Source organism: Ochotona curzoniae, unplaced genomic scaffold (genome assembly GCF_017591425.1).
Source record: "Ochotona curzoniae isolate NIBS_2020 unplaced genomic scaffold, NIBS_Ocur_1.0 contig_3255, whole genome shotgun sequence".
In the NCBI taxonomy this organism is placed as follows: domain Eukaryota; kingdom Metazoa; phylum Chordata; class Mammalia; order Lagomorpha; family Ochotonidae; genus Ochotona; species Ochotona curzoniae.
In genome coordinates this window covers 4,665,528-4,802,457 of record NW_024465777.1, presented here as the reverse complement: position 1 = coordinate 4,802,457, position 136,930 = coordinate 4,665,528, and the positions used below count along the sequence as shown (strand labels likewise).

General features: G+C 53.0%; 8 protein-coding genes across 22 annotated transcripts; 4 read left to right on the top strand and 4 right to left on the bottom strand.

Annotated features, from left to right (window-relative positions):
* The first annotated feature begins 127 nt into the window (after positions 1–127).
* On the top strand, positions 128–6,507 carry KDF1 (keratinocyte differentiation factor 1). The gene is made up of 4 exons (XM_040979764.1): positions 128–185; positions 4,287–5,357; positions 5,788–5,862; positions 6,316–6,507. Exons 2-4 carry the CDS (start codon positions 4,319–4,321, stop codon positions 6,396–6,398), a joined length of 1,197 nt encoding a protein of 398 aa, XP_040835698.1. The 5' UTR covers positions 128–185; positions 4,287–4,318; the 3' UTR covers positions 6,399–6,507.
* Positions 6,508–8,445: 1,938 nt separating this feature from the next.
* Positions 8,446–23,141, bottom strand: NUDC (nuclear distribution C, dynein complex regulator). Of its 2 annotated transcripts, none has more exons than XM_040979656.1 (9): positions 22,934–23,141; positions 20,165–20,242; positions 10,994–11,197; positions 10,851–10,916; positions 10,346–10,462; positions 10,058–10,252; positions 9,341–9,424; positions 9,132–9,250; positions 8,446–8,712 (listed from the first exon to the last, which is right to left on the bottom strand). In XM_040979656.1, the coding sequence occupies exons 1-9, from the start codon at positions 23,012–23,014 to the stop codon at positions 8,661–8,663; spliced, it is 996 nt and encodes a 331-aa protein (XP_040835590.1). In that variant the 5' UTR covers positions 23,015–23,141; the 3' UTR covers positions 8,446–8,660. The 2 variants fall into 2 exon arrangements, with proteins under 2 accessions (XP_040835590.1, XP_040835591.1); XM_040979657.1 differs by having other exon boundaries at positions 10,346–10,465; positions 22,934–23,135.
* A 10,475-nt stretch (positions 23,142–33,616) lies between these two features.
* NR0B2 (nuclear receptor subfamily 0 group B member 2) lies at positions 33,617–35,541 on the top strand. The gene is made up of 2 exons (XM_040979763.1): positions 33,617–34,157; positions 35,300–35,541. The coding sequence occupies exons 1-2, from the start codon at positions 33,617–33,619 to the stop codon at positions 35,539–35,541; spliced, it is 783 nt and encodes a 260-aa protein (XP_040835697.1).
* Positions 35,542–45,193: 9,652 nt separating this feature from the next.
* Positions 45,194–53,473, top strand: GPATCH3 (G-patch domain containing 3). Of its 2 annotated transcripts, XM_040979652.1 has the most exons (8): positions 45,194–45,621; positions 48,220–48,641; positions 49,761–49,935; positions 51,203–51,262; positions 51,796–51,917; positions 52,050–52,177; positions 52,930–53,146; positions 53,203–53,473. In XM_040979652.1, the coding sequence occupies exons 1-7, from the start codon at positions 45,195–45,197 to the stop codon at positions 53,144–53,146; spliced, it is 1,551 nt and encodes a 516-aa protein (XP_040835586.1). In that variant the 5' UTR covers position 45,194; the 3' UTR covers positions 53,203–53,473. The 2 variants fall into 2 exon arrangements, with proteins under 2 accessions (XP_040835586.1, XP_040835585.1); XM_040979651.1 differs by having other exon boundaries at positions 52,930–53,473.
* Positions 53,474–53,656: 183 nt separating this feature from the next.
* GPN2 (GPN-loop GTPase 2) lies at positions 53,657–61,415 on the top strand. Of its 2 annotated transcripts, none has more exons than XM_040979655.1 (5): positions 53,657–54,150; positions 55,035–55,191; positions 55,749–55,909; positions 58,058–58,188; positions 60,484–61,415. In XM_040979655.1, the coding sequence occupies exons 1-5, from the start codon at positions 53,809–53,811 to the stop codon at positions 60,554–60,556; spliced, it is 864 nt and encodes a 287-aa protein (XP_040835589.1). In that variant the 5' UTR covers positions 53,657–53,808; the 3' UTR covers positions 60,557–61,415. The 2 variants fall into 2 exon arrangements, with proteins under 2 accessions (XP_040835589.1, XP_040835588.1); XM_040979654.1 differs by having other exon boundaries at positions 53,657–54,219.
* Positions 61,416–72,702: 11,287 nt separating this feature from the next.
* Positions 72,703–74,981, bottom strand: SFN (stratifin). The gene is made up of 2 exons (XM_040979650.1): positions 74,891–74,981; positions 72,703–73,894 (listed from the first exon to the last, which is right to left on the bottom strand). Exons 1-2 carry the CDS (start codon positions 74,893–74,895, stop codon positions 73,144–73,146), a joined length of 756 nt encoding a protein of 251 aa, XP_040835584.1. The 5' UTR covers positions 74,896–74,981; the 3' UTR covers positions 72,703–73,143.
* Positions 74,982–74,994: 13 nt separating this feature from the next.
* ZDHHC18 (zinc finger DHHC-type palmitoyltransferase 18) lies at positions 74,995–101,177 on the bottom strand. 7 transcript variants are annotated; one of them, XM_040979647.1, is made up of 10 exons: positions 100,855–101,177; positions 97,254–97,414; positions 86,925–87,074; positions 85,670–85,807; positions 85,536–85,584; positions 84,420–84,522; positions 83,161–83,273; positions 82,470–82,569; positions 80,444–80,521; positions 75,001–75,089 (listed from the first exon to the last, which is right to left on the bottom strand). In XM_040979647.1, the coding sequence occupies exons 1-9, from the start codon at positions 101,160–101,162 to the stop codon at positions 80,480–80,482; spliced, it is 1,164 nt and encodes a 387-aa protein (XP_040835581.1). In that variant the 5' UTR covers positions 101,163–101,177; the 3' UTR covers positions 75,001–75,089; positions 80,444–80,479. The 7 variants fall into 7 exon arrangements, with proteins under 7 accessions (XP_040835577.1, XP_040835581.1, XP_040835582.1 ...); XM_040979648.1 differs by lacking the exon at positions 75,001–75,089 and adding an exon at positions 77,947–77,965; XM_040979645.1 differs by lacking the exon at positions 75,001–75,089 and adding an exon at positions 79,196–79,742.
* On the bottom strand, positions 99,524–133,895 carry PIGV (phosphatidylinositol glycan anchor biosynthesis class V). 6 transcript variants are annotated; one of them, XM_040979638.1, is made up of 8 exons: positions 132,905–133,895; positions 130,685–130,830; positions 125,709–126,827; positions 123,654–124,474; positions 119,230–119,342; positions 108,357–108,614; positions 105,548–105,552; positions 99,524–99,535 (listed from the first exon to the last, which is right to left on the bottom strand). In XM_040979638.1, exons 2-4 carry the CDS (start codon positions 130,760–130,762, stop codon positions 124,193–124,195), a joined length of 1,479 nt encoding a protein of 492 aa, XP_040835572.1. In that variant the 5' UTR covers positions 130,763–130,830; positions 132,905–133,895; the 3' UTR covers positions 99,524–99,535; positions 105,548–105,552; positions 108,357–108,614; positions 119,230–119,342; positions 123,654–124,192. The 6 variants fall into 6 exon arrangements, with proteins under 6 accessions (XP_040835572.1, XP_040835571.1, XP_040835570.1 ...); XM_040979637.1 differs by lacking the exons at positions 99,524–99,535; positions 105,548–105,552 and adding an exon at positions 107,423–108,259; XM_040979636.1 differs by lacking the exons at positions 99,524–99,535; positions 105,548–105,552 and having other exon boundaries at positions 107,423–108,614.
* Between the last annotated feature and the right edge of the window lie 3,035 nt (positions 133,896–136,930).

Here is a 136,930-nt window from a genome sequence, read left to right as displayed (position 1 = left end):
GCACGCCCCAGAGGGGTGGAGCCTCGGCCCAGGTGCGCGGTGAGGCGGCGCTTCGCGGAGACAGGAAGTGTGTCCCCAGCGGCGGCCCGTGCCGCGCTCCCGCGAGACGCTCACCTGCGCCCCAGGTGAGCGGCGAGGGGGGCGGGGGAGGGGCTGAGCTGCCGGCGGTTCACCTGGAGGAACAGGTAAGCCCCGCGTGGACCCAAGGGGACGCGAACCCTGGCGTCGTCAGTGGGGAGCGTCCGCCGAGCCTGCACCCGGACGGGGGAGGGTCCGGGGCCCGGCTCCTCGGGACCCACCCTCCCACTTCCGGGGTGCGCGCAGGCCCGGCCGAGGAGCGGCCTGAGCAGGCTCCCCTGGCTGGGCGGTCGCACGGTGGGGTAAGAAAGATCGTGGTCGTCCCTGGGTACAGGGCACGGTCGGCCCGGGCTCACCCCGAGGAACGGCGTCGGGCGGCTGGCGGCCGAGGGCCCGGCGGCTGGAGAGGCTGGCGCCCGCCCGGAGCGCAGTACCTGTGCCCGGGAGCGGCACGGGGGTCTGGGTCCTCTGCCGAGGGGTGAGTCTTCGTCTACGCCTTCGGAGTGCATAGATGCCCCAAGCCCCAGCCCACGGCTGTTTGGTGAGCAGGGCTGGGCACGGACCTGGAGCAAAGGCTGGGGCGGCGGAGCCCGTCCCTGGGACCACTGGGTGGAAGAAGCGGTCCCGAGGCAGACCCCTGGAAAGAGTGCTTGCGCGCGGGAACCGAAAGGGAAGGGGACCTCGTCGGGCTCGCGGAAGGCCCCAGCAGGGCGAAGGAGGGCCGAGCCATCCAGCCGCCAAACCCGCTTCATGGGACGTCTCACTTAAACCTCCCTGGGGGCCCAGAAGGCATCACTTTCTAAAGGAAGCTGCAGCTAAGAACTCGCCTCCGGCCACGACGGGGCCGGATCCTCCCTTCCACCTTCAAGCGTGCCTTGGTAGGATTTTGGAAGAGGGATGGGGGGCACAAGCAAAGGATTCAGCTAGAGTTTAATAGGTTGGGAGGTTTCAGAGGCCAGAGGGTGATGGGAACCCCGGTGGAGCACTGGCCTTCAGACACCCCATCCTATGTGCATTGGAGGGTGCGTGGCCCAGAGAGAAGCAGGTGGGCCCCAGAGGCTGAGGGAACCCTGTAACTCAATCTGTGTCTCCTGGGTAGGTGTCAGCGACCCTCCCCATTGAAGCATCAGCTGCTATATCCACAGGATAGCACTCTGGTATATTGTGCAATTGACCCAAGGCCTACCCCCTTCTCCTGCTGGGACAGTGCACTGAATAGCTGGCATCTTGGGGGACTTTTGGAGCTAGGGAAGGAGATTCCTGCAAAGTCCTGGAGCTTCCCAACTCCGTGCAGTTGGATGGGCAGTGGCACCCACTGCTGTGATCTCGAGGTCTGAGCCTGGAAGGCCTGGGGCTCCTGAGCAGGGCAAACGTCCTTCTTGGCCGTGAGCTTTCCATGGAGCTGTGAATGGGTGCTTTTGACTGCCCCTCTCGTCACAAGGAACGGGCAGCTCTGTGTAGCAGATCAGAGGCTTCTCTGGAGATGTGGAAGGGTTGGCAGAGACGTGGGGCCAGGCTGATAGGGTTCAAACAGATGTGCGGCTTTCGGCAACTTCTGTAAGGCTGTGTGTGCTTTGTGGTAGGGGAGCACTGAGAGAGTTGTTTATTACCTCCAAGGCACACAGCATAACGCGAGTAGTCAGCTCTGTGAGTGGATTTTCCATTCCTGAGGGTGGGGAATTTTGTTTACCACTGCAGCCATCCAGTGTATAGTAGATCTTCAGGGAATATTTGTTGATTGCATAAATTGGTGTCTGTCCAGTCGTACACTGCTCAACCCACTGCTGAGGTTTCTGACCACCACTGGGTCTTGGGTTCTGGGAGCCCCTTGTGCACTTGGGCTTTCCCACATCTTTGGAGATGGGATTCCCGCCCCTCCCTCCTCCCACCCTGCTGCTTTCTGCTGTTTGCTAGAACACCCAGCTGCCCCTCCTTTGTCAGCCAGACTCAAGGTTCTACCGCTAGGTCTAGCACCCGCTGTTCCCACCCTCCCACCCCTAGCAGGCTCGCAGGCCTGGGGAGATAGACTGAGCTCAGGACTGCCAGTGTAGGCGTTTCCAGCCAAAGCTGCAGGTGGCAGCAGAGCAACTCCCAATGCACGGAGGTCCTGGGGGTCCTTGGAGAAGTGAGTAGAACCAGGGGATGAGTTGAGAGTTGTAGGATTAAAGAACCCTTGTAGGAGCTGGTATTGTGTAGTACATTGGTTCAGCTTGCTACTGCAATGCATGCATCCCATATGGAGTTCCAACCAGTTCCAGGCTCCTGGCTTCTAGCTTTTTTTCTTTAAAGACTTATTTTTATTGGAAAGTCAGATATACAAAGAGGAGAAGAGACAGAGAGGAAGATCTTCCATCTGCTGATTTATTCCCCAAGTAGCCACAACAGCTGGAACTGAGCCGATCCAAAGCCAGGAGCCTCTTCAGGTCTCCCACATGGGTGCAGGGTCCCAAGGCTTTGGGCCATCCTCGACCACTTTCCCAGGCCACAAGCAGGGAACTGGTGGAAGCAGGGCTGCCGGGATTAGAACCAATGCCCATATGGGATCCTGGCTCATGCAAGTTGAGGACTTTAACCACTAGGCTATTGCACCGGGCTCCTGGCTTCCATCTTGTACAGTTCCAAAGATGGGGGTGAGGGGAGACAGAGATTTTATATTTGCTGGTACTTTCCCCAAATGGCCACTCTCGCCTGGGCCTTCTTCCAGGTCAGGTCTACCATGTGGGTACAGAAGCGCCAGCACATAGGCCAACTTCCACTGCTTTCTCAGTTGTATCAACAGGAAGCTGGGTCAGAAGTGGAGCAGCTGACACTCCGGTCGTCACCAGTATAGGATGCCCACCCTGTGTTTTTACCCCTATATCCCAGCACTGGCCCCACAGGCAGCACTTTTAACCTGCTTTGCCACAACTCTGCCTCTGTTTGTTTCTAATACCGTCCCAGGGGGGTGAAATCTCAGGAGGTTTTGACATTTGACCTGCTTTCTTCGGGGAAATAAAGGACACATAGATGAGCGTTTATGGGCCTGCTTGGGTTCTCCAACGTCACAAGTCTCAGAAACCAGGAGCACAGTGGGTAAAGCTGGCTCACGTCCCGGCTGCTCCGCTTCCAAACCAGCTTCCTGCTAATGCTCCTGGGAAAGTAGTTAAGGATGACTCAAGTCCTTGGGTCTCTGCACCCATGTGGAAGCCCTGGAGGAGGCTCTGGCTTCAGCCTGGCCCTGCCCTGACATTGGGGCCAATTGGGGAAGTAAACCAGCTGATGAAAAATCTGTCTCTCCCTCACTCTTGCTCCTTAGCTCTTCCTTCCAAATAAATACATTTTTAAAAAGATTTATTTATTTATCTTTAAAGAATTATTTATTTTTATTGAAAGGCAGATATACAGACAGGAGGAGAGACAGGAAGATCTTCCATCTGATGGTTCACTCCCCAAGCGGCCACAATGGCTAGAGCTGAGTCAATCCGAAGCCAGGAGCCAGGAGCTCTTCCAGGTCTCCCACGCGGGTGCAGGGTCCCAAGGCTTTGGGCCATCTTCAACTGCCTTCCCAGTCCACAGGCAGGGAACTGGATGGGAAGTGGGGTCGCCGGGATTAGAACCGGCGCCCATATGGGATCACAAGCATGCGAGAACCTTAACCACTGCGCCATCACGCCGGGCCCTTCTTTCAAAATCTTACATGTGGGTGCAGGGCTTGGGTCATTCTCCACTGCTTTCCCAGATCATAAGCAGAGCACTGGATCAGAAGTGGAGCAATTGGGACTCAAACCAGCGCCCATATGAGAACCCAGTGAAATAGGTAATGGCTTAGCCTGCTGTACACCACCGTGTTGGTCCCAATAACATCTTTTTGAAAATAGTTTACATTAAAAAAAAAACAACAGCTCAGTTGAATGACTGATTGAACTGTTTGCGACTTCACCTGGGAAGCCTGCCTGCCTCAGTGGACAGTGTGCCTACACCAAAGTCCTGGCTGTGTTCCTGGTTCCGGCTGCTGTTACCGGACACCCTCAAAGGCAGCAGGTGATGGTTTGAGTGGTCAAATGTGTGTCACCCATGATAGACTCAGCTCCTGGCTTCAGCCTGACCAGTGCTTGGCTGTTGCAGGCATTTGAGGAGTAAACCAATAAATGGAGCATTTAAGCTCCTCAGATCAGGCCAGCTTATCCCCAGCCTCTGTACCTGACTGCTTCCCGGTTTGTCCCCTGTAGGTGCCTGGCTATAACAAACCATGCGATGAGCCATGCCCGGCCCCAGACACCCCCGCCCGTCATCTGGGCCACCACGTTTGGGACCCTGGGAACAAGCCACAGAGCTATGTCTGGAGACATACGATAAGCCAGCCCAACCTTCACCGAGCCACCGAACTCACAGGCCAGACCCCAAGGACCCAGGCCACTATGGCCCCGAAAATGTCACCTTCATCTCTAGCTCAAATGAGCCAGGTGCCGAACCCCCTGCCTGCTGCCTGCTCTGGCGACCCTGGGTGTGGGACTGGTGCCGTGCTGCCTTCTGTTTCCGCCGCTGCCGGGACTGCCTCCAGCGCTGGGGAGCCTGTGTGCGGGGCTGCAGTCCCTGTTTACCTGCTGGGGACTCCACGGAGGGGCCTGCCGAAGCCAGCTGGGCCAAGGAACACAACGGCGTGCCTCCCAGCCCTGACCGTGCACCTCCCAGCCGGCGGGATGGCCAGCGGCTCAAGTCAAATGTGGGCAGCAGTTTTAGCTACCCTGACGTCAAGTTCAAAGGCATCCCTGTCTATCCTTACCGCAACACCACGTCCTCAGCCCCAGATGCGGACTCTTGCTGCAAGGAGCCGCTGGCCGAGCCCCCGCCCATGCGGCACAGCCTGCCCAGCACCCTCGCCAGCAGCCACCGCGGCTCCGAGGAGTATTACTCCTTCCACGAGTCAGACCTGGACCTTCCCGAGATGGGCAGCGGCTCCATGTCCAGCCGCGAGATTGATGTACTCATCTTTAAGAAGCTGACAGAGCTGTTTAGCGTGCACCAGATCGACGAGCTGGCCAAGTGCACGTCGGACACTGTGTTCTTGGAGAAGACCAGCAAGATCTCAGACCTGATCAACAGCATCACGCAGGACTACCACCTGGATGAGCAGGACGCCGAGGGCCGCCTGGTGCGTGGCATCATCCGCATCAGCACCCGCAAGAGTCGCACCCGCCCACAGACCTCCGAGGGGCGCTCCACGCGGGCTACTGCCCCTGCCACCACTGCACCTGACAGTGGCCATGAGACCATGGTGGGCTCAGGTCTCAGCCAGGATGGTAGGTGGGGGGTCATATGGGGCTGAGGGGCAGACTGGGGGAGGCCGCTGTGGGTGTACTCCTCAGCCATACCCTGTCCTTGATTTCCACTCCTGTGCTTGCACCTCCCCAGCTCCCACGCTGGCTCTTCTGGCTACTGCTGTGATGTCCAGAAAGGCCAAAGCCACCTGTTGTCATCAAGTTCACCTTATTGACTTTTTCTAGCCCCTGCCACCAGCTACCAGAGTGGCATCCAGGCCCAACCTGGGAAGCAGGACCTAGGGACCCATATGGATTTGGACCTCTGGCATGGCTTGCCTTAACCCCACTCCTCTACCCCTTCCTTATTGCACAACTACCCACATGTCATGTGTGTCTGGAAGTCCTGTGGGGGGTTGACGGGCTGGAAGGGTGCACTAATGACCGCTGCCCCTCTCGGTTGCTTCCCTAGAGCTCACAGTGCAGATCTCCCAGGAGACCACAGCAGACGCCATCGCCCGGAAGCTGAGGCCTTATGGAGCCCCAGGTGTGGTCCTGACCTAGCATGCAGAGGATGGGGGACTACCCGAGGGCCCCCTCACCCCACTTCCTCCAGGGGTGGAGAGGATGGGATCAGGAGACGAGGGGCTTGAGCAGCCAAACTCAACTCATCCTGCAGGCTGGCTTATAGCGGGACCAGGTGCCCAGAACAAGCAGGGAATGTTTGAACCCCAACCTTGAAGCCCAGGCCCCTGGGGAGGAGTGAGGTCAGATAGCTACCTGCACTGGTGCTGAAAGGACACCCTGTGTGGTTTCTACTGCCGTGACCTTGGCCTTCCCAACCCTCTGGAGCAAGGTCGTTACTCTTTCAGAGAGGGAGGCTGGGATTCAGAGAGGTCAGGATCATACTGAGTCAGGCCCAAAGCCTGCTCTGCTGCTTCACCCCACCACGGGGCCTGATGAGCTCCACCCTCTCAGCCTCTTTCCTCCTCTCCCCCAGGGTACCCAGCCAGCCATGACTCGTCTTTCCAGGGCACCGACACAGACTCGTCTGGTGCCCCTCTGCTCCAGGTGTACTGCTAACCCCACCAGGCCCCACGACGCCGCCCTCCCTGGGAGAAGCATGGCCTGCAGAATGAGGGGCCGGAACCCTGCTCTTGGGGGTGGCTTGGCCATGGACCCAGCAGTGTCCACTCTGGTGCCTCCTCCCTTAGCTGGATTGGCTCCTGGACCACATGTATTTTGTTGGGCCCTGGTGCCCACAGCTCCGGCCACCTCAGCTGGCCTGTTCCTTCCAGCTCACGGCCTTTGGGCGGACTGATGAGAGAAAAGTAAGGACTTACAGTTACCTTCCGAATTGACTCCATGCCGTAACATAGCATACAGACTTCTCCCTGGAGGAACCTACTGCTAAAAGCAGCTTAAATAGACTGGGTTGGGGGTGGGCAGGGCCCACGCCAGTTTTGTTTCATTTCTTGGCTATTCTACATGTTAACATGACACTAATTGCAAGTACAGAGGTGATGTCTTTAATCTCTTCTGCTTGGCCTTGTGCTTCCCAGAGCAAGACAGAACATCAGGCATCAGTTTGGCTTAATGCCATGAGGCTAAGATCAGCTCCAGGAGGTCAGGGGCCAGGCAGTGGCTAAACCCAAGGAAGGTATGACGTGTTTGCTTGGCCAGAATGTCCGGGTGGCCCCTGCCCTCACAGGCTGGCCTGTTTCCGGCATCCCTCAGCTTCCCCAGCTGGTGACAGGTCCTGCGATTTAGCACCTTCTTGGCCTCTTCAACACTGGAGTGGCCTGTGGGTTGTGCGGTTGCCAACTGTGGCTCCCCAGGGAATGGAAAGCTGCCCTTGGCAGGAGCAGGATTCCTTGTGTGACCTCCCAGAGCTCCACTGGGCTCTGAAGAGTCTTGCTCAGCTGCTCACCCAAAGGCCAGTGGGCAAGAGCTCTGAGTATGGGGCCCTGTTGCAGATGTTTAGGATCCCTTTACATGTATATACTCATATGTGAGAGACACCAAGAGAGCTTCCATCTGAAGCCATGAACTCAAGCCTGGTCTCCCATGTTAAATGGCACTGACCCAACCACTGGAGCCATGGCTGCTGTCTCCCAGTGTCCCAGCAGCTCCAATATGGGAACTGGGCACCTCATACAAACACCTACGCCCCTAGCCTACCCTCAGTAGAAGTGAGAGCTCAGCCATACTTGCTGATCCAGTTTCCCATCAGGAACACTGGAAGGTCCCTTAGGGCTAGGAGCACAACAGTGCCAGCGATACCCCAGGCTCTGCTATCATGTCCAGGCCAAGGCCCTCCAAGGTAGATGGGACCACAGGGTATTAATGGGAGCAACTCTTGCAGTCCCTCTCTAGTGCTGCCCAGATCCTGCTTTGGGAGTCAATAATTACATTTCCAGAAATAAGGGCTTATCAAGTTTGGGAAGACCAGCCCAGGTACTGCATACCCTTTTTGGAACCCTTTAAAAGCTGTTCTGAAATTTTAGCATGGAAATGCTGTGTCCCAGACATTCCAGGGTCAACCTACCCACAGAACACAAGCTAGCTAGACCTTCCCAGAACCTCTGTGGCTGCCCAAACACCTCCACCCCCTGGTCCAGGTGCAGCAGAGGCTGCCCTGTACATAGGTGAGCACCCCTGGGAAGTTCGTATACCTATGGAGACTCACCAGGACTCCAGCTGACACCTGGTCCTCCCAGCCATGCCCCCAAACCACAATCAGAAGGACTCAGGCCTGGCAGTCCCTGGTTCCTCTGAGCTAGGCTTGCTGCCCCAACCTTAAAGCCCTTGTTGCTTTTCTGCTCCTAGGGGCAGCCCTGCTGTGGTGGGAAGTTCCCCAAAGCCCATCTAACCCAACATTGCTGGGTCACGAGCCCCCTAAGAACTTGACCCACAAACCAGTTCTGTAGCCAGGAAAGCTCACCCTTGCTGGGACACCCAGAGTTGATTTAATCTTGTATTTGAGTAATGAGAAATTGAGGCCCAGAGAGGGGCCAGAACTTTCCTCAGGTCACATGGCAGAATCTGGGCTCAGAGCCAAACCCCAGCTCCCCACAGAAGTGCTGCCTGTGCCCCAGGGAAATGCCAAAGGGAGGAGAGCACACAGGTGGAGCTGGGTAAATAGCTTTAATGTAACAGTGGCCAAGAGGGGAAGACGAGACCCCCGCTCTGGCCCCTTCTCCCATGGTGACTGGGGACCTCTGGATCTGGGCCAGTCCTGTACCCGCCTCTGCCCTGAGGCTCCCATGTCCTAGGAGAGGGACAGCAAGGAAGTCAGATGGCTGCAGGATCAGCCCCCAAGTTCAGGGAGGCAAATGCAGGAACCTAGTTGAATTTGGCCTTGGAAAAATCCATCTCCGGATGCTGATCCATGAATCTGGGGAAAGGAGCAAAGGAATAAAGTAGAACAGGCAGTCCAAGCTTCCCTGCCCTCTCTCCCACACCTGCAGCAGGTCTAATCTCTAGAACCTTGAGCCAGGCTGGGCGGGGACGGGCCACAGATAGTCAGGCCCTTTCAGCCCAAGAGACTATAGAACTGAGGTGCCAACACTGGCACTCCGTTTTCCTGTAGGTGGCAATGACAGTGTGTTACACCTTCCCTCCTGCCATGAGCTGGCCTTGTCCTCCAGATGACCTCAGCAAACAATCAGGTTAGGCAAGCCAAGGCCGCTGAGCCATGAACTGGGCTGGTTCACCCCAGGAGGGGGCAGGGCAGCTCTGAGTCCTGCTCAGGGACCCACTTGCTGCTATCCCCAGCACCCACCCTCACTGCAGCCCTCTCCTGGAATGACTCACTTTTTCAGAATCTCCTGCTTCTTCTGCTCATCCGAGGTGGGCAGCCCCATGGACTTCTGCCTCTGGTCGTACATCATCTTTTCCACCATGCTTCGAGTTTCACTGTCCAAGTCCGACAACTGGGGGCAGGCAGTGACACAGGTTGGTGAAGTGCCCATCACCCAGGTCCCCACCTCCTTGTCCATACTCCCCCAGGCAGCCAGGCTCACCTTGGAGTTCTCGGGGTTGATCTTCTTGGTATTGATCTCAGGGTCACTGGATACCAAGCGGCTCCACCACTCCATCTTATTGATCTGTGAGAAGAGGCAGGCGGGGACTTGCACTACAGAACAGGCTCTCGGGGGGACAGCAGGGAGGGACAACAGTGTACCACTCAGAAAAATGAGCAGGAAGAAGAAGGGGGAGAAACCCAAGTGCCAGGGCAAGGCGGCCAGCAGCACCCTGTGGGTCAGAACAAAACATCCTGTGCCGGGGTGGCTGTCCTCACCCCACCCTTGAGGGGAGCTGCCTTCCTCCCTGGTGCCTGTGTCCCACCGCTGTGGGAGGCAGAGGCGGGCCCCCTAGGCATCCTAGAAGACTCCTCCACGTCTTGTCTGCTCTCCTCTTCCCAGCACTTAGAATAGTACTGGCACAGAACAGGTGTTCCAGGATTTGCTGGGTTGAATACATGCGCAAACCTTGCAGAATCAAGCGGCTTTGGCACTGAACAGGGTGGCCATCCCAACTCCACCCTGTTCGAGGGGTCAGGAGCCCAAACCCATCCCTGCACTCTTTCCCAGACTCCTGAATGGTGAGACCCACTTTAAACGGTCCTGGCATGGAGACCAAGTAAGGTAACTATGAAGCCCTGGGTGCTCAAATGAGTGGACACACAGACCCCTTGTCCCAGTGTTGACATGCAGCCCATAGTGCTGGGCCTCACGCACCTTCTCCAGATGCACAGTCAGCACCCTGCCGTCCTCAATGAGCCACGAGCTCTCCTCCACCTTCACTTCATTGTAGAGTTCCCCGTCGATGATGGCTGGCTGCCCCTTGAGCCCCACGCGGAGATGGCGCCGCTGGATGTCCACCACCATGTCCTTCCCCTTCAGCCGGAAGTTCACACGGAAAGGCACAGCCAGCTACATGGGACAAAGGAAATCAGGAGGGGCCCACTAGAGGCTGCTGGACACCAGGCTGGCCCCCTAACTTCGACCTCGGGCCCCAACACTCACGTCCAGCTCTGACAGCGTCTGGGTCCAGCGATAATTGGGCAGGTCGGCCCCGTTGCCAAGGTTGGGCTTCAGTTTTCCTTTGTCCTTTTCATCTTCCTCTTCATCTTCCTCAGCCTCCTGCTCACACAGTCAGAGGTACTTTGCTGTTTTCTTGACAGACATAAGACTGTTCCCTCGCTCCAACCTCAGACCCACCAAGCACAGCAACCTGCTCCCTGCTCACTCCATGAGGGGCAGATACCCCAGGCCTGGCTCCCTGGGAACCAGAGGCTAAACCAGCTGACCTCTCCCTGACGAGCCCAGAACACACCTCACAGAACAAAGGAGGTGGCAGGGCCCATGGCCACAGCCCACCTCAAACGGCACCCCCTCCACTGCCCTAGTCCTTTAGTGCATCATCTAAAAGGGAGCCTCAAGTATGGAGCCCCAGGAAAGGCATCCTAGAGGAAGGGGTGGGCCAGAGTATCCCTGAGGTCCTGGCCCTGGCTAACCCCAGAACACTCACCTGCTTCCCCGGAGGGTCAAGGCTGCCGTTCTTGAGCTGGGCCTCATGGTTCTCTGCATCTTTTTTCTGTGGCAAGAAACATAGCAATGGGCAACCAGCCCCCCACTGCCCAGTGCCAGGGAGGATCTGCTGCCCCCCCTCACCTGGTCAATTTCCAGCTGAAGTCGCTCAGCCTCCTCATCAGTCAGCTCCTTGATCTGAGGCCCAGGGTTCTCTGCCTTGGCTTCCTTGGCGAGCCTGGCAGCCCGCTCAGCCTTCTCCCGCCGCTCAGTCTCCTGCCGGGCCCTCTTCTCCCGCCGCGCCTTCTGTGCCAGCTGGTTGTGGTGGTTGAAGGTCTGTGTGATGAGCTGGGGAGGAAGAGAAGGCAATGAGGTCTCACAGCAGAGGACTGCACCCCAAGGCCCACAGCCCAGCTGCCGGGTGCCCCTGCAAAACACCACCCTTGGAGAAGGTTGGTCTCCTCAGCAGTAAAATGGGACGGTGCTCCCGTCTGAGGGTGGTAATGAAAACCCCACTGTGTTCAGTACACAGTGTTGAAAGTACCTGGCTCAGTACACAATGGCTACTTTAAAAAGCAAAGCTCATACAAGGAGAACTCAAACTCCAGACTCTCGCAAAGGTCGGCCAGTGCTGTGATGAAGTTGCCTGCAATGTTAGCATCCCAAACGAGCGCCAGGTTCAAATCCTGAGTACTCCACGTGCTTGGGCCCCTGTCACCCTCAAGGCTGACCCGGATGGAGTTCTGGACTTTGTTTTGGCCTGGCCTGGCCCAACCCTGACAGTTGTGGCTATATGAGAAGTGAACCTATAGATGGAAGATCTCCATCTCTCCCTCTTTTTTCTGTAACACTGCTTTTTGGATAAAAAATCTTTATTAAAAAATGAAAATAAAAACCCGGCACAGTAGGCTAATAGTTAAAGTCCTCGCCTTGCATGCATCAGGATCCCATATAGGTGCTGGTTCGTATCCCAGCAGCCCAGCTTCCCATCCAGCTCCCTGCTTGTGGCCTGGGAAAGCAGTCGAAGATGGCCCAAGCCTTGGGACTCTGCACCAGCATGGGAAACCAGATCAGCTCAGCTCCGGCTTAGGCAGTGAATCATCAGATGGAAGATCATCCTCTCTGTCTCTCCTTTTCTCTGTATATCTGACTTTCCAATAAAAATAAATCTTTAAAAGAAAAAGAAAAGAAAGTACAGGTTCCTCAACACCCCAGGACTGGCTGAGGCTGTGCCTGTCAGCTGGGGGAACGAAGGTTCTGCAGCCATGCTGACCACAGTACCTGACACCAGGGATTCCTCGGACCTACATTAACATCAACTCAGCAGTTTATAAATACAATCAGGCCCCACTTCAGTAGAAATTCTGGAATATGGTCCAACAATTTAACAAGCCCTCTTGGCCAATTCCTTCATACAAACCTCAGAGTCAAACTCAAATTGGATTTCCTGGTTTGTTCCTACCTGGGTGCCACGATTAATTCTAGAAGCAGCCTTGGCATGTGATCTCTGCCTAAAACATCCTTGCCCCACTTGCAGGTCACCTGAGAAGCTCCTAGTTACCCTCTGGAACACTCAGGGTCCCCTGAGCTCCAACCTACGTTCTTCAACAGACCTAGAATATACCCTTAGGAAACACAACTTAATGCCACCTTAAATGTGGCATGAATGTGTGTACACACACACACACTCCCTCACTGTGTGCCCGCCAAGTGACCAAAGGTCAAGAAACAGTCTTATTAGTCCCTGCACAATGGCTCAATTGGTTCATCCTCTCTACGTCCAAGCACCAGAATCCCATATGGACACCAGTTCATGTCCCAGTTGCTCCACTTTCCATCCAGCTCCCATCCTGTGCTCTGGGAAAACAGTAGAGGTTGGCCCAAAGGCTTGGAAGAAAATTCCTGGGTCCTGGTTTCAAATCAGCTCTGCTCCGACTGTTGCGGCCACTCGGGGAGTGAATCAACTGATGAAAGATCGTGCTCTCTGTCTCTCCTCCTCTCTGCATCTGACTTCCCAGTAAAAATAAATAAATCTTTATAAAAAAGAAGAAAAATAAAAGAAAACCAGTCTTGAAGCAACTCTGAGTCAGAGCTGGAGAGAGGAAGGCATCTGTCTCCAAGAGCTCAGGCTTACAGGAGCCACCCTCAGCTCCAGACAGACGGATCCGCCAAACACCCCGAGGCTTCTCACTCATGGGGTGCCAGTTCCTTCCTGTCTTCCCCAAGCCTTCACCCTTACCCCTCCTCACAGCTGCCCACTCTGCAAGGTTGAAGGACATCAAGAACACCGCCTGAAATACGAGCTGACAAAACAGCTATGTTTTCAGACAGAGAAATGAGCCACCTGACGGCCTTTCTGCTGTGCAGATAAACAAAAGGTCAGAAGACAGTTACGCCAGCAGAGGCTATTCCACTGCAGGGCCTTGGCCCCAAGTCCCCAGTCAGGGAGACCTTGAACTCAAATCATTTACCAACCACTAGCTGAGAGGAGGAGGGAGCATAGCCCTTCGCTCTCCTACACCCAGTGAATCATGTCACATCCCGTTTGCCCTGTTCCTTCCCAGTTCCTAAAGGTTAAATTAGGGCACAGAGGAACTACCAGTGTCAAGGCCAGTCACAGCAGCCTCTGACCCCGCCTGCCCAACCTCCACCTGCCAGCTTCACCCAGGCCCAGCCCCACGGGTGTGGCAGCCAACCCAGAGGCGATCACAGTCCAGCTTCAGTCTCTGGACATGACTTTGGGAACCACAAAGCCCAACAAGGTAGGGAAGGGGTGAGGAAGGCGGGGCATGCACTAGAACAGGTCCCCAGGCTAGCAGCAGGCAGTGGTGAACACAGGCTCTCCCTGCTCAGGCTGGCTGACAGGTTGCCTTGCCAGAGCCCACCTGAGCGCTCTTGAAGCTGAACCTAAAGGCAGGAGATCTTAAAGCTGGCCCATCTAGTGGTGGCGGTGATGGGCACCAGTTCATATCCCAGGTTCTCCCATTTCCCATCCAGCTCCCTGCTTGTGGCCTGGGAAAGCAGTCAAGGACGGCCCAAAGCCTCGGGACCCTGCACCTGCATAGTAAAACTAGAAGAAACTCCTAGCTCCAGGCTTTGATCTGGCTCAACAAAAGTTGTTGCAGCCATTTGGGGAGTGAATCAGCAGATGGAAGATCTGTCTTTCCTTCTCTTTAAATCTGATCTACCTTAATAGTCAAAACAAACAAATCTTTAAAAAAATAAAATAAATTGGGCCTGGCATGGTGGTCTAGCGGCTAAAGTCCTCGCCTTGAGTGCGCCAGGATCCCATATGGTCCTCGGTTCTAATCCCGGTGGCCCCGCTTCCCATTCAGCTCCCTGCTTGTGGCCTGGGAAAGCAGTTGAGGACGGCCCAGATCCTTGGGACTCTGCACCTGCGTGGGAGACCCAGAAGAGCTCCTGGTTCCCGGCTTCAAATCGGCACAGTACCGGCCGTTGTGATCACTTGGGGAGTGAATCAATGGACGGACGGAAGATCTTCCTGTCTCTCTCTCTGTATATCTGACTTTGCAATAAAAATATTTAAATCTAAAAAATAAATTAATTAAATTAGACAATCTATGTTCTCTTGACAACAGTGCAAAGAACACTAACCCTGCTGCCACACGGCTCCATCCTAGAAGATGCTAGCAAACGGGTACCCATGCTGAAAGCATAATGCCAGTGTAGAACCAGAGTCACCAAATGGCTACTCAAAGTTTCAGCTCACAAAAAATGGTAAAATGTGAGCTCTCTTCCAACCAGTAGCAACATGACAGCACACTGAAGTGTGACCAGCGACTGCTGACCCAACACAAGACCCACCCCATGCCACAGGCCGCCCGCAGAACCAAGACGCATCCCTGAAACAACCAACCCTGTAGCTTAAATACAGCCTCTGATCCCAAACATGACCCACAGGGGATCCAAATGCCAAGGCCAAGCATTGTGTGACACCATGGGGACAGTAACACCAGGGAATCGGTTCCTGCCAGAGCAGCTCTTTCTTTCTTTCTTTCTTTCTTTCTTAAGATTTTTTTTTTTTTTATTGGAAAGTCATATATAAAGAGGGGACAGTCAGAGAGGAAGATCTTTCATCAGTTGATTCACTCCCTAAGTGGCCCCAACAGCCTAAATTGAGCCAATCTGAAGCTAGGAGCCCGGAGCTGCTTCTGCATCTCCCTTGTGGGTTGCAGGTCCCAAGGCTTTGGGCCATCCTCAACTGCTTTCCCAGGCTACAGGCAAGGAGCTGGATGAGAAGCAGGGCAGCCAGGATGAGAACCGGCGCCTATATAGTATTCCTGGCGCATGCAAGGCAAGGACTTTAGCCACTAAGCCAACGCATCGAACCCAACTCTTTTTTTTTTTTTTTTTGGAAAAAATAATCATTTCTTTTTTATTGAAAAAGCAGATCAGATTGACAGATCTTCAATCTGCTGGTTCACTCACCAAGTAGCCACAATGAACGAAGCTGAGGCAACTGATCTGAAGCCAAGAGCCTCATGCAGGTGCCAAGGCTCTGGACCATCCTCGAATGGTTTCCCAGGCCACAAACAAGGAGCTTGATAAGCAGTAGAGCAGCTGAGAAATGAACTGACACCCATATGGGATCCTGGCATGTGCAAGGAGAAGACTTAACCGCTGAGCCATTGCGCCGGGCCCCAGAGCAGCTATGGTTCTACTGAGACACTCTCAGCAGGCTCTGGCATAGCTGCAATTAGAGAAGATACCGAGGCAGAGGACATGGTGGGAACCTTCAGCCACTCCAACATCCGCATCCCATCAGGCTTCCTACGTAAGGAGGAACCACAGAAACACCTGCTGAGAGGGACGAGAAGACATCTGGGCTGTAGGAGAGCCGTAACTTGTACTGCAAACCCTGCCAACTTGCCCTAATTCAATGTACCTGTCACAATAAACAAGTAATAAAAAGTTAAACACTGTTCCGGGTTCTGTCATTCTAATGAAGTGAAGGTGCAGGGCTGGTGTTGTGCTGTAGTGTGTTGGGCCACTGTCTGCAATGCTGGCATCCCATAGGGGAACTATGGAACTCAGTTCCAGCTCTCTGCTAACACATCTGGGAAAGCAGCAGAAAACTGCCTCAGTAATTGCCACCCTGCCACGCACAAGGGAAAACCAGTGTTCCTGGGTTCGGATCATTGCAGCCATTTTGGAAGTAAACTGAAAGATGGAAGATCTGTCTCTCCCACTGTCTCTGTAGTTTTATCTTTGAAATAAATCTTCTCATTGGAAAGGCATATTATAGAAGAAAAACAAAAAGAAAGATCGTCCATCTGCTGGGTCACTTCCCAAGTGGCTGAAACAGCCAAAGCTGAACGGATCAAAGCCAGGAGCCAGGAGTCTCCTCCAGGTCTCCCATGCAGGTGCAGGGTCCCAAGGCTTTGGGCCGTCCTCGACTGCTTTCCCAGGGCACAAGCAGGGAGCTGGATGGTGGGTGGAGCAGCTGGGATATGAACTGGTGCCCATTTAGCCATTGAGCTATCGTACTACAGCTCTCAAATAAATAAATCTCAAAAAAGAAAAAAATGATTTTATTTTTGTTTTATCTAAAAGCCACAGTCAAAGAGAGAAGGGGAGAAAGAAATCTTCCATCTGCTGCTTCATTTCCCATATAGCTACAATAGTCAGGGCTGAGGCAATTCAAAAGCAGAAGCTTCTTCTGGGTCTCCCACGTGGACGTAGGAGCCCAAGAATTTGAGCCATCCTCTGCTGCTTTTTTAAGATTTATTTATTTTTATTGGAAAGTCAGATATAGAAAGGAGACGGAAAGATCTCCCATCCATTGATTCACTCCCCAAGTGGCCACAATGACCCAGAACTGAGCCAATCCAAAGCCAGGAGCCTCTTCTGGGTCTCCCATGCAGGTGGCAGGGTCCCAAGGCTTTGTGCCGTCCTCGACTGCTTTCCCAGGCCACAAGCAGGGAGCTGGATGGGAAATGGAGAACCTGGGATATGAACCAGCGCTCATATGGGATCCCACCATGTGCATGGTAAGGACTTTGGCCACTAGGCTACCATGCAGGGCCCCTCTGCCTCTTTCTCAGGCCATAAACAGAGCTGAATCTGAAGTGGTGCAAGCAGGACTTGAAGTGGCACCTATGTGAGGTGCTAGTACTATAGGAAAAAGCTTAGCATACTAAGCCATGGTGCAGCCCAAAAATAAATAAATCTTAAAAAGTACAAGTGGTGGGCCTGGCGCGGTGGCCTAGCGGCTACACCCTCCCTTATATGTGCCAGGATCCCATATGAGTACTGGTTCGTGCCCTGGATGTTCCACTTCCCATTTAGCTCCCTGCTTGGCTTGTTGTCTGGGAAAGCAGTGAACCTGCAAGGGGAAGAGTTCCCTCTCTATCTTTCTCTCCCTCAAGCTGCCTTTCTAATAAAGATAAATAAATTCTTAAAAAAAGAAAGTACAAGTGGCACCCTGGGACTTTAAGAGGCAGATCAAAAAATAGAACGAGCCTAGGGATTGAGGCCTTAGCCTGCAGGGTGTGCTCTAACACTGGGCAGCTGACTGCACCTGCTTCTCCGTAATGTCTGGACAGTGGAAGAACTGGCTGTTAGGAAGAAAAAATACAGAATTTCTGTGAGAAGTGTTATCAGTAAAAACAGTTAATAGGACACAACACAACCAGTAAAATCTATATTGTGGGAAATTTTTCAGGACAAATGACCAGGCTACTCCAAAAAATGAGTTGCAATCTGGTTGAGTTCCCATCAACCAGGTTGTTTTTATCAAAGCAAGTCATCAAACAACCCAACTGCCAGTGAGGGACATCAGATCCCGCTCTGATGTACCCGTTTGCATTTCTGACCCCAGCTCCTAACTCCGGTCTCCTGAGAGACTGCAAGGATGGTCCAACCATGAGATTCCTGTGACCCACACAGCAGACCTGGATGGAGTCTCTGGGTCCAGCGCTAGCTACTGAGGTATCCGAGAACAAACCACTAAATGGGAAGCATCGCCATTGATGTCTCTGAATTCTTTTTTCTCCAATTTTGCAAAGGATTTGAACAGGCATGTCAAAGATGATATACAAATAGTCAAAAAGCATATGTGGTTTTGCCTTTATGAGTTCTAGGTGTCCTATATGGGCAGAGGTTCTAATCCCACTTCCTAGCCTGCTCCCTGCTTGTTGCCCAGGAAAAACAGTGAAGGACAGCCCAAAACCTTGGGTTCCTGCACTCATGTGGGAGACCTGGAAGAAGCTCCGGGCTCCCACCTCAGCTCTGGCCATTGCAGCCATCTGATAGCTATAACAGAAGATGGAAGATCTTTCCTTCTGTCTTTCCCTCTCTGTAAACTCTGCCTTTCCAATAAAAATTTAAAATCTTAAAAAAAAAAAAAAAAAAAGATCTCTACTGCTAGTGCTTTGCTTTGCAATAACAGGTAAAAACCACTGCCTATGCTGTGCCAGCATCCCTCCTGATTTTAGACAGGCCCAGCTGTGGTCATTTGGGAAGTAAGCCAGCAGCACTCCCTGTCCCTATCTCTCTCTGCAATTTTGTTTTTCAAGTAAAATAAGTAAATCTTTAAAAAATAACTATCCTCACAGCACAGTGCAGTAGCCTAGTGCCTAAAGCCCTCCTCTTGCACGTGCTGGGATCCAATATGGGCGCTGATTCTAATCACTACTTCCCTGCTTCCTATCCAGCTCCCTGCTTGTGGCCTGGGAAAGCAGTCGAGAATGGCCCAAAGCCTTGGGCCCCTGCACCCGCGTGGGAGACCTGGAGAAGAGACTACCGGCTCCTGTCTTCAGATTGGCACAACTCTGGCTGTTGTGACCACGTGGGAAGTGATTCAACAAATGGATAATCTTACTCGCCTCCTCTCTGTATATCTGACGATCCAATAAAAAAAAATAAACCTTTAAAATAATTAATAAGCATCCTCCCTTACAAACCAGAACAGTTAGGTTTGGGAACTAGGGGAGTCCCTCAAGGACACAGGGCTGGAAGGCAGAGGCCAGGAGTGTGCAGCACCTTTCAGTGAGTGAGCAGCCTCAGTAATAGTCAGAACCGCCACCACAAAATGCAGTCCCTAAAACCTTGATTCTGGGTCGCTGCATCTGGGAAGACATGGATTGGCAGGCCCTCAGTTTTCCCAATTTCTTTTTTCCCTGAAGATTTCTTTATAAATCTGAAAGGCAGAGTGACAGAGGGAGAGCTCTTCCATCTGCTGGTCCATTCCCTAATGCCTACCACAGCCAGGGTTGGAGCAGGTAGAAGCCAACAGCCAGGAACTTCACCCTGGTTTCCATGTGGGTGGCAACAACCAAAGTACTCAGGCCCAGCACAGAGGCCTAGCAGCTAGTCCTCACCTTGAATGCGCCAGGATCCTATATGATCACCAGTTCTAATCCCGGCAACCCCACTTCCCATCCGGCTCCCAGCTTGTGGCCTGGGAAAGCAGTCAAGGATGATCCAAAGCTTTGGGACCCTGCACCTGCTTGGGAGACCCAGAAGAGTTCCTGGCTCCTGGCTTTGGATCAGTGCAGCAGTGCCCGTTGTTGTCACTTGGGAAGTGAATCATCAGATGAAAGACATTTCTCTCTGTCTCTCTTCCTCTCTTTATATATCTGACTTTAGAACTTTAGAGCAAAAATAAATAAGTCTTGAAAAAAAAAAAAAATGGAACAAAGAGGCAGGTGCTGGAGCAAAAAGATCGGCCTGGTGCTCCCACAATTCAGCTAAAGACTTCACAAAACCTCCATGTGGGGGCCCAACACATTGGCCTAATTGCTAAAATCTTCGCCTTGCAAGTACTCGGATCCCATATGGGTGCCGGTTCTAATCCCGAAAGCCCTGCTTCCCATCCAGCTCCCTGCCTGTGGCCTGGGAAAGCAGTCAAGGACGATCCAGAGCATTGGGACCCTGCACCTGCATGGGAAACCTGGAGGAAGTTCCTGGCTCCTGGCTTCGGATCGGCACAGCACCAGCCGTTGCACTCACTTGGGGAGTGAATCATTGGATGGAAAATCTTCCTCTCTGTCTCTCCTCTCTGATATCTGACTTTGCAATAAAAATAACTCTTCAAAAATAAATAAATCTTAAGAAAAGGAGAAATCTCCCTGAAGCAATGTCCTTCTTTTGTGAAATGCACACATCCACCCCTTCTGCTACAGAACAATGACCAGAAAGCAGCCAAAGCTACAGTGAGGAGCTCAGCTTCCGCAAAAGACAGCCTCCTCCCTCCTTCCAGGCCTCGTTCCTGGCACGGCGCATCTGCTCAAGAAGGCCCGGCCCCTTTGCTCTGCAGAGAGACCTGCCAGACCTGGGACCCCCAACACTCACCTTCTCTGCCATCCCCTCCTCTCCACCAACAAAGAAGTCTGTTTTGCGTCGAAGGAAGCTGAAGAAAGTATTCACAAGCTGAAAGACATGGAGAGAATGCTGAGGTTACAGAGGTGCCGTGCAGGCGGCAGGCACAGGAGACACTTCCTGGGTACAAGAGGGAACCTGAGCTTCCCGCTGAGGAGAGACCCCCCCCTGTCAGGCCACTTCCATTCCACCAGGAAGCCCACCCAATCTTAGGTAGACTATCTGAAACACAGATGTCTCACCTGTGAACGTGGAACATTCCTCCACAGTCAGGGCATGAACTTTCCTTTCCAGGAGTCAAAAGTTCATTATTAAAGGGCCCAGTGTGGTAGCCTAGTGGCTAAAGTCCTCATCTTGCACATGCCGGGACCCCACATGGGCATCGGTTTGTATCCCAGCAACCCCACTTCCCATCCAGCTCCCTGCTTGTGGCCTGGAAAGCAATCGAGGACGGCCCAAAACCTTGGGACCCTGCACCCATGGGAGACCCAGAAGAGCCTTCAGGCATCAGATCGGCTCAGCTTCAGCCGTTGCAGCCACTTGGAGAGTGAATCATCAGACAGAAGATCTGTCTCTCCTGCTCCCTGCATATCTGTCTTTCCAACAAAAATAAGTAAATCTTTTAAAAAAAAAAATCCTTAAAAAAAGAAAAGCTGAATGTTGAGGGCCAGGTGCTCCAAGTCATCCTGGTCATCACCATCACCAAGGCAACAGCCAACACCGAGGGGTGCTCCCGCCCCCCGCACCCGCTATTATGGCCAAGCTACAATCGTCACTTGGTGAGGCGTTAAATGCATTTTCAACTTACAATGAGTTTATCAGGACATAACCCCATCGCAAGCAGACAAGCATCCACTTGCGCTCAGTAAAACTCTTACCCAATAAAACAATCTCACAGTAACCTAAGCTTACCACAGATGGTCTGAGATCAATCTGACCCAGGTTATCTTGAGAATTTCCATTCTTGCTATTGCTTTCCCAAATTACTCCAAACAAATGAACTCCCTCTCAAATCCAACCTTGAAAGAGCCAAGAAAACTTGTTCCCATGGGGCCGGCACAGTGGCATAGGATATTAATCCTCCACTGTGATGCCAGCATCCCATATGGGGAACCAATTCCAGTCCCTGGGGATCCACCACTAACCCAGCTCCCTGCTGGTAAGCCTGGAAGGCAACAGAGGATGTCCCAAAACCTTGTGTCCTGCACACAGGTGGGAGGCCCAGAAGCTCCTGGTTTCTAGCTTCTTTCTGGTCAACCCAGCTCTAGCCACAGCAGCCATTTGGGGAGTGAACCAACGGATGAACTCTCTTAGCCTCCCCGCCCCCAACTACTCTCTGTAATTCTTTAAATAAATAAATCTTAAAAAAGTCTCAGGCCCAATGCCATGGCCTAGCAGCTAAAGTCCTCGCCCTGAACGTGCCAGGATCCCATATGGGCACCGGTTCTAATCCCAAAAGCCCTGCTTCCCATCCAGCTCCATGCCTGTGGTCTGGGAAGCAGCTGATGGCCCAAAGCCTTGGGATCCTGCACCCACATGGAAGACCTGGAAGAGCTCCTGGCTCCTGGCTTCGGATCGGCACAGCACCAGCCGTTGCAGTCACTTGGGGAGTGAATGATCAGACGGAAGATCTTTCTCTCTTTCTCTCCTCCTCTGTATATCTGACTGCACAATAAAAATAAAAGAAAATTTAAAAGAAAAAGTCTCATAGTATCATGTGTAACCAAATCATGCACACACCTAAGCTGAAAAACACTTCTGCTTAAAAAGAAAAAGAGAAGTGTGCTCAGTGAGGCCGACTCTGCCCCGCGCAGTGGCCAAGTGTTGGTCTAAGGAGTAAGGGGTCTGGTCCAGTGCAGGGAAGGAGCCTGCAGAGTGATTGGGGCAAGATTCGGCTCCTCTCTGACCCTCAGCTGATGAATGGGACAAGATGGGGCTTTTCTCCCTCTAGCTCTCTGTTCCCGTTCCCACAAACCCCTGGGTCCAGGCGGTCACTCAGAAGGAAACCGGCTTTGACAAAGCCGCTGGCAGGAGCCAGGAGGACAAGGCTGCATTCTGCTCACACCCCAGGCGCCCATCTCCTGAGGGTCTGGAACACACTCATCACTCAACAGATGCCATGCGCCAAGACACGACTCAGAACAGTTCAGGAAAACGGGGGACAAGTCGTTCCGCCTCAGGGGCAAGGGACCTGGCGGTGGACACGAACCTCCTATTCCCGCCCCAGGTGTATTAAAAAAAAAAAAACAACAACAGTGCTAATACTACTCAAGCCTCCCGCCGCTCCCCACCTTCCCCTTACTAGGCTCGCTCCAAGTCCTGGTAAACCCAAGCCATAATTCTGGGAGATGCCAGACCAAGGATGCTCTCTGCTCATGGGGGCGGCATGCAAGCGAGAAACCAGGCCGGAAGCACGGGAGACAAAAAAATTAAAAGAAAAAAAATTGGGGGGAGCGAGAGAGACTGTGGGGGAATTCCCCGGGCGGGTGCAAGGCCGCGGAACTGCTAATACAGGAACTACCGAGGGGCGCCGGGCCGGGCATCACCGCTGCCCGCCGGGCGACACGACCGGAAGCTGCAGCCCGCTGAGAAGGCGGGAGGGGCGGAATCCCAAGCGCCCACGAGGCCCAGGGGTAGATCTCGACCCTGGAAGGAGGACAAGGCCGGAGGGAGCGTGTGGTCGGGGCCGCTGCTGGGGACATGGGGGGTGGAAGGCCGGGCCCACGCCGCGCGGGCGGTTACCTCCTGCACGCCACCTTCGTGCTGCTGTGCCATGGCCAGCAACATGCCGTCGAACCGCTCCTCTTCCTGCTCCCCGCCCATCGCGCCGTCTCCGAGTCCCGCTCCGAGCTCCGCACTCGAGTCCCGCGCTCTCCCGGTTCCTTTGCTTGGGGTGGGGGGTCGCTATGGGCCCAACGGCTCCAGTCGCTCGCCTTCTGCAGCGGAGCCGGAAACACGCACCCGCCCAGCAGTCCAAGTCCGCCCCTTCTCCTCCCGCCTCCCTTCCAGCCCGCGACCATCCACCGCACGGCAAACATCCCGCTTCGCCGATGATTGGTCGGTGGGAGGAGCCAATCAACCAGCACGTTCGTGACGTGTCGTACCCAGCTGAGGAGCGAAGAGTTTGGCTTGAGTTGCTATGGCCACCAGGTGCTTCGGAGTCTTCTAGAAAGCAAATCTTGTTAGAAGTTGAAAAGGCGGGGGCCTAGCGGCTAAAGTCCTCGCCTTGAACGCGCCAGGATCCCATGTGGGCGCCGGTTCTGCTCCCGGCAGCTCCGCCTGCTTGTGGCCTGGGAAAGCAGTGGAGGACGGTCCAAAGCTTTGGGACCCTGCACCGATGTGGGATACCCGGAAGAAGTTCCTGGATCCTGGCTTCGGATCGGCATAGCATCGGCCGTTGCACTCACTTGGGGAGTGAATCAGTGGATGGAAGATCTTCCTCCTCTCTGTATATCTGACTTTCCAATAAATAAATAAATCTTAAAAAAGAAGTTGAAAAGGGGTCAGTTTTGCGCCTCTACCTTGTCCTTAAACTCTCACCTTGTCCAACAGTGGAACTCAAAGCGCCTTTAGGTATCTCTTCGGATCCTGTCCTGAAGCAATAGCGTCCATCATAAAAGGGACCCGACCAAGGACAGCCTTGGGGGTTATCACTGGGTGCTACACCCCAAAAATGAGTCGGAGACAGACTCTTAGAAGCTCGGGAGTCTTTATTCACTGGCTGGTGGACTGTCCCAAAGCATTGCAAGTGGAAGAGGGGAGCAGCCCCAAATAGCTGCCGTCGGAGTTTTATTAAGCTTACATTGGCATGAAAAATTATCCAATCAACAAGATTAACATTGGCTTGGGCACAAAAGACTATCTAATGAACTAGGCTAACATTGGCACAGTGAGATGACGGGAGCTTCTTCTTCTAAAGGTTGGGCACTCTCCCTTCCCCAAGTTAACTCTTGCATGCATGGGAACACCCAAGCTCTGAACCGCCAACTGGATGAAAAAGGTGGTGATAAATACACAAAAGACCTGGGTTGCTTGTCAGGGGAAACTTTGTAGCTGATTGCTAATTGAGGATAAGGGGAGAGGATGACTCCCTGCAGCTCAACTGTGAGGCAACACTAGCAGAAACAAGAAGTTAGTTAGTTATTTACTGTGTCTCTGTAATCCCTCTCATTATCCGGCAGGCCTGTGTCAAACAGGATGAAACTTTCACAGGCTCTGGTAGACAGAAGCAAGATCCCATTCCAGTATGTCACCCTTGCAAGAAACTCCCATAGAACTTAAGATCATGGCAAAGGTCAAGTTTAGACACATCAGAATATTTGGAGGGGGGGGGGCGTCTAGCTTGACTGTCACCACTTTCTTTGGGGAGGGGTGTTTTGTTTTTTATGGTTAAAGATTTATTTTTTTTAAAGATTTATTTATTTTTATTGGAAAGTCAGATATACAGAGAGGAGGAGAGACAGAAAGGAAGATCTTCCAGCCACTGATTCACTCCCCAAGTGAGCGCAATGGCTGATGCTATGCCCATCCGAAGCCAGGATCCAGGAACTTCTTCTGGGTATCCCACATGGGTGCAGGGTCCCAAGGCTTTGGGCCATCCTTGACTGCTTTCCCAGGCCACAGCTGGGAGCTGGATGGGAGGTGGAGATGCCGAGACCAGAACTGGTTCCATATGGGATCCTGGGGCGTTCAAGGCAAGGACTTAAGCCGCTAGGCCACGGCGCCGGGCCCTAAAGATTTGTTTTTTGAAAGGCAGATCAGATTTACAAAGAAAAGGAGAGACAGAAAGAAAGATCTTCCATGTACTGGTTCACTGCTCTAGTGACTACAGTGGTCAGTGCTGAGCCGATCTGAAGCCAGGAGCTAGGAGCTTCTTCTGGGTCTCTCATATGGGTGCAGGATCCCAAGCCTTTGGGCCTCTGCTGTTTTCCCAGACCATAAGCAGAGAGCTGAATCAGAAGTGGTGCAGCCAGGACACAAACCAATGTCCATATGGAATGCCAGCACCTCATGGTGGAGAATTAACCTGTAACCACTGCATTGGCCCTGATTTTTTTTTTTCTTTTAAGATTTATCTATTTTGTTTTATTGGAAAGGCAGATTTGTAGATGGAAGGAGAGACAGAGAGATGCTTTGTAAAACATTCAGTAATTCATTCCCCAAAATGACTGCAACAGCCAGTACGGAGATGTTCCAAAGACAGGAGCCAGGAGCCTTTTCCTGGTCTCCCACATGGATGCAAGATCCCTTAGCTTTGGGCCATTCTCCACAAGCAGAGAGCTGGATGGCAAGTGGAGCAACCAGGACATGAGTCAGCACTCATATGGGATCCTGTGCTTGCAAGGTGAGGATTTACCAATTGAGTTATCATACCAGGCCCTTTCACTTTTATTTGGAATGAAGCATTACAGAGAAGAGAGAGATCTTCCATCTGCTGGCTCACTACTGAAGTGGCCAAAATGGCCAGAGTTGGATTAGTCTGAATCTAAGAGCCTCCTCCAGGTCTCCCACATGGGTGCATGGGCACAAGGACTTGGGCCATCCTCCGATGCTTTCTCAGGTCATTATCAGGAAGCTGGATTGGAAGTGGAGCAGCCTGGACTCAAACTAGTTCCCATATGAACAGCTTCAGATCAGATCAGCTCTGGCTGTTGGCAGCCATCTGGGAAGTAAACCAGTGGATGGAAGGCCTCTCTCTGTTTCTCCTTCTTTCTGTTGAATCTGCCTTTCAAATTGAAGTAAGTGTATCATTATAAAATAAGTCTTTAAAAAACTAAAAAATAATTTCTTCAAATGAACAGATGCCCTTTGTGTGATGTAGTTGAGTTTCACTGGATTACTTACCAATAAATATTTATCAGATGTGTTGACTTCTGTGGTATGTGTGTAGTGCAGTGGGTTAAGTCACTGCTCAAAATGACTGCATCCCATAGGAGAATGCTGGTTTGTGTTCCAGCTACTCCAAATCTGATCAGGCTTCCTACTAATGCACTTTGGAAGGCAGCAGATGATGGCCGAATCCTTGGGTTCTTGCCACCCAAGTAGGAGACACAGATAGATTCCCTGACTCCTGCCTTCAACCTGGTTCACCCCAGTTATCCCCAGTATTTTGGGGTACAAGAAATAGAAAATCACAACCTCTGTTTTTCACACCCTCAATCTCTCTGCTTTGAAATAAGTCAATAGAAAAAATCTTTTATCAAAAAAAAAGTATTGACTTCTTATTGGGTCCCTAGTACTATTCTGAATACTTTACAAAAATTTTTACTTTATCCTTTCAATGCCTCCTTTGATAGAAACACTGTTTTTTATCCTTGTTAGGGGTGTGGGGAGGAGGATGTGGAGCTCAGATCTCGCAGCTGGAAGGGTAGGCTCAGGATTCAGATCCAAGTGGATGAATTGGAGCCTATCCCTTACCCATTTCATTTTAGCGCTCTGTCCTTGAACTGGCATTCTGACTTTATTAATCTCTCCCGGGCACTCGTTTGATATGATTCCTTTCTGAGAAACCAAGGCCTGATCTTGGACTCTGATGAATTCCCCAAGGTAATAAATGTTGCCCAGAAAGTCCCCTAGGTGAACAGTCTTTCCTATTGACTTCTGCTTCCCTCTGCATTTGAACATTATCTGGTGATTACAACGGCACGTGCTCAGAGCTCACTCAGGGGTGTGGACTGGAATGAGCAGGAGTGTGCCAAGCACATAGGTTAAGGGAAAGGCAAGGGGAAGAGGCAAAAGCTTGGAGATGTGAAGGTGCATGACGCATTGAGAAACCAGAAAGGCGCCCAGTGCTGGCTCTGTGACTCAAATCCTAGTTCTGAACCCCAAGCCCTGAGCTCCCAACTGACTGCCAGCCCCATCCCCACTTGCACTTTCATTCTAAGGCCTCTGAACAGAAGAGAAATGCACGCCCCTGGTCATGGGGAGTAGAAAATATTTCAGAAAACCTTATCTGATGAGTGTAGTTATTGTGAATTTGCGATAACAGTTCTTAAACCCTTGGTGATGATTATCTTCATTGTTGCATGTGATAATTGCCAGGAATGTCATTTGTAAACTACAAAGGGCTGGTCAGACTGCAGGCTGGCCTGGTTTTTCCTCCTGCCTCCAGCCACTCTGTTTTCCTATCATCCACCCCCAGGTCTACAGCTCTTGAGAGCAGGGCTGTCTCCGCACAGGAGCGCCTGAGGAACGACATGCGATTCCATCAGACTGAAGGATAGGATCCAGTCTGTGGTCTCTGAGTGCTGGCCTGCGTTGCTCCAAATAAGATTTGGGGTTCCCCAAGGCAGGACTGTATTGCCCTTTTAGGTTGAGAGCAAGGCCACTGCAGTAAGCTGCTGGCAGATAATCCCCACCATCTCCTCCCATTCCCCCACTCCATCCAACTCCAATCCCCACCCCACTGGCCCACTCCCTCCCACACCCCCCAATACCACCACCACCACACCCACCCTCCCTCCCCTCCCTCACTCTGAGCAGGTGGCTTCATTCAGGCTCTGGGCTGTAGAGATCACAGCTAGGGCCACTCCTCACTCCCGGGGCTCTAGGGCTGACACCTGGCTCAGAAAACGCCCTCCAGGGCAGGTGTTTGGTCTGGTGGTATACACCGGGGTTAGGATGCCTGTGTCCCACCAGAGTGTCTGGGTTCAATTCCCAACTCTGGCTCCTGGCTTCAGCTTCTTGCTGATGTGGACTTTAGAGGCAGCCCCAAGGGCTCAAGTAGTTGGGCTATTGCCATCCACCTAGGAAACTAAGTATCCAGCTGGACTGAAGACCCAACTCCTGCCTTGCGTTCTCGGTAAGCCAGCACATGGCAGCCCACTCTATCTGTCTCTCTGCCATTCCCCTCAAAATAAAATAAATCATTTAAAAAGAAAGAATAGGGCCCGGCGCGGTGGCGCAAGTGGTTAAAGGTCCTCGCCTTGCACGCCCGGGATCCCATATGGGCGCCGGTTCTAATCCCGGCAGCCCCGCTTCCCTTCCAGCTCCCTGCCTGTGGCCCGGGAAAGCAGTGGAGGACGGCCCAAGCTTTGGGACCCTGCACCCATGTGGGAGACCCGGAAGAGTCTCCTGGCTTCGGATCAGCATAGTATCGACCCGTTGCGCTCACTTGGGGAGTGAATCATCGGACGGAAGATCTTCCTCTCAGTCTCTCCTCTCTGTATATCCGCCTTTCCAATGAAAAAATAATAAAAATAAATCTTTAAAAAAAAAAAAAAGAAAGAATATAAAATTTCCTGCATTAAAAAAAAAAGAACTTGGCAGAGCCAATGTGGTAGCTCAACAAACCAATCCTACACCTCTAAGCACCAGCATTCCATATGGGAGCTGGTTTGTGTCCTGGATGCTTCACTTCAATCCTGAGCCCCAATAATGGCCTGGGAGAGCAGTGAAGGATGGTCCAAAGCCTTGGAACCCTACATGGCTTGGAAGACCCAGAGGAAGCTTCTGGCTCCTGGCTTCATTGCAGCCATTTAGGAAGTGAACCAGCAGCTGGAAAATCTCCCTGTGTCTCTTCTTCTATCAACCTGCTTTTCAAATGAAAATACATACATTTTTTTTTATTTTTAAAGGATTTATGTGGAGTTCTTCCCTCTTCAGCCCGCTGAAAGGACACTCCACACTCAGTAACACAGCCAGTGTACTTCTCCCTCTCCCTCCGGGAAGGAAAAGCACAGGCATATATACACAGCATAAACCAATCCGCATAAAGGTCATTCCAACATGCACAGCGCACACCAATCCTCAAACAGGTCATGCGCTGATAACGTGCACAGCACGCCTTTTACAGCCAATGGGAAGAGACTTCCTCAAACCGGTATACAACTGGTAGTGCTTTGGCAAGGCACCGGGTGCCATCTTGGAGCTAAGTGGAAGTAAGCTCCCGACAGATTTATCCTATTTATTATTATATATATTTTTTTATTGGAAAGGCTGATATACAGAGAGAAAGATTTTCCTTCTGCTGGTTCATTCCCCAAGTTGCCATAATGGCTGGAGCTGGTGCCAATCTGAAGCCAGGAGCTAGAAGCTTCCTCTGGATCTTCCAAGGGTTGCAGGATTCCAAGGCCTTGGGCCATCCTCTACTGCTTTCCCAGGCCAGAAGCGGGAGCTGGAAGGGAAGTGGGGAAGCCAGGACATGAACTGGCGCCCGTATGGAATGCTGGTGCTTGGTGTTACTTTTTTCTTTTTAAAGATTTATTCATTTTTATTGGAACAGCAGATAAACAGAGAGGAGGAAAGACAGAAAGGAAGATCTTCCGTCTGATGATTCACTCCCCAAGTCACCGAAACAGCCAGTGCTGCGCCCATCTGGAGCCAGGAGCCAGGAACTTCTTCCGGGTATCCCACATGGGTGCAAAGTCCAAGGCTATGGACCATCCTGGACTGTTTTCCCAGGCCACAGGCCACAGGTAGGGAGCTGGATGGGAAGTGGATTAGAACTGGCATTCATATGGGATCCTGGCGCGTTCAAGGCGAGGACTTTAGCCGCTAGGCTACTGCACCAGGCTCTGGTGTTAGGTTTTAAACAGCCTTAAAGTTCTTACAGCTCCTTCATTGTACACACAGCTAATTCCTGCAGCCAAGTCTTCTTTTCATGATAAATTTTCCGCAAGACAAAATCCCAGAAGCAGCGAGGTGCTTAGTAGTAGGTCTTTTATTCCAGCAGGGTAGGAATGGGAGAGGGAGTGGAGAAGAACACTAGACAGGACCGTCTCCTGCCATGGTGGCAGGATGCGGGCACCAGGACAGGGAGAAGGAGCAGGATGGAAGGGATGAGGGAAAGGCTGCAGAAGGGGAAGGAGGAACACGTGGAAGGTGGGAAGGACGGAAAAGGAAAAGGAGGGAATAAACCTGGAGCCTCATTTACACAACCCTGGAGAGCCAGCCACGCGTGGGAGGAGCGTGGGGAATTGGTTGGGAGGAGCTGTGGACCCGCCGCTAGGGACTGGTGGCTGAGATGATCTATCCATAGGTATGTGGGTGGGTGCTAGGGGGAGGGGCTGCCCGAGACTGGGGAGTGGGATTCTCGCGTAAACCATGAGGTTACACCTCATTGGTAGATAACTGGAATGGCGTCAATTTTGCAAGCTGTGGGAAAGGGGAAGCAGGAAGCTGCGTCAGGTCCAAGATGGGATGTTCGAATCACTCCTTATTACCCTTGGAAGTGGAGGATTAGCTTCTGAGCCAAAACACAGACCCCTGAAGGATAAAATCTTTCCACTGATCTGTATGTACTTACCTGCATAATTTAATAACATACCTCTTCATTGTCAGTAATCTATTTGACTTTGAAACAATCACAAATCCAGAGAAGTTGCAAGCCCAGGATAGGGAACTTCGTTTATTTTAAACCATTTTAGAGCCTGTTGGCAATAGCCCTGAACTATTTCCATGTGTGCCTCCCGCACGCAAGGGCGTTCTGCTACAGAACCATGAGACCATCTTGAGACCAAGGGATGATCATCCAACATTTTGCCATCTAACCTCAAACCGCGTTTTGCCACCCAGTTCTCCCGTGAGAGTTCCTGCGGTGAACAGATTTGGTCTGCCATCTCAGGTGGCATTATTTGTGGTGGATCTGAAGCCTCTGTCTTGGAGAGTCCCCTGGTTTTCCCTCGCCTTTCAAGACCTCAGCTGTTGTGAAGAGTCGTGGTCACCCTGTCCTAGGCTCTCAGTCTATCCTTATGTGAGACCCTCCTGGCATAAGAGTGCAGTCTAGCTTTCTTAGCAAGAGTGGCACAGAACGCTACTGTGTCCTTCTAGATATTTCCCTGCCCCAGAGGGGTCAGCCAGGCTTTTCCATCACAGTGGCACTTTCCCCTTTGAAGAAGCCACTCTAACTCTTGGCTGTTGTCACCCTGACAGCATGGGATGCCAGTGTTATTTAGTAGTGGCTTAATGTGCTACCTCACAATCCTGATCCCACTCTTCCTTCCAAACTGTATGTTTTAAGCCCCATAAAACCAATATCCACTTTTGAACACTCCTGCCATTATTTTTTTTTAAGATTTATTTTTATTACTTTTTTATTGGAAAGGCAGTTATAGAGAGAGGAGAGACAGAGAGGAAGATCTTCCGTCTGATGATTCACTCCCCAAGTGAGCGCAACGGCCGATACTATGCCAATCCAAAGCCAGGAGACTCTTCCGGGTCTCCCACGCAGGTGCAGGGTCCCAAAGCTCTGGGCCGTTCTCAACCGCTTTCCCGGGCCACAGGTAGGGAGCTGGAAGGGAAGCGGGGCTGCCAGGATAGAACTGGCGCCCATATGGGATCCCGGGCATGCAAGGCGAGGACCTAAACCACTGCGCCACCGCGCCGGGCCCGCTGCCATTATTTTAAAGATGAGAAAATCAAAGCACACATGGAGGAAAGTGGGCTGGCCATGATCACCCAGCCGGGTGGAATTTGGACCCAAGCAGCCCAACTCCAGAATCAGCTTTGGAGAGGATGCTGTGAGGACCCAATGAGACAAAGGGACATGAGAGGAACTCTGTGACTGCAAACATTAAGATGACCCAGGATCCTGTGAGCGAGACTGGGTGCTTGGCTACTGGTGCTCAGTTAGTTAGGGATGGGAAAGTGGAACACCCAGCACCTCACCTAGTCCTCACAGCAGCCCCACAGGAAGTACTCATTGTCCCCCAGTGAGTCTTCTGATGCCCACAAAACTTTGGGGATCCCCCCAAATCACACAACTAAGCAACTGGGGTCAGGGGCAAAAGCCAGCAGTGCTGATGCCAGAACCTTCTTCCCTCCCCTCCCCTGCATCTGGGGTACCAGGCTGCCCAAAAGTGTGGCAGCAAATGGCCTTCCAGGGCTGGCTGGCCAAGATCTACTGGGACCCCCCCCCCCCCCCGTAGCCCTACTTGCCACTGCCTGAATGGGTGCCAAGACAGAGTCTGTATGACGGCAGTGTTTCAGCTCTGTCCAGGTCTCAGACAGGCACCATCTGCAGAGCAGGTGGCAGCAAGGTGGGGCCCAGGCTGCCATCCACTCTGAGAAGCTCAGGCTGTGGTTGCACATTTGGGTCAGGGTGTCCTGGGGAACACACTTCAGAGTCAGTAGGATGGCCTTGGAGAAGTCACAGGTCCTCTTTAAGTCTCACAGTCATAATCTAACCACAGTAAGAGCTATCAGTTTTGAGTAGAAAGGGTCTGACCTGTGGCAGGTGCACAGGAAATGGGAGCTATAGGACCCGGCACAGTGGCCTAGCAGCCAAAGTTCTCGCCTTAAACACGCCCCCAGGATCCCATAGGGGTGCCGGTTCTAATCCTGGAAGCCCTGCTTCCCATCCAGCTCCCTGCTCATGGCCTGGGAAAGCAGTCAAGGACAGCCCAAAGCCTTGGGTTCCTGCACCTGCATGGGAGACCTGGAAGAAGTTCCTGGATCCTGGTTTCAGATTGGCACAACACTGGCCGTTGTGCTCACTTGGGGAGTGAATCATCAGACAGAAGATCTTCCTCTCTGTCTCTCCTCCTCTCTGCATATCTGACTTTGTGATAAAAATAAAACAAATCTTTAAAAAAATATATTCATCTCTGTCTCTACTCCTCTCTGTATATCTGACTTTTCAATTTAAAAAAAAAATCTTAAAAAAAAAATCGAAATGGGAGCTGTGGTTCACTGTCACCTGGAAGGGCCTTTCTGTAGCCATGGCCTTTTAGGAACTGTAGGTGTCCAGGATGTGAACAGCAGAATCTGCAGGACTGTATTCCTGTAGCCCATTGTCCTCCCCTTCCCACTCCAGAACTGGAGTCAAAGGAGGGGGACCTGCTGGACAGCAGAGCAGGCAAAATCCTCCTAATGTCCCCAGAGTCCTGGCTCCCTTCCCTGCAGCCTGTTTCTTACTAGCAACAGGAGCAGAGCCCCAAGGTTAGACAAACAAGCTGGTGATAAGACACTTCCATGCTGGCCTTGCACTCCAGGTTTGTCCAGCCTGGGGCGGGGGGTAGCTTCCTGCCTCACTGGGAGAACTGGCCTGGTGCACACCCAAGAGGATCACTAGCTTCAGCCACATGCTGATTCTGCACCGGAGGCCTTGAGGCCCTGGTACAGCCTGGGTTAATGACCCTGTTTATCTGCTTGAATTATCTGATAAGAGCAACCCAGCAGCAAGCAGGTGGCCCTGTGCCCTGCACCGGCTACTTCATTGACTAAAGTGATCTCAGCGCCACGTGGAGCTCTGAATGACCCTGCCCTCACCACTTCCCCACCAGTCCTGCCAGGGTCAGAGAGAGAGAGAGAGTGTGTGTGTGTGTGTGTGTGTGTGTATGTGTGTTTCTTTCAATGAACATGACTTCTGGAGTCAAGGTTGCCGGGCCATTCCTCCCTCCTGCCCCCTGGGGATATAAATAGCACCCACTGCGCAGCAGCACAGAGGACGGAAGGCTGCGAGGAAGCAGGAGCCACTGTACTACCATGAGCTCCAGCCAACCAGGGGCATGCCCGTGCCAGACTGCTGCAGGGCGTCCGGCCATCCTGTATGCATTGCTGAGCCCCGGCTTCAGGGCCAGACCCTCTGTCCCTCCATCCCGCAGCCACTGCCTGTGCAGGGAACATCGGCCTGTCCGGCTCCGCACCCCTCATCGCACCTGCCAGCAGGCCCTGGACATTCTGGCTAAGATGGTGGCCTTCCTTCGGAATCTGCCATCCTTCTGCCAACTGCCCCCTGAGGATCAGCGACGGCTGCTGCGGAGTTCCTGGGGCCCTCTCTTCCTGCTGGGTTTGGCCCAAGACACAGTGACCTTTGAGGTGATTGAAGCCCCAGTGCCCAGCATACTCAAGAAGATCCTGCTGGAGGAGCCCACCTGCGGGACAGGCAGAGGGCAGCTCCCGGACCGGCCCCAGCCTTCACTGGCTGCGGTGCAGTGGCTACAGTGCTGTCTGGAGTCCTTCTGCAACCTGGAGCTGGGCCCCAAGGAATACGCCTATCTGAAGGGGACCATCCTCTTCAACCCTGGTGAGTGTCCAAATACTTCTGAATGGGGGCAGGGCGAGGCCCACCCGTTAGGCTACTCAGTCCTGGAATATTGTCTCACAGAAGGGGCACAGAGAGGTTAAGTGGCTAATAGAAAGTCACACAGCCAGGTAGGAGCTGAGCAGCCATAGGACCTCAGGTCTTTCCCTAACCCATAGGGCAGACACAGTTGTGTCTCAAGGGCACTTAGCAGTGTGGAGAAGCTCTGAAGGCTCAACTCCTGGTTGGGGTCAGAAAGTTCTAGGAGCCAGCACTCGGTGACAGATGGCGACATCTTCCTCTGTATTGTGGGAGCAGCTGGGAAGAGCTGTGCACACATGGAGGTCCCGTGCGTGTAGAAAGCGTAGCAACTGATTGAGGCAAAAGCAGCAGCTGCTCGGAACGTGGTTACCATATGGCAGGCTCTGTCCCGAGACCTTGCCACCACGCACTAGATCGCGGAAGCCACACACCAGGTCTCGGAGACGGGGGCTGTTGTAGCCATCCTCGACTGACGGAGGAAGAGGCCAGGGCACGGGGATGCAGGAGCTCACCCAGGGTCTCAGCGCCTCCAACCCAGGCAGCGTAGGCCTTGACCGTCCCTCTCTACTGCTGCTCTGTAGCTGGCTAGGTGAATAAGGATCAAGAAACAAACGGAGATCCTTAGATTAGAGGCTGGAAATCTCTGATAGGCAGGAAGGAAATGGGACAGGTAGGTAGCTAGTTTAGGGGGTACCAGCTGGAAGCCACAGGCCCCCTCTCCTGCTTTTTGTTAATCCCACCTGCCTATCCATCGAGCAAATGACCTTTTCCCCAGAGGGTACTTCCCCTCACCCTCCCTGGGGATCTGGGGCAGGTGTCATGAAGCCACTCCCCTTCCCAAGATCACAGACTGGCAATGTGGGAAGGCCATCTCTCCATGGACGCAAGCTAGAAGGCAGAAGCTTTTCCTTCGCCCCCATCCTTCCCCTTCCATGTTGCTCCACCCCCAGACACGTCCCACATGGATCTGTGATCTTCTCACCTTATAATTAAATGGAGGAGGTGGTAGGGGGACCTCCAAGGCCGCGCCAAGGGGCTGGGGGTGGTCTGCTGGTGGCTGGTGGGAAATGAGTGTCCAGCAGACCTCCCCTCTCTGCCCGTAGGCGTGCCAGGCCTCCAAACCTCCTCCCACATTGGGCGCTTGCAGCAGGAGGCCCACTGGGCGCTATGTGAAGTCCTGGAACCCTGGAGCGCGCCAGGCCAAGGCCGCCTGGCCCAAGTCCTCCTCACAGCCTCCACCCTCAAGTCCATCCCGCCCGGGCTGCTCGGGGACCTCTTCTTCCGCCCCATCATTGGAGACACTGACATCGCTGGGCTCCTGGAGGACATGCTTTTGCTGAGGTGACGTGTCCTGGGACTGGCCAGAGATCAGCTATGGACTGGGCTGAAGCTGGCCGTGCTGAGCCAGCCTGGCTGTAGGCCCAGGGGGTAGTCCACAGCTCCTGGAGGGGGCAGTGTGCCCCCCACAGCTCCTCATTGCCGCTCGGCCACAGCCTGACTGCGCCTTGCTTTAGTGTGGACATGGTGTTCCAGCTGCCTAGTGAGTCCTGGGTGTTCTCTGGAGCCTCACAGCTAAAACTGCCATCCCCTCCAGGGCTGGCAGAGGACCCCTAGGCTGCTCGCTAGGCCGGAAGAGTCCCGCCAGCCTTGCACAGAACAGAATTAAATTATTATGTTTTCTTTGTTGTTGTTGTTGTTTTTGTAATAAAAGCTTTGATGCACTTGGAGTCTGGCACTGCATTTTGGGCATACAACAGGGACTGTCTCACCTCCAGGGCCCATTTGTCAGAGGAAGGACGCCCACGGAGATGGGGCCTATAGGAACTGGAGTGTTCACTGTTCAGGGCCGGATGGTGATTTCCTTTCTGGGGATGGGATTCATTTTGCATCTGGTATGTTACCAGCACACAGTGGCCCCTCCCGGCCTCTATCCTTGGAGTGGAAGGTGCCTCTTTCTGTCCCACACCTTCCACTACCCCACTGGCTTCTGAGCCCTACAACACCCTCTCACCCCAGGAAATGTTGGGTCAATAGCCCTTGGGGAGCAATCTGCTCCCAAATTGAGACAGGCAAGGTCAATGCGCTTTGCACAGCATGGATCATTCACTTGGCCCATTGCTGCTCCTGGCAGAAGCGGCGGGGGGGGGGGGGGGGGGGGTGCGGGTGCTGTTATTTCCCAACAGGAAACAGTGAGGGCACCCAGAGTTGGCCAGGTATCTGCTTGGAAGCCAGGACCAGCTAAGGTTTCATCGGCTGCTGTGGCCTGCAGCGTGTGCTGCTGCCCTCCCCCACCCCCAGACCCAAAGTTCCTGCCCACTGCTCTTCTCCCATTATCAGGCAGCCCAACAGCCATGGCCTCTGTACCATTCCTTCTGAGCTGGGCTGGGGTCTGTTCTGATTGGCCAGCGTCCATTCGTTAAATATTTCAAGCCCACTCTCCCAAGGTCGGGGTGATTGACCTGCAGGATGGACAGCAGGGAGCCATGGCAACGCTCTCACCACTGGGACTTGCAGGCCTCTCTTCCCCAGCAACGAGGCCACCCTGCCAGGCCCCACCACCGTTTGGATTGTTCTCACGGGGAGCCAAGTTAATGATTGCTCAGTGAAAAGGTCATTCACTCCAGGCCAATAATCTAGGAGTCACCATTCAGGACTTTCCCTGAGCTCACCCCCCACCCCCACCCATCTAGAACCACAGGTGGAGTTGCCATTACAGGTGCCCAGTGCTAGCAGCCAAGCAGCAAGGGAACCTGTCCCTTACCCCACCTCCACTCACAGGACAGGCCCCAGAAAGACACAGAAACACAGAGCTCCAACCACACAGCAAACACTTACACAGCCCACACATGTACACACACACATACACTCACACACACACACACACGCACACACACACACACACACACACTTGCCTTGGAGACGAAGACAAGCAACTTAGAAGCACTTAAGTGGTTGATGACTCTGAGCCTCCATCTGTCCCCTGCACACACGCACACTCAGCAGATCTAAACACATCCACAGAAGAGACATGGGTCCCCAGCCACCTCGCCACCCCTGCAGCTGCGGCTCTGTGCACCCTGGAGAGCCACCCTGACAATGGCACATGTGGCACAGTGGAACCCAGAATTAACAGATCTGCAGGACGTACCCAGAGTCTGCAATGCATACCCAATAACTCCTCCTGGCAATTAGAGGCTACATCTAAACAATCACCCCATCTTCACACTACTGCCCAGCTTGGACCTAACCAGATCCCCACAAAGAAGAAGCCCTGCATCACTCAGGACCCTGGCTGCCCAACAGACAAGTCCAGATCCTGACTCAGGAATCTCGGGCCTATGCCCCTGCCCTGGCACATACACGAAGCCACTCAATCAAGAGCAGAAGCCCCAGGGCACAGATGCTTCCGATTTCGTGTCTCTGATGCCTTTTCCTGATGGTTTCTGCTCACTCGCTAGGGTACCTCAGAAAGCTCTGGCAGGCCCTTCCTGCCTCTCACTGCTCATGCCCTCCAGTACTGTTGCCTCCCGCCCGCCCTGACCAGTCATTAGGAAGCTCTTCTCTCCTTATTTCCCATCACTCCCAGCTTCCACTCCCTGCTCCAACATTTTGTTTTCAATTCCTTCCCCATAATTATACTTTATTTTTATTTCTTAAGATTTATTTATTTGTATCGGAAAGGCAGATATACAGAGAAAAGGAGAGACAGAGAGGAATATCTTCCGTCCCATGATTCACTCCCCAAATGGTTGCAACAGCCAGAACTGTGCCAATTCGAAGCCAGAAGCCAGGAGCTTCTTCCTGGTGTCGCACATGTGGGTACAGGGTACCAAGGCTTTGGGCTGTCCTCGACTGTTTTCCCAGGTCACAAGCAGGGAGCTAGATGGGAATTAGAACCGCCGAGATTAGAACTGGTACCCATATGGGATCCCAGGATGTTCAAGGTGAGGATTTTAGCCACTAGGTCACCACACCAGGCCCTCCTGTCATCTTTTTTTCTTTTTTTAAAGATTTATTTTATTTTTATTGAAAAATCAGATAACAGAGAGGAGAAGAGACAGAGAAGAAGATCTTCTGTCCAATGATTCACTCCCCAAGAGACTGCAAAGGCCCGGAGCTGAGCCAATCTGAAGCCAGGAGCCAGGAGCTTCTTCTGGGTCTCCCACATGGGTGCAGGGTCCCAAGGCTTTGGGCCATCCTCAACTGCTTTCCCAGGTCACAGGGGATCTGAATCGGAAGCGGGACCACCAGGATTAGAACAGTTGCCCATATGGGATCCAGGACTTTAGCAGGGCCAGGACTTTAGCCACTAGGCTATTGTGCCAGGCCCCCTCCCATCATCTTAATAGCTTCCCAAATTACCTCTCCTTTTCCAATCTCTTCCCTGCCTCTCTTCCTGGCCAGGGAGCTATACTTCTCTTTCTGGTGTGCTTCTCTTGAGTCACTCTTTCCCTGTGCCCTGCCTCCAACTCTATAAAGACAAATAATGCCAAGCCTCAAGAATGAGCTATGCAGGATCAGTGTAAGAATGCGGCGCAGTGGTTAAGGTCCTCACCTTGCACGCCCGGATCCCATGTGGGTGCCGGTTCTAATCCCGGCAGCCCCATTTCCCATCCAGCTCCCTGCCTGTGGCCTGGGAAAGCAGTCGAGCACGGTCCGAAACCTTGGGGCCCTACACCCCCTGCACCCGCGTGGGAGACCCGGAAGAAGCTCCTGGATCCTGGCTTCGGATCGGCATAGCATCGGCCATTGCGCTCACTTGGGGAGTGAATCATCGAATGGAAGATCTTCCTTCCTTTCTCTCCTCCTCTCTGTATATCTGATTTTCTAATAAATAAATAAATATTAAAAAAAAAAAAAAGAATGCTTTCTCAGAGACAGCAGGTTTCTTGGACATCCAGTGTCAGAACTTGTGTCTAATTTCCTAGGAGGGAGGAAGAGAACAAAGGACCAGACAGGGTCGAACTGATTCAAGGTCTGACCTGAATGAGTCTGGAGACCAGGTTGTTGCTGTTAGTGCAGACCGGGGTGACTCATGGCCGGCATCAGTCTGTCTGGGGCCAGCCGCACTGTTTGCAGAGCAGCTCCTGCTCAGCCATGACTACTGTCCACAGGCCCAGAGATGACTCATTGGAGGGCAAGGCCATGGCCGAGGCGCTGGGGGCTGCCTGGGGAACTTTTTATGGCCATCATTATCCCTATCTCCATTAGCCAAATCACTGCCTGCTTATTAATCAGTCCAGCGGCTAATGCGTGCTGTGTTTTGCTCTGACCTGCCCTGTCCTTGACGCACACACATACCTGAGAAACTGACGCATAAGAGGCATCACTGGACCCTGCACAATGGCTCAATGGCCACCCAGCCCGAGCCCTACCGCCTGGGAGCTCAGAGCCAGGGCTAAGCCGACCTGCACCGGCTCCCTCTGAGCACCTGGCAGGCCAATCAACTCAGGCCTTCAGACTCAAGCCCCGTTCCTGGGACAAACTGACCCACCTGGCTCCTGGCACATGGCCAGACACTGGGCCTGAATCTCTAAACCCAGGCCCTATCCTGGGACAAACCGACCCACCCGATCCGAGCCCTGCTGCCTGGGAGCTCAGAACAGGGCTAGCCGGCCCCTGAGACTAACTTTCCATCTTCTCCTTTAGTTCCCAAATGGCTATAACAACCAGGAGTCAAGGACTTCATCCCAGTCTCCAACATGGAGAGGCAAGGATCTAATCATTTGAACCACTTTCTGTTGGCTTCCCAAGACCACTAGAAAGATGTCGGAAAAGAAATAGAGCAGCTGGTACTCAAACCAGCACTTTGAGATGGGCTGTGGCTGTCAGAAGCACAAGCTTAACATGCTGTCTCACAAGGCCCCGCCCCTGCTCCCATTTATCAAGAACTGTGTACTGAACGTACCACATGGGTTATGCTATTGACTCGCTTTTTTTTTTAACAATAGCAACAAAAACGTGTGTTTATTTTTATTATTGGAAAGGCAGATTTACAGAGAAAAGCAGAGACAGAAAGATCTTTCAACCACTGGTTCACTCCCCAAATGGCTGCAATGCCTGTAGCTGAGCCAGTCTGAAACCAGGAGCCAAAAGCTTGTTACAGGTCTCCCACTTGGGTATAGGCTCCCAAGGCTTTGGTCCATCTTCTACTGCTTTCCCAGGCCACAAGCAGGGAGCTGGATGGGAAGTAGAGCAGCCAGGATTCAAATGGGCACCCGTATGGCATCCTGGTGCTTTCAGGCGGAGGATTAGCCACTGAGCAATCAATACAAACATACATCACTCAGATTTAATACATAGAGTCTTAAGTTAAAGCAAGTTTTAAGTTACCTAAATTAAAATTATTTAATTGTAATTGTATGCATCCATATTGCTGTTGAAGTCTGAGTTAAGTATTTAATAACAGACTTTGAAAGCAGAAAATATATTACACTAGTCTGTGAAAGGAAGCAACTATAGCTGTACATCGGAGGGAAAAAGGCAATCCAGCAGCATGGATGTGTTGTAATGAGGTATCTAGCTTTGATCTACATGAGCTACATGAGCCCGAATGCCCTGTAAACCCCATTTGTAATTGTGTCCTCCTACTTGTCCATCAAAATGCCCTCTTTCTATTGTATAGTAAGAAGTGTTAAGTGGGGTGGCTTTTGGCATTCTAGCATTTGTGATTCTAGCACCTTCAAGTGATTTCCTACATACTGCATCATATTATAACTGTTAGGAAGAAACGATTGTTGCTTAAGGGCCCAGTGTGATAGCATAGTGGCTAAAGTCCTGGTCTTGAATGCTCCAGGATCCCATATGGGCACCAGTTCTAATACCAGCAGCTCCCTGCTTCCCATCCAGCTCCTTGCCTGTGGCCTGTGGCCTGGGAAAGCAGTCGAGGATGGCCCAAGGCTTTGGGACTCTGCAACCACATGTGGGAGACTTGGAAAAAGCTCCTGGCTCCTGGCTCTGGATTGGCTCAGTTCGGGCCATTGTGGCCGCTTGAGGAATGAACCATAGGACAGGGGATCTTCCTTTCTGTCTCTCCTCCTCTCTGAATATCTGCTTTTCCAATAAAAATAAATAAATTAATTAAAAAAAGATCATCGCCATTGTTTTAAGATATAGGTAGCAGAGTACTGCTTTTGATTCAACTGTGTTAAGTCATCATTTTCTCAAGCTAAGTGCTTGCTGTTCCCAAATATGCAACGATTACTTTTATACTTTTTCCTTCTAGCACTTTCTTGATTGGCTTTGCAGAAATAAAGTAAAAAAAAAAAAAAAGTCCTCTTTCTCAGGATCCACGTGCTTCATCTAGGATGTAAGGGGTGGATTCCATGAAAACATGAATACTAGGCTCCATGTGCACCTTGTGGAGGTGTCCCAAAACTCCCAGGTGATTTCCCATCTCTAAAGGTACCAGCCTCTATCTCATTAAAAGAGGCCAACAACTTGGGGGAAGCTCACTTGCTTGCTCTCACCAGGAACATGGCTGGAAGTGCTGCACAGGTGCCCTCTCTCTGCTTCCATGTTTCCTTCCTATAGGAAATCCTGTAAGCCACTCATGCTGGATAGATCCTACAGCGGAGGAGAGAGGTATTCTATCTGCTGATTCACTCCCCAGATGGCTGCAATAGCTAGAGCTGAGCAGATGTGAAGCCAGGAGCCAGGAGCTTCTTTAGGGTCTCCAATGTGGGTGAAGGAGCTCAAGGACTTCAGCCATCCTCCACTACTTTCCAAGCCATTACTGGGGAGCAGAATTGGAAGTGGAGCAAACAGGACTCAGTCTGATGGCTCAATGGGCTTATCCTTCCCTTTAAAGTGCCGAGATCCCATAAGGGCACCAGTTTGTGTCCCACAGCTGCTCCACTTTCCATCCAGCTCCCTGCTTACGGCCTGGAAAAGCAGCAAAGGATGGCTCAACACCTTGTGACCCAACACCTGTGTGGGAGACATGGAAGAGGCTCCAGCCTCCTTGCTGACTTCAGATAGGCTCATCTTTGCCTGTTGTAGCCACTTGGCGAGTGAATCAAAGGATGGAAGATCTTTGTATCTGTCTCTCCTTCTCTCTGTAAATCTGCCTTTCCAGTAACAATAAATAAATCTTCAAAACAGAACAAAGCTAGAAACAACAAAAGACATTGTTCACAACAATATTACATCTTGAGGGCTAGTTTCAGAGTATTCTACCTCAAGGAACAAGTGACCTTCATAATTGGCTATAAAGCACTTATTTTAGGATGTCCACTTGTGGTGCTAGAATCCCTTATAGGTGCAGGTCATTTTTTTAAAGGTTTATTTTATTTTCATTACAAAGTCAGATATACAGAGAGGAGGAGAGATAGGAAGGAAGATCTTCCATCTGATGATTCACTCCTCAAGTGAGCGCAACGGCCGGAGCTGTGCTGATCCAAAGTCAGGAGCCAGGAACTTCTTCCAGATCTCCTGCATGGGTGCAGGAACCCAAGGCTTTGGGCTGTCCTTGACTGCTTTCCCAGGCCACAAGCAGAGAGCTGGATGGGAAGTGGAGCTGCCGGGATTAGAACTGGCATCCGCATGGGATCCTGGCGCATTCAAGGCAATGACTTAGCCGCTGGGCCGCCGCCAGGTTCTATGTGCAGGTCATTTTTGAAGAAGAAAAAAGATAAAGAGGAAGTCAGTAGACATCCGGTGAAGACAGGGACTAAGTTTGTACAAGGCCAATCTCCTTACTGTAGTGGTAGAGGAGAAAAATCCCAAATCATACTCACCTGTTGCTATTGACACATGAGATAGAACACTGTGGAACTTGCACTCAAGCTGGGATACTGACTGTGGACAATATATTTTGTCTTGTGTTTTAAACAAATAAGCCTGTTTATTTAGATAGATTTATTTATTTTAAAGGCACAGTGACAGAAGGCAGAGAAATTCCATCCACTGCTTTACTACCCAAATGTTCCCAAAAGTCAGGGCTAGGCCAGGCAGAAGCCAGGAGCCAAAACGCATAACAGTCTCCCACGTAGTGGGCAGGGACCTGAGGACTTAGGCTACCACTGGCTGTTTTTCAGGGTAATAATTAGCAGGAAATTGGATGAGAAGCGGGGAAGCCAAAATTGTATCCCAGGCACTTCACTATTGGATGTGGGCACCCCATCTGCAGATTTACCCTGAGTCACACGCTGCCTCCTGATCTCAGCTGATCTGTTGCCATAGAGACCTAGAATGACCACATCATAGAACACATGTCACTAGAACAGATTCTTTTTAATTTTTTTCCCTTTTTAACTTTATTTTGACAATCTTTACATAGTAAATTTGGGTAAAAAGGTTCAAGAGCTATAGAAAAGTGGTTAAAACTATTATTTCCATATTGTTTCCTTTACGTATCTGAGATAAAGGGGGATATAGAGGGAGAAACCCCACCCAGTTTCCCATCCACCCCAAATCCCTGATGTGGGGCATGCTCTGAGATACTTGCTCAAGTGGTTTTGATAGTTCACCAGTTATAAATTGCTGCCAACCTCGCCACTCCAAACACGATGAGGTTATTGAAGAACCAACTGATTGACATAGACCATCATAGAGTCTCCATTTGCCCGGTATTTTGCTGCCAACATATAGCTGAGGTGGTTGATTGACTTGTTCTGTCTTCTCTCTTTTCTTGGTTAGGGTTCTGAGTTGGGCAGTTCGATTGGGGAGATCCCTAAAGTAACTGAGGTGAACTAGAACAGATTCTGCCATGTTCCACTGTGAGTCTATCAGTCTACACTGCCTTCAGCCATTTGTTTTTATTGAAAAATATTCATGCAGGGCTCAGCATGGTAGCCTAATGGCTAAAGTCCTCACCTTGCATGCACTAGCATCCCATATAGGTGATGGTTCATGTCCCAACAGCCCCACTTCCAATCCAGCTCCCTGCTTGTGGCCTGGGAAAGCAGTCGAGGATGGCCCAAAGGCTTGGGATCCTGCACCCATGTGGGAGACCTGGAAGAAGCTCCTGGCTCCTGGCTTCTGATCGGCTTCACTCCAGCCATTGCAGCCACTTGAGGAGTGAATCAACATATGGAAGATCTTCGTCCTCTGTCTCTCCTTCTCTCTATATATCTAACTTTCCAATAAAAATAAAGTAAATCTTTAAAAAACGCTAATGCAGTTCAAACTGGTTTCTCTGGTCCATGCCATCTCTTTTGTGCCAGACCTGACAGGAGGAGCGACTGCTTTACCTTCTTTTTGTCTGTGAGGACTAATGTGTATGACCAATGTATACAATACAGCAAAATTTAAACTTCATATCAACAGGGCTAGCGTGTTTGTATAGTTGTCTGGATGTCTGTCTACATTCCCATATGGCCACTGGTTCGAGTCCCAGCTGCTCTACTTCCAATCCAACTCTCTGGTTATGGCCTGGGAGGGCAGCAGAGGATGGCTCAGGTTCTTGGGCCCTTGCACTCAAGTAGGAGACCTGAAGGAGGCTCCCGACTCCTGGCTTTGGATTTTCTCAGCTCCGGCCATTTGTGGCCATTTGAGTAGTGAAGCAGCAGATGAAAGATCTTTTTGTCTCTACTCTGCCTTTTCAATAAAAATAAATAAATCTTAAAAATGGGGGGGGGGGGCGCTAGGGCGACAGCGCTATAATGTGCGTTTTGTTTGTTTGGTTGGTTTTTGTGATTGTCATAGTTCTTTAATAGGCTTTGGAAGAACGGGCAAACCACGAAAACAAGTTAAAGGATGGCAGAAGTGAAGATTGGGAGAGCCAAAAAAAGTAACTTACACAGGAGCTCTCCCGGATTCTTCCCTACCCTCAGCAGAGATTTATGAGAGCTCTGTGAGTCTTCCCATCATCCCCGGGTCCCTTTGTAGCAAAGAGACAGGATTTGCCCCGGCCATGCCAATTCCCGATGAAGCTACATCCACAACGCGAACCCACTAGCTCAGGCCAAGTTCACAACTTCACTACGCAGACACCAAAGCGCCAGCGCGTCATGCTCCCGCGAGACTTGGTTCCAGGCGATCATGTGACGGTCCAAGATGGCGGTGCCCAGTGAGGCAGAGGAGGAGGCTGTCGTTTACCTAGTAGTGAGCGGTATTCCCCCCGACCTGCGCTCGGCCCAGCTACGGAGCTACTTCAGCCAGTTCCGAGAGCAGCGCGGCGGGGGCTTCCTCTGTTTTCACTACCGGCACCGGCCCGAGCGCGCCCCTCCCCCGGCCGCTCCTGACGACTCTGCTGCGGAGGATCCGGCTCAGCCTTCGGCCACCGATGCGCGCGCTCTCTCCACTCGCGACTGTGCTCCGGTCCACGCACGCACCTGCTGCTGCGTCGTCTCGGTAAGGGGTCTGGCTCAAGCCCAGAGGTTTCTTCGCATGTACTCGGGCCGCCGATGGCTGGATTCTCAGGGGACGTGGCTGCCGGGTCGCTGTCTCGTCCGTCGGCTTCGACTGCCTTCTGAGGCTTCAGGTAAGAGTGAAAAAAGACAGTAAACTGCATCGATGGGCGCTTGGCACCTCTGAGGGGTGGCGAGGATAAGTTAGTCCCTTGATATAATTCTGTCGGTGTTGTGGAGAGAGTTTAATGTTCAGCCTTGCACTCCAGTTGAAAGCGGGAAGGAAAAAAAACAAGAAGGGCCGATTCGGACGATTTTTCACTTTCTAATTTGTTTGGTTTCTTCTGGGAACTTTTTCTCAGAAGAGTTGGTTTTGCGCTGACACAGATTTCTGTTCATCCAAAACAACTGGCAGAGAGACCAACTCGCCAGAGTTCATGCGGAAAGAAAAGAAGGACTGTGGTGGGGGTGGGGGGCATACAAATACCAGGGTTACCCAGACACAGAAACCAGTCGTGGGTTTTAAAGACTAAATGAGGAAGGATGTGTAAGTTGTCTTGAAGCCCTTATCCTTAGCTGTAAGAATGAATACGAGGCATCAGTGCAGGGTTCAACAATCAGTTGCTAGAAAGGCATTCCCATAGTATCTTTGTGTTGCGTGGCTGTGCCAGGCTGAGCTTGTGGCAGTCCTCTCGACAGTTTCTGTTGTCAGCCTCCTCTGTGTGAGGCCTCTGCCCGTTATGGCTCCAGGGCCTGTTCTGGCATCTTTGAAATTAACACTGCTGTTATTTTTCTTATACTCTTGTGTTCCTCACCCTCTCCTCTGAGGTGCAAATGAAAACATCCCTTTTCTTTGCACAGTTTGCCACTTTCCTGAAGTAACTTTGGTGAGCAAACAGGAACCACAATGCCACGCCCTCTAGTTCATTCACTGAACAGATGCTTGTGTTGTTGGCCTGAGTGGGAATCCACAGTGGAAGACAGATTTGGAAAAAGTTAACTATAGGGGCTGGTATGGTGGCTCAACTGGCTAACCCTCCACCTGCAAGGAAGGTGTTCTGTCAATGGTTCCTGGGCGCATGCAATGAACTTATCAGGCATGTTCTAAGCCCTACATTTTCTTTTCTTTTTTTTTCTTTTTATCTCCTTCTTTTTAAAAAATGTATTTTTATTTGAAAGGCTGATATACAGAGAGAAGGAGAGACAGAAAGAGCTTCTGTCTGCTGGTTCACTCACCAAGTGGCCACAATGGCTGTAGCTGAGCTGATCTAAAGCTAGGAGCTGAAGTTTCTTTTGAGTCTCCCACGTGAGTGCAGGGTCACAAAGGCTTTGGGTCATCCTCTGCTGCTTTCCCAGGCCACAGGCAGGGAGCTGGATGGGAAGTGGAGCAGCTAGGACACAAAGCGGCACCCAAATAGGATCCCAGCCTGTACAAGGTGAGGATTTAACCACTGAACCAAACCCTTCCTTTACTTATAAACCTATGAGACAAAGCTATTTTTTTAAGATTATTTTTTATTTGAAAGGCAGAGAAACAAAGAAAAAAAGAGATCTTTCATGTGCTGGTTTGCTCTGCAAATGGTCACAACAACTGAAGTTGGGCTAATCCAAAGCCAGGAGATAGGAGCTTCCTCCAGGTCTCCCACGTTTGCTCGGGTGCCCAAGGATTTAGGCTCTCCTCCACCGGATGGGAAGTGCAGCAGCCAGAACACCAGCAGATGCCTATATGGAATGCCAGCACTATAGGCAGAGGCTTAGTGTGTTGAGCCCCACAAACTTTTGTTGTTCTCATTTTGTGGGAGGAGACTGAAGGATGCAGAGGTGATGTGATTGGTCCGTGTTAGGAGCCAGCATCAGGGCTGCAATCCAGTACCTGGGCACCGCTGCCTGGAGCCCACGTCCTTTGTCACCAGCAGCTGTGGCATGACAGAGGGAGAAACTGATGTTCTCAGGAAATGTGGCCTTTCGTCTGGATCTTGAAAGATCAAGAGTAGTTTGTGGGAAAGAATGGCATTCATGGTAGGTGGCATTTGCAAAGATGTAGAGATGGATGGGCCAGCTGGTGAGGCTTTTGCAGCGTGGTGAGCTGCTGGGCATGGCTGGCACTCAGGGAATGAAGGGATGTGTGGAGAGGGAGTGGGAGCTGGTGACACTTGAAAACCAAAATGTCCGTGGGAACCAGATGTTGAAGATACTTGTGTGCCCAGTCAAGGTGGCAAGAAGTGACACATAGTTGCCAGGTGGTTCTGGCCAGGAAGAGAGGTTGGGATCAACAGACAGTAGAAAGGGAGGAAGACCATTAGGCTGAGGGAGTTAAACCTTAACTGATCTCTGGCTTATATATAATGCTAGAAGTTTCTTTCTTCTTTTTTTTTTTTAAGATTTATAAGATTTATTTATTTTCATTGGAAAGTCAGATATACAGAGAGGAAGATTTTCCGTCCACTGATTCACTCCCCAAATGGCCACAACTGCCAGAACTGAGCCAATCCGAAGGCAGGAGACTCCTCTGGGTCTCCCACACGGGTGCAGGGTCCCAAGGCTTTGGGCCATCCTCGACTGCTTTCCTAGGCCACAAGCAGGGAGCTGGATAGGAAGCGGGGTGGCCAAAATATAAACTGGTGCCCATATGTGATCCTGGTGCGTGCAAGGCGAGGACTTTAACCACTAGGCTATTGCACTGGGCCCAAGTTTCTGGATTTCAAGATTAATCCTTCTCTCTCCTTCCCAAGGTTTGGACTCCTTTCCTTTTAAGACCCGGAAGGAGCTGCAGAGCCGGAAGGCGGAGAATGAAGCGTTTACCCTGGCTGATCTGAGGCAGCTGCCAGAGCTGAACCCCCCAGTACTGATGCCCAATGGCAATGTGGGCACTCCCCTGCGGGTCTTTCTGGAGTTGATCCGGGCCTGTCGCCTGCCCCCTCGCATCATCACCCAGCTGCAGCTCCAGTTCCCCAAGACGGGCTCCTCTCGCCGCTATGGAAATGTGCCCTTTGAATATGAGGACTCCGAGACTGTGGGACAGGAGGAGCTTGTATACACAGCGGAGGGTGAGGAAATACCACAGGGGACGTGCCTTAAAGACCCGCCAGCCAGCCCCTGTGGAGGGCCCGAGGAGGACGGGGAGGAGGAGCAAGAGGCGTCTCACTCAGATGACGTGAGTACAGCGCGCTGGCACTGCCAGGCACCACTGTTCCATCACATGTGACCGGGATTCTGAGCCTGGTGACTTCAGTGCGGCAGGTCGCAAGGAGGAGGGGGTCCCGCTGATCCTGAATGTGAACTGCATGCGCATACATGCACTTTTGTTACTGGGAGGGTCCTGGTTTTAGTCCAAAGCTTCTTCCATGCCTCTTCTTCCCATTTCCTCGGAAGGAACAGCAGAGCTCCTTTCTGTGAATGCAAACGTTCAGCAGGAGAGGCACAGTGACTTGCCTACGGCCAGTGAAGCAAGTAGAGACCCCTGGGATGGCACCCTGCCTCTGCTGCTTCTCCCACCCCGTGCCTGGGCAATCCCCTCTGTTTTCTGACCTTGAATGGGGCCAAACCAACACGAGCCTGCATTCTGACTTTTATCAGTAAAATAGATCACGCTTCAATTCTCTTCTCCAGACCCGACTGTCCCTCCATAGAATCAAGTGAGGTGGACTTGTTGGGCCGATTCTGTGTGTCTTCTGGGTGAGTTCATCCAAGTCTCCAGAGATTACAGCCCAGCATTGCTGGCACATCCGGACCACATCTGGTAGCACAGCTGCCCTCCTGCCAGTCCCCCAGCCCCTGTCAGAGTCGTTCAGAGTTTGCCTGGGTCAGGGTTCCCCCAAATTCCACTCCATGAGTCACACCATCATCCCACAGGTCCAAATATCCCTGAAGACAGAGAAGCAGCATCCAGAATGGCTGCCTCCTGGTAGCATACTGGTGCTGCCCTCCTGTTTACTGTATGAGCAGGCTGCTGGGCTACTCTGAGCCAAGGCTCATGTGGGAAATGAGTATAGCGGTCCTTATCTCCCTGGATGCTGGGAAGATTGAGGGACCTTTCATCCAGCAAGCAGTGTTGCTTCGGTCCCTTCTTTTATGGTGACATATATCCAAAGGTCTGAATGGTGTGCGCTGGTGAGCACTGCGACTGGTGAGTCAGCTGTGTCGGTGAGGGCTCCATGCAGCCACAGGACTTGAGGGACAAGGAGGGTTTTCACCAGCTGGACAAGACGGTATAGATGAGAGGGCATGGGGCTGGGCAGCTGGACCCACAGGACACCTGTCCCTCCATCCATAGGATGATGACCGGGGTGAGGAATGGGAGCGGCATGAAGCGTTGCACGAGGATGTGACAAGGCAGGAGCGGAGCAGTGAGCGGCTCTTCGAGGAGGAGATTGAGCTGAAGTGGGAAAAGGGCGGCTCTGGCTTGGTCTTCTACACTGACGCCCAGTTCTGGCAGGAAGAGGAAGGAGGTAACGTCAGGTGGGGGTTGGGGTCATCCTGCTGCGTCCTCTTGGGGTCCCCTTTTCCACATGGTAGGTTCACTTCCTGACAGTGTCCCCAAGTGGAAGCCAAGGGATCAGGCTTACCTTTACTGTATGTGAGAGTTGCGTCATCCTTGAAAGTCATCACAGGGCTGGGGCCATGGTGTAGCACACTAAGCCTCCGCCTGTGGCACTGGCATCCCATGTTTTCCATGTTTGTTTCATGGCCACTCTACTTCCAATCTAATTCCTTGCTAATGGCCTGGGAAAGCAACAGAGGATGGTAAAGTCTGAGGGCCCCTACACCCACATGGGAGAACTGAAAGAATCTTCTGGCTTCCAGCTTCAGATCACTTCAGCTCTGGCCATTGTGGATGGGAACCCTCTCTCTGTCTCTCCCTTTTCTCTCTTACTCTTTCCAATAAATAGATCTTGTTTTTTTTTTAATCACTTGGTTTTTTTTTTTTTAAAGATTTATTTTTATTGGAAAGTCAGATATACAGAGAAGAGGAGAGACAGTGAGAAAGATCTTCTGTCCAATGATTCACTCCCCAAGTGCGCGCAACGGCCGATGCTATGCCGATCCGAAGCCAGGAGCCAGGAACTTCTTCCAGGTCTCCCACACGGGTGCAGAGTCCCAAGGCTTTGGGCTGTCCTCTACTGCTTTCCCAGGCCACAAGCAGGGAGCTTAATGGGAAGTGGAGCTGCTGGTATTAGAACCGGCACCCATATGGGATCCCGGGGCATTCAAGGCGAGGACTTTAGCCTCTAGGCCACTCTGCCGGGCCCAAGAAATAGATCTTAAAAGGAAAAAAAAAAAGGCCCATCAGTTCCAGGGAGGACCTCCCAGAGGAGGGAGAGTAGGGTTAGCCCGGCAATTCTGATGCCTGCCTCCTGACCCGGATGCTTGGGTGTGGGCTCTGGGTCTGGTCCTGCCTCCAGCTTCCTGGCATTGTGGACTCTGGGAAACAGTGGTGATTGCTCAAGGAGTCGGCTTCCTGCCAACCTGGACCATATGCCAAGCTCCCAGCTATGGCCTTATCCCAGCCCCTGCTGTGGTGTCCTCTGGGGAGTGAACCGGAGGATAGGAGCCCTCTCTGTGTCTTTGCCTCTCAAATAAATAAGAAATAAAAGAACATGAAAGCAGAAACAAAAATCCCAAGCTATAGAATTCTATACCTTAACTGCAGGTTTAGTTCTCCACAAAACAGAGGGTCCTTCACTCACTCTGCCAGACGCTTCTCTGTCCCTGCAGACTTTGATGAGCAGACGGCCGATGACTGGGACGTGGACATGAGCATATACTACGACAGAGGTACTGGGCGCGGGGAGGCTGTCACAGGAGGTGAAGGAAGGGCCTGGCCTGGCAGTGCTACTCCGCCAGCCCTGCTTAGCAGAGGCTGCGCCAGGGAAAGGGTCCTCTGGGAGAGGCCCCTCAGCTCCTCACTTCTGTCACCTCTAGGTGAGCACACGCAGTGCAGCCTGTAGACAGAACCTTTCCCCTATCTCTGAGGAGATAAGACAACGAGATGGCCCTCGGAGCTCTGAGCCTGGTACAGCGGGGTGGTCTGGAAGTTGGGAATCTCATCATAGAAGCAAAACATGCCAGGCATAGGGGGTTGGCGAGGGAAGACTTGAGTTCTGATCCCATCCGGGTCCCTTGCTGGTTCTGTGGATTTCCTCATCTGTGGGGAAGACACGGTTCTTCCTGCTGGCAAGCTCCCAGTGTAGCGAGAAAGAGAGGGGAGGGAACAACACCATGCATGAGTCAATATGAGGGGTGCCAGAAGCGTGATTCCCCTTTCCCTTGAGGGGGACCTTTCCACCGAGTGTCTCCTGGGTTCTCAGATGCTGGGGACAAGGATGCCCGCGACTCTGTCCGGATGCGTCTGGAGCAGAGACTCCGTGATGGCCAGGAAGATGGCTCTGTGGTTGAGTGGCAGGTGGGCACCTTCGAGCGCCACACCAAGGTGAGTCGGCGCTGTGCTCTGCCCACTGCCCTGCTGTTCCTCCTCTCCCTCTTGCTTTGCCCCTTCCACCCCTACGTGCTTCCGTGGGCAGGAGAGGGTCCAGTTTTTAAGCCTCGTCCCTTCCCTCTGCAGGGCATTGGGCGGAAGGTAATGGAACGACAGGGATGGGCCGAGGGCCAAGGCTTGGGCAGCAGGTGCTCAGGGGTGCCGGAGGCATTGGATGGTGATGGCCAGCACCCCAGATGCAAGCGTGGATTAGGGTGAGTGTGGCAGAGGGACTTCTGGGGGCCCTAGCTTCCATTGGATGGGTGCTGGGTACTTCCAGGGACAAATTCGGAAACCCAATTAGAGGGAAAAAAGTGCCTCTGACACTTTGATCCCCAAGCAGTCTGGACTTAAGAGCTGGTGGGGAGCCCATAGTGACAGAACGGGAGTGTGTCCCAGGCCCCTGGTGGCCGGCACTGTTAGGAGTCGGGGGAGCTGGACACAGGATCTGGTCTCAAAGGCTCCATGTGGAGGACACCTGGTACCATTAACAAAGGACGGAGGACAACAAATTGGTCAACTACCCCAGCCAAGTGCTGGCAGTGAAAAACTGGGCAAACGGAGACTAAGGTGACCTATGTCAGCCAGTGGATTCTGGAGATTTCATTGTGCTTGGAACGGGGAGATTGGCAGCAATTCGGAACTGCTGAGCTATCAGAACCACCTGAGCAGGCATGGGGGACCCTGGGATGGTTGGGAGGCTCGATGTGGTTTCTCCCATTATCTCCTCCCTTCCCCCAGATACAGGAAGGAAAAAAGAGAATGTGGAAACAGTGATCTTACTCACTTTCCTCTAGCCCCGACCCTTTGCACTCTAGTCAATTATGTAAAAATCATCATCACAAAAAAAAAAAAGGCTTCGTGTTGGGGACAAAGCAGGTGGATGTCGTCAGGTCCCTATCCCTTCCCACCTCCATGACCGGGGTCTGAACGCAACAGCCCTCTCACGGTAGCTCTTTTGATGCAGGTACCACGGCGAGAAGCTACAGCCTTTTGGGCAATTCAAGAAGCCCCGTGGAACGGGCCTGGGGCTCATTTCCACCATCTACGATGAGCCCCTGCCTCAGGACCAGAGGGAGCCGCTGCTCCGCCGCCAGCCGCCCACCAGCATGAAGTTTCGGACAGACCTGGCCTTCGTGCGGGGCTCCGGCGGGACCTGGAGCAGCTGCGCCGAGCCCGAGTGACCTCGGCCCGCGCCCGGCCCGCGCCCGAGCGGCCACCGAGGCCAAAGGCCAGGGGGCCTGTTCGGGCCTTGCCTAGTTCTCTACCTCAAGGACGGGTTTACGAAAAGCTCCCTGTCCTTCCTTCGGATTTCAGAGCTCCACGATGGAGCGGCACTGGTCTCCTAACCCCGGGCCCGGACTGCGCTGCCCCGTCCCGCCTCCCGGCACTCGGAAAAACTGGGTTTTCCGGCGTTCTCCACGTGATCCAGGCGGGGCGGGCAGAGTCCGCGGGAGACGGCCCAAGTCTGCGACGTGTGGTGGGTGGGAGAATAAACTTTGCCAAACGGATCTCCCCTTCTCTTTTTGACTTGGAGCCTAAAGCGAGTCGGGAAGTAACAGGAAATTTCCGTTCCCGGAGATGCGCAGTGGATACTTGCGCAGCCACGCCTCTCTCCGGTGCGTCATCCGACGGGGGCAGGACTTCCGCCTCAGGTCCCGCCGCTTCCGACGCCATCCGGAAGTCGGGAGTTTGGGCCATTCGGTCCATTTGCACTGTTCCACGGACAAGCGGTCTTCTCCAGTTTCCTGCACGTCTGAGCTCCCCCGCCGTCGCTCGGGCTGTCTCCTTCGCGCCTGGCCGCTGTGTTCCCACCACACCTCCCGAATCCGACTGGCCCCGTGCCATGGCAGAGGCCGTGGTGACCACGGCCTTCGGGCAGGCGGTAATCGGGCCGCCGGGCTCGGGGAAGACCACTTACTGCCTGGGCATGAGTGAGTTCCTGCGCGCGCTTGGCCGGCGCGTGGCCGTGGTGAACCTGGACCCGGCCAACGAGGGGCTGCCGTACGAGTGCGCCGTGGACGTGGGTGAGCTGGTGGGGCTGGGCGACGTGATGGACGCGCTGCACTTGGGCCCCAACGGCGGCCTCCTCTACTGCATGGAGTACCTGGAGGCCAACCTGGACTGGCTGCGAGCCAAGCTCGACCCCCTGCGCGGCCACTACTTTCTCTTCGATTGTCCGGGCCAGGTGGAGCTGTGCACGCACCACAGCGCCCTGCGCAACATCTTCTCCCAGATGGCTCGGTGGGACCTCAGGGTGCGTCCCAGGCCGGGGCCGTGGAGGGAGGACGGGAGGACGCTCCCCAGGTCACACAGTGAGCTAGGGGCTGAGTCGCTTGGAAGTGAGACTGGCTTGTGAGCTCAAAACAATTTTTTTTAAGATTTATTTTTATTGGAAAGGCAGCCTTACAGAGAGATAAGAGAGATCTTGCCTCCCCTGGTCCACGCTCCAAATGGCTGTAACAACCAGAGATGTGTTGATCCAAAGCCAGGAGCCAGGAGCTTCTTCCGGGTCTCCAATGTGGGTACAGGGTCCCAAGGCTTTGAGCCATGCTCTGCTGCTTTCCCAGGCCACAAGCAGGGAGCTGGATGGAAAAGTGGAGCAACCTGGACATGAACCGGTATTCACATGGGATCCAGGTGCTTGCAAGCAAAGGATTAGCCAATTGAGCCACCAGGCTGGGCCCCGTGAGTTCAAATTGTGACTCTGCCACTGACTGGCTGTGTGGTCTGGGTCAGTCAGTTCAGTGTCTCAGCTGCTAAATGCGTGTGTTTATTGCCAACTTACTGTCTTGGGAAGTAAGGAAGACATTATGTAACAAGTGCTGTGGTGGGAAAAAGGGAAGGCCTGGAATCTGGTGCTGTGGGCTTTGAACCTACCCACCAGAAGGCGTGGTACCGGGCATGGTGTAAGACAAAAAAAGTGCCCCTTCTCTCCCAGAAAGAGAACGAAGAGTGGTGATTAGAACAAGGCGGGAGCCGGAGGAGAGCGGAAGGAAGGACCCTGTGGTCTTTAAGGGGAGCTTGGCCTGCCTCCCTGGTCACTCTCACTCTTGTCTCGTCCCCTTGCAGCTGACAGCCGTGCACCTGGTGGACTCTCACTACTGCACAGACCCGGCCAAGTTCATTTCAGTGCTGTGCACCTCCTTGTGCACCATGCTGCATGTGGAGCTGCCTCACGTCAACGTCCTGTCCAAGATGGACCTCATTGAGCACTACGGGAAGCTGGGTGAGAGCTCCCACTCCGGGCATCGCCCGCTCCAGGCAGGCAGCATGGGGCCGACATGATCAGAGGGCTCCATACCAATCACCATTGTTGGTTCTGGAGTCAGGAGCTGCAGTTAGCAACGTGATGTTTGAGGGGATTGAAGCAAGGTGGTGTGACTGGGTGACTGTGGGTGAGGGACAGGCAGGCAGTGTCTGACTACCCTGAGGCAGTCCCTTCCCAGCCAATGCCCTCCCCACCCCCCGGTGATGAGAAGGCACGGGTGGAGGGATGAAGGGATGTGAGGGCCTGGTCTTGGCCTGCGCTGCATCCATTGCTCATGGCACTGGAAGCGGATCTGGTGTGGGAGGAAGAGAGCGTGCTGAGGTCACATGATCAGAAGTTGAATTGCCAGTTGAAGAATGTGAGTGTGTGTGGGCGGGAGCCTGCCGCACATTGCCTCGTTCTACTCTAAAGGCTGTGTTAGCTGGCCCTGCCGTCCGCAGGAACATGCTGATTTCATCCAGGCTCTCACGGCAGTCCTGAGCGCCTTCGTCGCCAACACTGGTTTCTCTCCTTAGCCTTCAACCTAGACTACTACACGGAGGTGCTGGACCTGTCCTACCTGCTTGACCACCTGGCTTCAGACCCCTTCTTCCGCCACTACCGCCAGCTCAATGAAAAGCTAGTGCAGCTCATCGAGGACTACAGCCTGGTCTCCTTCACCCCTCTGAACATCCAGGTACAGGCGGCTTCGCGGGACTGGGCACTCGGCCGGCTCTGCGGGCAGTGCTCTTGGGCCTGGGCTCCGTCTGGTTTTGATGGGGAAGGCCGGTGAGCACAGACCCTGGAGAGAATGGCCCGCATTCTTGCCCCGTCTCTTCTGTACAGCTGTGTCTGTGCCACTCATGTTCCCCCACCTCTGTGAAGATTGGGTGGGTGGAGCAAGTCCTCAGTGGGGCCAGTGCTGTGATGTAGGGGGTTGAGCGGCTGCCTTTGGTCCCAACATCTCAAATGGACTGCACCCAAATGGAAACAGCCAGTTCAAGGTCCAGCTGCATCCAGTCCAGCTCCCTGGTCATGACCTGGGAGAACAACAGAGGCCTGCACTAGCCCAAGTTCTTAGGTTCCTGCATCCACATGGGAGGTCTTGAAGCTTTTGGCTCCTGGCTTCAGCCTGGCCCAACCCAACCCTTGGAGCCATCTGGGGAGTGAACCAGCAGATGGAAGCTCTCTGTTTAACTCAGCCTTTCAAGTAAAATAAATGAATCTCCTAAAGTAAACACGAAATCTCCAGCAAGAAGCTTGTCCAGGGTCTCGGATGAGTCTTTGAATCACCTATAGCTGGCAGGTGCCTGCTGATGGGAGGTGGTGCCCAGGGCCTGCGCCTTGGCCTGGCACCTGCAGAGGTCACCTGGGGGCCACACTGCATGCAGACTCCTTTCCTGAAGCTAATTTGCCTCTTCTCTTTCTCCTGTTATTTATTTGTAAGGCAGAGACAGCACTCCCTTCTGTAAATTCATTCCCCAAATGCTAAACAATCATTGGTGCTGGGCCAGGCTGAACCCAGGAAATGAACTTCAGTTGTTTGCTGCATGGGTGGGAGGGCCCCACCTGAGCCGCCACCTGTCGCCTCCCAGTAAGTGTGTCAGCAGGAAGCTGGAGTCGGAAGCAGAGCTGGCACTCAAACCCAGGCCCCCATGTGAGATGCGGCATCTGAAGCGGCATCTTAATTGCTGAATCAAATGTTTGCCCTGTCTCTCTTCCTTTTTTTTTTTTTATGTTTGTTTACTGTTTGAAAGACACTGATAGAAACATCTATCCACTGGTTCACTTCCCAAATGGCTGCAATAATTTGGAGTTAGTCCAGGCCAAAGCCAGGAGCCAGGAACTCTGTCCTGGTCTGCCACGTGAGTGAAAGGGGCCCAGGTACTTGGGTCCTTCCTTGCTGTTTTCCTAGATGCATCAACAGGGAGCTGGATTGGAAGCAGAATGGCTGGGCCTTCAACCAGTGCTCACATAAAATGCTGGCATCGCAAGGAGCAGCTTAACTTGCTGTGTCACAATATCAGCAAGCCCTTCTTTTTTTTTTTTTCTTTAAATGAATACATCTTTGGAAAAAAAAAACATGTATTTATTTTTATTGGAAAGTCAGGTATAGAGAGAAAAGGAGAGGCAGAGAAAAAAATCTTCCATCCGATGATTCACTCCCCAAGCGGCTGCAGTGACTGAAGCTGAATCAACCTGAAGCCAGGGGCTCGTCCAGGTCTCCCACGCGGGTGCAGGTCCCCAAGGCCTTGGGCCGTCCTCAAATGCTTTCTCAGGCCACAAGCAGGGAGCAGGAAGGGAAGCGAGGATGCAGGGATTAGAACTGGAGCCCGTATGGGATCCTGGCATGTGCAAGACGGGGACTTTAGTCACTACGCTATCACACTGGGCCCCTCTGTTTGCCTTCTAATGCCACACTTTGGTTCCCTATCTTGAGATGGTATCATCATCGTTCTGTGTGTTATTCATAACAAGAAGCTCTCTCTGAAGGCCTTTTCTGGGAGGCACCAAGGAGTGTATACTTTGATCTGCCCTTCGCATTTGGTGAGGTGGCCTATTCTGACCACCAAGTGGGTGCTGACCCAGTTCAGTTAAATAGCACACATGGTAACCAAACACCTGTTCTGTTATCACTGGTCCTGTGCCAGGCTGACCTCTGAACTCTCAGGGAATGAGTTTGAGTGAGAGGGCAGATGTACCACCAGGTGTTCATGAGATAGGGGTGGGGGCCTGTCCTCAGTGAGGGGTGCAAGGGGCCCCGGAGGAGCTCCTGTCTTCTGACCAGACTGGGTGGCGTCAGGTGTGGCCACCATGCTCACAGGCTCCTCCCCTCCTCCCTCAGGACAAGGAGAGTGTCCAGCGAGTTCTGCGGGCCGTGGATCAGGCCAACGGCTACTGCTTCGGGGTCCAAGAGCAGCGCAGCCTGGAGGCCATGATGTCTGCAGCGGTGGGAGCTGACTTCCACTTCTCCTCGTATCCTTGCTGGTCAGCCGGCTCTGGCCGGAAGCTGAGAATTGGGTGCTGGGAGTGGCTGCTGCAGGTGCAGGCCCCCCCAACCTCCGTAGGCGGCTGGTTCCCTGGAGTTGGGCTCCCTGAGTTGTGTTTCCTGTGCCGAGGTTGCCCTGACGATGAAGGAAGACTGCGATGGGGGGGTCCCACAGGGATGCTGGCACCTGGAGAAACCCCTGAGGTGCCATTTTCCAGGAGCATTGCAAGGGACAGGCCAGCTGGCAGTGCAGGCTTCAGCTGCACAGTGGGTCCTGTTGAGCAGGGGCTGTCGGCAGGAACACCAGGTTCGGGTGCATGGCATAGAGCAGCCCCTCCAGCAGGGAGACTGCCCCGGAGGAGGGCGACTGGGGAGAACGGAGGTTCCCAGGGTCGTTGGGTAAGGATGAATGAAACGCTGTTGGAAGAAGCTAGAGATCAGGAAAGAGTGTCAGCTGCAGGAGTTGGTGCCTGGGAGGTTCTGGCATGGGCAGACTATGGGCTCCCTGGCTTCCGGCTCAGACAGGGAGGTAGGCATTTGTGTCAGTCATTGAGAGGGGTGGAGCCGCCAGGATTAGAACCAGCGCCCATATGGGATCCCAGTGTGTTCAAGGCGAGGACTTTTAGCCACTAAGCCACCGCGCTGGACCCAAAAACAAATAAATCTTAAGCAGTGTTGGCAAGGCCTGACCTGGCGAGCACCAACCTGACATGCTGTGACACAGCTCGTGCCCCACATGTGTTGTGTTGAAGGAATGGCTAGAATTGGAGCAGGGGCAGCCAGGACTTTAGAGTCACAGCAGTGACTGTTGAGGTCGAGGGAGCCAGGTCAGTGGCTGCCATCATTCAGGTCACAAGGTCGTGAAGCAGGCCAGGCAATGCGGGCCCTCCAGCCTCATGGTCTGGCTCTGTTCCTGTAGAGGAGACACCCTATGTGCCAAGCAGATGTGTGTCTTCTTCTTCTTTTTTTTTTTTTTATTGGAAAAGCAGACATACAGAGAAAAGGCGATATGGAGAAAAAGAGGTTCTGTCTGCTAGTTTATTCTCCAAGTGGCTGCAATGGCCAGAGCTGCCAAACAGAAGCCAGGAGTTTCTTCCAGATGTCCCATGTGGGAGCAGGATCCCAAGGCCTTGGGCGATCCTCTGCTGATTTCCCAGATTACAGAGGGGAGCTGGATGGGCAGCGGAGCAGCTGGGACACAAACTGGTACCCATATGGGATCCCGGCACATGCAACTGAGGACTTGGCCACAATGCTACTGCACCGTGTCCTGCTTTGAATTTTTGTGTTCCTTCAATTTAGTAGAAGATTTATAGCAGTCGGGGAAAAAAAAATAGATTGATTTTTTTGAAAGACAATGAGAATTGATAGCATAAACCATCCCTTAGTTCTCTCCCCAAATGGCCACGGCTGCTGAGACTGGGACACAGGGAAGCAAGGAGGCGAGCATTCTGTCGTCATGAGCGGCAGGCGCCGAGGAGGTTGGGCCATTGCCTTCTGCCTTTCCCAGTGCGTTAGCCCAAAGCTGGATCAGAAGCGAATAGCCAGCACTCAAACGGCCCTCTGATGCAGGGTGCTGATGTCATAAGCAGTGTAACATCCGGCTCCACAGCATCAGCCGCTCTAAGTTCATTCTCGCACAAAGAGAGAAGACAAAGTCATTGAGTCCCTAAGATGTGCTAGTGTCGAGCTGGCACTTCCTGCCATTGTCCTCTAACCCTCAACAGCACTCAAGTGATTTTTTTTTTTTCAGAGAAGAGGAGAGGCAGAGAGGAAGATCTTTTGTCCATTGATTTATTTCCCAAGTGGCCGCAGAGCTGATCTGTAACCAGGAAGCAGGAGCCTCCTCCAGGTCTCCACATGGATGCAGGGTCCCAATGCTTTGGGCCGTCCTTGACTGCCTTCCCAGGCCACAGGCAGGGAGCTGGATGGGAGGTGGGGCGCTGGGCTAAGAACCAGTGTCCATATGGGATCCCAGTAGACCTTTGTGCCAGGCCCTCAAGTGATGTTTTACACATGAAAAAAAGGAAGTGGTGAAGGCAGGATTTGAACCCCTTGGTCTGGCTGCAGCGCCTGGGCCATGTGGTAAGGGGCAAGTCCAGGAGCGTTCGGGTCCGACTGCCTTGGGAGCTCTCAGACCTGCTTGTTCTTGTTGCCCTGATCTGAAGGGATGATTAGAAGGAGGAGTGGGAGGAGTCTGCCAGGCATGGGGGGAGTCAGATCCTGTCCCACCCAGTTTGCCATCCTCTGTGGGTGCTGCCAGCCTTGACGCTGTCCTTCAGCACACTGGGTATCCAGGAGAAGTACCTGGCACCGTCGGAGCAGCCGGTGGAGCAGGAAGCCATGCAGCTTTAACGGGCTGGGGCCTGGGAGGCCGATGCACAGCCCAGCCCAGGGAAGGCAGAGACTGCCACTGAGCAACGGACATCCCGGCCGACACAGACCCTGGAGCAGTCCTCCAGGTCGGAGCTCAGGGGGCTGGCACGGGGACACTCAGCTCTACGAAAGGCTTCAGCCAAAGTCGTGTGTGGCACCAAGCCAAGCCCCTCACATTCTCAGCCAAGCCCGGGAGCCATGGGCCCTGCCACCAGGAGTTGAACACTGCCCCACCGTGAGCTGTGCTGGCAAGTACTGTGGTGTACCAGTTTACTTCATGTTTGTTTGTGGCTGCCAAACTTCTCTTCCATCCTCCAGGCTCAGGGAATTGGGGGCGGGAAGGGGTGTCTCCCTCCCCTACAAGTGTCCCATCCTACGTGCAGATCTGTGTTGGCTCAAGCACCAAATTTGCCATACTAGAGGATTTTTTAAAAACATTATTTATTTGAGAGACTCCAGCAGACCCCTTCTGCCTGCCTACTACAGCCAGAGCTGGGCCAGGCTAAGGCTGGGGCCCAAGAACTCAGTCCAGGTCTCTCAAGGATCCGAGTCGGCGCCTGCTGCCTCCCGGGGCTCGTTAGCAGGAGTGGTCAAACGCCAACCCACAAAACTCATCTTTATGCCACTCCCCACCCTGAACACTAGAGGGCCGAACGTCTCCAGTTGTGTACTTTTGTTCATCTCCCCTTGTGATGATGAGTCTCAAGTTTGAGCCTTTCCCGGCAGCATGTCCTAACGAAGTTTTGTTTTATTATTCCACAGTTTTACTCTTTTTGGCAGGTATCTGTCAGTTTCCACTTAGCACACCGATTAAAAATGTGCTTCAAAAATTATATTTCTACAAAGTGAGTTGGTTATTGGAAAATGTTAAGTATATTATGACAGTTACAAAGGTTGGCAAAAATTTAGCTTACTGGTTGCTTTTAGTTCTTGACGCTGGTTGCTGCAGTTCATATCTTGTGCCAGCAGGTGGCGACCCAGACTTGATTTTGCCGTGGGAACCTGGCGCTGGGCAGGACCCAAGGCCTGGGGAAGGCTGTTGGAGACATTTACTGCTGAAGGCTTCGTGTTTTACCGAGATGCCGCATGGCTCACCCTCGTGGTCCTCACAGCAACCCCAGGATATAGGCAATATGAGGAGTATTACTAAGCCAGTACCCTTTTTTTATTTTTTATTTTTTTTACATATTTGATCAAGGTGCAAAGGGTCAAGGGCTAGAGGAAAATGGGTGAAACATTGCTTTGACATTCTCTTTTTTCCTTCCTGTATCTGGGGAAGGGGAGAGATTAAGGGAGAAGCCACAGCCAGCCTCCCGACCATCCCAGAGTCCCCGATGTGGGGTATGCTCTGAGGCTCGTGCTCAAGTGGTTTTGATAAGACAGGGTGACAGAGATCTTTCATCTGTTCCCTCTCCAAGTACCTGCAGTGACCAGCACCGACTCAGGCCAAAGGCAGAAGCCAGGACGCCATCCTGGTCCCCCATGCAGGGAGCACAGACCCAAGTGCCCAGGCCACCATTGCCTTCCAGGCCCATTAGCAGGCAGCTGGATTGAAGCACCGCAGTGTGGGTCACCAGTGTCCCAGGGGCAGGTGAGTGTCTGCTGCCTGTCTCGAATGGAAATGAAGCAGGAAGATGAGAATTTGAACATCAACCAGTGTGGCTTCTTTGGAGGAATGTCTCAGCCCTCACTGCATGGGATTTGTAGCCAGTCAAGCGAACGGGTCACCTCTCCCAAATAACTCAGTCCTAGGTCAAGAGGCAGGTAGATCGCCAGCAGATGCAGCTGTTGGAGAATTTGATTCTGAACAACTGAAACAGCAACAAGAGCCTTGCTTTCCGGTTCCGGGAGCTAGAGCCGAAGGCAGAGCAAGGGCCACACGGAGGCTGCATGGTTGGGGCAGGGTGAGAGCAGCCGGCCTCGCTCCCACGCCTGGCCGCACGGGGGATAATGAGTGGGTGCTGCTTCCCCAGCCCCTTTCATCTGAGCACTTCAAAGCGCCTCACCCCATTAACGCCCGGTGTGGTAGGTGGGGAATACCAGCAGAGCCAGCTGGGGAAACTGAGGCCAGGAGGCACCGCCAGGAGCCGGCTGTGAGTCATTTAGGCCACCTGACATCCCCCAGGCGTGGGGGTGGGTGAGGAGCTGCGGTCACAGGTTCTGATACTTGTCCCCAAGGCCCCTGCTCTCGCCAAAATGAGCCAGATGTGGGGACCAGAAGGCGTCACCTAGAACTTTACGGGCAGACGCCCTCAGCACGCACTTGCTGTGGTCACTGTAGGCTTTGTGCAGCTGTCTTCCTGCTCAGTGAACGCAGCTTCTGTCCAGCTCCGACTGGTGGCAGAATGATCTTCTGGTCCCTTTGTGTTCCCTAAGGTGAGGGAGGGGCTGGCACTGCAGAAAGGGAGAGGTGCATTAGTTCCAAGAGAGGCCCGTTCAATGAAGATGGTATAGGGCAAGTGGTAGTTCATCTTCCAATGTGGTGACATATGGCAGCTATCATTAAACTTATTTGAAAGATAGATGGCCCATGCAGTAGCCTAGTGGCTACAGTCCTGGCCTTGCACACATTGGGATCCAATATGGGCACCAGTTCCCATCCAGAAATCTGCTTGCGACCTGGGAAAGCAGCAGAGCATGGCCCAAAGCCTTGGGATCTGCACCCGTGTGGGAGACCTGGAAGAAACTCATGACTCATGGCGCAGCTCTGGCCATTGTAGCTGCTTGGGGAGTGAATCAATGGATGAAAGATCTTCCTCTGTGTATCTGACTTTCTAATAAAAAAAAGAAATCTTAAAAAAAAAGACGAGGGAGAGATCTTTCATCTACTAGTTCACATTCCAAATGCTGACAGTAGCCAGGGATGGGCCAAGCCAGTCAGGAGCCTAGAACTTGCTCCAGGTCTCCCAAGTAGGCGGCAGGTGTGTACTTGCGCCTTCAGGTCAGGGATGAGCAGGAAGCAGAATTGGAGGCACAGCACAAACCTGAGCTCAGGTACTCCAGTGTGGGCCATGATCCCACCCAGTCAGCATCCCAGCCGCCGCACGAAGGGCTGCCCCACAGCCGTGTTTAGTAAGATTTACTTGAATGGACACTGGTGCATGTCCTGGCTCCCCTGCTTCCCATCCAGCTCCCTGCTTGTGGCCTGGGGAAGCAGTCAAGGATGGCCTATAGCCTTGGGACCCTGCACCCGCATGGGAGACCTGGAAAAAGCTCTTGGTTCCTGGCTTTAGATCAACTCTGCTGCATTGTGGCCATTTGGGGAGTGAACCAGTGAATGAAAGAACCTCTTTGCCTCTCTTCTCTATAGTGTGCTTCTTTGATAAACAAAAATAGATCTTAAGTTATTTGAGAGGCATAAAACTTCCATCCCTCCCAGGTATCCATAGCAGTTAGGACTGGGCTGGGGTCAGAGGTCAGGAACTCATCCACGGCCTGGCAAGGATGACAGGAGCCCTCGCCACTGCCTCCCAGTGGCTGCAGCAGGAAGCTGGGATCAAACTCAGGCTAGGTGTGGGAGTCAGACTCCAGTACAGGAGGAGGCAGGTGTCTTACCCTTAGGTTAGTACTGTAACTGCTAGACTAAACGCCCACCCTGTTATTTTTTTCTTTTCTGATAAAATGTTAAGAACTTGGGAAATGAAAAGAGAAAATAGGTTATTTGTAATCCCATTTCAATAAAGATTATTAATATTTATTAGTAATAAAATTGCTATCATATATAAATGTATATTGTATATTTTGGTCTTTTATATGTGTGTGTAGAGGTATTGCATTTATGTAAGTGGAATTATTTATTTTAGGTTTTTTGAAAAAGAGATTTGGTGGGCCCGGCGCGGTGGCGCAAGTGGTTAAGGTCCTTGCCTTGCACGCCTGGGATCCCATATGGGCGCCGGTTCTAATCCCAGCAGCCCCACTTCCCTTCCAGCTCCCTGCCTGTGGCCTGGGAAAGCAGTCGAGGACGGCCCAAAGCTTTGGGACCCTGCACCCGCATGGGAGACCCGGAAGAGGCTCCTGGCTTCAGACTGGCATAGCATTGACCGTTGCGCTCACTTGGGGAGTGAATCATCGGACGGAAGATCTTCCTCTCTGTCTCTCCTCTCTGTATATTCGCCTTTCCAATAAAAATAAATTTAAAAAAAAAAAATTCTGCATCATTTACGTGTGTGTTTGTATATATAGTCTATGAGGTCAGTATTGTCACACAGCAGGTTAAGCCTCCACTTTCATTGCTGGCATTCATTGCTTTGGGCCGTCCTCAACTGCTTTCCCAGGCCACAAGCAGGGAGCTGGAAGGGAAGCGGCTGCCAGGATTAGAACCTGCGCCCATATGGGATCCCGGGCGTGCAAGGCGAGGACCTTAACCACTTGTGCCACCGCGCCGGGCCCAATGATGCAGAATTTTTTTGTTTATTTGAAAGGCGGAGTTACCAGGCAGGGGCATAGGAGAGACAGATCTCCCATTTGTTGGAACTAACTGTATTGGAAGTGGAGGTGCCAGGACTCGAACCAGCACCCATATGGGATGCCAATGCTGCAGACAGCAGCTTTACTCACTGTGCTATAGTACTGCTCCCCCATAACTTTTTCTAAGAACTTTTATTTATCTTTAAGGTGGTGGGATTGGCAGCGATGTGCTATCCACTAGTTCATTCCCTTCAAGTCCCTGCAGTAACCAGGGCTGGGACAAGCTGAAGCCTGAAGCCTGGATGGCAGTGCTACCTGGGCCAGGAGCTATGCCTGGCAGGACGGAGAGCACTCTGGTAGGGCCTGCAGGCATGCCAAGGGACAGGCTAATTGCTGCCCTACATGTCTGCTGTCACAAAGCTCTTTGTAACATCTGTGTGATAATATTTGATGGTGTGACTGTAACATTGTTTATTCCAACTCCCACTGCTGGCCTGGGAGCCATTGCCCTGTTTAACATCTGAACCGAAATCTTTGAGTGCTGATTTTTTTTTTTAAAGATTTATTTGTTTATTGGAAAGTCAGATATACAGAAAGGAGGAGAGACAGAGGAAGATCTTCCGTCCGATGATTCACTCCCCAAGTGAGTGCAACGGCCGATGCTATGCGAATCCGAAGCCTGGATCCAGGAACTTCTTCTGGGTCTCCCACATGGGTGCAGAGTCGCAAGGTTGGGCCGTCCTCGGCTGCTTTCCCAGGCCACAAGCAGGGAGCTGGATGGGAAGTGGAGCTGCCAGGATTAGAACCGGCGCCCATATGGGATCCCAGGGCGTTTAATGTGAGGACTTTAGCGCCGCTAGGCCATGCCGCCGGGCCCTGAGTGCTGATTTTTAAACTAAGATACCAGCCCAGAAATGGAAGAGCCGCCATGTTCCAGGTGGTGGGCTCGCATTACTGAAATGCTTTCCTAAAAAGTGCCACTGGGATGGTTCACCCGATGTGTGTGCAGCTGCTCGTCTCGCTTCAGTTGCCAACTGTACCCCTGTGTGGAGGGAGGAAAGCCTCCCCATTGTCCCTGTCTCTCCTGACAGCAAAGGATACATACTTCCTGGCTGTGACTGGGAGACCCACCAGTTGGAAGATGGCAGGGAACTGCAAGAACCTATGAGGGAGGGGCAAGGGACTGAGGCTTCCTGGCGCTTAAGTCAAATGCCCAGCTGATGGAGAGGGCAGAAGTCTGATCCCATTAGGATCTGGGGAAAAGAGAAAGTAGAATTGGAGACTGAGCCGGAGGCCTGTGGGGAGTGGCTTCAGACCCACTCTGGCAACCTCCCGAGACACAGGTTTTGTCATCGGGGAGACGGCCTGGCCAGTCCTCAGAGCCCTCAGTCACTCCCTGCTCCCCCTTGCTTCACTTGTGCCAGGCGAGTGAGCCCCTCTGGGCTGCCCCACCTCCTCTTTCCATTCAGTTCTGGAACAAGGCACCCAGCTGAGCACCTCCCCCCTGCCTCCCCTCCCTTGCAGGTTCTGACTCCAGACCGCCCAGGGAGCCCAGGTGTTCAGGTGGCCAAGATGAAGGCTGTGAGCCAGTGGGCTGGGAATTGGGGGCCCAAATGAGGGTTTTTTTTAAGGTATTGATAAAAATGCTCTACACTAAAATACATGGCAAGTCTTTAGGATTTTTTTCTTCATTCTAAAACTCTGAAAGCAGTGTGCAGGGAGATGAGAGGCCTTGGGAGGCGTCCCCAAACACCTCTAAAGCAGCTTGCGTGTGCTATGGAGACAGCTGCTTTCCTTCTCACTGAACTGCCTCCTCTGTGTTCGTCCAGTTACTTCTGGAGCCCTTGCATTGCTCTGTGGCGTCACCACAACCACAGAATCTACTGGAACCAAAAGTGTCCACTCTAGCCAGGCTATGCGATGCCAGGTTGGTCTTGGTCGGGAGGATGGAGCCCCGAGCCTGGCCACGGGCTTGCAGACTTCACGCTCTGCTGAGTGCAGAATTCCGCTCTTATCTCTAGACAAAGAGCGAAATTGCCCAGAGAGCTGTGAGGGAGAGCGCTGGGTGGAGAAGAGCATGAATCAGCCTTGACACCTTGGGGTGTCTTACCTGTCTGCTGCCCCCACAGACATTCCTGGCTCCTGACTCAGTGGGGAGGTGGGGCCCAGGGGGTTCTCAGGTGAGAGAGAGAGAGAGACAGACCCTGCAGAAACCTGCCTCCGCCATCCCACACCGAGCAGGGGGGATGGGGCCGGCCTGTGGAGAGGGTGCGGAAGGGAACAAAGGGAGCGAGGTTAAGGAGAGAGCGGAGAGTTCGGCCTCTCTTGTAGCTCAGTTGCCTGCTGTGAGGTCCTGAGGTGGAGGCAGGTAGAGGAGGTTCTTTGCTGACATGGGCAGAGCGCACGGCAGACATCTTTGGAGCTGTTTTAGCCGACAGAAAGCCTTCATCTCTGGCTCTCTCCTGGGCAGTTTTCTGGGGGATCCTCTGAACAGAGTTTGAAAAGGGCCGTTACTGTTTGAAAGTCACAGGCCTTGGACTCAGCCCTGGTTCCAGGTCCCCAGAGGTAAGTTGTGGGTTAGAGAGAGAGAGCCTTGGTGGTTAGCTTGTTCAGTGTTGTTGAGCATACACAAAAAGGCCCTGTATTGCTGTGGTTACTGGGTAAACCCTTCAGAGCTCATGCCAGCTGCCGTGGCCGAGGCATCTGCTCTGAGAACACTCAAATCAGGGGTATTTCCCCTAAAAGGCCCCGGACAAACGGCATTGCACAGTCCTGTGTGTGTGGTGGTGGCGGAGAAGGAGGTGGGGAGCACCTTGTTCTTCGAGATGCAGCCGGAGTGCCGCAGTGCCTTGGCCCCCTTGGGTGCTCCTGGCTCACAGAGGGCAGTGCTGTCCTCCATCATCCACTTTTGTAGGGCTGCAGATCCAGTTTGGACCTTGCTTCTAGGAAAGCCAGAGAGCTAGACATTGGCAAGTTGTCCCATACTCCTTAAGTTCCAAGTAGAAACAACTGGGTTGGGGTCTCTTAGATCTATGGGAGCCCAGTCTCTGTCTAGACAGCCACATCCTAGGACCAGCTCTCCGGCAATTCCCGACGGTAACCGAGTGTGTGGGTATTTGGAAGGATGGTGTTATACCTGGTCCTGAGCATCATCCAACACACAAGCCTCTTTGGAGTCACTATGGGAAAATGGAAGAACAGGACCAAGTCACTGTGCTTCGAGAACTTGAGACAAAAAAATAAACTGGGACATAGCTGCATCTCCATTAAGTATATCAAGCAGACATGAAATTTAGCTACATAAGCAATGCATCTACTTACACGTAAGGAGTTGGAAAACAGCACAGCCAAAGCCTTGTATATGTGTTAAAGCATGAGGATATAAGCTAAATTTAAAAAACAAAAAAACAACAACAAAAGGGAGAGGCTGGCTAATCAAATGCTGACCTGAAAAGGACTCAATGAGCATGGGCGAGGGAAGAATGGCCAGCAGGAGGTTTCTTTGGAAAATGGCATTAAAAAAAAAGATGAAAGGCAGACTTACACTGAGACACACAGAGATCTTCCATCTGCTGGTTCACTTCCTGAATGACGGCAACAGCCAGAGCTGGGCCAGTCTGAAGCTAGGAGCCAGGAGCTTCTTCCAGAGCCATTCTCTGTTGCTTTTCCAGACCACTGCAGGGAACTGAATCAGTAGTTGCCTCAGCCTGGTCTGCCCTGCATCATCGCAGTCCTCTGAGGAATGAACCAGGAGATGGGATATCCTCTATACTTCTCAAATTAAAAAAGGGTTTTTATAAAAAAAAATTAATACATATTTCTTTTTATTGGAAAGGCAGACTTATACAGAGAAGAAGAGACAAAGATTTTCTGTCCACTGATTCACTCCCCTAAGTGGCCGTCATGGCCAGAGCGGAGCTATCTGAAGACGGGAGCCAGGAGCTTCTTCTGGGTCTCCCACACTGGTTCAGGGTCCCAAGGTTGTGGGCCATCCTCTACTGCTTTCCCAGGCCACAGGCAGGGAGCTGGATGGGAAGTGGGATCATAATCCCAGCTGCTCCCAGTGTGTAAGGCTAGGAATTTGCCACTGAGCCACATGCCAGGCCCATGTTCTGTATTTAAAGATTTATTTATTTTTATTGCAAAGTCAGATACACAGGAGAGACAGGAAGATCTTCTGTCTAATGATTTACTCCCCAAGTGACTGTAACGGCCGGTGCTGCACCAATCCAAAGCCAGGAGCCAGAAACTTCCTTCAGGTCTCCCATGTGGGTGCAGGGTCCCAAGGCTTTGGGCCATCCTTAACTGCTTTCCCAGGCCACAAGCAGGGAGCTGGATGGGAAGTGGGGCTGCCGGGATTAGAACTGTCGCCCATATGGGATCCTGGGGCGTTCAAGGCTAGGATTTTAGCTGCTAAGCCTCCGCACTGGACCCATTTTGTTTTTGAGAAGCAGAAAGAGAATCTTCTACCTGTCGGTACACTCTCCCAAATACCTGCAATAGACAGGGTAGACCAAGGCAGACTCCATGAGCCAGAAACCGCATCCCAGTCTCCTAGTGTGGGTAGCAGGAACCTGAGAACTTGGGCTATCATCTGTTGCCTGGGCACATGTAAGGTGGATAAGAAGAGGAGGTGAGACTGAATCCAGGCACCCTGATAGAACCCTGCAGATTACCCTGCTGTGCCACAGTGCCTAGCTTCCCCACCTGCACCACAAGTTTGTAAATGAGAGATTTAGGCCAGGAAAAAAAATGGCAAGAAATGCTGAGGGTTTTTTTTTCTGTTGTTGTTTTGTGCCGGAGTCCAGCTCCAGCTGAGTTTGGAACTCGCGAAGGGTGCGTGGATGAGGCGCAAAGAGGAAAGAAAGAGACGGACCACTAGGACTTCATGATCATAATGGACAATGCACAGAAGCTGTCCGCTTTATTTATACAATGGTCAAGTGGGTGTTTCTAAGGATAATTCTGCCATTTGTTTTACCTAAAAACAATAGAAATTCCTGCTACAATTCTTACTCTACAACTTAATCTTGTATCACAAAGAAAAGGAGAACCTAAAGAATGAAACCCTAAATGCAGGTCCTTTGAATTAGCATAAGGGGAGAAATGTATCACAAAGAAAAGGAGAACCTAAAGATCAAGGAAAGAATGAAACCCTAAACACAGGTCCCTTGATTAGCAAAGGTTCAATGGGGACAGCCAAGACAGTAGGAATGATAAAAGGCCCCATTTGCAAGACATTGACCTCCAAGCTCAGGCTGAGCAAAAGGTTAACCTCGCAGTAGCAAATGCCAGGATGGATTAGAATTCTTCCGCAGGGCGGTCCAGTGTCCATGCAAAAGAAGGTGGAGTTGCATTCAGGTGGTTGTAGAGACATCCGCAGGGTGGGCCCTGCCGAACAGCAGGAAGTTCCTCGCGGCCCTGCCTGCAATGGAACACTCTTCACCCCCTCATGTCCCCCACATCTACTGCACGGACCCCAGCAGTTTTGTTTTGTTTGTCAAGGACAAAATGGTTCACAGTCCTGACTGGAAGCTGGTGCCTAAAGCAGCTCATGGCCAGCCCTGATAAAAAAAAAAAAAAACTCCTAACTTGATGATTTTCTCGTCCCTAGCACCTGCTTCGGACAGCCTTCAACTCTAGGTTACGGTAGCTTCTGCCTGCCCATTCAGGAGCCATGGTCGTCTGGAGCTGACAGGCCCAAGCCGTAGATGAAGGTAAAAGGAACAATTCCTTTCCCAGGACCTGCCCTCGTAAGAGAAAGTCACCAGACCTGTCTAGTGCAAGAAACCAGGTCACCTCCAGAGTCGAGGGCAGTCACTCGCCCTGGCCTGGTCTCTGCCCAGTGTGGAATCTTGAAGCCAGACACACCTCCGGCAAAGGAAGGGAGAAAATACGGGACCCAGAGGCATCGGGGTGTTTCCTGCAAGCTTCCCCTGTGGGATTAGCTGTGACCAGAACCCTTCAGTCTGGCGTCCCATGGGTGTGGCCAAACCTAAGTCTCCAGCGAGTAGCATTGTGGTACAGCAAGTTAAGCCACTGTCTGTCACGCTGGCATTCAACAGGGGCACTGGTTCATGTCCCAGCTACTCCACTTTAGTCCAATTCCCAGCTAATGCACTAGGGAAAGCAGTGGAGGATAGCCCAAGTGTTTGGGTCTCTACACCCACGTGGGAGACCTGGAAGAAGCTCCTGGCTTAGTCCCTGGCCCATCCCTGGCTGTTCTGGCCATTTGGAATGTTAAGTGGCTGATGATTCTCTCTCTCCTTTCAAATAAATAAATAAATCTTACAACAAACAAACAGACAAAACTCCTCCGGGGAACCTGATGAGGCTGGCCTGAGATCCGTCAATCTTAACAGATGGAGAAGTGACCTCGGACTTTTAGGTGGTTCAACCAATGCGCAGCTCAGCTGTGCTGATTCAGTTTATTCCGCCTAGGGTCAAGAGACGCCGGCTGAGTCCCATTTGTATTGATGCTGGGAGGACTAATCAACAGCTGGGATTCATTGGGCAAGAATTAACTTAGGTGCCTTTCTCTTCTCAAATCTCCCAGCAACTCTGCGAGCTACTGTTTTCCGGTGTCCCCTTTAAAAAGAAGACACAACAGTAAGGTCCAAGTCGACTGGGGAGTTTGACTCCCAGAACCTCCGATGTTCATCCAGGCCCCTCATGACACACAGCGAAACTGAGGCCCAGGAAGCCAGAATGGCTTTTTCAAGGTGACAGCCCTTGTCATGCGGAAGCCCCTTCGGATCAGGCTGCCTGGACTCTTAAGGGACATCTGTGGGCCTTTTTCCCATCCCCGCCTATACCCGGTCCGCTCCCGTCCGGTCAGGCCCGGCCCGGCCCTGGCACCGCCTGGGGAGCCCATGACTCAAAGGGGAGGGGCTGCATTTTGCCAACGGCCCCTCCTCAACTCGCTGCCCCGAAGGAGCCGGGCTCTCGGGTCGGGCGGGCGACAACTTGTCTGAGCGAAACCTGGAAAGCGCCGCCTCCGGACGCCGGGCCGGTGGTGGGGGACGCCGTTCAGTCAGCCAGCCAGCAGCCGGGCGGCGGGAACGTTGGCTCCGCAGCTCATTCCCCCATTGGCCACCTGAGCCGCGAGGGCGGGACCCCGCGAAACTCTCTCCCGTGATTGGTCCGTGCCGGCCTCCGACCCCGCCTCCATGGGGGCAGACCGACATGGCGTGGTGGCCTCGGGTACCCGGCGTGTTGCTGCCTGCCGGAGAGCGGAGGCTGCGGGCTGGCCCGGCTTCGCTCCCCGCGGCGGTTCCCACCCAGCTGGTTCTTCCTCCGCACCCTCAGACGCTGTGGGGGTGTTCCTCTCTCCTCCGATCTGAGCTTTTAATCGAGGCGCCATGCCTCTGCCTCACGTCTTACACCTCTTCACCCGCTTTCGAGTGTGCATTTGGAGGTGCCCGGCCCCTCACCTCGCTGTGCTTTCACTTCATCCCAGACTTAGCCGCGTGCCTCCCGTCCCGAGGGACCCTCTCTCCTCAGCCCAAGGCAGGCGCCTCTGCACCGCCTTCGCTCTCTGAGACTCCCGGGGACAGTCCATTTCGAGGCTGCCCAGATGAGGAGGGCGCGAGTCCCGCCTCTGGCCTCATCCTCCCTCCCTAGGACCCCCAAATCTCTCCCGCTCCCCCCCAGGGAAGCCAGAGTTTCTGTGACCCCTCTCCCAGCCCAGCGCCAATAACTGGAAACGACCTGCGGAGTGAATGTCACGGAGTTTATTGAGCGGAGCCGGCCCCACCCAGCGGACACGCTTTCCCTGGTTGCTCCCTCACAGTCACACGCGCACCCCATCTCCAGCCTCAGCCGCAGGGTGGGCTGCTCCTCACTTCCTAAGAGCCAGAGGCTGCAGGGGAAGGAGGGAGGTGAAGCCAGAGGCTCAGGGGTGGGCTGAAGGGGAAGGGGTGCAGAGAGCAGGGGCGGTTGGGGCACCCCCCGGAGCTGCAGGAAGGGCGGGACCCCATCACAGCCCCGGGCAGTCTTAGCTCTGCGGGCCCCTTCTCCAGGGAACCTTTCTGAGTTGGGACAGCCACAGTGAGGGGAGCAGGATGGGGCCTCCCACCCAGTATTAGTCCGCTCGGCAGGGCGTGGGGACCGAGAGGGCAGGGCAGGGCAGGGCAGGGCAGGGCGGCAGCGGGTGAGGCTCAGCTCTGGGGCTCCTCGGGCACCTCCACGCCCTCTTCTCCGGCGTTGTCGGCTGTCCACAGCGTCAGGTTGTCTCGCAGCAGCTGCATGATGAGGGTGCTGTCTTTGTAGGAGTCCTCGCTGAGGGTGTGCAGGTCAGCCATGGCTTCGTCGAAAGTGGTCTTGGCCAGCGTGATGGCCTCCTCGGGGCTGTTGGCAATCTCATAGTGGAAGACGGAAAAGTTCAGGGCCAGACCCAGGCGGATGGGGTTGGTGGGCGGCATCTCCTTCTTGCTGATGTCCATGGCCTCCTGGTAGGCCGACCGGGCAGAGTCGATGATGCGTTTCTTGTCATCGCCGGTGGCCACCTCGGCCAGGTAGCGGTAGTAGTCTCCCTTCATCTTCAGGTAGAAGACCCGGCTCTCGGCATCGCCGGCCTTCTTGATGAGGTGGGTGTCCAGCAGGCCCAGCACGGTGTCACACACACCCCGGAGCTCCGTCTCCACCTTCTCCCGGTACTCACGCACTTCGGGGCCCTGCTCTTCTGAGCCTTCCTCGGTGCTTTTCTGCTCAATGCTAGACAGGACCCTCCAGGCAGCCCTCTGGCCGCCCACCACGTTCTTGTAGGCCACCGAGAGCAGGTTTCGCTCCTCACAGGAAAGCTCCTCGCCCTTTTCCACGGCACCCTTCATGAAGGATGCCATGTCCTCGTAGCGCTCAGCCTGCTCGGCCAGCTTGGCCTTCTGGATCAGATTGGCTCTCTCCATGGCTCTGGGGGACAGACAGATGGGTGGCGGGACTATCTGGCTCCCTGGGGACCAAGGCTGGACTCTGTGCTTCTCCTGCTCTCAACCTGCCTTTTGGCTGGGTGGCTTGGCCTGGGCAAGGATGGGGAGGGGCAGGGGGCGGGACCTGGGGCTCAGCCAGCCTGCCCCTTCTCCCCGCACCCTTTCCGGCTCTTCCTTAAAGGTAAAAGGGCCGGGATGTGGGGATGAGTCATCAGAACAGTCTGCAGAAGAAATCTGGGCGTGGGCCCCACCTTCGCGGGCACCTTCCTGGGCTCCGGGCTGCCCTCTTCTGTTCAGAGCTGCCACCATACAGGTGTGCACTTAGCAAGGCGATGGATGTGCCCTTCCTGGAGGTAGGGATGGCTTTAGCCATCTGGGGCCTTTGGCTTAGACAGGGCCCACGAGGAAATGTAAATGCAAGAAGATGGGGGTCCTAGCCTTGCTGGGTGTGTGGCCTCTGCCCCTAGCTCAGGTGAGTTGGCTCATGTTTGGACCAGGCTGTTCCCTGAGGACTGTCAAATTCATAACCTAATATAGTCCCCACCAAAGTAAAATGTGCTGGGCTGACAAGGCGGGAGACTCCTCCCCGGACTGGGACTTGCTCCAGGTCACAGTGCTACCAGGCCACTAAAACTGGTCTGCACCTGACTTCCTCTGGTATTTTCCCCATTGGCTTTCCCCATGCCAGGTCCCCTGCCCCTTGAGCTAGAAGTCGGATCCAGGCTTCTCCCTGAGTCTACAGGAAGATAGCTGCAACCCCTCAGGTCCTCACACCCCTCCAGGTCCCCTCTAAAACTCCCAGAAGGCACCAGTGGCAGCTTCAGGGTGCTGCCTAATGAAGCATTTAACAAGCAGCCTCTGACGCTCCAGCCCGGCCTTTGTAATTAGTCACCCTGTAGGTTTGTCGGACACCTTCCCCTTCACAGCACAATTTTCCCTTTCAAGTTGGTGGCTTGCTGCCACATGTTGCAGGACTTACCCCATGGCTCTTCATGCCAGTCACCTGCCCCCTCCGAGCCACCTGCCAGCACACATCAGCAGAGCTCCCAGAGGGGTGGGGGCTCCCACTCTCCTGCCTGACTCAGCTTGCTCTGTCAGAGCTGGGAAGCAGGCCACCTGGGTGCTCCGTCCAGTTTGGTCCCCCAGGGGTGACGCCAGCAACCTGGGGAGAGACAAGGCTGTGGAAAGGGAGGTGATGGTGACACATACAATTTTGTTTTACGGGGCAGCAATCGTAGCTGAATGATGCCTCCCCCAGCCTGTCTCTACAGAAGTTCCTGTGTCCCTTCCCCTGGACCATGGCCCCAGCTCTGACCACGACAGAGGTGTCAGAGCAGGAGACTCCTGTTCTCTGTTGCCAATATTCTCTCCCTGTCTGCCAGGTCCCCATCCTCAAGTTTCATCAAGTTTTTTTTTTTAAGATCTATTTACTTTTATTATAAAGGCCAATCAGATTTACAGATAAGAGACAGAAAGATCTTCCATCCACTGGTTCACTCCCCAAGTGGCTGCAACAGCCAGAGCCAATCTGATCAGAAGCCAGGAGCCAGAAGCATCTTCCAGGTCTCCCATATAGATACAGGGTACCAAGGTTTGGGCCATCTTGACTGTTTTCCAAAGCCACAGCAGGGATGGGAAGTGGAGCAGCTGGGACATAAACCAGCGCTCATATGGGATCCTGGTGCTTGCAAGGTGAGGATTTAGCCATGGTGCTGAGCCCTGACTGAGTTTTTTACCTTGGCATTGAGCCTAGCAGGGTGGGTGTCTACTTATCTGCCCTGCCCGTAGTCGAAGCTTAGATGGGACTCAGGGGTGCGGTTCTCCAGCCTGGGACTCAGCCAGCTTAATCCCTGAGTCGGGACCATTTCACAGGCCTTTGTTTGGACCAGTTCCTCTTGTGCCTGCACATTCACCTGGGCCAGAACTTACAGGGCCAAGGATGACATCTGCCTCTCTGCTGCAAGATAAAGGAAGGATGTGTTTGGGCCAGCACTTCAGGCTTTCCAAGGAACCGGAAGGGCTTTTAGCTTTGACATCCTGACTACTCTTAGATAGGAACAGCAATGCAGAAGACACTGCCAGGACCAAGCTCACGTACCGATTCAGCCAGAGGATCTGGGGTGCAACTCCCAGGGGTTTGTTTTTTTTTTTTCTTTCTCCCCTTTGGATTTTGTAGTTCTCTCCCAGTTATTCATGGTGCACATGTATTATTATGCTGTGAGAGACAGAACAGCCTAGCATTCAGGCAAATCAGAGTGCGTGAATGTTATTCTTACGAACTGCGTGGTGTTGGCCAAGTGGCTTAACCTCTGTGAGCCTCAGGTCCTAACAGTGCAGCATGGGGCTTCTTGTGATTTTCAACGAATTAGCACTTAACAACTTCTGTGTGAGCCAGCCCAGCCAGCTCTAGAAACATACATACATAAAGTACTACCATAGAACTGGGTGCTGGGAGCAAGGACAGGTACAAACCCGGCTATACCAAATCCCAGGCCCAGCTGAGTGTCCGCAGGGATGGCGAGGGGGCAGTTGGCCCACAGCCTTCCCTCTTGGTGTATGGTCAGGCGCACTCAGCATCCTTCTCTCCCTGTGACGTGGCAGGCTCTGGGCTCGCAGGGAATCTACCTATGTGCTAGTCAGCCAGCCTGGAGGGGAAAGCTAGACAAATCCCAGGACACAGAGACTCTGGAAGGCAGGGCCTAAGAATTGTGGGGTTTGGGAGCACCTTCTGAATCCAAGGGGGCAGTTTCTTCTTAGCACTTCAGCCAGGAGATCCGCTGCAGACCAGGAACTGCCCATCTCAGCACATGCCCGAGTAAGGCCAAAGGGATCCCTCTCACTTCTCCTCCTGCGCGGCTGAAGGTCAGGGATGTCTGACACCTTCTACCCGCTCTAGCCTGTTGCTCCTGACTCAGTTCCTGTCTCAGGCACCTCCCTTTGCCTCTAGGCGTCCATTTCCCAAGCCCAGGAGCCCGGGCAGGCAGGAGGCAGCAGGCCCTAGCAGGGCACTGAGCTTCACTGTCAGCTGCCTGAGTCAGCATGCAAGAGCTGGGGCTGCAGCCCAAAGGGGCTTTCCTCATCTGCCTGTTGCCTCTGCACACTTGGACAGAGGAGCCAGCCTGGCAGCAGGCTCTGGGTTCCCGGACTCAGGGTTAAGCGGTCCTTTCCGCCAACAGTAACATGATTTGAAGGGTTGGAACGCTGAGAAGGCAGCACCCAGCTGCTGTGGACCTCCACAAAGAGAACACAGGTGGGCACTGGCTGCAGGCGCCAGGAAGCCACATTTCACATCAGTGTCCCTAGATTTGGGTCCTGGATCCATTTACAGACCAGTTTCTTACTAATGTGCACCCTGGGAAGCAGCAGAGATGGTCCCTGCCCCTGTCAGTCAAGACTGAGTTCCTGGTCTCTGACTTCAGCCTAGAGAAATGACCAGCAGATGGAAGATTCTCATTCTCTCCTTTTAAGATTTATTTTTTTAAAAAGATTTATTTAGGGCCCGGCGCGGTGGCGCAAGTGGTTAAGTCCTCGCCTTGCACGCCCGGGATCCCATATGGGCGCCGGTTCTAATCCCGGCAGCCCCGCTTCCCTTCCAGCTCCCTGCCTGTGGCCTGGGAAAGCAGTCGAGGACGGCCCAAAGCTTTGGGACCCTGCACCCGCGTGGGAGACCCGGAAGAGGCTCCTGGCTTCGGATCGGCATAGTATCGGCCCGTTGCGGCTCACTTGGGGAGTGAATCATCGGATGGAAGATCTTCCTCTCTGTCTCTCCTCTCTGTATATCCGCCTTTCCAATAAAAAATAATAAAAATAAATCTTTAAAAAAAAAAAAAAAAAAAGATTTATTTATTTATTGGAAAGTCAGATGTACAGAGAGGAGGAGAAACAGAGAGGAAGATTTTCCGTCCGATGATTCACTCCCCAAGTGAGCGCAACGGCAGATGCTACGCCAATCCAAAGCCAGGATCCAGGAACTTCTTCCGGGTCTCCCACACGGGTGCATGGTCCCAAAGCTTTGGGCCGTCCTCGACTGCTTTCCCAGGCCACAAGCAGGGAGCTGGATGGGAAGTGGAGCTTCTGGCATTAGAACCAGCGCCCATATGGGATCCCGGTGCGTTCAAGGCGAGGACTTTAGCCGCTAGGCCACGCCACTGGGCCACGCCGCTGGGCCCTATTTTATTTTATTTTTTTTATTGCAAAGTCAGATAAACAGAGAGGAGGAGAGACAGAGAGGAAGATCTTCTGTCTGTTGATTCACTCCCCAAGTGGCCACAACAGCTGGAAGCTGAGCCAATCCGAAGCCAGGAGCCCAAAGCATCTTCTGGGTCTCCCATGTGGGTGCAGGGTCCCAAGGCTTTGGGCTGTCCTCCTCTGCTTTCCTAGGCCACATGCAGGGAGCTGGATGGGAAATGAGGCTACCGAGATTAGAACTGGAGCCATATAGGATCCTGGGGCGTGTAAGGTGAGGACTTTAGCTGCTAGGCTACTGCACAAGGCCGTATCCCTGTTAATTATAAGAGCTCACTCCAGTAGCTGTCTTGGGGAAGGTGTGTTAAATTTCTTCTAAGTCAATCAGCTGTTTCTGAATCTTTCTCTTCTCAAGACACTGCTGTATCCCACATCTAAACCAGGCCAGTAGAGGAGACAGTGAAGCACTTATGGAGGGAATGGGATGAGATCAGAGTGTGGGACTGTACCCTGGCTCTGCCATAAGGCCCCGGGCAGGTCCCTTCCTGCCTCTGGGACTGTTTCTCCATCAGCATGAGGGGGCTGGCCCCAATTATCTCAGCCCCTGCCACGAACAGGAGTCTTTAGGATTCCCTGAGACCGCATCCTGCCACAGCTATGCTCATCCGTGTGTGTGTGTGTGTGTGTGTGTGTGTGTGCAAATGAGTCAGGTGTTCTGGAGAGAGCTTGGGTTCCAATCCTAGATTTGCTGCTTTGCCAGCTGGGTAACTTGGGCAGCCCCTGTAATCCCAAAGCTTTACTTCCTCCCCTCCTGGGTAAAAAGATGAGAAAACAGACTAAAGACAGATGCCTGACAAGCCCTTACTAGATGGCAGGGGTCATTTTTTAGCTCTTGGTGTGGGTGTGGGTGTGTCTTTTCATGTGGGACAGTGTCACTGGAGAGAAAGAAGGTTCCACAGAGGGCTACCCTGGTTCAGGCTGTGACAGTTCTAGACTGCAGGAGGAACAGCGGTCAGTGAAGGCTTAGAGACCTCCAGAGTTGGGAGCTGAATGCAGGTCCGCCCCCACCCCACCCCAAGGTAGCACCACACAGTCAGGCTATGGCAAGAATGGGGGAATCTTTATTTGGTTGTACAAGGTACAGGACAGCAGGAGAGGCCCCTCGTGTGGGCGCAGCCCGTTTTCCTGGGCCAGGCCCAGTTTCCTTTAGTGCCTCCAAAAACTTGGGTTTGTGCAGAGTTCACTCAGTCCCTCAGAGTCTGGAAAGAGCAAAGGGTACAAGCGCCCTCCTCGCAGCCTGCCCGCTCCGGGGCGGAGGGCGTGGGAACAGCGTCAAGCCCTTCGTGCTTAGAACAGTCACCAAACTTGTTCAGCAGCGTCGGCAACCACCACCACCCAGATGGCAGACCTGCTGGGCTTGACCACGGCCGTGCCTGGGGGAGGGGGGCCAGGCTATAGGGCAGGAAGGAGAGATTCCTAGAGTCTTGCTGCCTCACCTGGCTGGGGAGGGGGAGTGAGGCGGAGGAAGGAGGGAGGCTCAGCGGAGTATGGCACTGTGCTGCCGCAGTCTTATGGCTTTCAACACTCCACTGGCATGGAGGGGGAGCAGGGGCAAAGAGGCTGGCTCCTGGTCCCTGTGCGGAGCCCTAAAGAGCACACAGGTAGGGCAGGTGGGCGGGGGGAGGGCAGACCCTGTAGGCACAGATGGTGGCAGACGGGCCACAGGTTAGGCAGGTGGAGGTGCCGGGGGCCTGGCTCCTCCCAGGCCACTCCTGGAGAGGCAGAGAGCAGCAGTCCTCAGGAGTTCCTTAAGCCCTCGCACACACTGCACACACCGGATGTTCTGGGCAGGATGGCAGAGGAGGAGAAGAGAAAGGGTTAGCAGGGCTGGGAGGATAGGGGTGGCCTGCAGGACCCCACGTGGTGCGGGACAGAGGCTGTCACAGCACCTGTCGTTCCCCTGGGGAAAGACCAAGGCTCGGGAAGCAGGCAGTGAAGCAAGAGAAAAAACAGGCAGGTGAGAGAAAGCCGGGCAGGGGCAGAAAGCCAGGAGAGCTGTGTTAGTGACCGACGGCCCTAGAGCAGGACAGCACACCTCATGGCAGCCTCCCCTCCCCTCCCAGCGTGAGAGCTGCTCTGTGCAAAGCTACCTCCTAGTACAGACCGGGCAGGGCCTCTACCCCAGGCCCTCCTGCTCAGCAGGGAGCCTGGAGCCCTACCACCATCCAGCACACACACACCACACACCAGACAGATGGATGAACTCCGTGGCAAGGCATGCGATGAGAATGAGATGGCGTGTGAGGGGAGTGGGCAGTGCTGGCTGATGGGGGCGATATGGTCTTACCAGCTAACCCTCTGCAAAGAGGCCTGTTAGCTCCCCTCAGGCTGTGCAGGAGATGGCAAAATCCTGACAGGTGTCTTCCTGGGGGAGATACCAGAGAGGTGGGCCCAGGTTATGAGTCATCTGGCCAGGCCCTGCCGCCCAGGCAGGGTGGTGGCCGGGGAGACTGTGGCTTCCACAGAATCTAGAGTTTCCAATGACAGTGGACAGGCAGCGAGGGAAGGAAGTGGCAATCTCCAAGCCCCTGAGGCAAGGAAAGGTGGAGGGGACAGGGTGGCCTTTTGTTAGGGCTCTGGGTCACCCCCACTTCCCCATTCCACGCTGTCCGCTAGCCGCAGTCAGCTGCCTCCTATGTCTCCCCATATTTGAAAGAACTTAGGGCTGCCAGCAGGGGCCTCAGCAAAGAGAGCAAACATAAACCAAACCAAAGCAAATCAACTCTTCAAAACCAAAGTTTTATTACAAGCAGGAACAAAGGATACTGGCTGAACTAAGAGGCCCATGGGAGCCCCTCCCTCTGGCTGGCTCCCTCCCTGTTCCCAGGGCCCTGGGGTGGGGCAAAGCTGCTTCTCCCACAGCAGGCCCCTCTGTGGCTGCCACTGCCCAGCTGTGACCTGGAAGCTTCTGCAGCAAGGCAGGGCAAGGGCCAGTGACTTCCTACGTCATTTTCCAAGGCTTCAGGCTCCCAGAAGGGTGAAGAGGGGTGCTTTCGGTACAATTCTCTGCCTACTGGATGGGAAACTACAGCTCCCACCACAGGGACGGCCTGCATTCCTGGCCCAGACTGGGACCCTTCCCCACTCGCCTCTAGGCCCACCCTGCTGCTTCTCTTGTCTTTTCCTCGGGATGGACCCCCCCCCCGTTGGCACAAACACATCCTGTCCTCCAGTCTCTGGCACTGGGTCCCAGACTACAGAGCATGGGAGAGGGCGTGTGGTTTACAGAACAGCAGCCATCACCCCACCTACCCACCCGCCCACTTGCCCGCCTGTCTGGGCAGATCCCAGCTGGACGCCTGACTTGAGGCTGGGGGCCACGGGTAGCCCGATCCCAGGGGTCTCTTAGGACCAGTTACTCCCTGTCTCCATGGCTCAGGGGGTGGGGCAGCCAGGGAATATGGGAGCCAGTCACACTTGTACAAGGGCACATGTGACCAAATGCGCACATACACATACGCACACATACGCCCCTTCTTTCACAGCCAGGTCTCCTATAATAAATTACGACAACCAGCCAGCCTTCCGACAAGCCTTTGCCTGGCACTACAGTGATAGCCATATAACTAACTGTCTTATCCTTCCACTTAAAAATGCTATGTAGAAAAAGCTTTATAAAATTGTGCAAAATACCCAGCATTAGTAAACCCATTTCAAGTATTGCCAGTAAGAATATAAACTACCCTGCCCGAGTCCTTACTTAGGTGGGAAGTGTGGGGGTCAGGAGGTAATGGCTGGGGTCCCTTAAGAAAGTCCCCCCTTGGATGGGAGGGTGTACAGAGGGTGAAGTTTTGGGTGTCCACTGGGCTTTCTGTGACACACGCTGTCTCCTGGCCCCCCAACCCTGTTCCCTCCACGGAACCCCAGCACTATTCCTACTGGTCAATTCCATACCAGGAGAAATGAGCACCCGTGAGGAGAAGTGAGTGCAGGAGCCCCTAACCACAGCAGCTCCCGGGGGAAGGGAGGGGGCTTCCTGCCCTGCAGTCCTGCATCACCAGAGGCCCAAGCAGTGCCCCCCACTGGGAGGCCTCACGCTCAGTCTGCACCCTCACTCACACAGGCAGGGACTTGGCATGGTCCCCTCGGCAGCGGGAACCTGGACTTGGGGAGCAGAGGGTACAGCCACAGCAGTTGGAGGAAAGCCACGCGGGGCAGGAAATAAATACAAAATGACTTGAGTCTCTGGCAGCTCTGCTTCTCTTGGATGGAATGGGAAGGGTCCCGGCAGGTGTGGAGCGCGGGTGAGTGCGGAGGAGTGGACAGACCAGCATGTGGCAAGTACTGAGCCCCTCTCAGGGGTGGCCTCCTACCATGCGGGCATCAGGCTTGGCTCTGCAGGCTGGCTCATCACTTCTGACGGGCGAGGGCAACACGGTGTCCGGCTGCACAAATCCCCTCCGGTCAATCAGGCTTCCAAAACACAAGAGGGCAAGGCACAGGTGAGCTCACAGACCCCAGGGGCTGGAAGGCAAAGCTTGCCTCCCTAGACCCAGTTCTAGAAAGGTCAAGGAAAGGGGAGCTGCTCTCCACTTGGCAGCTCCAAACCCTCCCCTTCTGGAAGGCTTCTCTCTGACCGCTCGCCAGCTGGCTTTTGGCCACAGAATTGATTCACAGATAAATCAATTCAAACTGGCCCACCTGCCTGTCTGCCAAACCAGGCTGCAGGTACACAGGGAGAGATATGGAGATAGTGAGACTCCCACTGTGCCTTCCCGCCTCAAGAAGAGTGACAGGAACACTGGGCCGGGGAAGGGAAGGGAGCAGAGGGCACCCGTGTGGGCAGGTTTGGCCCCAGCAATGCAATTCCTGTTCTGGAGCTCTGGCGCCCCCTGGTGTCAGGATGGACAGGGAGTTACTCACAGGGCTCCCTTCTGCTCAGAGAGGGTCAAGCTCTCCTCCCACCCACCCATGCCGGAATGGGTATCCCTGTAAATAACCAACACCCTCTGAGCAGCATGGCCTCAGCGGGCACTGGGACCGCTCGGGCAGCCCCCGGCTCACCTGGGGGGTAGGGGGCCACAGAGCACAGCACAGCAGTTGGTGATAATACTTTTATGGCTGTAGGGGTTGACAGAGGCCTCACCGCCCCTCTTGCTGGACCACGAGCCTTTGATCTGCAAAAAACAGAGGTCTGCTCAGGTGCCTTCTTTGAAAGCGTCCCCTTTCTAGAAGGAAGTTCTGAGGACAGGGCAGGCCAGATAATTCTAAAGGGATTCTGGCTAGACTACCGGAGGGACAGGTCTCTAACACAGGTCATTCACTGAGGGGGTGGTGGGGTGGGCAGCAGTCATCCGGAGCTCTCAGTCAGGACAGGGCCAGAAAACAACACCTTTTTGTTGTTGTTGACTCTCTTCTTCTCTGGCTGGCCACCCAAGGCGGAGGCTCATTAACAGGTGTGCACCAGGCTGGGAGCCCTGGCCTCGCCGTTCTGGAGCAGCATAGCCCTGACTGGGTCCCTCACTGGACCGTGAGACGGGGAGTGACACCACCCTCAGCTGAAGTGCCAGCAGGTCAGAGGCCATCATGCCCGTCTCCAGCCAGGGGACGTCGGCTACCCACGAAGGCTCCGAGGAGTGTGGACAAGACCAGGCTGACTGGAAGCCAGAATGTCCTTGAGTGATTTGACCGCGACACTCCTTTTGGCTTAAGTGCTGGGGAGATCCTGCCGAATGAGCACCCAGGAGATCACTGTGGGGGCCACTGGCTGATGTCACTTCTGTTCCCGGCCATGATCACTCAGCCCATTGTGCCTGTCCTGTGTTTCGCCTCCTTCCAGGAGGCACATTCGGTACATATTGCTGTCGGATGGAGCGTCCCTGACCAGGACCAGGAGCTGAGAAGGATGCGCTCCTTCACCTCAGTGTTCGGAGGACGGGCAGTGAAGGTCAGCTGCGGCCCACGCCTGCTGCCCAACCAAGGCTTGTTGGTTGGTGGACTGCCAGGCAGCGAGCGGGTAAGGGAGGCTCCATGGGTCCTATTGGCCTGTCCTGGCTGACCCCTCCATACGGACGCCCTGAGACAATCCTGCCCTGGCCAAGCAGAAGGAATACCAGGGTGAGGGTGCTGCAGCTTGGCCACATTGGCATCTCAAGTCTCCTGGCGCCGGGCTGTGAGTGCAGGATGATACCCGGCCGAGCTTTGCTGCCACACATCTTTCCAGTGGTCTGCCAGGCAGGACTGCACCTTGGCATCTTTAGGCAAACCCCCTCAGCCCAGCCTCCTCCCTGCCTGAGCCCCAGGGCTGCCCCCGCTGTACTCACATCTTCATTAGTCGTCAGGTTGGAGGCGACGAGGTATGTGTGAAACCCTGAGAGGCCCAGGATGGACCAGATGGAGAAGAAGCAAATGACCAGCTCCAGCACGATGAGCGCCGTCAAGGACCAGATCAGAGGCAGGGCCGGCTGGGGGCTACCTTCTCACTTATCCCTTGCAGAGCTAGTCCCTGGGGAGCGGACACTTAGGGGTCCTCAGGAAGGCTTGGAAGCTGCTCTCAAGAGCAAGGCTTGGCCAGGGAGATGGACGGCAGAAGGCACTGAAGGGCCGACACAGCTTCCGGCATGACAGAGTCCAAGGAGCTTGGGGCCATAAGGGACAGGCTCTCAGACCGGAGCAATAGCCTAGTAGCTAAATCCTCATCTTGTATGTACCAGTTCGTATCCTGGTTGTTCCACTTCCCTTCCAGTTCCCTGTTGGGGGCCTGAGAAAGCAATTAAGGATGGCTTAAAGCCTTGGAACCCTGCACCCATGTGTGAGACCCGGAAGAAGCTTCTGGCCTTGGATTGGCTTAGCTTTGGCCTTGTGACTACTTGGGGAGTGAACCAATGGGTGAAAGATCTCTTTGTCTCTCCTACTCTCTGTATATCTGCCTTTCCAATAAAATAATAATAATAAAAAAATTAAAGATTTCCCATCTGCTGATTCACTCCCCAAGTGGCTGCAATGGTTGGAAGCTGAGCTGATCTGAAGCCAGGAGCCAGGAGCTTCTTCCAGGTCTCCCATGCAGGTGCAGAGTCCTAGGGCTTTGGGCTGTCCTTGATTGCTTTCCCAGGCCACAAGCAGGGAGCTGGATGGGAAGCGGGGCTGTTGGGATATGAACCAATGCCCATATGGGATCCTGCTGCTTGTAAGGTGAGGACTTTAGCCACTAGGCTACTGTACCGAGCCCTAAAATAAACAAATAAATAAAGCTCTCTTCCAGGGCCCTAAAGGCAGGGGGGCACCTCCGCTGAGAGCGCTCAGCCAGCCCAGCCCACCCAGGCCCACTCAGGATCAGCCCTGGCTTGGGTGACAACTGTGCCACTCCTTCCTGTGATGTGGGAGCTGCCTCTGAGAGGGGCCCTGGTTCCCCAGGGTGTCTAGAAGCCAACAAAGGATATCTGGCAGGTGTCTCCTTCAAAGTGGAGAGGAAGTTGCTTCGCTGAGAGCCTGGGGAGAAAGGCGCAGGCAAGCATGTAGCTCAGAGGGGCCGTGACCACAGTCTCCCCAGCTGCTCCCCGCACCCCCAACTCACGTAGCGTCAGGTGGGTGACCACGCAGGCGAAGATGAAGGCCGTCAGGAACGAGAGGGAGAGGATGAACGCGTAGAAGAAGCGGTAGTTCCGTTTCCCCACACAGTTGCCCACCCAGGGGCAGTGATGGTCAAACCGCTCTGGAAAAGGGCGATGGGGTGAGGGTGGGTCAGTGTGGGTCAGGCCTGGGGCCAGCAGCTCTGCCTAAAGGCCACACCCTCACTCCCTGCTCTAGCTGCACAGCCACTTCCTTAAGAAAGTTTTCTTGACCCTAGACTGGGACAGGTCACCCCTTACCTGCCCCTGTCACTTGTGTTTTGCAGTAATGTTTGGTGTGTATTGGCAGGTGTAACTACAGCAAACACACCGGCTGCTTTCCCAGCTCAGCTATACACTCCAGGGGGACAGAAGGAGGCCTGCATGGACCTCCCAACCTGCTGCACCTCCCCCACCCACACTAATTCCTGACTGTAGAACTAGAGGCCCGAGAGGGGCGGAGCCGTTACAGAGCTCAGGGATAGCTGGCATCGCCAGGGCTGAGCTCACACCAGTACTATGACCCTGGGGTGGCGTCACTCCCACCCAGGCTGGTGAGGAAAGTTCCAGAGGAATGTGGGTCACAAGTCCGTTGCAGGCTTTGTGCCAAGGCCAGCACGCTGGCAGGGTGTGGGTGGGACAGAGTCTCAGAGAATGAATGACACCCATTGAGTCACCCACACTGTCATGGGGTGTTCCCATCGCTCTCAGCGCCTGCTGAGCTGGCATGGTGAGCTCACTGTGCACCGTCACCGTGGCTCAGCTCACCTGGACCCTTCCACACAGTCCTGTCCTGGGACCACCCTGGGTCAGCATCCAGCCCTCAAGTATCCTCTTTATGTTAGTGGCTGCAGAGTCTTGTCCCTTACAAGCCCTGACAATCCAATCAAAGACTTATAGAGCTGGCTTGTGGCCCCTGGAGAGTAAATCGAGCATTCTAGCCCAGGCACACCTGGAATATGCTCACCCCAGACTCTGGGTCCTGGGCACCTGGACTCTCCTAGGACCAGGCTGGAGTCTGGAACAGGGCTCATGGCCTGGCTGTGTCCACTGCATCCATCAAAGCTGGGGAGAGGGCACCTGCCAACCCAGAAGCCGCTAACTGCCCTCAGAGCTACTCAGCCAGGGTAAGTCTGCGACAACCTGACGTCCAGGTCAAACACCAACAGGCCCAGCCAGGTCTTGGTCTCTCGGGACCCTGCATTCTCTACCTCCACTCACCCACGCAATTGTCGCAGACGCTGCAGTGGGAGGTCCGGGGTGGCCGGAACATCTTGCAGGTGAAGCAGTATTTGAGTTTCACCATCTGTCCATTGATCATCACCTCCCGCGTCCGAGGGGGCGGCCGGTACGTGGAACTGCCTGTGTTGTCTGAGGAAGAGAAAGATGGGATGCTCAAAGCAGCCAGGCCGGGGGCTCTGGGAAGCGTGAAGGGGAGCTGCGGCTGCCTGGCAGGCCAAAGGCACGGACGGTGAGAGTTGCTACCAGTGACAGACTTCCTACTGGCAGGCTCTGTGCTTGCCTTTATCCACCTGCTGGCCTGCCACAGCCCTCAGGAGAGCTCTTGCAGCAGACCCCAGGAAAGCCTGGAAGGTTGTTGCAGGATATGGGGCTTGGCAGATGGAAACAACCACATCGGGAACATGGGACATCTCTGGGACCCCGGGTCTGATCTCTAACAAAAGTCAGCATGGCTAACAAGCACAGAGGGAAACCAAACCAATGGAATACATGACCCTGGAGTAAGTCTTTTTTTAAAAATGTATTTATTCATTACTTAATTTGAAAGGCATGGCAATAAAAACAGAGACAGAGAGAGAGAGATCTTTCATCCATTGGTTCATTCCCTAAAAGGCTGCAATAGTCAGGGATGGACCCAGCAGCCAGGAACTCTATCTGGGTACAGCAGTAGCTTGACCCACAGTGCCACAAGACCGGCCCCTACTGCATTACAATCTTTCTCACTCTTCTATGTGTTTGAAAATTGTTGATAAAAAGGCATGTAAAAGAAAAAGAAATTCAGGGATAGGTACTGTGGCTCAACAGGCTAATCCTCCATCTGCAGGTGCTGGTATCCCATATGGGTACTGGTTCACATCCCAGCAGCTCCACTTCCCATCCAGCTCCCTGTCTGTGGCCTGGGAAAGCAATCAAGGATGGTCCAAAGCCTTGGGACCCTGCACCCACGTGGGGGATTCGGAAGAGGTTCCAGGCTCCTGGCTTTAGATCAGCTTAGCTCTGGCTATATGGCCACTTAGTGGATGGAAGATCTTTCTTTGTTTCCCCTTCTCTCTGTAAATTTGCCTTTCTGATAGAAGTTGCCTTTGAAAAAAAACAAAACAAAACAAAAAACCAAACAAATGTAGAGTTATAGTGATTTTGAAAGACTGGATATTATAAAAAGATTTATTCACCCAAAATTAATTCAATATAAGTCCAGTGGGAAAGCCCATCAGGTTCTTTCGTGGAAACTGATAAACTTGTTCTAAAAGTCACATGAACAGGCAAAGGACCATGACTGGTCAGATAGCTGCTGAAGAATAAAGCTGGTGGACTCCAACTATCACAGACCTGCTAGGACAGCCTGATGTGGGGACATGGATAAAGATGCTACTGGACAGAAAATCTTCCTCTCTGTCTCTCTTCCTCTCTGTATATCTGCTTTTCCTAATTAATTAATTAATTAATTAAAGAAATAATGGATGAAGGCCAACCACAATGCCTCAGTTGGCTAAATCCTTCCCCCTCAAGCACTGGGATCCCATAAGGGCACCAGTTCATATCCTGGCTGATCCACTTTCCATCCAACTCCCTACTTATGGCAATGGGAGATCAGGCAAGTCCTTGGGTACCTGCACCCATGGGAGACCCAGAAGAAGCTCCTGGATCCTGGCTTCAGATCAGCTCCACTCCAGCTGTTACAGCCAATTGGGAAGTGAAACAACAGATGGAAGATCTTTCTGTCTTTCCTTCTTTCTGCAAATCTGCTATTCCAATAAAAGAAAAATCTATTTTTTTAAAGAGTTCATGGATGAATACATGTGAAGTGAAAACGGCAAAGCTATGTTTACAAAATGCATGGTGTGCTCACTAGCTACGGAATTGTGGGAACAAGCGTCGAGGCGTAGGGGAGGGACAAGGTAACCAAGCGCAGGGCTGAGAATCCCCATTACTTTGTGTAACATCCCAGACTGACACCATCCACACCTTGTCCGCATTACTGCTAAGACTGTTCAGGAAGGCTGAGCAACCTGCCCATGGCCACACAGCCAGGACTCAGAATCAGGGTGTGTGCCCAACTTTTCCAAGTTTGGGTTTGAGCTCATTAGCAAATGTTCAGTGTTAAGATGGTTTGTCCCTTCTTCTTTTAGAAAGATTCACTTATTTGAAGGGCAGAGTAGTTTTAGAAGAGATAAAGATCTATTGGTTCACTCTCCAAACAGCCCTCACAGCCAAGCCTGGAATTCCACCCAGGTCTCCCAGGTGGGTGGCAGGGAGACCCAAGTACTAGAGCATCGACCTGCTGTCTCTCAGGGCGCACACTGGCAGGGAGCTAAGTGGGAAGTGGAGGTGGGACCTTCACACAGGCTGTGGGCTTCTCATGCGGTGGCTGAGCTTGCTGAGCCCCAGGGCACACCCTAAGTTGTCACGGCCTACTACTGTGTAGTGAAGGGATCTGTGCATTGCACTTGATCTTCCTAACTAGGCTGCAGGTTCCTTAAGAACAGGGATGGTGGGACATATGAAGAAGCAAGCAAAGAGGACAGAAGACTAACCCTATCAAGAACAAAAGTCCTGAAGGGCTGACAGAATCTAGAAGTAGCACCCATATAGGAACTGGCACCTACGTTCTTATTTGCAGCTGTTCTCAGGCAGGGTAGAGAGGGAAGGAGCCCTCCCCATTTGAGAACAGCAGGTGGAAATCCTGTTGGAATCCGATCTACTTGCTACTTCACTTCGCCACCCCTGCAGTGTGGAGGAGCCGGCCTGGGCTCACAGAGCTGCAGTGAGAGCGAAGGACAGCTGCAGACACAGCGCCAGTCATGGGAGCCCTGGCCTTGGTCCTGACCAACGACCTCGGGCTCCCAGCTCTCCGCAAAGTGGCTGATGCTGCTCCAAGCCAAACCCCTAATCTGGCTCCACTGGTCCCCTGCCCTGTTTCCTGGCCTGGGACACGGGCTCTGGAGCTGGTCAGACATGCGGCTGTCAACATCCACCCAACCACACACTGCCTGAGTCATCTGACTTCCCTGACTTCCAAAACACAGGCCTGAGAAAAGCCAAACCCTCCTCAGTAAGACCAGCCCACCAGGCACGAGAGCTGAAGCTACACTGGCTGTTGTTATTCCTGAGTTTTGTAAGGAACACTGCACTATGAACCTTCAGAATACAACCCACTGTGAGTGACACGGCCCCTCTTCAGCATGGAGAGAAGTTCCTGGAAGTTCTCTGGTCCCCAAACGTCTTCTCCAGGGAGGAAGGGACCGTCTAGCAGTGTGTTCTGGTCTTGGCAGTCAGCTTCCTGGCTCTCAGCACCCCATGGGAGGAGAGAAACACGGCATACACTGCCAAGAGCCAGGGAGGCTTCTCACCAGAGCCAGGGTGCCACTCAGGAGGTTCCCAAGGCAAACCAGCCCTGCCAATTCTCAGGCCAACACTGGCCAAGCACCAGACTCAGCCTCAGAATCCCCCCGACAGCTCCTCCCCATAGCCAGTGCCAAGGGCAGCTTGCCAAGTGCCTGGAGTGGCTCCTTAAGTTTCCTAAAATAACCTTCAAAGGGGACTGACAGCCCCTGTCTCACTGGATCTCAGAGAATGGGTGCTGTGTGCTGGGCAAGGGGACATAGCTTCCCATTTTACAGATGGGAAACCCAGTTCATTCCAGGTGTAACCTTTGTCTTCTACAGAATTTGTTTGTTCTTTCAAACACTGGGGCTTGCTACATGCATGATACTATTTAAGGCTCTGGAATAACAGATAAGGAACAAATACATACAAAGAAGTCACAGATATTTGCTTTGGGGTAAATATTAAGATGAGACCCGGGACACTGGCATCGCACATTGGAAAAGTACAGCGGGCTCAAGTACTCACTCTGCTTTTAAGTTCAGCTTCCGGCTAATACCCAAGGAGGCAGAAGACGATGCTTTAAACAGCTGGGCTGGCGTGGTGGCTTACCAAGCTAATCCTCTGCAGCTAGAACCTGCACCTAGTCAGCATCCTGTATGGGTGCAGGTTCTAGTACTGGCTGCTCCATTTCCAATTTGGCTCCCAGCTTACGGCCCGGGAAAGCAGGCTTTCCTTGAGGATGGCTCAAGTTCTAGGGTCCCTGTACCCACATGGGAGACCAGAAAGGCAATCCTGGCTCCCAGCTTCAGATCGGCTCAGCTCTGGCTGTTGCGTCTATTTGGGGAGTAAAACAGCAGATGGAGACCTCTCTGCTTCTCCTCATGAGAGAATGCTAGATGAATCCTGTCTCCAGGCTTTAGTCTGGTCCAGCCTTAGACGCCACAGGTGTCTGAGGAATGAACTAGTGAATGCAAGGACACTTTCTGCTCAGCCGGGCTGCTCCTCCAGGAGGAAGCAGACATTGTCATGCTCGCAGGGCCTGCCCACTCCCCCATCCCTTCCAGATGAGAAGCCACAGCCTCCGAGGGCATGGTGGCAAGCGCAGGTGCTCATGCTCATGAGTGACTGTGAGAAGCAAAAGGATCTCCTCTACTTCTTTGTGACTGAGGGGCGGGTCGTGGATCTTCTCAGCCCAGGACAGCCCTGGGGGAGGGCATGCAGTCAGAGCCTGAGTGGCCAGGGCTGTCCCTAAGGAGTCGAAGTGATGGAGGCCCCGAGTGCCCACAGCCTTCTGCAGGGCTACCTGTGGCGGAAACAGCTGTGAGATTGTGGTCTCCTAGATCCCAGGGCCAGCTCCGGTCAGCCACAGGCCTGGAATGGGTCCCTGCCGGAGTCCCATGGCCCAGCAAGCTTAAGAGCCAGAGGAGCAGAGGATGACAGGGTCCAGCAGGAGCCCTGGGAGGCCAGGCCTCCAGGTGCGGGCTCTGCTCAGCCCCATCTCCTTCTGAAACCAGGCCTGGCCTGTGACTGAGGAAGCTGCTCAGCCTCTCTGAGCCCCAGTTACTTTCACCTCTAAAATGGGTAACAATGTCACCCCCTGTGAGGTTTTAGGTAAATTAGACAGGATACACTCTCAAGTTAATGATGACATCTGTACTCAAACAGAGGGGCCTATGTGGGTGAGGGGCAGGAGGGAGCATTCAAGACATCAGGAAACTAAGCTGGGAAATCAGAGGAGGAGGGGGCAAGAGAGTGGAAGGAACCCAGGGCCCAGCGCGACTGGGGACGCTGGGGAGCGACTGGAGGAGCTAAGGAACGACTGGGGGAGCTGGGGAGCCGGGGGCAGGAGGAGGGGAGGAGAATGGGAAGGCAGGCAGGCAGGCCCCACCGCGCAAGCCTGTTCCCAGCAAGGCCTCTTGCCGTTTCCTGGAGTCACACTCGGCAACAATGAGTCATGCGGTCAGTCAACCAGTCTCTGACTCTGTCCAGGGGAAAGTCTTTACTTTCTTTCCTTTTTAATAATTTATTTATTTCAAAGGCACAGTGACAGGGAGAAAGATCTTCCATCTGTTGGTTCACTCCCAAATGGTCCCAATGGCCAGAGCTGGGCCAACACCCTGGCCTGCCATGACGTGTTTTTTTTTAAGATTTATTTTATTTTTAATTGAAAGGCAGAATTACAGAGAGAGAAGGAGAAACAGAAAAAGATCTTCAATCTGCTGCAATAGCCAGAGCTGAGCCTATCCAAAGCCAAGAGCCAGGAGCTTCTTTTGGGTCTCCCATGTGGGTGCAGGGTCCCCAGGCTTTGGGCCATCCTCTGCTGCTTTGCTAGGCCACAAGCAGGGAGCTGAAAGGGAAGTAGAGCAGCTGGGACATGAATTCACACCCATATGAGGTGCTGGCGCCACAAGTGGACACTAGCTTGCTGCACCATAGCACTGATCCCAGTACATCATATTTTTAAAATACTTATTTTAATCTACTTGAAAGCAGAAAGAGAGGAAGGCAGGGAGAGGAAGGGAGAGATGGGGTGGGGAGAGATACCTTGCCTCTCTAGTTCACTGCCCAAATGTCCCCGTCAGCCAGAGCTGGGCCAGGCTGAAGTCAGGAGCCCAGAACTCCATCTGGATCCCTCACATGGGTAGGAGGGGCCCAACGACTTGTAAGCAAAGCAGCCAGGACTCAAACCGGCGCTCTGATAGGAGATGTGGGCATATTAAACAGAGGCTTAATCCATTGAGCTACTACACCCACCCAGAGGCAGAACATAACCATTTTTTGCCACTCAGAGGAAAATTCTGAAGAGGTGAAGGTACAAACAAGGTGGCACGTGGAAAGGGGAAGAATCGCACAGGCTGAACTCAAGTGACTGACATTCGACCCACAATGAACTGGGGTCTCATTCAACCCACAATGAACCGGGGTCTCATTCAAGCCACAATGAACTGGGGTGTCATTCAACCCACAATGAACTGGGTCTTGTCCACATTCTGTGAGTCCGGCAGGGCGGGACAAATGTGGTTCCTGGGACGCAAATGAAGGGAGAGCCTGGGTGTGTGGGGCCCGGGGAAGCAGAGCCAGCCCAGGCAGGGAAAGCAGGAGATCTGCCTTGGGGAGGACACGGGGAGACAGCTAAGCGGGAGTGTGAGCTGTGTGAGCAGCAGCGGGCATGCAGTCCTTGCCTCCCCTGCCAGCTCCAGCTGGGTCTGAGCACTTGGCCGTCACGCAGATTCAGACATTCCCACCCCGTTCTGCAACTCTTTTCCAGATCTTAGATGATGGTGACCCACTGCCCAGGTGTGCCTGTAATGAGTGGTTTCCTAGGGCAGGGGACCACCAGCACCGGCTCGAGAGGGCGGGGCAGTCCTGTGCAGGCTGTGGTGAGCCGGTTACCCCACCGCTGCCTGTTGTTGCAAGGCAGGAACCTAGGCCACAGCACCACACACCTCAGAGTCAGCCCCACCCTTCTAAAACCTCAGTGATCTTTGTCCCTTCTGAGAAAATATGTTCAAATATGTTCCACCTTGCTCAGAAGCCTCCAGGCCACACCCTGAATTCTGACTTCAATTCTGCAGCCAGCATGGTGGCATGGCTGTTTAAGCCCCGCAATGCTGGCATTCTACATGAGCACTGCTTTGAGTCCTGGCTCTTCCACTTCCAATCCAGCTTCCCGCTAATGTGTCTTGGAAAGCTGTAGAAGATGGTTCAAGTGCTTGGTCCTCTGCACACACATGGAAGATTCAGACAGAGGTCTAGGCTCCTGACTTCCACTTGACCAACCCCTGCTGCCGCGGCCATCTGGGAAATCAACCAGCAGATGAAAGATCTTTCTTTTATTTTTTTTTCTTTTTTCTGTTTTTAGATTTATTTATTTGTATTAGAAAGGCAGATATACAGAGAAGGGAGAGACAGAGAGACAAGATTTTCCGTTCAATGATCACTCCCCAAGTGACCACAACGGCTGATGCTGCGCCGATCCAAAGCCAGGAGCCAGGAACTTCCTCCAGGTCTCCCACTCGGGGTGCAGGGTCGCAAGGCTTTGGGCCATCATTGACTGTTTTCCCAGGCCACAAGCAGGGAGCTGGATGGGAAGCAGGACTGCCAGGATTAGAACTCGCGCCCATATGGCGAGGACTTTAGCTGCTAGGCTATCGTGCCAGGCCCTGGGATTCATTCTTTACCTCTCCCTCTTTCCCTTGGTTACAGGAATCAACATAAGGAGGCCTGAGTGGGGGCAGTACATATGGTTTTAGCATCTAGCACCTAGCTGTCAGGGTCTTCATGCAGACTCAGTGTTTTGTTTTTATTTAAGATTGATTCATTTTTATTGGAAAGGCAGATTTGCAGAGAGAGACACAGAGAAAAAGATCTATATACTGGTTCACTCCCCAAGTGGCTACAATAGCTGGAGCTGAGCTGATCTGAAGCCATGAGTCAGGAGCTTCTTATGGGTCTCCCATGCGAATGCAGGGTCCCAAGACTTTGGGCCGTCCTCCATCACTTTCCCAGGCCACAAGCAGGGAGCTCGATGGGAAGTGGAGCAGCCGGGACAGGAACCTGATGCCCATATGGCTCCCGGCGTATGCAAGATGAAGATTCAGAGCCACTGAACCATTATACTGGGCCCAGACTCAGCAGTTCTTCACTCATCAGCCATGTGGCCAGGTTCACTGAGCCACACACTGGGCAACAGAAGGCCAAACACTTGTGTCCATGTCCTCACAGCCCAGCATAAAGGACAGCTCCACAACAGGGACCAGGGAGTATCATGGAGGCTGCAGCTCTGCCACCCTACTCCCATCTCAGGAGACAAGCCTGGAGGTGACACTGTGGCACAACAGGCTAAGCCCCAGCCTGCAATGCTGCATACCCTATGAGCAGTGGTTTGAGTTCTGGCTGCTCTGCTCATATCCAGCTCCCTGGGAAGGCAGGGGAAGGTGGCCCAGACACTTGGACACCTGCCACCCATATGGGGGACCTACTAGGAGCTCTTGGCTCCTGGCTTTAGAATGACCTAGCCCTGGCCACTGCAGCCATCTGGAAAATGAACCAATGAACAGAATGTCAGAATCTCTCTCTCTCTCTCTGTATCCCTATTTAAAATAATCTTAAATATATATATAAAAGAAAGGAAGAAGGGTTGGTGCGATGGTTCAACAGACTCATCCTCCACCCGGTGGTGCCAGCATCCTATATGAGTGCAGGTTCGTGTGCTAGCTGCTCCACTTCCCATCCAGCTCCCTGCTTATAGTCTGGGAAGGCAGTGAAGCATGGCCCAAGTCCTTGGGATCTTGTACCCATGCGGGAGACCCGGTAAAAGCTCCTGGCTCCTGGCTTCGGATTGACTCAGCTCTTATTGTGACCATCTGGGGAGTGAACCAGCAGGTAGATCTTTCACTCTGTCTTCCCCTCTTTCTGTAAATATGCCTTTCAAAAACTAAGATGAATTAATTTTAAAAAATAAAAAAGACAAGACAAAGCCTAGGGGTCTGGGAGGAGAAGTAAGTTACTCGCCCGCTCCCTCCTGGTCGGGCACCTTCACCAGGCTGCTGTGAAGATGTGTGGCATACAGATGTCCAGCACTTAGCACGTAGCCGACTGCTTTCCAGACACGGGGCTTACAGCTGCAGGTATTACAGGCTGAGGAGGACAATAATCCTGCCTTGCGATTAGCCCTGACCTGTGGGGGTTAAGACAGGGACACTGCATGGGATGGGCCCACAAGGCAGAGTGACCAGTGGCCCGAGGTGGAGGGGGCACAAAACTGGTTGAAGGGAAAGGAAGGCACAAAGATGGGCGTGACTGGGCCTGGCCAGAAGAAGGAGACAAGGAACAAAGCTCAAGAAAGTGTGGGGCTGAGCACCAGGGGAAGGCTTTCCGCTGATGGACGTGGCATGGCCCTGGTGTTCACATGCCACCAGCTAGGGGCTCCCCAACCCGTGCATGCAAAAGCCACGGCTAGTCGAGGAAGGAGCCAGCCACGCACCCAACCCCCAAGGTGTGCAAACAGCTGCGTCACTTCTCAGCAGGAAGGAGCCATGGTGCAGCACGCTGGGGGGAAGGTGAACATGTTCCACTCGCAGGGGAAGCCACGGGGCACCTGCCTGGGAGGAACCCAGGCTTAACTGGGGGCCTGGAGCCCTGGTTCTCCCTAGCCCCACACAAGAACTTCCTGCTATCCCCTAACACACCCGTTCTGTGGGTGCATGCAGCCTTCGCTCCTGAAACCCCTCTTCCCAGAGACCTCCCTGGCCACCTTGCAGGAACCAGGTTGCAGCCCTACTCCTACCGCCTCCCTCCCAGCTGCTTCAGGCCTGCGCTCAGAAGTCCCTGCTTTACAAGACCTTCCCTGCCCACCTGTTTAAAGCCACAGCACCCTTCCCAGCCCTCTTCTGTGATAGCCTTACCGTTTCTCCCCACAAGGGGATGTCACCTCCAGCAGGCAGGGATGACTCTCAGTTCTTACTCCTGAACCCAAGAAAGTGGCCAGTATACAGCAGGGGCTCAGTAAGTGCTTGATGAATAAATGAATTAAGTGTGAATGAATGTTAAAGACTAGGGGAACCGGCCATTCTGCCTAGGGTAGACTTCTCATCCTAAATCTTCCACTTACTGTGTGATCTTGTACCAGTCACTTAACCTCTCTGTGCCTCCATTTAATTAAACAGTAAAAGCAGAATCACAACTGACCTTACCTTGCAGGAATCTTAGTGGACTAAATATGTTCTTGCATACAAACAGGACCTGTGTCTCCCAAGTCCATCCCTCATCCCTTTGTCCCCTGCTGGCTGCCTGTGCTTGCTAGCACTTCGGCCCGTGCACTTGCTCTTGTTTATCCCCTGACTCCTCCTTCCCCAGCGGCAGCTCCCACCAGCCTTGCTCACTGCACCATCCCCTGCATCCCACCCACATATGTACAAAGGGTCAGCAGAGAGAACCAGGCCTCCTCCTGAGCCAGGACACTCTGGGTGTGGGGCTCACCGATCTGCTTCTCCAGGGCAGCCGCTTCGCAGACCGTGGCCCGGGGAAGGATGCCAGGGTCGGTGAAACTTGTCTGCAGCAGGCAGCTCATGACGAAGAAGAAGAGGATGGCAGCGATGATGGGGATGGCCAGGGTCAGCTGGCAGGCCAGGAAGGGACAGCTGCAGTAAGAGAGACAGAGGGGGAAACATCAGGAACTTGCCCAAGGGCTGCCTGGAGCACAGGGCAGGTATGACGTCCAATGTTCTTGGACAGTCCATCTCCCTGAGGCAGACACAGCCCTGGGGAGTGCAGCCCCACACTCCTCGTGTCACCAATCATCCTTGCGTCCCCCTCCCCAGCTCAGGACAGGTGTAACCTTCGGGTCCCACACTGAGCTGCAGCCTCACGGTCCTTGCACACAAGAGCCTTAGATGCCTGCTGTGATGCAAGTGACCGTCTCCAGAGGAGCCATCCCCGGCTCAGCTGGCCAGTCACACACCCCACAAACTGTCCCGAGGTCATCTCTGGGCCAGGCAACACCGTCAATCAGCAGGAGTGACGGCTGGGACTTAGATGGATCTGCAAGCTACTGGATGAGATAGACATGTGGACCAGGACTGGCCGCCCGCTCCATCACGGAGGAGGGGTTGGTCTGCAGAAGCTGGCACCTAAGCCAGGGCCCAAAAGAGGGGTCAAGGCAAGGGTTAGGAGACAGCAGGGACGAGCTGCTGCCACTGTCACCCGGGGATGGCATCTTTAAAGCAGCTGTCAGGCCCCTGACCCCAGCTGGCTGGAAGAACATCTCCTCTGCCACCAGGTGGGCTGCCTGCCAGAGTCCCAGGGCTCTGCCCAAGCCCCTTCCTCTACTGCAGACTGCACTGGACACTGGTAGAGGCACAGCCTAGGACGGGGTGGACCCAGCAGGACATGCTGCTGTCCCTCCGCTGTCTACCCCAAGGCCACAGCCATCTTTTCAGAGGGTCATCTTTCTGCTTAAAACTCCCAGTGGTTTTCTGCTGCATAAAACCCAAACTGCCAGCCATAGACTTCTGAGCCAGGCACGATCTGCACCCCACCAAAGGCTTCTCCAGATGGTTCTACGGCATTCTCCTCTTCACACCCTCTCCCCAACTCTCTCCACATACTCTCCCTAGGCCCCCTCCATGGCCCAAGACACTCCACTCTGAATGAGTCTGGCTCCTTCCTCCCGCAGGCCTTTGCACCTGCTGGTCCTTTCCTCGGATGGACCTGCTCGACGCCTTGGTGTGAAGCAGGCCCCCCAGCACTCTGTATTTCCCCCGACAGCATCTCTTAGTGGTTGTTATTTCCTCTCTGTGTGGACTGCCTCTCCCCTACTGGAACCCAACATTCCCCTGAGAGAGGTCACAGTGCTCCCTGGCTCACCCTTCTTGTTGCACATCACACACAGTCATTACGGAGCGCAAGGTTTTCCCTTGGTACCAGACAGAAAAACAGCTGCCATCTTTTTGGCAAGTTTACTGTGTGCCAGACACCTGCCCTTCACGAGTCCGTTATGAACATCTGAAGCCCAAATAGTTAGGCTGGGCTGGGCCCTTGCTCAGCACTTCACATCCACCTTCTCAGCAAACTCTTCCCGCTCCAAAGCCACACCGTCAACTTGACAGGCGAGGCAATGAAAGCTCAGAGAACTCGAAAAATCCTCCAGGGCCACACAGCACAGGGGAGCTCCTGAGCCGGGAACCAGGAGGGCTTGAGCCAGGTCTGACCACCAGCCTCCTGCAATGCCATTCCTTCCCCAGCCAGGGCGGACCTGATGGGGTGTCCCCCTGAGAAGCCAAAGGTAAGCCAGGGTTCCAGGAGCCTATGGACATCTGCCTCCATCACTGGATACCATGGCACCAGGAGGGACCCGTTTCCTTGGAGATCAGAGACCTACAGGGCTATGCTTTGCTCCCCAGATTGGCCCTAAGGACCAGGACCAGCACCAGGACCTCGGTGTCAGCAACCATGTGCACAGTGGGGCAGTGGGGCAGGGGAGGCTGCTTATCGAAGCCCTGGCTTATGAGGGGCAGGGAGGACTCAGGTCTGATGGAGCACCACAGGGGCACTGGCTGGCAACCTGTAGGGAGACCTGGCAACAACAGGACAGGGCAGGATCTCCCCACCTTCCAACAGTGCTCTCAGCACACCAGCTCCCCACGGGAGGGCTCACCCCAGCCCACACCCAGGTGAGCTCTCAGCCCAAACCCAAACTCCCCACCAAAGTCTACTGCCCCAAGAGAGGATGGTCAGAGATCAAAACCCATCCACAGGCTCGCCTCCCACCCAGAAGTCTTGCTTCCTCTCTCACTCGGTCACGGAGAAGCTTCGGTTTCGGAACGGCCCCTCTGGCTCACGGCAGGGCGGGTGGCAAGGACTGACCACAGCTGACCCTGCTTCCTCCTGCCGCAGCCGCAGCCTGCCTGAACGCTGGCCACTGAGGTGGATCTGAAACTCCGCAGGCTGAGGGGTCAGGCTGAGGGGCACCGGCTGCCTCACTTCTGCTCAGAAACCACCCCCCCAAGCCCACGCACCCTGACTCAGAAAGAAAGGGCGGCAGAAAGGTGAAAAAGAGATGAGGTAAGGATGAGGGGGCCTTTGCCTTGCCTCAAGGGGAAAGCAGAGGCAACAGAGGCGGGGACCTCAGGGCTGGCTGGCTGGGTTCTGGGGCAGCCCCCCTGGGGGGCCACATGCTGCTGGGCAGCAATTCTGTGGACCAGAAAGGTCTAGGACTGGACTAAAGAGCCTGTAGACCAGCACCCTTTGGGTTGGATCCTATTCCAGGTGCTCTGTGAGGCCACACCGTGCGGGCGGGATTCGAATTAGGTCTGTAGGTTCTAAAGACAGGGTCCTGCACCACAGTGTCACTAGGAAGCCACCCACACAGCAGCGTGTATGTAGCAGGTGGCTCAAGGTGAGACCATCAGTGGGGTTGGAAATTCCCCACACGGCCAACCCTCCTCCACTCACAACATGGAGACACGAGGGGGCCAATCCAGGTCACTGGGGAGACCACAGAGGTCAACAACTGGGGAGCAAACAGGCCTCCGAAAGCACTTCGGGGTCTTTCTGCAAAAATAACGGGGCACTAACGCTCTTCCTGACACGGCAAACAGGGGATGCAGCGAGGAGATGCCGCCGCTGCCACAGACCAGAAGGCCGTGCAATGAGGACAAGGACAGAGGGGAGGCCACAGAGGCTCAGGAAGATGCGCTTGGGGGTCTAGGATGAGCAGGTGACAGGAAAGCTAGGGTGGGGTGCAGCCAGCCTAAAGGCACAGGGATCCGAAATAGAGTGTGGAAGTGACCTGAAGGCAAGACACCCCGGGACCCGCGGCCTGGAGCCGGGAGCAGAAAGGCTGTTACTGAAAGAAACCAAGGGGGTGCGGCCGCAGAGGGTTTCCCGGGGTGGCGTCCGAGCTCCGGCAGGGCCCGGACCTGTGCGGGCGCACCGGGAAGGCTAGGCGGCTTGCGGGAGGCGCGGGGGGCTGGCAGGCAGAGGCCGGATGCCGCTCCGAGAGGGAAGGGCAGAGCCTGGGGCTGGGGCAGGAGTGCAGCGGGGCGCGGGGATGGGGCGCGCGCCTGAGGCGCGAACTCACTCGAAGACGAAGAAGAGGATGGTGGTGGTGAGGATGAGCAGCAGCGTGAGCGCGAAGACGCCGCCGTGGCCGGCCAGCATGAGGCGGCCGCCGCAATAGAAGCGGTTGCGGCCCGGGAACACCTCCCACTTGCGCCGCGGGCGGCGGCCGAGGCTCCCGCTGCCGCTCCAGCGCGGTGCTGCGGGGGCGACGGATGCGGGCCCGGGGCCCGGGACGGGGGGCGCGGCGGGGCCGGGGCGGTGCGCCCCGGGGGAGGCGGGCGGCGGGGCAGCCCCGGGGCTGATCTGCTGGTACTCGCAGTCCTTCATGCGGCCGGCCGCGGGGAGGCCTCAGCTCCGCGCCCCGCGGGCCGGCCGGGCCGCTCCGGGACCGGGCCGAGCAGCGGCGGTGGCGGCGGCAGCAGCGGCGCTCGCTCGCTCGCTCGCTGGAGGCGGCCCCTCCGCCGCTCCGCCCCGGCGCGCCGCCCGCCGCGGCCTCCCACGGCAGCGCCCCCTCCGCCTGGGCCCGGGATGGCGCCCGGCCGCCCCGCGTCCCAGCCGGCCCCGCTGCCTCCCGCTTCCCTCCAGCACAAAGAAGGGCGGCCCAGGAGCGCTTCAAGCTCTGGCTCGACTTTTCCTAAGCGAGACACGGCTTTGTGAGCCGCTGGCCAGCACCCCGTGCAGACTGGAGAGGGTAGGCGTCGTCGTGTCTCTGAGAACTGCAAGGGCTCGAGCCGGCTCGGGCGTGGGGAGAGCAATGTGCCAGGAGTCCCTGTTTCTGCCTCAAAGGTGGAAGTGCCCACTGGGTAACACACCCTCTCCTCCTTCACCACCCCCCCCCCCGTGTCCTGCGCCCACACCCTCCCTCACCCCACTATGGGTCCTGCTGAGGGTAAGAATTCTAGTTGACCACAAACAACCACAAACTCAAGGCATAAACAGCCCGTCACTACCTCCTGAGTTCCCTGACCCGGTCGGGTCCCATGCTTAGGGTTTCACAAGACTTCAGGAAGTGTCAGCCGGTCTGGAGGCTCGACTGGGGTGGGAGCTGCCTGCAAACCCATTCCCACAGCCAGCAGAAGTACTTCCTCGTAGAAGCAGGGCTGTTCACGCCGCAAAGCTGGCAAGGAGAGTTCCTGCCTTCAGTCGCTGAGATGGACACGTGTGTTGCAGCAGTGACAGCCACCACCTCTGCCCGAGTTTGTGGTTCCAAGCAAGGCACCATCCCGCTTGCACTGGAGATGAGGGCATCACACAAACCCCGGGAGGCCGGAGTCACTGAGCAGGGGAGGTGGCTGAGGAGCTGTCTGTCACGCTGGGGTTTTTGCAGAACCTAAACTGCGCAGGAAAAGGCAGCACTGGGGATTGGGAGAAAATAAGAAAGAAAAAGTACACAGAGATGTAGAGTGGCAGGTGGTCAGCCAAGCAGTGGGTGAGACGGCCACATCCCGTTCGTGAACACCTGCATTTAGCTCCCGGCACTACCACCCGGCCCCTCCTTGTTTGGTGTCCTTCCAGGGAGGTAGCAGTGATGGCTGGAGGGAGACCTGGACTGGGTTCCCAGCTCCTGGCTTCAGCCCACACTCAGTCTTAACCATTACAGTCATTTGGGGGAACAAAATGGCAGATTAGAATCTCTTTCTCTCCTTAAATAAATAAAATAGGGCCCGGCGCAGTAATTTAGTGGCAAAAGTACTTGCCTTATACATGCCAAGATCCCATATGAGTGCTGGTTCTAATCCCAATTCTAGGCCCCACTTCCCATCCAGCTCCCCACCTGTGACCTGGGAAAGTAGTCAAGGACGGCCCAAGGCCTTGGGATCCTGCACCCACATGGGAGGCTGCAAGAAGTTCCTGGCTTCTGGCTTCATATCAGCTCAGTTCTGGCTGTAGTGGCCACTTGGGGAGTGAATCAGTAGATGGAATATCTGCCTCTCTGTCTCCTCCTCTCTATATCTGCCTTTCCAATAAAAAATAATAATAAATCTTTAAAAAAAAAATTAAAAATAGGGCCCGGCCGGATGGCCTATCGGTTAAAAGTCCTCACCTTGAACACCCCTGGATCCCTTATGGACGCCGGGTTCTAATCCCTGCAGCCCAGCTTCCCATCCAGCTCCCTGCTTGTGGCCTGGGAAAGCAGAGGAGGACGGACCAAAGCTTTGGAACCCTGCACCCATGTGGGAGACCCGGAAGAGGCTTCAGGTTCTTGGCTTCGGGTCAGCTCAGCTCCAGCCCTTGAGGCCGCTTGGGGAGTAAATCATTGGACGAAAGATCTTCCTCTCTGACTCTCCTCCTTTCTCTCTATATATGACTTTGCAATAAAAAAAAAAAATAACTCTTTAAAAAATAAATCTTATAAAAATAAAAAATAAAATTTGGAAAACATACAAAGGGAAGGGTTAGGAAACCCACAGTAGTGACATGAGGGTAGCTACCTGTTATCTATGGCAAAGGCTGCTCCACCACACCTTGGTGCCAAAGGCTCTGGATTTCATGCATCTCACCTTGGAATGAATTACACGGGGAGCTTCCTCCCCTGGTAATTCTTGGCAGTGGAACAAAGTCACAAAACTAGACGTACTGGTTCCAGCACAGGTTCTTATGGCCACATTGCACTGGGTCCTTTTGCAACCTCATACCTTTTCTTATTCTTTTTTTTCGAAGATTTATTTTTATTGGAAAGGCAGATTTACAGAGAAAAGCATAGAGAAAGATCTCCGATCTGCTAGTTCACTCTCCAAAGCAGCCGCAATGGCCGGAGCTCAGCTGATCTGAAGCTAAGAGCCAGGAGCTTCTTCCGGGTCTCCCATGTGGGTGCAGGGTCCCAAAGCCTTGGGCCATCGTCTACTGCTTTCCCAGGCCACAAACAAGGAGCTGGAAGGGAAGTAGGGCAACTGGGACATGAACCAGCCCTCCTGTGAGATCCTGGCACTTGGAAGATGAGGATTTAGCCCCTGAGTCAGCATGCCGGGCCCCCTTTTCTTACTCTCAGCACTTTACGGAAACCAAAATGGTCCTGCCTGATTGCGCTTCTCTCCTCCTGTGCCTTCTCGTCACTCTGTTAGCATCTGTCCTTTCCTCTCACTCTGACAGATGGGGCTTCCTTCTGCCATGGCTAGTCTTCCACTCCCATCTTCTCTCGGAGAGAGAGAGCACTGAGTCTGTCAACACAGGCTCATTCTCTGTCGGTGATGCCTAACACATCGGCAACAGGCCCGGCACGATGGCTCCATAGCTAAATCCTCACTTCAAGGCGCTGGGATCCCATATGGACGTCCCGAACGCTCCACTTCTTTTCTGGCTCCCTGCTTGTGGCCTGGGAAAGCAATAGAGGATGGCCCAAAGCCTTGGGACCCTGTACCCACGTGGGAGACTTGGAAAAGGCTCCTGGCTCCTGGCTTTGGATGGGCTCAGCTCCAGCCATTGCAGCCAGTTGGAGAGTGGGCCAGCAAACAGAAGATCTCTGTCTCTCACCTGTGTAAATTTGGCTTTCAAATAAATAAATAAATCTGAAAAAAAAAGTTACCAGTGACCAAAAATAGCACAGCTAGTTGCTTTCACTAATTCTTGACCCACTCTTATATAAGTATGGCCACATGACTAAATTTTGGCCAATGAAAATGACAGCTGTTCCACCTGAGTACTGATCCTGGTTCTCTCTCTGCTCTGCTAGCAGGGATGGTCTGAGAACCTGCAGGGGCAGGAGATGCTAAATGAATCTGGATTCTGGAATGGTTGTGCAGAGCCAAGCTCCTCTGTGCTATATTAAACTTATACTGAACTCTGATGCCAGAAACAAAGTTTTGTTGCATAGGCCTTCGAGTTTTAGATTTTTTTAAAAAGATTTATTTATTTATTTATTTATTGGAAAGTCAGATATACACAGAGGAGGAGAAACAGAGAGGAAGATCTTCCATCCGATGATTCACTCCCCAAGTGAGTGCAACGCCCGATGCTATGCTGATCCGAAGCCAGGATCCAGGAACTTCTTCCGGGTCTCCCACACGGGTGCAGGGTCCCAAGGCTTTGGGCCGCCCTCGACTGCTTTCCCAGGCCACAAGCAGGGATCTGGATGGGAAGCAGGACTGCTGGGACACGAACCAGCACCAAACGCGCGTTGTGTCAACAGTTTTCATTTCTGTAAGATGAGGTCACAGTCGATAGTTGCCACTTAGGTTTTTTGACTCTGCATTCCACAGTCCCTCTGCTCTTCACCAGGCCCTCTTCTGTTGAGAGCTGTTCACTTGGAAGGGCTCCCCAAACCTTCCTTTGTCAAGGAGTTGGATTGTCAGTGGGGGTACACTACTGTCCTTCAGGGCCAGCCCTAAGTGGTGCTGTGATGCCTCAGCCCTTCTGCTTCCTGCAGTGCCAGCATATGGTCTAAGGCCATCTGTTCCCCCACGCAGTCACGAGGAGATGTCCATGAGGAGCAGGGGCTGGGGTTAGAGGAAAATCACTCGCTCAGTCAACCTGCGTGTGCTGAATGGATGCTGTGCGTGCCTGACCTCAGGGCTGGGCTGGCAGGAGACCACCTAACCAGGATGCGCACTCAGGTCATGCAGTCACTTCGGGTACTGTGGATGGGCTGTTGGTCTCAGAAGCAAGTGAAGGAACAGTGATCTGCAGCGACAAGTGTGGGTTTCCTCCCACCCTGCCCCCGACCCCTAGGCCTGTGCTGACATTCACTCTCACCCCTCCCACATTCCATCTGCCACAGACTCTGTATCAGTACGTCTGCAGCCTGAACAAATGGAGTTGTGGACCCACAGGTAGTTTTCTGTAGTAGCAGACCAGATCTTTTTGCTTTATTTTGTGTGTTTTACTGTGCCGTGTAAATAAGGTTCTTGCCACTCTGACTTTCCAGACCCAATCTTAATAATAACAGATATCCTGTTGTTTTCCTAGACACCTTGGCAGGCCAGACCTCAGATGTGATGCTCAGGCCGGCACAGACAGCAGCATACCCTACAGTGCCACAGCACTAGTCTCTAATGTCATCAAGATAGCGACATGTTTATGTACAAGGTCAAAAAGAGCTGAGGCAGCTCTGAGGCAAGACTATGACAGTGCACTTCTGCCCTGCTTAGTCTGAGCAAATTGCTTCCGGTGTTTCTTCCCAAAAATGATGGGAGGCACACATCATTTGCCAAGTCAACAGTGAATGCCAAAAGGCCAGGAGCACTCCTGCAACTGGAGCAGCAGCTGGAGCCGAGGTCGTTGTTCTGTTAAGGATAACGCGTCGTCACACTCTGAGATTCAGCCTCCCCATCGACAGGCCAGACTCGCGTTATTAGGGAAGTGGCAGGTTGTACCACCCCAGCATGTCTCACGATGCTGATGATGACATGTGGCTCTGCAGCTTGGCCACAGCATGAGCCAGCTGGCGCTGCCCAGAGAGTGTCACAGACTGTGGGGCTTGAGTGATGGGAACTTTCTCCCCGTTCTGGAAGCTGCAAAGCCAAGTGTTGGTCTCCGGTGAGCCTTTGCTGGTGACCAGATACAATCCTGCTACACACCCCGGTGGACTTGACCATGAACACTCCTCCCTTCTATTCAATTAGGGCACCTCATTTACATGTGACTGTCTCCTGCCAAGGCTCCTATAAGGCTCCTTCAAGGACGAGGACTTCAGTGCAGGAGCACGATTCAGTCCAAGACATCCAGATACACAGTTTACTTCTGGGTCGCTCTCTTCCCGGGGAGGGGAAGTTCCAGGGACATCCACGCAGCCCCTTCTAACTAACCATCAGTGGCCCTTTTGCATCAGCCAGTCAAGTGATCTCTGTGACTTGCTAAATGCAGGCATGAGCTGCTGAGTAGCTGGGCTATGCTCTGTGAGCTGTGGCGTCAGATGTCTTCACGGTGGGGACATTGTTGTGTGCCTACCCACGCCCACCAGATTTGGCCTGTTGCCCACCCAGGCTACATGGCAGAGTTGATTGCTCCTGGGCCGCAAACCTGTGCAACACATCACCATACAGAATGCTGTTAAGATTACAAGATATATTGCTCTTTCTTCAACAATAAAGCAACTTTAACTTATTATGACTTCTTAAATATTTTTTAACTTTTGTTTAAAGATTTGTTTATTTTTATTACAAAGTCAGATATACAGAGAGGAGGAGAGATTGAGGGGAAGATCTTCCGTCTCATGATTCCCTCCCCAAGTGGGCACAATGGCTGATGCTGCGCCGATCTGGAGCCAGGAGCCAGGAACCTCCTCCAGGTCTCCCACACGCAGGTGCAGGATCCCAAAGCACTGAGCCATCCTTGACTGCTTTCCCAGGCCACATGCAGCGAGCTGGATGGGAAGTGGAGCTGCCGAGATTAGAACCGGTGCCCATATGCAATCTTGGCACGTTCAACGCAAGGACTTTAGCCACTAGGCCACACCACCAGGCCCATATTTTTTAGCTCTTTAAAATTTTTGAATTGAGAGCCCAGTGCAGCAGCCCACTGGCTAAAGTCCTCACCTTGCATCCGCTGGGATGCCATATGGGCCAGACTAAAGTCAGGAGCGAGGAACTCAATCCAGATCTCTCATGTGAGAGGCAGGAACCCAAGTACTTGAACCATCATCTGCTGCCTCTCAGCCATTCAGGGTGTGCTTTAGCAGGAAGCTAGGTCACAAGCAGACCTGGGACTCAAACCAGCCACTGCAACATGGCTCTGGGTATCCCAAGCGGCACTTCACTGCTATGAAAACACCCGGCCTAGTCTATATTTTTTTTTCCTCTAAGAGTCATTTATTTATCTGTAAGGTAGAACAAGACAGAGAGCCCTTCCAGCTGCTGCTGCATTCCCCAAATGGTCACAACATTGAGGTTCGGATCAGTCTACAACCAGGAGCCAGTAACTCCACTCAGGTCTCCTATATGAACGGCAGGGGTCCAAGGCCTTGGGCCATCTCCTGCTGCCTTCCCAGGCACATTAGCAGGCAGCTGGATCAGGAAATGAACCTTTGGCTTCTGAAATGGTGGCTGAACTCACTGAGTCCCAACACTGACACCTCTGTATTTTTTAATTGGGGAAATTTATTCCATTCACATTCAAGATTACTATTACTTAAAGATGGTTTTTTGAATTTATTTGAGAAGCCCTGGAAGAGATTCCATGTGCTGGCTTACTCCTAGGTGAGTGCACTGGGGTGGGGGGAGTCAGGTGCTGGGACCCCAATCCGTGACTTGAGGTGGTAGGGCCAGAGCCCAGGTATCTGAGTCATCACCGTTGCCTCCCAGAGTCTGCATCCCTGAGAAGCTGAGCCAAAGGTGGAGCCCCAGCATTCTGTGCAGCACATGGGTGTCCCAAACAGGTTCTTGAACTTCTAGGCTAACCATCTGCCCCTAGGGCTTTTTATTTTGAAACTTTGTTTATTTTGATTCTGGGACAGCAACAGCACCAGGTCCAAGCTGGTGGCTAGCTGGAGGCTGATGAAAGAATTTGAAGAGATCCATGAAAGCAGCATGGAAGACCTGGGGACAAGCAGGCGGATGAAGCTCATTTACAGACTGGACAGGGACTTACTGTTCCTGATGGCCCTCTGTCAGGTGAGCGAGCCTTCCGAATCAACTCTCCAGCAGAAATCCCTTCCAGACCACCAAGGTCACATTCACAGTGAAGATTACACGGACACAGCTCCAGAGTCACAGGTCTGTTTGCCTGTACTTAGTGCTGACATCGGGAAGCGGCTGCCAGAGCCCACCACGACATGCAGTCCCTCGGAGCTCTGAAGAGCGCCCAGCCTCAGCATCTGCATCAGGCTGCCCATGACAACGTGTAGCACTGTAAGGACAGTAAAAAGAAAGAGGTAAGAGGGCGGGAGAGTTTACAGATGCATATGGGGAGGAGTGACTTGTGGACTGCATCTGCGTGTGTCAGAAGATACACGTGGGAATGACACGTGTGTGAGCAGAGACTCTAGCAGGACTCCCTGCAAAACTGACAAGTGCCACTGCCTGTGCACCCACGGCAGTCACCGACGTACTGCAGTTTTCTTGAACAAAAGTGATTCACGTAACCTGTAAAGAAAGGGAGCAGGGGCTGGTGTTGTGGCAAGGCGAGTTAAGTTGTCACCTGGCATACTGTTATTCCATTACAGGTGGTAGTTGGAGTCCTTCTTGCTTCACTTTTTTAAATTTAAAGATTTATTTATTTTTATTGCAAAGTCAGATAAACAGAGAGGAGAGACAGATCTTCCATCCAATAATTCACTCCCCAAGTGACCACAACAGCTGGTGCTATGCTGATCTGAAGCCAGGAGCCAGGAACTTCTGGGTCTCTCATGTGGGTGCAGGGTCCCAAGGCTTTGGGCCATCCTTAACTGCTTTCCCAGGCCACAAGCAGGGAGCTGGATGGGAAGTGGAGCTTCCGGGATTAGAACCAGTGTCCATATGGCATTTCCCGTGCATTCCAGGCAAGAACTTCAGCTGCTAGGCAACCGCACCAGGCCTGTATACTCTTGTTTACAAGCATTTCTTCTGTTTGTGCTGAATATCCTGTTTTTTTTTTTTTTTTTCCTAGAGGGGTTTGCAGATTCCCATGGGTCCGTGATGGTCATTCTCTTGGCTCCATTAAGTATCTTTAAAAAAAAAAAAAAAAAAGATTAGTTTCTGGACCCAGCATGGTGGCCTAGAGGCTAAAGTCCTCACCTAAGTCTGCTGGGATCCCGTATGCATGCCAGTTCATATCCTGGCTGCCCCACTTCCCATCCAGCTGCCCACTTGTGACCTGGGAAAGAGGTACAAGATGGCCCAAAGCCTTGGGACTCTGCCCCTTCATGGGAAACCTGGGAAAGGCTCCTGGCTTCAGATCAGTTCTGGCCGGATCAGCTTCGGTCGTTGCAGCCACTTGGGGTGTGAACCAGAGGATGAATACCTTTCTATCTTTTCTCTCTATAAATCTGACTTTCCAATAAAACGAATAAATCTTTAAATAAATAAATAACATTAGTTTCTTTCTCTTATGATAATATATTTGGAAAGGCAGATTTACAGGGAAAAGGAGAGATAAAAGATTTTCCATCTGCTGGTTCAATCCCCAAGCATGCGCATATGGGATCCTGGCACTTGCAAAGTGAGGATTTAGGCACTAGGCTATTGCGCTGGGTCCTCCCTTAAGTATCTTGTAAGGCTGGTCAAATGGTGACAGCTCCCAGTGTATGTTTCTCTAGGGAAGTCCTGTCCTTCCTCAGGGAAGGGTCGCGTTGCTAGGGGTGGCTCATTTGCTTGGCAGTTGTTTCTTTCAGAACTTGGAGTACATCTTTCCATGCCTGGCTGCCCTGTAAAGTTGGCGCTGAGAAATGTGCTGTCAATTGTCTGGGCACTTGCTGGAGTGGGCCTTGGAATTCTTCTCCTGTGGAATTTAGTGTCCCATGTTCGGGTTGGACCTTGAGATCCTGAGCACAGTGTGTTGCTGCTTTTCCGGCCTTGTCTCTTCGGGCTCCTCTGGACCTCCTACACTTGAAGGTCTGTATCTGACTTAAGCCTGGAGTGCTTCTCTGCTATGATCTGTTTTGAACATCTTTTCTGTTACTTCGCATTTCTCTCTTGGAGATCCCCACAGCTTACATATTTGTGCCTTTATTGATGTCTTACAGATCTTGGAGACTCCCTTCATGTCTCTCTCTCTGTCTCTGTATAAAATCATTTCTGTATTTTGAAAAAAAAAATCCTAAGTTTAAATTCTTTTCCTTCTGTTTGAGGTCTGTTGTTGAGATTTTCAATTTTATTTATTTATTTATTTATTACTATTGGAAAGTCAGATTTTTACAGGAAGGAGGGAGAAAGATCTTCCATCTGTTGATTCATTCCCCAAGTGGCCACAATAACTGCAGCTGAGCTGAGCTGAAACCAGGAACCAGGAGCTTCTTCCAGGTTTCCCACGAGGGGGCAGGCTCCCAAGGCTTTGGGCTGTCCTCTACTATTTTCCCAGGCCACAAGCCCCTGGATGGGAAGCCGAGCAGCCGGAATACGAATCAAAGCCCATATGTGATTATGGAAGGCAAGCACTCTAGTCACTATGGCTACTATGCCGAGTCTCCAGTTTTATTTTCTATTTGACTGTACAGTTCTTTATTTCCAAAATTTCAATTTTGTTCTTTTTAAAAGATTTCATCTTGGCTGAAACTCTCATTCATATAATTTTTTTTTTTCATATAATGCTTTTTAAAGATTCAACTGTCTTGGGTCCAGGGAGCTGGATAGGAAGCAGGGCTGCCAGGATTAGAACCAGCATCCATATGGGATCCCAGTATGTTCAAGGTGAGGACTTGAGCTGCTAGGCCATGGCACCAGGCCTGAATGATTATCTTCCATTCATTGGTTCTCTTCTTGAATTCTTGCAAGCGAGGCTGGACCAGGCTAACGCCAGGAGCCTGAAATCCCATCCAGTTCTTCCACATGAATGGCCAGGACCCAGGTATTTGGTTATCTGCTCTCTTCCTGGATGCATAGGCAGAGCAGGTGCTGCATCAGAAGCAGAATGGCTGGGACTCCAATCATCCCTCCAATGTGGGATGCAGGTGTCCCAAGCTGAACTTGCTGTGCCACAGTGCCCACCCCTCATGTTTCCTTTGGTGGGCCTTAGGCAACCTCCTTTTTGTTGGAGTCTCTTGTTACAGCATGATTGTGTGCCTTTGAGCACATCTTACTGCTCATCTTTTTCTTACTGTGTGCCTAAAATATTTGCACATTTGGAATATCGGTTGTTTTTAGGTCTTAGAACAAGCGACTTTCATGGTAAAGCCTTCTTCCTGTGGCAGTGTTTCTGAGCATCTGCCTGCTAGGCTGCTTTGGCTCCAGGTCCACTGGGGTGCTGTGACTGATGGTCGTAGAAGCAAGGGTATAGCAGCAATGCATGGGGGGCTGGGACTACAGAGGCCCCTGTCCTCAATCTGCAGTGGCTAGGGTTTTGGGGTCTCTGCTTTGGCTGGGGTCATGACAGCACTGGCAGGGGCACACAGGGCCCTATCATGGCAGGCCCAGGTTCTTCAGGCATGACCTAGCATTCACCTCCCTCTTCTTCCCTGTACTCACTCTGGCACCCTCCACAGGACTGGGGTTCTTGTTCTACCCACAGTTCAAGGAGGGGTGGGAAAGCGGTCTCTTGGCTGCCCAGGCTGAGACTACGCTGGACACCCCTGAGGCTCCTGCTCACAGGGCCCTGCACAGGTGTGTGGATGCATGCCAGGCCCCACAAGAATCAGGCAGTGACACAGGCTGACCTGAGTCCACTTTACCTGACTGATGTCAGGTTCAACTGCACGCTGCCACTGCGAACTGGCCTGGGGACAGAGGCCTTCAGGCTTTCCCTGGCGCTGGGTCCTGCCTCAGTATCAGGCTGTAAGGCCCATGTCCTCCCTGACCCCCCGAGTGTCTGCAGTCTTGCTCTACTGGGGGAGTGTCTTGGAGAAAGGGCAACATAGCCCTGCCCAGCTCCAGTTCTCACCATAGTAGATACTGGCTTTCAAGTTCAAGGTCTGGACCTTGATATAGCTTCCTTTCCCCACTGAGCAGGAGGTGAGGTGTCTCCACGCCACATCAGATGGGGACGGGGAGGTTGGCATAAGCACCTCTATCCTTCCTATACTCCTCTTCAATGCATCTTTTCTGACTGTCATGCTAGGACCGGGCATGCTGCTCCCTTAGCTCTGATGAAGGCTGCTGGGTGCCCGAGCAGTGACTCCGGTGGATGCCACTGTGGGATGTGGTTGTCCTGCATTTTCCTCAGCCACCACCTTGGTGCTCAGATTTCTTGTGGAACATAATGAGTTCTGCTTCAGCCACATCCAACATTGTGGGTTTCCTGGGCCTCCTCCCCTCTTGCCTCTTCTGCCCTGGTTCCTGTTTAAGTTCCTTGGGAGTTCCCTTGAGCTGTTTGCCATTTCCTCTGTGATTGCTGAGTTTTGCAACTTCCTCATCCTTGGCTAACCCTCTGAGGTCACAGAGAATGTCCTAAGTGTCTGCTTCCGGAAGGCACTCGCAGGAGCCTGAGTCAGGTCCCTGATGCAGTCCAGGGTGTCATTCTTCTAGGTTATTCCCAGCGCCTCGCTTGGCCTCAGTTTCAGCCAAATTCTGGGCCGAGGGCCTCCTCACAGCGCTGTTATGATGTTTATATCCAAGAGGTGGGTTTTGGAGGGCGATCCACCACTCTATTGTTGTGGTGAAGATCACCAATAAAAAGGAGATAAGAAGAATTATGATAAAAAATAAGCAAAATCCAGGTGTGGGCATGTGGCCTAGAAGGGAAGCCGCTGGTTGGAATACCTGCACCCCACACTGGAGTGCCTGGATCCAGTCCCTGCTCCACCCCTGACTCCAGCTTCCTGCTAAAGTGATGGCCTAAGTACCTGCCTCCCTGCCCACCCATGTGGGAGGTGCTGGAATGAACACCTGGCTTCTGGCTACAGCCTAGCCCAGCCTTGCCCATTGATGACATTTGAGAAATGAACCAGCAGATGGGAGATCTGTCTCTCAAATAATCCCATTCATTTTTTAAAATATTTATTTATTTTTATTACGAAGTCAGAGTTATACAGAGAGGAGAAGAAACAGAGAGGAAGATCTTCCATCCAATGATTCACTCCCCAAGTGACCGCAACGGCCGGTGCTGTGGTGATCTAGAGCCAGGAGTCAGAAACTTTCTCCAGGTCTCCCACATGCAGGTCCAGGATCCCAAGGCCTTGGGCCATCCTTGACTGCTTTCCCAGGCCACAAGCAAGGTGCTGGATGGCAAGTGGAGCTGCTGGGATTAGAACTGGCACCCATATGGGATTTTAGCATGTTCAAGGCAAGGACTTTAGTTGCTAGGCCACACCGTAGGGCCCAATCCCATTCAGTTTTAAAATTTTCTAATAGGGTACAGTGTGGTGGCCGGGATCCCATATGGGTGCCAGTTCTAACTCCAGAAGCACTGCTTCCGCTCCAGCTCTCTGCTCGTGCCCTGGGAAAGCAAACAAGGATGGTCTAAAGTCTTTGGACCCTACACCTGCATGGGAGACCTGGAGGAGGCTCCTGGCTTCAGATCAGCTCAGCTCTGGCTGTCGCGGCTACTTGGGGAGTTAATCAATAGATGGAAGATCTTCCTCTCTGTCTCTCCTCCTCTCTATATATCCAACTTTCCAATAAAGATAAATAAATGTTTGAAAAGGAAAATAAATAAAAACATAAAAATATGAATAAATATTCCTCTCCCCAGAGTGGCCTACTGAAGTAGGAAGCAAAGATCAATGCAAACATGATTCTTGGGCCTGGCACGGTAGAGGACTGCCCAAAGCCTTGGGACCTGACCCCTGTGGGAGGCCTAGGAAACTCCTGACTCCTGGTTTTGGACTTATTCAGCTTCGGCTGATGCAGGCACTTGGGGAATGAGTTGGTAGATGGAAGATCTTTCTCTCTGGCTCTTCTTCTATCTGCCTTTCCAATAAAAATAAATAAATCTTTAAAAACCAAACATGATTGAGGGCCCGGCGGTGTGGCCTAGCGGCTTAAGCCCTCGCCTTGAAAGCGCCAGGATCCCATATGGGCGCCGGTTCTAATACCAGCAGCTCCACTTCCCATCCAGCTCCCTGCTTGTGGCCTGGGAAAGCAGTCGAGGGCGGCCCAAAACCTTGGGACCCTGCACCCATGTGGGAGAACCGGAAGAAGTTCCTGGATCCTGGTTTTGGATCAGCATAGCATCGGCTGTTGCGCTCACTTGGGGAGTGAATCAGTGGCTGGAAGATCTTCCTTTCTGTCTCTCCTCCTCTCTGTATATCTGACTTTCCAATAAATAAATAAATCTTTAAAAAAAAAAAACATGATTGTTACACAGACATTCAGGGTAATAACTGGAACCTGTCCAGAGCTGGTGAGAAAAGTACTGACACTGTCATTGAAGCAGTCTTTCAATAAAGCTGTTGCAAAGCCAAAAAAAAAAAAAGTCACTAATAATTGAAATCTCGTCAGGTACGAAATATTGATTGGCACAGCAACTCAGGAGGGGTCTTGGAAGAGGAGCTGGCCATCCATGTTTAGCGCTTGTGCTACACACTGGCAGGTTTTTCAAAGGCGCTTATTTTGTTGCAAAGGCAGATCACAAAATTTCTCATATCCAACCTGTACCATGGCACCCAAGCACATCTGGAGGATGGGGAAATTTACCTGCCAGAGAAAATCTTCAATGTGCATGAAACCATGTTGGTTTTACTGCTTTCTCAGACCACAGGCAGGGAGCTGGATGGAAGTAGAGCAACTGGGACATGAACCAGTGCCCATATGGGATTCTGTTGCATATACGGTAAGGATTTAGACTCTAGGCCACCGTGCTGAGCACCCCCCAAAACTTTGTTTTTTAAATAAAAATAATGGGGCTGATGCTATTGCATGGCAAGTTAAGCTACCACCTGCAATGCTGGCATCCCATATGAGCACTTGTTCCAGTCCCAGCTGCTCCACTTGGGCCCCCGCAGCCTTGTGGGAGACCCAGAAGCTCCTGTTTCATTCTGGACCAGTCCTGGTCATTGTGGCCTGCGGGGAATGAAGCAGTGGATGGAAAATCTTCCCATATATATATAGATCTTTATATATATATATATCTTTATATATAAATTATATATTATATATAATTATAAAATATAAAATAAAAATTATATTTATATATATAAATCTTTATATATATATATATATATATAGCAGCTTTAGAATCAAGCACAGAATTCCATAGCATACATTTCCACAAAATGCTGAGCTCCCTCATTTGTTCTGGTGACACTGCAGGCTCCTTTCCTCCAAGGATCTCCGCCCTTTCCATCAAGCAGCCCCAGGATCTGTCTGTCCCAGACTTAGGTCTGGAAGTTGAATCGGACTGTAACTCTCTCTGATGGGGACTTGTGCCATATTTCGACCATCTGATGACAGGACCTCCCTATTGCTCTGGACAGTCCATGTGCCCACCTTGTCAGGTGACATAAGCACCGTCTCTCAGCCTCTGCTGCTCAGGGATCTCGCGTCAGCACTGCAGCCAGGGACCCCATCTCAGGGGCTCCAAACCATTGTGCCTGTATCCAAGCCATGGAGCTTCACAAGGACATGACATGCGTTCTCCCCTCGGCAAAACCCAGGGGGATTCAAAGTGGTCACAGGAAATTCCTGTTATCTTTCCTCCATCCCATATTTCCATGAACCTTCTGATGTTCCCTCATGTTTCTCAATGCTGTAGTGACCAGGATGTCCTCTGGGTCCTCTCAGTGGACACAGAAGGTATTCAGGGAGCCTAAGACAGATAGATGAAAACTTTTCTGTTCAGAATTTTGTCCTCTGTGTCCTGCTAGTGAATTTCTCACATCTCAACCTCATCAGATGTGGGCCCATTGATCCAATTTCTGGTTACTTGGTCCAGTACTCCTTTGGAGCTACTTGTAAATGCATGAGGATTAATGCTTTAAGATCAGACTGTGCCACATGCATGCACATCAATGTATTTGCCCAGTTCTGTTACCTTCCATCTTTATGGGGAAAACATGAAGAATCTGTTCCACAAATATTCCCCAGATTTCTGCCTCTGCCAGCCACGTCTTGTGATCATTTCCACATACTCCCTTACGGGTCAGATGTCGCACTTGCCCCTTAGAAGCTCTGAGATCAGGGCCAGCGCTATGACTCGGTAGCTAAAACCTCACCTTGCACACACCGGAATCCCATATGGGTACTGGTTCATGTGCCAGATGCTCTAATTCCTATCCAGCTCTCTGCTTGTGCCTTGGGAAAGCAGTGGAGGACGGCCCAAAGCCTTGACACTCTTTACCTACTTGGGAGATCCGGAAGAAGCTCCTGGCTCCTGACTTTGGATTGGCTTAGCACTTGTAGAGTGAACCAGTGGATGGAAGATCTTTGTATTTCCTCTCTGTAAATCTGCCTTTTCAATAAAAATAAATAAATCTTAAAAAAAAAACCCTGGGCCCGGCGCGGTGGCGCAAGTGGTTAAGGTCCTTGCCTTGCATGCCCGGGATCCCATATGGGTGCCGGTTCTAATCCCGGCAGCCCCGCTTCCCTTCCAGCTCCCTGCCTGTGGCCTGGGAAAGCAGTCGAGGACAGCCCAAAGCTTTGGGACCCTGCACCCGCGTGGGAGATCTGGAAGAGGCTCCTGGCTTCGGATCGGCATAGCACTGACCTTTGTGCTCACTTGGGGAGTGAATCATTGGACGGAAGATCTTCCTCTCTGTCTCTCCTCTCTGTATATCTGCCTTTCCAATGAAAAAATAATAAAAATAAATCTTTAAAAAAAAAAAAACCCTGATATCGAAGCCTGGTTATGGGTCTAGTGCCAACAAAGGCTGGATGGATCCTGAAGAGGACTGCTCATCGTTGTGAGGCAAATCTTCTACTCCAGGAGAGATCATGACAGATTTTATGTCAGGGAAGGCTAGTCCTCTCCAACACGTGCGGACCTGAGGTATCCATTGGTCATGGAGGTTCAGAAATGGGAATTGAAGATTTTCAGCTCTGGGTCAGGTCAGATGCCCCTGTTTCAAGTTTTAGGGTCCTACCCCTTCCCAATCACATGGCAGACTCGTGTGTGAATCTACAAATTCAACTGATCAAATTCTGTAACATGCACCATTTTCATCAGCAAGCCAGGATGGTGACCACAAGAAATAAGAGATTCTTTTATGCCCATCCTCAGAGTTCTTGAGTTCTCTAGTCACAATCTGAGCTCAGGGCTTAGAGACCTTAGTTTGTTATTTCTGAAAGGACTGAGGCCCAGAAGGGCCTGTCTCCAACCATATTCCCATAGTCACAATAAATGCTGGAGGAGTCAAGTGCAGCTACCGCTTGGCCCTCCAAGGCATCCACTTTAGTTGGCACTTCATCACACAAAGCCACAGGTGACAATTTGATTCCGCATTATGCCCCAGCATACCACGGGTTCATAACACTGCATTACACATTGCCAGAGTTGTTAGCAGTCAAACCCACTGACACCAGGAAGCCAGTTCCCTAATCTCACTTATTTTTTGTGGCTGTTTCTGCACACACACCCCTGCCCCAGTAATTTCTACATCATCCAATCAGTGAGATGGAACTCACAATAACCCTTTGCAGAGAGAATTTGACATGAAGAATGGTCAGGATGCTTAACGAGGCTTAAAGGTGTTAACTAGATAATTACAAGGATTCAAAAACAAACCCCAAGGGTATCCTGGAAGTGGCAACAGCCTCTGTAACTAACAAGACTGGGAGAGCCAAAGGAACACTTTGCAATTCTAGAATGAAGAAAACTGGAAGGGCCTGCAGAGCTAACACTCAGGCCTCTAAGCCTGGGCTGTGGGGAGCGGGGTGCTGCTGCTGCTTTATGAAGGAAGGAGTAACTTTTAGGTGCCTCCCACAGGAACAGGAAACAAACAGGATCCAGTCCCTTCTTCCTCTGGCCACACTATCCCCCTCTAGTGGCCAAAGGCGAGCATACAGGCAATAGAGTGCATTTGCACTTGTCACAGCTCCAGTATCTGATAAAGCAAGAAGGGGCAGAGAGGGAGGGCTGGGGGTGAGACGGTAACTAGCGCAGAGATCTCTATTGAGCATTTCAAGAGAGAGTTGAGCTGCGGTGAGAATTACGTGGCTGCAGAGTCACAAAGGGAGTCAAGGCCAGGGATTGTGTAGCCTTTCAGGAATGGAAACACGGGGCCAGCTCTAGACCACAGCGAATACAAGGCTGAAAAGTCTGAACATGGGTGCTGGAAGACAGTCATGCCTAAGTCAGCCATCATGTGAAGAGTGTGGTTCTCTCACCAGCTCCCAGGTAGCCCCAGTGTGCTGAGCCTTAGACAAGGCATGAGGTCACTAACACATCAGCTGGAGGACTTTATCTGGGAAGGAGATGGAGTCTCATGTGGGTCTGATTAGAAGCAAACAGAAGAAATCTCTTGTGATGATTGATTTCATGTGTCGACTGGACCCAGGACCCAGATACTTGCTTAAATGCTATGAACAAGTTTCTGTGATGGTATTCCTTCAGATGAGATCAACAATCAGGAGATTTCTGAGTAAGGAGGATTACCCACAATAGTGTGGGTGGGCCTCGTCCAATCCATTGAAGGCCTGAACAGAAGTAAGGCTGACCTCTCAAAGGAGAGGGATTCTGCCAATAAGTGAGTTTTGGACTAAAAAATGTACGTCAGCTCTTCCGTATGTCTCCGGCTACTGTCCTCCCCTGCAGTTTGCCTTTCCCAGACAGCTTCATATACTGCATTTCCTTATCACACATGCCCCAGGTTCGTAGCACTGCATGGCACACTGCCGAGTCAGCAGAAAAAGGAAGACACTTAAATAGCCTTGTACGCATGGATTTCCATGTGGGAGCCTATTAATGCACTCATCTTTTAATTCAATTTGCCACACATTTTTTTTTTCAGTCTACTTACTGTGAATGTATGCTTCCATATGGATCTCAAACAGAATCTCCAGGGATCCCAGATAGCCACAAGAGGCGCAGAGTGGGCAGTTTCATACTTCTTGATTTCAAAACAATGTGCCACTGGCATATGGACAGAAAGACCAAGGGTAAAACAGAGAGCCCAGAACAGCACTATTTGTAATAACCACAAGGTGGAAGCAACCCAAGTGTCCCTGGAGAGACGAACAGGCAGACAGCTACAATGGACAGCTACTCAACCTTAAACAGGGAATTCTGGTCCAAGTGGCAGCATCGATGAACCTTACAGACCTTGCACTAAGTGCCTTGAGCCGGGCACAAAGGAATATTATGACGCCACTTGCATGACGTATTAGGGTTCTACAGAGAGCAGATAGTACAAAGGGGAATTCATTATGGGAACTGACTCATGTCATTATGGCAGGTGGGAAACCCCATGGTAGGTAGTCTGCCAGCTGGAAAAGCTGTGATGCCAGGAATACATCTCGGTCGAAGCCCAACAGTCTCAGAATTAGAGCAGCCAAGAGAGTCTTGGTTCAAGGCCAAAAGCCTGAGAGCCAGCAAGGGGACCCTAGGTCTAAGTCCTGCAGTCCAGAGGCCACCAACTGATGAGCAAGCCTGGCTGAGTTCCCAGACTGACAGACAAGCTGGCCCTCCACGTGTGGTTTCTCAGTAGCCCCTGCCAACTCTGGGTGCCACTCTCCATGAGGTCATGTTTTCCCACCTGGTCTGCTCAGATGCACCAGCAATCTCACCCGGAAACAGCCTTGCAGACACATCCAAAATAACACTTGTCCAGGGGCACCAGACCATCACCTGTGAGGTCTCTAGCACAGTCACCTTGGTCGAGATGAAACGTTCTAGAGATGGAGAGTGGTTATGTTCACGCAACAGCATGGGCATGCTTAGTGCCACTGAAGAGTATACTGTTTTTCCTTTTTTTTTTTTTTAAGATTTATTTCTATATTTTATTGGAAAGTCAGATATACAGAGAGGAGGAGAGACAGAGAGGAAGATCTTCCATTTGCTGATTCACTCCCCAAGTGGTCGCAATGGCTGGAGCTAAGCCACTCCGAAGCAAGGAGCCAGGAACTTCTTTAGGGTCTCCTACATGGGTGCAGGGCATAGGGTCCCAGGCCTTGGGCCGTCCCCAACTGCCTTCCCAGACCACAAGCAGGGAGCTGGATGGGTTGCTGGGATTAGAACCAGCGACCATATGGGATCCCAGTGTGTGCAAGGCGAGGACATCATAGCCTTTAAGGCTACCGCACCAGGCCCTGAAATGTATACTGTTAAACTGAAAGTAATTGAAGGTACTTTAGCATGGACACATGCAGCCTTTTAGACTCCTGTGCTTTCTGCAGCAGGGGACAGCTGAGCTTTCTTCATGCAGGCTATCCTCCCCAAGGCCCTTCTCAGATGTGGCCCTGAACAGCAGCAGAGCGAGCCCCGGGGAACGAGACACAAGGGCTCTGTGACACTGACCATGGGAAAACATGAAGACTGCCCCGGCCCTTGGACTGGTCCCCGATTTCCTTTGCTGAAAGCCAGAACTGTGCCTATCCTTTCCTTCCTCTACCAGCAAATGCTGGGCGTTTGTAAAGCTCAGCGAGCTTGCTTTCTGGTCACAATCACCATGAGAAACCCTGCTGCAGCTGACCGAGACACTGGGCTGACTACAGAGATTGGGGGGCGGGGCTGTTTCCCTGGGGAGGAGTGGTGTGCTCTGAGAAACAGGTGTTTGGCTCAGAGAGGCAAACGGGAACACACACCAACCATGTTCTTGCCTTCTTGGTCCCACAGCCACACTTTACTTCCTAATAGAGCTGCTAGATTCGGCAAAAATACAGGCCAGGAGAGAGGGCATTGTAGCACATCTGGTTGAACTGCTGCCTGCAATACTGGCATCTTGGGAGTCCTGGCTGCTCCACTTCCAATCCAACACCCTGAGAAGGTAGCAGAGGATGGCCAAGAGTTTGGGCCTCTGTCACCCACGTGGGAGACGGAAGCTCCTGGCTTCAGCCTGGCCCAGCCCTGGTCATTGCAGCCATTTGGAGAGTGAACCAGTGATGTCTCTCCTTTTCTCCCTCTAAAACTGCCTTTCAAATAAAAACATTTAAAAGTAAAAAATAAACAGTGCTCGCTTCGGCAACACACACAAAAAAGTAAAATAAATCATTGCATGGAGATACAAATATATATAGTTTTAAGTCTGCACATGCTCAGTACAGATTTAACCTTTTTCTTCCAGTATTTTTGGTTCACAGTCAGGTGAATGCACAGGCGGGAGCTCAAGGATACAGAGGCTTGGAGATTCGGTGTCGGGCTCCAGCTTGCAGAGCCGGTACACAGGGGAGCTGTGTGTGTGGGCTGGGCTCAAACACAAGGTCTCCCACTGGTGACATCTCAGTTCCACCCGGACTGAACTCGGCCTCCTGTACTATGACCTGCCTTCTAGGCCCGCTCTCTAACTGCCTGACCTTCAAAGCCAAGCTCCACATCAGGTTAGCGCAGGGACCCCCAGCCTGTGGGTTTCCAGTCACCACTTGTCCCATGACTTATCTTTCCTTAAGTGTCTAAGAAAAAAGTTTTTATGACAAGACTTTCAAGCAGAGAAGTATGGAGCAAGTTTATGTGTTGTTTTACTCCCTGGACTTACGCTTCTCTTCCTGGACTCCTGTCCCTGTGCATCTGCTAGCAGCTTGGAGACGGCATCAGCCCCCTACAATAGGTACCCATAACCGACTACTGAGAAAATCATCTCTGAATGCCTTGAGCCTGTTCACACACTGCACTTTCAGACGAAGGTGAGAGTCTGTTCAAAAAAAGAGGGACTTATTATTTTTTTTCCCCCAGGGGAACTGGTAAAGGCATGTCAGACACCCCGTCTCCTCCCACCTCCATTACGGAACAAAAAGCTTACTTGGCAGGTACCCGGAGCGTCTGGTTTCTGTTTAGCAGGGTCCCAGAAGGAAATGACTTTTCTCTGAAATTGTAGACGCCCAACCCAGCTGTGGCATTGTTAGACCTCAGGGTAAACAGGAAGCTTCCGGCCTCCGGCCCTTCACCTCCCTCTCCCAGACTATTGCAGATGGTAAAAGGGATGGTAAAAGGACAGCTGCTGGCCATAAAATCAGCCAGCTCCTTAGATCCCTAGAGAACAGCAACCAGATCTCCAAGGTTAAAGGAAACCGGGTCCTCCTGGGGTCGGACCAGGTGCGACCACCTAGCCAGGGTCCTGGTGGAGGGCTCTCAGGCCTTGTGGTCACTTGTTTTGGTGGCTGAGACCTAGTGTGAAGGCTACACTGGGACTACATGACTGGATCTGAGTCATCTCTTCTGGTAGAGGGATGAATGTCTTGATTTGTGTCCCAAACCAGGCAGAGCAGCCTTTGATGACAGAGGACCTCACGGCTGTTCTGAAGAGCTGGAACGCACCCCAACACGTCTGCACGTGATTGAGGGGGAGCAGGGAGGAAATCCCAGGACTTGCAGCTGTTGCTGAGGGAGGGAGGGATGGCTGCCAGCAGGAGGACACTAGGGCAGGGGTGATCAGCTTTTGCCAACAAGGGCACTTAGTGTCTTGGCAGGAGGCAGAGGGCTGCCCTGCGTGTATGTTTTTGGAAGCATTTGACTCTGGACCAAACTCTCAGCTGGGCTGGTGCTGCGGGGAGAGATGGAGATGCTGGCTGGCTGAGCTGACCACACTCTCCCACAGAGGGTGCTGGGGCTCAGCCAGGAGCTTCCCTTTTGCTGGCAGGTTTCGCTTTCTGTCATGCTTGATCGGAGGGAGTGTGTCAAAATTCCAATTCTCAGGGTTTCCCAGAAGCTGCTCATGACTGCCCATCTGTTTGGGAGAGCTTCTACTTATTGGCATTTCTGGCTCAACGGGAATGGGAGATGATGAGACAGAGCCAAACTCTAAATGTGGCTCCAGGAATGGACAGAAACAGCTCAAAGGGCCATTGGCCTTCCTTCATATTCAGTGACGTGTTCATCACCACAGGGGCCAGCACGCAGGCAGAGACTTCCCTGCCTTATTGACCCGCGCTGCCCACTGCCGGCTCCTCCAGGCAAGCAAGGCTCTCTGGGTGGCAGGAAAAGCGTGGCCTCTGGGTAACTTAGGCAGGACAGGGAGCCTTATGGTGAGGGGTCCCTGCCTTCTCCCCTCCAAGGACAGATCACTGAAGTTACTCATGGGGTGGAGGAGTTTTTTTCCTAACTGCCAAAAGCAGAACTGGAGACATTTCCTCTAATACCACGTGTTTAAACCTCCCCCAAGGTATTTAGGCTTGGGTCATTCTGCTATTAAAAGCAGCTCGCTCTGAAAATCTTAGCGCTGAAAGGGAACTACAAAGACTGCACAGTTCAGCCCTGGCTGCCAGTAACAGCATCATTTCATTAAACACCCACCTTGTCCTCCCTGGTTTTAGTTTCTCAACACGGTCCTTGGGTCACACAGCCACACGCTGGGGCTCCTGCAGCATCTTATTCATCCTTTTTTGTCTTCATAAAACCTTTTCCTATCAATAAGTACATAATTCATGGACAAAATTCATCAGAGACATCCAGAAAAGATGGTTCCTCTGTATTAAGGCCAAGCCGGAGTTTGGACATATAGGCCCATCAGCTAGAGCTTTGGGTGGAATCTACACTTGTGCATCCACAGGGACTGGCAGCAGCCATGAACTGTCTGTCATGCTGGTTGGCTGGACAGGCTCAGGTATGCTTTAAACCTGCAACATGGCGTCTTCACATAGAGCCGAAACGGCCCTTCCTCTGTAATACGTCTTGGCCAGGACCAGAAGGGCTCTCTGTGACACACTCCTCGAACTCCCATGCAGCCATCAGGGAACAAGAGGGGTCCTAAGGGACTGCAGGCAGCGCCCATACTCTCCCTTTACTTCCACACCTCTGCATTAAGCCTCCAGCTCATCCCTTCAGACACCAGGTCATGTCCAAGGCAGGAAGTTGCAATGAAGGAGTAGTCCCAGGAGCCAGTAAATCAGAAAGTAGCCTAGAATGCATCGGGTGACTGGAGAACAGGTTTTCCAGTTGTACAAAAGTCCCATGATACAATTTCTGGGGACTGTCTGTCGCAGTGGGAAGTCCCCTGCAAGAGGCCTCTCAGGCGTGGTCTCCAGGGTTCTCAACAGCGTCTCCCGACTCTGCAGCAAGTGTGCCGGAAACCAGTAGACGATAGGAGTGGAGGAGCCCAAGAACCTTGTGAGAACCTAGAAAGCACAAGGAGGGGAAGGCCCCAGGTTTACTACCAGGTCACTGACTCAAACTGGCCCAGCTTGAGTTTATGCTGGGAAAGCTGTTCAGCAGAGCTTATGACCTGCCTTACACAGGTGTGACAACAGCCAGGCCACCGCCACACTACAAACACGGCTCTGGACTCACTGCCAAAATAAGCCAATCAACACTAATAATTCCACCGGCTATTTTAGCCCAGGGCCTAGACTCAACCCTAGCTGTGACTTGGAGATTGGCAACATGAGGAAAGGGGAGGTAGGGACCCTAAGATTTCAACACTTTCCCTGCTAGGGGAGCCCAGAGTCAAGTCTCCAAAACAGCCCCCTCAGCCAGCTTGACAGACACTCTGGCAGCTAATCCATCTCACCCCACAGCATGTTAACTCCCCAGTCCCCTGTGCCTCTCACGCACCCTGCCAGAGAGCACCCTGCCAGAGAACGTCACAAAGTATTGTGTGCACGCACCTGCAGGAGGAAGAAAGTGCGACAGAGAGGTCAGCAGGGGGGCACAGGACTCCCTCAGGGTGAGACTGAAACTGGAGCCACAGCCCAGAACAGGATGTCACACATGAGATCAAACTCCCCACTCCGCCATCACCACAACCACCCCAAGACCCAGACACGTGCTTGAACACTGGGCACCTGCCTGGGCTCAGGATCCCTCCAGAAGTCAACAGTCAGGACACCCACGTGGGGGCAACGACACCCCACGGCAGGCGCCAGAGACGGCCTGCTGCAGCTCAAGTCTCAGTGGCAGCAGACTCTTCACTCACTCTCGTATCTTTGCCCTTCCATTGCTGGAATGTTCTTCCTCTGCCATGTAACTCTGGGCCTTACACGGAAAATTCCTACCTGCTCTTCAGGTCACAGCTAAGGCGCCTTCCTCAACTCCCCCAGTGAGTTCACCAAGGCTTCCTCTTTTCTTTCACAATATTTTTTTTTTCCACTCTCAAAACAGCAATCCCTTTCCCTTCTGTCCCTAATGTTATCTGTTAAATGTCTCCCTCTATTTACCATAAGATCCACTAGAGCAGAACTTTTCTTATTCCTGTTCCATCTGGCACAAAGACTCCCTGGCCCTGCCCCCAGCAAATACTGTGTGAAAAAGTCATGGACAGGTCACTCAGGTGAGTGGCTTCAGCCATCTTTCCCGTCCTCAGCCGGGGCTCTGCCTGGAGTCATCCCCTCCCTGGCCGGGATGCCGGCTCACCTGAACGTGCATGCAGAGCCCTCCGAACAGCGACAGCACGGCCGCGTGCACGAGGTAGACAAACACTTGAGGACTGAGGAATCCAGGCGCCGGCTTCTCCAGAGCCTCATTCTTGCTCCTTCGAAGGCCCAGTGTAAGGCAGAGCCAAGGGTGGGTGGTCACATACGTCCAAGTTGCCCAGGTGACCAGGATGGCCACTGGGGCAGCCAGTAGAAAATTAGGCAGTTGCTTGAGTTCGTAGTACCTCAGAAAGCCAACATTCCAGTAGACATCCTGGATGTAGTTGTAGATCAGGGGGAGGGCCCAGGAACACCAAGGCGGCTCCCTTCCCCCAGCAACCCGATAGCCCTTGTCCACTGCTAACTGCACCAAGGCCTTGGGAATGGGGAGGCTTGTGCCCTGCACACAGAACCGGCTGTAGGCGTAATACTGAAAGAGCACAAAGGGAAGGCTGAGTGCGAGCACCGACAGGCACACAGAGGTCATCAGCTTCCAGAGCGGTCTCAGGGGACTCCGCACTCCAAGAGCAGAAAAGAAGCCTCGACACTGAGCGTGCAGCAGGAAGCCAACATTGACTAGCCCGTTGGAGCGTGCACCGGTGGCCAGAGCAAAGAGGAGCCCACTCATCCAGACTCGGCCCCTCTCTAGCTGCCCCAGGGCACTGAAAGTCAGAAAGGCGAATAGAGCTTCCGAGTAGCCGGCTGCCAGGAACACATTGGCGGGGCTCAGGCAGAAGAGCAGCGCAGCGTAGAAGGCCTGGCGGGGACAGTGCAGAACCAGACAGCCCAGGTCATGCAGCGCGAGCGTGGCCAGCACAGAGAACAAGGAATTGAGCAACGCGACTGAAATCAGTAGGCAACTTCTCAGGCTCAGGAACCCCCGCAAGGGTCTCAACACCTCGGTCCCCACCAGCAGCGCCAAGGGGAAACCTGGGAAGAAGGCGAAGTTGTGCTCGTAGAGGTAGCCATGCTCAGCAATGAACAGGAAGTGCTCAGCATCCCAGCGAGACAGGCCGCCCAGGAGAACCTCCACGGCCTGGTCCGCACAGCCTGAGGGGGCCAGGCGGGGAGGAGAGAAGGCTTCCGCGTGATGATCCGGGATGATGGCATTGAAGACAGCCTGGGGAGTGGAGCAGAAAGAGCAAGGGCTTTACTGGAAAGAAAATAATAATTATCATGTAACAAAATATGGAGGAACAGACTTAAGAGTGGGAATGCGAAGCAGAGTTTGCATTAGTTGGATCTGAGTAGTCCGATGCTGTGTGGACAGTGGAAGGCAGGAGCCTGCGGGTCAGAAGAGATTTTGAGTTGGAGATGTAAGTTTTGGAGTCATAAGTGCATGGATAGAATTAATTAATTTGTAAGGCAGAGTAATTAAGAAAGAGAGAAATCTTCCATCTGCTGGTTCACTCCCAGCCATAACAACCAGGCTGAAGCCAGCAGTGTGGAACTCCATCTGGGTCTTCCTTGTAGGTGGCAGGGACTCGAGCACTTGGGCTGTCACCTGCTGTTTCCCAGGCACGCTAGCGGGGAGCTGGATGGGAACAGTGCAGCTGTTTCTAGCACTCCAGTATAGGATGCTGTGGTGCTGGAAGACACACTGGGTGCCCGGAGAGCGCTTAAGGGCATGAGACTGAGACTCAGACGAGAGATCTGAGAACTGTGCCGTGGACATGCCAACGCTCTCAGGCTACAAGGAGGGTGAGCATCCACCAGGGAAAGCAAAGGAAGTCGGTGTGGAGGCAGAAGCCCAGGAGAGCAGCCGGGTAAAGCATGGGGCGAACAACACGGTGAGGAGCATGGTTACTGAAAATGTAACACTGGATTTAGAAGGTGGCTGGTGAACTGGACAAGAGCATTCAGTGGGATGAGGAGGCCTCCACGCGATGGGGTTCCTCCCTAGGCGGGGTACAACGACACGGAGGGAAAACGGGAGATAATACATGCAAACCACTCTGAGGAGTTTTGCTGTAAAGGAGAGCAGAAGAATGGAGTCAAGAGAAATTTTGTCTTTTTTTTTTTCTCTAAAGATTTATTTATTTTTATTGGAAAGTAAGATATACAGAGAGGAGGAGAGACCAGAGAGGAAGATCTTCCATCCAATGATTCACTCCCCCAGTGGTGGCAATGGCTGGTGCTGTGCCGATCAGAAGCTAGGAGCCAGGAGCTTCTTTTGGGTCCCCCTGCCAAGGCTTTGGGCCATCTTCGACTGCTTTCCCGGGCCACAAGCAAGGAGCTGGATGGGAAGCAGAGCAGCTGGGATATGAACCAGTGCCCTGCAAGGACTTTAGGCGAGGATTTTAGCCACTAGGCTACCGCACCAGGCCCCAACCAAATAACTCTCAAAAAAAGAAAGAAAGCAAGCTGACATCAAGTGCTGCCGAAGACAGATGGTACATCCCACTCCAGCAGAAGAGGCTCTGCTCAGAGGCACAGAGCATGGTGGGAGGAAACAAAGTCTCTTCCAACACTTTCCATTTTTTCTGAGTTTTCATTTGGGAAACTAAGTTTTCAGTTAAGTGAGTAACCAGGGAAAGTTGTTCCAAATTTGAGGAAGTGCAGAAGGGGTAAAACAAGTTACCTTGCTTCCGCAAATAGACTGTGTACTGGAATGACGGGGGAGGGGCAGGTGGTGCTAAAAAATACCCATGTCTGAGTCCCTTCCCCAGAGATAATGCTTTCAAGGGGCTGGGGTACAGCCAGACTGCAAACAGCACTGGCAGTGTTTCAAAAGCTCCCTTGCTCCGTTGGTTCTGATGTGCAGAAAAACTGGGGAGAATGAGAGGCCTGATGGACCAGAAATGTGGTAAGGCTGCCCGGTAGCACTTGGCTTAGTGATCCTGAATGAAACAGATTAGCTGGCACAGCTGTGTTTTGCTCTGGGCAGATGCAGACAAAGGGAAGGGGGATCACTGGATTTAAGCGAGGCCAGGCCTTTGTACTGTGCGTAAGGTACAGGAAGGGGGATCCAGAGAGGGGAGCCCTCATGCACGGCAACGGGGCAGGCCGTGGCGGGTGGAGGGCGCTGAGGCCGTGCAGCCGGGGAGGGATGGGGAAATGGCGGCAGGATCAACGGGCTATCACCCCTGAGAAGGTGGAAGAATACTGCCCCGTAGGGTACCGCAGACAGCGAGCTGAAAACTAAGAGTAGTCAGAGACTGTGATGCTTAAAATGGAGACGAGCAACGCCGGCAGCCCACAGTTAAATCCTGGTTAGAGTCCTACTGATGGGCATGGGAAGGCAGTGCACACGGCCCAAGTGCCCGGGCCCTCTCACCCGCGTGGGAGACCTGTACGGAGTTCCCAGCTGCTGGCTTCGCCCTGGCTCAGACCTGGCTGTTGTAGCCAATTGTAGAGTGAACCAGCACATGGAAGATGTCTGCCTATCCCACTCTGCCACGCTATCTTTCAAATAAATGAATCTTTTTTAAAAATTGAGATTTGGACCCAGTGCAGTGGTCTAGCAGCTAAAGTCTTCACCTTGAACATGCTGGGATCCCATATGGGAACTGGTTCAAATCCTAGCAGCCCTGCTTCCCATCCAACTCCCTGCTTGTGGCCTGGGAAAGCAGTCGAGTGCGGCCCAAAGCCTTGGGACCCTGCACCCGCGTGAGAGACCTAGAAAAAGTTCCTGGCTCCTGGCTTCAGATCGGCGCAGCTTTGTCCATTGTGGTCACTTGGGGAGTGAATCATCGGACAGATCTTTTTCTGTCTTTTTTCCTCTCTGTATATCTGACTTTGCAAGACAAAAAATAATAATAAATCTTTTAAAAAATTGAATTTGAGAGGAGGTGGGAGAACAGCGTATGAAGAAGACAAGAACGCAAGGGGGCTGGTGCAATGGCTCAACTGGCAAATCTTTCACCTTCAAGTGTTGGCATCTCATGTAGGTGCCAGTTTGTTCCTGGCTGCTCCACCACTTCCCATCCAGCTCCCTGCTTGTGGCCTGGGAAAGCAGTCAAGGACGGCCCAAGTCCTTGGGACCCTGCACCCACGTAGGAGACCCGGAAGAAACTCGAAGCTACTGGCTCTTGGCTCCGGCTTGGCTTAGTTCCATTTTGGGAGTGAACTGGTGCATGGAAGATCTTTCTTTGTGTCTCTCCTCTCTGCAAATCTCATCTGTCTTTCCAATAAAAATAAATAAATCTTTTTTTTTTTTAATTTTCCACTTAAAGCTGGGAATCGGGTGAAAGTAAAATAGCTTCCTACTCAATACATGTCTACCTTTGTGTTCCACTAGGTTGTGAGCTACTTAAGGCGCTAGACCACCTGGCACAATCTTTAGACCATTACGGGTAATTAAAACCCTGGTGGCTGGGCAAGTACACTGTGCCAATACCACCATCCGAGTGCGAACCCAGCTGTCCTGGCTCCTCCCGGAAGCTGATCTACAGGCCTGGCTCTGTGGGTCAGAGCCACCACCAAGCCAGTCTCCGAGGCCTGGCAACGGGGGCACATTTCTGAGGCTTCTCTTTTCGGTCGGTTTCTTTATCAGGCCACTTCAAACAGCGCAACCAAACGCGACAGTAGTGACAGTCACAGATGCCAGTCACAGATAACACCCCCAGCTCCAACTGGAGGACACTTTGAACTAAACCTGGAACCCAGAAAAACGTTCTGAGCCTCATATTGTGGTGAGGGCAGAGGGAGCGAGGAAAGGAGCTTTCCATAGAAGGACCAGCTACAAGCTGCAGAAAAGAAACCTGGTAACAGAGGGCACATGCAGTTACCCCCGTGCAACACCCCTGCCAACACGAGGCAAACAGGGCATGAAGAGGATCCTTCAAAGATTCCTGCTTGCTTTCCAACTAACAAGTCTGGGTCTCCATGATGCCAAGCATGGTGAGGCACACCTGGGAGGTAGAGGCAGGAGGAAGGAAGGAGACGGGGACTACTCTTAGCCTGGCCCAGCCATGCAGCCACAGCATCAGGATCAGGACACGGCTTCTGAGCTCTAGCGTGGGCTCAGAGACTGACCTGCAACACCAGAGTCAGGACACGGCAGTGGACAGCAAACCTCAGCACCTCTCTCCGGGACGGGTCCAAGGGCCACATCCTCCTGTTCGCTACCAGGAATCCAGGCGAACAGCTACCGGCCTCCAGCTCCCGCAGGCTCCCAAACTCTGAAACCCAAGAAAGAAAACATCACACAGGGCCCAATGCAGAGCGTCGACGGGATGCCTCACGGGAGCCTCCCCGTGCGCTAACTGCAGCAGAGCTAAGCATGGAACTGCCCAGGCAACGTGACAACATCCTGCAGGTGGATGGAACTGCCGAGTGTCTCACTCAATCACAATAACATTAGAAAAGTTCCACACAAGGCGTGCAGCTCCAATGCCAAACTTCTCCACAAGATTGCTGAGAGCCCCTAAGGAGGAACTAGAGCACTTGCTTCCAGCCCTGACTATGTCACCAGCCAGTTCTTGTTTCCTGAGCCAGTTATTTACGCATCCAATGGGATCACACTATCTTTTCTGCCAGTTTCTCAAACTGTTATGCCGATGAAATGGACTAAAGTGGGAAGGGCTAACCCATCCAGGATGCAGTGGCTATTATTTGGCATGTGCCCCTTCCCTCATGCCCAGAATAATAAACTACCTCCCAAACCAGAATCCCAGAAGTCGGGCACAGGAGCGTTCTGGAAGACCATAATGACTGCACAGTCCGGCTCAGTGCTCTGATGTGTGTTCAGCTGGTTTATAAAACTAAGTGGAGAAGGAAAAGCAAGCCACGACGCACAGGCCTCAGCCAGCTCTCACAGCTCTAACCAACCTAGGCTAAGACCAGGGCCACTACTAGAGGGAGAAATCCTCCCTCCTGCCTCTCTGTGGTCATGGCAGCAATGCGTAAACAATGGCAAAGCTACCCTGAGGCAAGGAATGAACTTTTAAGACATTTTAAAACAATTCCTTGAAGAAATGGCAATAATTCCTCCAGAACTTCCAAATGCAGGCTTGGGGAATGAGAACAGAGGCCAGCAACACCACAAACAGCTCACTGACTTGAGATGAAGAACTACACTCAAGAGGAAAAACTACCCAGGTGCCAGCATCTGTGGCCGCGGATGGTGACACCAGCTCTCCATGGTGAAGTCCTGGCTGTTCCATTTGCATCTAGCTCCCTGCCGATTCTCCTGTGGAAGCCGCAGCAGTTGACCCAAGTACTTGGGCCCTCCACCACACGTGGAGGACACAGAAACTGCCCTGAGCTCCTGACTTCCATCTGGCCCAGTCCTGCTGTTAAGTCCATCAGGGGAGTAAACCAGTAGATAGAAGCACTCTTTGTTTCTCTATAATCCTGCCTTTCAAATAAATAAATCTTGAAAACAAACAAACAAACTTCAGCGCCCAGTGTGATGGCTCAACGGCTAAATCCTCACCTTGCAAGCACCAGGACCCAGTGTTTGTGTCCAGGCTGCTCAACTTCCCATCCAGCAACCTGCCTGTGGCCTGGGAAAGCAGTCGAAGACGACCCAAAGCCTTGGGACCCTGCACTCAAGAAGCTCCTGGCTTCATGTCAGCTCAGTTCCAGCCATTGTGGCCATTTGGAGAGTGAATCAGCACATGGAAGATATTTCTTTCCATCTCTCCATAATCTGACCTGCCTTTCCAATAATCTTTTAAAAAAGTTAAAAGTTAACAAGAGCTACAAAACTTTTCCTTCAGCTCTAACTTGTTTGTGCAATTCTCTGCTTCTCCCTAGACTAGGTGCTAGGCTCTGGCTGCCCTTTGCCTGGCTGTCTGTATTACTAGTGCTCGTTTAAGTGCTTTGGGAGGGCAGGGCTAGAAGCCTGTGTTCTACACAAGCAGCAGAGACAGGACAGGGCATCACAAGTTCACCACATTGACATACCAAATCACTGCTGCAAGTATTCCTCCCCAACATCCTAAGAGCAACAGTACTCCCTCCTTGGCACAAGAGGGCGCCCACGGCCCACTCCAGCACCGGAGGCCTGAAGGAAGGGAGGGGCCGCCGACTGCACCCCGGTTTGAGAGCCCCCGAGAGCAGCGGCAGCATGTTATCTAGCCATCATGTCCAACATCGGACTTGCTGAGAGAAACCCCTGCAAACAGCCACGCTTAACTTTGCACAGCTGCTGCTGCCCTTTTTCCTGGTGCACTTTCGATTCCTGGGGTTCCCACCCACATGCAGAAAAGAAGTTGGGCACAAAAAAAAAAAAAAAAGCACTTAACCCACCTCTGCTTCTGGACCGGACTTGGCATTCTTCCTCTCCCCAGGCTCAAGCTGCGGCCTCAGTGACCACAGGCTTGGTTTGTAGCGCCCCACCCCTTAACTTACAGGGGAACCAAGGAAAAACAAAAGAAAACTTGTCAACAACCCAGGCTCTTTGACGGACTGGTTTCACTTTTATAGATCTCTTAGACACGGTGAGGCCAGCATAATTGCCATCGCCATTTTATGGATTTGAAAACTGAGGCTCACAGGAGTCGAGTGACACACCCGAGGGTCCTTAAACGGTGTGAAGGGGGGTTTGCTTCTGGAAACCTCACAGTGCCTGTCCTCACTGGCGACCAGAGGGGATGCGACCCGTCCACATCAGGCCTACAGCCCAGGCCCCCCAATGCCTAGCCCAACGATCTGGCTGCGGACGCTCAGTGTAGGCGGCCCTAACTCAGAATCTGGGACAGCCAGCAGCACTGGAGGCCCGGGCTCTCGGGGGGGGAAACGAACGAGCTTTGCGGGTGAAGTCGCTCGCGCCTGGGTCCTCGGGGCCAGAGGCCTTCGCGGGCAGAAACCAGTCAGAGCCGCCGTCTGACAGCCCTGTGGTGTGGGAAGCTCGTTCTAGCTTGCTCCTTCCAGACACCAGCCCTACCGGACACCAGGCAAACCCCCCTCACGCCGAAGAAGCCAAAGCCCTCGGGGAAGCTGCTCCCGTGGGAGCCCGCCGAACCCCGGCAGGCAACAGAGCCGGAAGCAGGCGAGGGCGCGGGACTGGAAAAGGAAGAGGCGGCGCCGAAGGCCGCTATGGCGGAGGGGCGGGGCTCCCCGTTCCTCTGCGGCCGCACTCCCATTTTTCTCAGCCGTCGTGGACAGCTTGTCCTCCTCCCCGACCCCCGCTACAACTCCAGGGTCCACGAGCCGGCGCCCGGCACTCTGCATCAGCCGGTCTCCACTTTCCCCGTCAGGGCCTGGACCTCAGCTCCTTCATCCGGGAGGCCGAGCGATCCGCGCGTGCGCGCTGGCTCCACCGACGGCAGCCCCGCCCCGCTCCTGCCCGGACTCGAATTGCCCCCGCCCCCCTGCGAGGCGGCCATGTTGGCTCCGAGCGAGGCAGTCGGGGAGCGTGGCTCGGCGCCCCCGCGCCTCCTGGTGCAGCACCTTCCCGCCCTGGTGACACCTGAAGTTTCCTCTCGCAATCCCCCTCCCGCGCCTTCAACTTGTGCGCCCCGGCTATTGGCCCAGGGTCGATGTTCTCCAGTTCCGTTCCTCAACCGTTCACTGAGTTCCCATGTGGGCAGAGCCTCTTAGTTGGCTACCCTGTGTGCTCTTCCCAGAAGCCAGAGCCGCGCGTTTCCTGGCTGTCAGGCAACAACTCAGCACAGACCTCAGCACCCATGGGTGTCTTCGGGAATAGTGAAAGAAAAGCTTCTTGGGGGTTTGCGCAGCCAGCAGCGGTTCCCCGGGTTCTGGGCGTGAATTAAGTGTGTGTGTGTGTGTGTGTGTGTGTGTGTGTGTGTGTGTGTGTGTGTGTGTGTGTGTGTGTGTGTGTGTGTGTGTGTTGATGGGGCTTGTCTTGTGTGTGTGTGTGTGTGGTGATGGGGTTTTTTCCCTCCTCCCGCCGCCGGGACCTTCAGCTCTGCGTGGGTTGTCAGCCTACTTCAGGTGCCTAAGGAGCATGGCAGAGAAGCCTCAGAGACCCCCCCATCCTCACGCCCAGGACTTTTCTCCTCCCTTGCTCAAGCCTTGTCTCTCGAGGGAAGTGGGACCAAAAAAAGAAGAAGAAGAAAAAAAAAAAAAGCGAACTCAACAAAACCGCCTGTTAGGGAGGAGCAGCCAGTTGATACCCCTGTAACGGAAACTGTTAGAACGACTTTGCCCCCTCCCTAAAGGAAACAGATAATGAATCCTTTCCCGTTGGTGGATTTCTTGTTTCTCGGGATTCCAGAGCCTTCTGTGGTTTCAGTTATCTACCCTCCAAAACGAAAGCTGGGGTCTGGGCGAGCCTCTGGCCACACTGCTGGCTGAGGGAGGGGCTTATCTGGGGCCCCAGGGCCTCGTGTGGGCGGTAACCGAGAGCTCTCCCCCGGCTATCTCCGCAGGCAAAGAAACCCAGCCCTCCTCAGACCTGGGAGACCGAGGGGGTGGGGAGGGTCTGTCTTTTTCGGTTCTTCATAACTCATTTCGGGCCCTGACAACTAAACTGCCTTGGCATTTGTTTGGCGTGTAGGGTGGATTCAGTACAAGTCACGTGGTGGTCGTTGCACGTTGGGGTTCAGCAGGCCCTTTCCCCAGGCAAGGACTTGATCTGGGAGACCCAGGGAGGGGAGCGGGCAGAACCTGGGCTGGCGCCCGAGGCTGAGATTCCCAATGGAGTGGCCCCTGCCCTGTGCACTCACAAGGGGAAAAGACCCGCGTTCTCAGGGTTCTCCATGTCCACACCAAATTCCTTCCAAAATCTGTTTGTATAAAGGCCAGGAAGCTCTTGTAATAAGTCAGAATGTTTTCTAAAAGCTCAGCTGTCACGCTGCAGAGGGAGAACTTTGTCCGGCTTGCCAGCTCCACTTTCCTGCGATTCCTCCTTCCTTTTTCTCTGCTTCCCCACCCCCTCCGCTTCCGCTCTGTTTCCTGTTTCATTTTCTGGCTCCTGCTCCCCCAAGAACGCAAGGCAGTGGAATCTTTGGCTCGCAAAGCCCTAGCTGCTTGGCTCTTGGGATTTTTGAAGCCAGCTAGGTGCAGTAGTAGAGGTTCTGGGGCTCCAAGGCTGTGAGCACCCGCTGAAGGAAGCAGCTCCCAGATCTGCTTTTTATAGTCTGCAGCTATAATGAAGTTTGGATCGGCACAGGGAGCCCAAGAGCTGCCAGGACTGAAGCAAGCAGGTCAGTTCTCTAGCCCAGGGACCCAGAAAAGTACTCTTTCCCAGCCATTCCCATTCCCACCTTGCCTAGTCACCATTTTTGTAATACAAATTGCTAACCTGGGGCCAGCATGATGGCTCAGCTAGTTAATCCTCTACCTGCAAACTCGAGTATCCCATGTGGTCATTGGTTTGTGTACTGGCTGCTGTGGTTTAGGAAAGCAGCAGAGGATGGCCCAAAACCTTGGGACCCTGTACCCACATGGGAGACCCGGAAGAAGCTCCTGGCTTTGGCTTGGCTCAGCTCCAGTCATTTGGGGAGTAAACAGGATCTCTCTCTACTTCTCTCTGTAAATCTGCTTTCCCAATTTAAAAAATAAAATTTTTTATTTTTTAATATTGCTTACATAGTTGAGAGGGATGCATGCCCATGTAGGCCTCTGATTAGGGTGGGGAGGGTTTGGTATGGGGGTGGTGGGATACATGTTTCAGACTTTCTTTTCCTCTTGTGTTCAGAGGGGAGGAGGCAGAAAGGACAGCTCCTTGCTGTCAGATCACATCAGCACCCAGTGATGGGGAATGTCCACTTGATATCATCCTAAAATCTCTGATGTGGAGAAGAATGTTCCAAGGATACTGCTTAAGTGGTTTCAATAGTTCTAATACATTAATTTCATTGATCCATGGTTGAGGAAATCTTTCCAAGGTCCATTGGTTGACACAGTCCACCTTAGAGTCTCCACTTACTCAGATACTTGCTGTCAAAGCTTGGCCAGGAGAGTTGTCCAATCTGTTCTGCTTTCCATCCTCTGACATAGTACTTGATATTCTCCACAAGCCTCATGAACTGGCCATCACGGCCCCTGTGAGCATCTGGACACGCTGTCCACAGCATAGGCCTCAGCCACTGAGGAGACCCAGTCCCAGTGGATCTGACGCTCTTTCTCTGTAAATCTGTCTTTGCAATAAAATTAACAAATCAAAAACAAGACAAACTGCTAATTTAAGCAGTGTAGTAAGCATCATTACTTCTTTTTTTTAGATGTCGTATTAATATAATTAAAAGAGAAATCTTCCATCCACAATGGCCAGGGCCAGGCCAGGCTGAAGTGAGCACCTTGGGATCTGGTTCTCCTGTATGGGTGGCAGGGAACAGGAGCTATCACTGCTGTATTTCAGATGCATTC

Excerpts from the sequence above, each read along its gene's own strand:
- KDF1 (XM_040979764.1), top strand. The coding sequence starts at position 4,319 with ATGCCCGGCCCCAGACACCCCCGCCCGTCATCTGGGCCACCACGTTTG. Across the intron at positions 5,358-5,787 it reads CTCAGGTCTCAGCCAGGATG|AGCTCACAGTGCAGATCTCC; the intron begins GTAGGTGGGGGG and ends TTGCTTCCCTAG. Across the intron at positions 5,863-6,315 it reads GAGGCCTTATGGAGCCCCAG|GGTACCCAGCCAGCCATGAC; the intron begins GTGTGGTCCTGA and ends CCTCTCCCCCAG.
- NUDC (XM_040979657.1), bottom strand. The coding sequence starts at position 23,014 with ATGGGCGGGGAGCAGGAAGAGGAGCGGTTCGACGGCATGTTGCTGGCC. Across the intron at positions 20,243-22,933 it reads ACGAAGGTGGCGTGCAGGAG|CTTGTGAATACTTTCTTCAG; the intron begins GTAACCGCCCGC and ends CATGTCTTTCAG. Across the intron at positions 8,713-9,131 it reads AAGCAGGAGATTCTGAAAAA|ATTCATGGATCAGCATCCGG; the intron begins GTGAGTCATTCC and ends TCCTTTCCCCAG.
- NR0B2 (XM_040979763.1), top strand. The coding sequence starts at position 33,617 with ATGAGCTCCAGCCAACCAGGGGCATGCCCGTGCCAGACTGCTGCAGGG. Across the intron at positions 34,158-35,299 it reads GACCATCCTCTTCAACCCTG|GCGTGCCAGGCCTCCAAACC; the intron begins GTGAGTGTCCAA and ends CTCTGCCCGTAG.
- GPATCH3 (XM_040979652.1), top strand. The coding sequence starts at position 45,195 with ATGGCGGTGCCCAGTGAGGCAGAGGAGGAGGCTGTCGTTTACCTAGTA. Across the intron at positions 51,263-51,795 it reads GAGCATATACTACGACAGAG|ATGCTGGGGACAAGGATGCC; the intron begins GTACTGGGCGCG and ends CTGGGTTCTCAG. Across the intron at positions 51,918-52,049 it reads CCTTCGAGCGCCACACCAAG|GGCATTGGGCGGAAGGTAAT; the intron begins GTGAGTCGGCGC and ends TTCCCTCTGCAG.
- GPN2 (XM_040979654.1), top strand. The coding sequence starts at position 53,809 with ATGGCAGAGGCCGTGGTGACCACGGCCTTCGGGCAGGCGGTAATCGGG. Across the intron at positions 54,220-55,034 it reads TGGCTCGGTGGGACCTCAGG|CTGACAGCCGTGCACCTGGT; the intron begins GTGCGTCCCAGG and ends GTCCCCTTGCAG. Across the intron at positions 58,189-60,483 it reads GCTGACTTCCACTTCTCCTC|CACACTGGGTATCCAGGAGA; the intron begins GTATCCTTGCTG and ends GCTGTCCTTCAG.
- ZDHHC18 (XM_040979642.1), bottom strand. The coding sequence starts at position 101,162 with ATGAAGGACTGCGAGTACCAGCAGATCAGCCCCGGGGCTGCCCCGCCG. Across the intron at positions 97,415-100,854 it reads ATCCTCTTCTTCGTCTTCGA|CTGTCCCTTCCTGGCCTGCC; the intron begins GTGAGTTCGCGC and ends CTCTTACTGCAG. Across the intron at positions 84,523-85,535 it reads TTGAAGGAGACACCTGCCAG|CGTGCTGGAGCTGGTCATTT; the intron begins ATATCCTTTGTT and ends GACGGCGCTCAT.
- PIGV (XM_040979638.1), bottom strand. The coding sequence starts at position 130,762 with ATGTGGCCCTTGGACCCGTCCCGGAGAGAGGTGCTGAGGTTTGCTGTC. Across the intron at positions 126,828-130,684 it reads TCCTGACTCTGGTGTTGCAG|GCTGTCTTCAATGCCATCAT; the intron begins GTCAGTCTCTGA and ends TCCACTCCCCAG. Across the intron at positions 124,475-125,708 it reads GGCTCTGCATGCACGTTCAG|GTTCTCACAAGGTTCTTGGG; the intron begins GTGAGCCGGCAT and ends TGTGCTTTCTAG.